We start from the raw sequence: 105,458 nt of genomic DNA, 5'->3' as shown, positions 1-105,458 counted from the left end.
CCCACCCTCCCCTCCCCTCCCCACCCAGCCCCACCCCTCCCATTTTTGGATGCACGACGGACGGACGGACACAATAATCCCCTGTGGGCTGGTGGTGTAGTAACCAGGAGGTTCCTACCAGTGTCAACGTGTCTCTCTGCTGCACTACAATCTGTAGTTAGAAGGGGATACTATTGGTGTGACGTGGTGAGTATGGAAATCGTTCTTGTGTAAGTTCATCAGCGTCGTTATTTCCCGTGTGAATTGTGATTATTACTGCAATATTTTAATACTTTTGTTATTTATTTCCAATATATTTACGTGCGGGTGTACTGAAGTATTTCATTAGCATAAATGTGTCTTAACAAACAGGTTACTGTGCCACTATACATTCAGAAGCCGTCGGTAATTTATGTTGACGTAGAGATATTTGTAGTTCTTTGTTTCATCATTTAACTTATTGGATTGTTCTCGCTGTGTTAAATCCTGCAATACATTCTCAAACAAAATAAAGAGTTAGTAAGAATACATTGTTTTATTTTTTGAGGTTGAGTGAGGTCAGGTGGAATCCGCCCTTAAGCTCAGCTGTTCACACTATTTTAAATAATTCCGCGCTATTGGGGCTGCATTTATAAGTTTTCGTTGTATAGGTTTATATTTATAAGTTTGGCTATATTAGTGTGCTCCATTGGGCTGTGTGTTTATGCATCGTTTGCTTGCCGCGTGTTGTTTTTATGGCTTTATTTTGGTCATTTCGAAAACGTTTTTTTGGTTTGGCCATGTTTGTTGTAGTACGGAGTTAGACTGATGGCCTTAATCTAAGTTGTCTTGTTGTTGTTGGGATTTTAGCACACAACGTTGGTGTACGGTGCTTTTTCTGCAATATTTTGCTGGCTTTTCTTGGATTTTCTGTTTGCACAAAGTCACATAGTCACTTTAAGATGTTTTGTTCGTGTTTTTGTTTGTTGGGGTTGCGCCCGATTCAAGAGACGAATGGCTCACAGGGCTATACCTAATAAATGAAACTGAAATGAAACAGAAATATCACGTAAAATTATTGTTACATTTGAATCACAGTTCCTATGATCACTGTTACATTGTTTTGATAGCTTTATTTTGGTGATATTCTGAAACGTGTGGTTAAGCCGTGTTTGTTTGTTGAAGTACAGAGTTAGCCTGATAATTGTATCTAAATTGTCTTATGGTTGTTATTGTTCGACTTGCATGCCATTGGGATTTTTGCACACAGCGTTGATGTACGGTGATTTTTTTTTCCTCTGGAAGATTTTTCCTGGATGTTTCTGTTGCGAAACGTCACTTTCAGATATTCTTGGTTCTTTCGGTAAAGTCACGTAGAAGGGAAACAATAAAATAATACAAATATAAAACAATAAAATTCTCACGACGTTTCGACTGCAACACAAGCAATCAAAAGTCACTTTAAGATGTTTCTTTGTTCATGATCTGTTTGTTGTGATTGCACCCGAGTCAAAGGCCTCATATGGCTCACAGGGCTATCCCTAATAAATGAAATGAAAAACTGAAAAATAACGTGCTATTTATCCAACACGACATCAGGTTACCACCACCACATACGCAGTAGTGTCACTGAGAGGAAAGGTTAGATAGAGCTCGACGTTTGGGGCGACTGGCCTTCTCCAGGAAATCACCGTGGAGTTTACACAGAGGGCGTTTGAAGTGTGAATGGGCGCTGTAGTGTTTACACACAGAGTCTCACAACTCCCACTCATTCGGGACCAGGCTCCAGCCACTATATAACGTGGAGAATTGTAAACGCCAGTTAGACATTGATACAGGATAACTGATCTTATCCGCTGCCCTGTTATCTGTGACTCCTATTCACCACAAGCAGCTGTTGCGTCCCCCGACCATCCCTGTCATATCCACGGCTTCTCCCTTAAGTCTGTGCCGAATGGCATCCCTATAATCCGTCGTGTTTTGGTGGATATGAGGAATCGCGAAGCGAATTAAAAATAATAATCGCGTTTTTACCCTGGAGGCAAAGAAGCGATAATCAATCCCAAATACTATAATAGGATCCATCATATGGGTTCTTCACATTACCCTGGAGAGGACTTGTATGTTACATTACTGTCAACCCATCACTGTCTACCCCGTAATCTTGTACAGGGAAAGTTAGTTTTCAGGTCCATAGGGCGTACAGCCGTTTCAATACGGGCAACACAAAAATAAAACTGTCTATTTGTTTGTGTTTCTCCCTTGTGATGGGACTTTGTATGATGAACGTTGAGATTTATAAGGGGCACGGTGTGACCAATAAGATCTGAATTGGTCTGTAATAAGGTAGGGCACTGATAAGAGGTTGACAAGTTTGAGTATTATTCTCTGTGTGAGCTTCGAGTCCGCATAGGCGACCAATACTGGCGGTGCTGATGTGTAAGTGTGAATATATCGTGTAACACGTGCTGTGGGAGAAGTTACAGTGTAACACGTGCTGTGTGAGAAGCTACAGTGTAACACACGTGTTGTGTGAGAAGCTACAGTGTAACACACGTGTTGTGTGAGAAGCTACAGTGTAACACACGTGTTGTGTGAGAAGCTACAGTGTAACGCACGTGTTGTGTGATAAGCTACAGTGTAACACGTGTTGTGTGCGAAGCCACAGTGTAACACGTGCTGTGTGAGAAGCTACAGTGTAACACGTGTTGTGTGAGAAGCTACAGTGTAACACACGTGTTGTGTGAGAAGCTACAGTGTAACACACGTGTTGTGTGAGAAGCTACAGTGTAACACACGTGTTGTGTGAGAAGCTACAGTGTAACACACGTGTTGTGTGAGAAGCTACAGTGTAACGCACGTGTTGTGTGAGAAGCTACAGTGTAACACACGTGTTGTGTGAGAAGCTACAGTGTAACACGTGCTGTGTGAGAAGCTACAGTGTAACGCACGTGTTGTGTGAGAAGCTACAGTGTAACGCACGTGTTGTATGCGAAGCTACAGTGTAACGCACGTGTTATGTGAGAAGCTACAGTGTAACGCACGTGTTGTGTGAGAAGCTACAGTGTAACGCACGTATTGTGTGAGAAGCTAGTGTAACACAGGTGTTGTGAGAAGCTACAGTGTAACACGTGCTGTGTGAGAAGCTACAGTGTAACACGTGCTGTGTGAGAAGCTACAGTGTAACGCACGTGTTGTGTGATAAGCTACAGTGTAACGCACGTGTTGTGTGAGAAGCTACAGTGTAACACGTGCTGTGTGAGAAGCTACAGTGTAACGCACGTGTTGTGTGAGAAGCTACAGTGTAACGCACGTGTTGTGTGAGAAGCTACAGTGTAACACGTGCTGTGTGAGAAGCTACAGTGTAACGCACGTGTTGTGTGTGAAGCTACAGTGTAACGCACGTGTTGTGTGAGAAGCTACAGTGTAACACGTGTTGTGTGAGAAGCTACAGTGTAACGCACGTGTTCTGTGAGAAGCTACAGTGTAACACGTGTTGTGTGAGAAGCTACAGTGTAACACGTGCTGTGTGAGAAGCTACAGTGTAACGCACGTGTTGTGTGATAAGCTACAGTGTAACACGTGTTGTGTGCGAAGCCACAGTGTAACACGTGCTGTGTGAGAAGCTACAGTGTAACACGTGCTGTGTGAGAAGCTACAGTGTAACGCACGTGTTGTGTGAGAAGCTACAGTGTAACGCACGTGTTGTGTGAGAAGCTACAGTGTAACACGTGTTGTGTGAGAAGCTACAGTGTAACACACGTGTTGTGTGAGAAGCTACAGTGTAACGCACGTATTGTGTGAGAAGCTACAGTGTAACGCACGTATTGTGTGAGAAGCTACAGTGTAACGCACGTGTTGTGTGAGAAGCTACAGTGTAACACGTGTTGTGTGAGAAGCTACAGTGTAACACACGTGTTGTGTGAGAAGCTACAGTGTAACACGTGTTGTGTGAGAAGCTACAGTGTAACACACGTGTTGTGTGAGAAGCTACAGTGTAACGCACGTATTGTGTGAGAAGCTACAGTGTAACGCACGTATTGTGTGAAGCTACAGTGTAACGCACGTGTTGTGTGAAGCTACAGTGTAACGCACGTGTTGTTGTGTGTGAAGCCTTCAGTGCGGAACAGAATTCCCAAGGCTCTGTATATAGGTTGTAAATACACTTTACTTTTTATTTCATAACTCAGAATCAATTTCGATTAGTTGTATCATAACCACACTAGCCAACAGCATACAGGTCTTCCCCAAAACTATCATCATCATGAGCCTGGTCTATCCACTGCTGGATGAAGGCCACGATATATTTAACATTCAAGGCCCGACAATACCACAACCAATCTCACTCCTCCGCAAGAACTGATTACATCGCCCCATCTCCACCACCGTGGTCATCATCTCGGGTACCCCTCCCTCCTTTGGCTGCTCTTCCATCGCCACCTTTGTCCATCGGCCATCCTCCCATCCAGCCGGTGCCTAGCCCAGGCTCCGTTTCCTTACGGATCTTTAAGATGTCTCTCGAAATGCGATCGACCCCTCCGGGTCTCTGGTGGATAGATCCCTGCTGAACGCTGTGAATCCCGGTCACATTCGCTCCTCTCCTCGTCTCTCAAAGTAATTGTGAGCGTGCGTTGTCTGTAACCAAACCACACACCCAGACCCCAAAACCTATGTTTCCTCTTTAAGTCTATCCCTAACCCTACCCCTTGACACGTTAAAGAAAGACACAACCCGCAATCAAACGGCTCTTATCTTGTACATACCCACATAGCCTTTGTCTTTTGTGCGACCTGTACGAGAGTTTCAAGCTTGAGCAATATGAAAGTAATGCTGTATGACCAGGCCAACTCTAATGGCACAAAGAAACATTAGTTGTCCGTGCTGCTTTGTGCAGAGGTGTACAAAGGACAAATACAAACAAAGCTGGACATTCTTCAACAACACTGTGTCCTTAAAATGAAAAAACATAATAGGTCACGTTTCAGGCAATGGCCCTTGTGTTGAGCTTTTTTTATGACACGCTTTTTATTAACTCACTCTGTCGTTGTTTTTGTATACTCAAATCTTGTAACTCAATTTTAACCCACTTCCAAATGTGGTATCGACTGCAAACTTAGTATACTTATGTCATACTGATGATAATACTATATTCTATCATAATTTTTTTTTATATGTTATATTTCGGCTTGGGTCTAATTGTCCACGCTCAACTGACGTTGGCTGTAATTGGCCACGGCCCCTTACGTTGTGGCAAGCTTCGGGGCCACTTCCTGGAGTCGTGGAGTTCTGCAATTACTAGTTGGGTATATTTCATTAAAGGATGTTTAAAAAAAAGTATTTTTAAATATTGCTTATTTTAAAATATAATAGCATGACATCAACGAGCCACCCCTCCTATTTGTCTTAATATTTCAATGCAGTAGCATTACTAGAGCGTTAGCACCTAGTAGTGATTTTGAAGTCTTGTTCATCTCGCGAACAAAGCTCCAAACTCGAGTGGGTGCAAGCAATCCCATGTCAGAGAATAACTGCAAAAGAGGTTGCCAAGATTTTCCCCCAAAAAAATCCACAATGGCCTTTAATAAAAATCTTTGACACGGTCCTGGCCGCACTTTTCCACACTGCTATGAGATTGTCGCGTGGAAGTCTAACCTATCATTTGGATTCTCAAAGGTGGAATTTAGCGAATTTAAAGGCAGACTAAATGTTTTTTTTTACGTGATCAGACTGAGACAATAATATCTTTATACTTGAGAACACCGTTTAATCATGGGCAGCTGAAACCCAGATTCATATCCAGGTTCTCAATGGTGCTAGCTCAGTGCTCTCACCTCTAAGCCACCCACAGCCATCTCCAGAATAAATTCTCGAATCGAATCGGCACCCAGAGTCGTGACAAACTCGTCAAATCGCGTGGGGAGCAAAATGTCACATTATTAGTGTGTAGTTCACAGAGAAGAGCCGTTTGGCTTTTGGGTCTCATCTTCCTTAAACCCGGCCTACCCAGAAGCTGCCCCTAACCTCTCATCCAAAGCCCGCTGCCTGTCCACTCTCTCCTTCTCATCGTCACGCTCCTCGACTGCCACCGACGCGTCCCGCCTCCGCTGCCCTGATGCTGCTCTCGATCCACAACACGTAGCGGCTGACGCGCGTGTAAATGCCGTACTTGCCCGGCAGCGCGCACCCCTCCCCCCAGCTCACGAGGCCGATCACGAACCACGTACGGTCACGTCCCCGTGCCACCAGCGGGGCCACCAGCGGGCCCCCGCTGTCCCCGTCGCAAGCGTCCGCTTGTGGGGCGCCCCCGTTGGCCCCCGACGGCGTCCCCGGCCCAGCGCACAGCATGTCGCGCGTGACGGCGAAGCGGGAGGTGTTGATGCACGCCTCGTGCGACACGAGCGAGACGCGGGCGAAACGGAGCACGGGGGACATGTCGCTTTGGCCCAGAACGGATGCCGCGATGACGCTGCTGCCGCCGCCGCCGCCGCCGCTGCTGGGTTTGTTGGGCTTTTGCGACGCTGGTTTGGGACTCCACGGTTTGATGGGAGGCGCCTTAACCGGAGGCCTGACGTTTGAGGAGAAAGAGAACGGTGGTCACAGGTGGCTTCATGTGGAGGACCAAGCAAAAATCAAGCAAAAAAAACCCACAAAGTAACCACACGGGATTTACTGGTGCCCCATTTCAGTAAACCTATTACATTAATGCGTTATTACTTGTGACGCGTTAATCCTCAGCTCTGGTTACCTTTGACCTCCAATGTTCGGGTTTGCAGAACGACCATTGGATCTGGCCAAATCTTCGTTGCTGGGACCAGCTGAAGTGCCATTGTTTTCGTCGTTTCCTCTGGTTGGGGGATCACACGGAACGACTTCTTCCGGGTTGACTTGGTGTCCTCCTTGGCTTTCCACGCACGAGTGGCCCGAGACCTCGGGGAGAGCAGGCTCGACCGAGACCTCTTGCTCTTCGTTGCCTACCGACTGCCTGCCGGAGCCACTAAACCCTGGTTGCTCCAGGGTTCGGCCCCACCCACTGACCTGTAAGTGAGTGGGGGTGGAAGGACATGCGACGTGGTGGACTTGTCAAAAGTGATCATAATTGCTGAGCCGACAAAGCTGACGTCCTGGGGTCAGGCCCTGAGGCTGCGCGTCTGTCTGTCTGTCTCGGATGATTCACTGATAAATAACCCTCATTAACGTTATCTTCACCAACACTGCCATCACTAATATAATCACCACCACCAACATTTACACTAACAAAGCGATAACATAAGAGCACGTACAAGAATGATGCAAATATTAATCCGAGTGAAAATAACCAATTAGAAATTAGAGAAAAAATAACCGCGTTTTTGCCTAGAAAAGAGTAATCGATCAACATTTCCAATTTTAAAAAGTAGACTAATAATAAAAAAAACACATTGATAGTAAAAATTAAGTTACAAAAGCATCTAAATAGTTTCAGGGTGATTATTACAAAGGTGCATAAACATACAAAGCTATACGCCAAATAGAACCGCAAGCGAAAAAGTAATCCTGCGGGATCGATGTTCCCCAAGCTCTTTGTCTCGGACCGCATTCGTGAACACAAAGCAGACCTTAAACACGGTAGGACCAACACCTCGGCCGTGGCAGATCATTGTTATAATTCAGTAGGCTCACATGACATTGACTTTTCCAAGACAGAGGTTCTTTGTAAGCCATCTGGCTACCATGAGAGATTCGTTCATGAGGCTATCCACATATACAAGCACAGAGACAATTTCAACCGAGAAGATGGATTCTGGCTTAGCAATCATTGGAAAGATTTGATAAAAAACCATTTCAGGTCTTAATTGATTGTTCACGCTTACAGTGGCTTTCAGACAGCATACATTAATTTTTTTTGTCTCCCCCCTCCTCTTTTCAGAACATAGATGGACTAGTCCTTCTAAATAAACTGCGAAATCGCTGCGCGTGGCGCTGACGTTTTTTTATAAATAAGTAAATGTACCGTTTAAAAATAAATTAATTAATGCGAACCGACACACCTGATGACGACCGTTTGTGTTATGGTCGAAACGTCGTGAGAATTTTTATTGTTTTATATATTTTTTATTATTTTATCGTTTCCCTTCAACGTGACTTTACCGAAAGAGCTAAGAATATACTCTTTGGTTCTATTCGGTAAAGTCACCACAACACAAGTGGTCGAAACGTCGTGATTGTTGTTTCGACCACAACACAAGTGGTCGAAACGTCGTGATTTTTGTTTTATTTTTTACCTACGTGACTTTACCGAATAGAACCCAAGAGTATGGATCCTTGCAGTCACGAAAGCTTTAAATCTAGAAGTTCCCCAAGCTCTCGCGTCCCCCCCCCCCCCCCCCCCCCGTGGACTGGTACCACCGCGCGGACTCCGGGAAGCAAGAGGCTCCTCTCGGCCGCGCGCGGGTCGGGTAGGCAGGCGGGCACGATGTAGGGGCTGAGCCCCACGGCGTTCCGCAGGCGCAGCAGGGCGATGTCGTTGTAGAAGGTGCGCAGGTTGAAGTGCGGGTGAGCGATTATCTCCGCCACGGCCACGTTGCGCTCCTCAGGCTCTGGCTTGTTGCGGTAGTGGTCGCCTGGTGTCGGGGCGCACGCGCGCGTTTCACGCACGCGCACACAGCAGCAAAATAACAACAGCAAATGCACGGGGGGCGCCCCCCCCCCCCCCATGGTGTGCTCAGCGGTTGAACGAGCGGTCTCTCTCTCCACGCGCGATCTGAAGGTCGTGAGTTAAAATTCTGGCGGGGGGGGGTTGACTCGGCTCCGTCATCTCTCCCAAGGTTTTGATGACATTTTGTGGAGGGAGTCGACAGTGATGGCCCTCTATTGATGGACTCGACCCTGCCATAGTAATGAGAGATTTTTCACCACCTGCTCAGGGTTGTAATTCGGATGTGAGCACTGCTTCGAGACTGGTATCGTACCTGGTACTGGCCAACCATCCCAGTGCTGACAAATTATCTGCAAATTCCACAATGTGGTTACACACAACAGCAGCATCGCTCCCTGCTGCAAACATTTGAGAATCAATATTTATAGTGGAGGTGGAATCCGATGAGCCACAAAGCTCTTTTTCACAGATGTCCAGTCGGGGCAGGTCAGAAAGTTACGAGAAAAAATAATACAAGAACACGATACATTTGGCAGGATCCGTCTGAAAAAAAAAGTCTTGACACTGAACGAGGCTGTCCTGGGTAAACAAGCTTAATAAAGTCACGTAGAAGGGAAACAAAATAATAAAAAAATATAAAACAATAAAATTCTCACGATGTTTCGACTGCAACACAAGCAATCATCATCAGGTGTGAAAACCACAGCAAGAAAATTTGAAAAAAGTGGCCACTTTTGATGATGATTGATTGTATTGCAGTCGAAACGTGAGAATTTTATTGTTTTATATTTTTTATTTATTATTTTATTGTTTCCCTTCTACGTGGTGACTTTACTGAAAGAACCAAGAATATGAATCCCTGCAGTCACGAAAGCTTTAAATCAAAATTTAAGCTTAATAAATATAATAGGACTAGGGGTATGGCACCCCTGAACAACCATTTACGGCCTTTGGACAGGAATGTCTGAAAAAAATTGCACACGAACGACACATTCACGCAAGCACCCGATGCTCCATTTTGAAGTTTTAAAATGAAACACATTTTTAATTGTATTATGTTTTGAATTAGATCATTTTATTTCTTCATTAAAAGCTTATATCATTTTACATCTGGAATACTTAATTGAAAATGACATTTCGTGGTGAATTTCCTCTCGTCGTTAAGTAGATGGCCTTGCTGGGGGATTGGGTCGATGCGGAATTTCACCCGCCCCTCTATAGCCCCGCCAAGCGTTGGTTGGCTGCTTGGTCCCGGTCACGTGACGCACTTCAACCAATCCGTGCCGCGTTAGTCACAGAATGACAGAATGACAGAATCACAGAGCTGAGTGTTTATATATTAGGATTGACATGCGTGCGTAGCCTCCGTGCCCTGTGTAAAATAATAATTGGCCTTACCCAGTCGGACAAACGTGGGGTACTTCTCTTGAACAGAGACGCAATGCGCAGCTGTGAGGACCCATTGCTGGTGGATCAGTGTGCCCCCACAGTATGCCTTGTTGGTGCCTTTAATGAGCAAAACCTGTGTCAGCAAGACGGCGGTGGGGGGGGGGGCAGCACAAACAAACGGGTGAGAATAACAATCGTCAAAAAGTCGACGTTACTTCTTCCTTGGGAGTTCAGCAGGGACGCACTGTTGGCTGACTGGTGGTCCCGCCCTCCTTCAGCCCCGCCCACTTTAACGTAGCCACGCCTACTCAACCACTAGCCCCATGCACACACCCCCTAGTGCCCCCCCCCACTCTGACATTGCCCCTCCCACTCTAACATTGCCCCCCCTCACTCTGACATTGCCCCCCCCTCACTCTGACATTGCCCCCCCTCAGCCTACTGCTTGCAGGCTCCGCCCACGCTACTTAAACCCCGCCCACGCTACTTAAACCCCGCCCACCACTCGCGTAGTCTCCGCCCCTTTGCCCCCTGTCATCGTGAGCCGAGGTGGAGGCGGGACAAAACGGCAACCCCCCCCCTCCCCTCCCCGGGAGCGCCGCCACACTCGTTGTGTCTCTGTCTCTCGCCAGCGACGTCCGTCACCTGCCAGGGGCAGTGGCCCTTGGTGCAGATCTGCCCTCCCGTGATGCGCGGAGTGAGGAACGGGCCCCTTTCGGGCTCCGTGACCGCCGTGTGGTTGGCCTGCCCCGTCGTCAACGTCTCCTCCGAGGGCGAGATGATGGGAGAGGGAGAACTCACCAGGATCTTCCCGCACGGGATGTCCACTGGTGGAACAGAGTGGGCGACAGGTTTTGTGTTGTTGCTTTGTTCTGCACAGCTCTTACAGGTTGCAGCGATAACAGCGATTTGTTTCTTGACAAGAGCGCGTCTCCTTTTACGCTGGGGGGCATCTCGCAGCGCTTGATAAGCGGCTTGCAGTCGCGTCTCGTACTCAACACGCTTGAAAGGGCACCCCCAGCGGCAGCTGCGCCTGTGGGAACAGTGACTCGGCGCCTGGCCTGCACGTGGTCTGCCAGTAGGGGGCGATGATTGCTGCTGCACGTAATCCCAATTGGCTAGTTTGTACCCCGCGTCTTGTCTGGTATAATTTCCAAAGTTTCGGTGAAACTGGGAGCTTCGGGAACTGAATATCAATACGCGGCACAACCCAAACAAAACCCAGTGGGTGATGTGGTCCCAGGCATGCTTGGTATGTATATGTTTGATGTAATGTGCATGGCGAGGTGTAAACTTGAAGTCACACTGAGGGATGGACGTAGAGAGCAAACGCAAGCTGAAAACATATCCACTGGATAATGAGACTAACAACCAAGTGACTATATTCTTAGCTCTTGCGGTAAAGTCACGTTGAAGGGAAACAATAAAGTAATAAAATAAATATAAAACATATATTTTATTATTTTATTGTTTCCCTTCAACGTGACTTTATTTTATTGTTTCCCTTCAACGCGACTTTACCGAAAGAGCTAAGAATATGAATTACTGCAGTCACGAAAGCTTTAAATCAAAACCAAGTGACTGCCAAAGGAGTCGAGGTGCCTGAGAGGAAGTGATTAAATTACCTCTTGTACAGGAGAATTCAACAGAAATAGGGGCCAGTTGTGAGGCCCTCTATTGCGTGAGGCCCTCTATTGCGTGAGGCCCAGGGAAAAAGTTCCCCTTTTGCTCCCTAACCGTGCCTGGCCGTGGCTCCTACCACCGCTACGACGATGCCGCCGCCGCCGCTACGTCTCATCACGGCTGCCGGTGCCGTCGCGGTGGGCTACCGCGTACCGGACTGGTTGCAGGCCATGCCGTCGGGCGCCAGCGTGTAGCCGGCGGCGCACTCGCACTTGCGGCTGCCCTTGTCGTCCGCGGGGAGACAGAAGTGGTCGCAACCCCCGTTGTCCTCGGCGCACGTGCGTTTGCCTGCGGACGGTGAAGGCCCAGGGGTCAGGAGGTCACAGGCAAGGTCGAAACTCGAGATTCCGAGAGGCGGTGGATGAGCCAAGATGGTGAGCGATGGGGCTGATGGTCGCCACCTTGAGATCGAGAAAAGTTGTATTTTATTGATGTCCATCAGAAAAAAGTATTTGTTTTAACTAAGGCCCTATTTTAAAAGCTTCCGGGATCACCATGTCGCTGCCCACCCCCCCCCCCCCCCCCCCACCTATCCTTAAAATGTCTTGGTCCACCTCTACTGAAAGGTCATCAGGGCCATGAATGCACCAAACCTCACCGTCGCTTCCTTCCTTCTGCCATTTCTGTCAGCTGTTACACAGTCTATAACCAACCCCCGCAGGTCTTCTTTTACAGTCGAATCACCACCACCACACTCTGCCTTGAGGCCAGAGGAGAAAAGCTTCCGGGCAGCTCACCGGAACAGGCTTTCTGAAACCACTGGGACTGTCTCGGCCAAATCGGAACGTTCGTTAATTTTTTGTGTTCCTCCCAGTGGAGACGAATTCTCACCCAGCTCACAGTTGATGCCCTCCCATCCTTCGTCGCACGTGCAGATGTATCGGCCCTTCCGATCGTGGCAGGTGGCATTGTTCTGACAGGGGCTCGATGCGCACTGATCTCCGTCTGTGGGAGATAATGGGACGATCGAGGTCAAAGTGAAGACCTCGAAGTCATCACTGCGACCAATGTCGTTAAAGCCACCGCCACCACAAACTCGTCGTTGCTTCCTTCCTGCTTCCTGTTGCGAGAGCCCACTGCTGTTGGAGAGCTGCCAACCAACCTCCGAGGGTCATCTGCTGTTATAGTTGACCCATTACCCAAGGACCACTCTTACCATCTCACCATCTGGCTTTGGGTCTTCTTGCCACAGTCAACAACATCTCACTTGGATATCGGTTACGGTGTTGTCAATGCCGTCTGGATTTATGACTTCTTATCTGCCACCCGCCCCCCCAGTGTTGTCGTCGTCAGAGTGCTTCATACGAGCTAAAAGTTTCGACCTATTACAATACGACAACAATAATAATTGAATGTCCTGCCAGGTGACTCGGCAGCGGTAGAGCGAGTGGCTCACAAACAGAAGGTTTGGGGAGCTCAACTCCTGCTTGGGGATTGGGGATTGACTCGGCCTGTCATTCCTCTGGGGAAGAAAATGTGACGGAAATTTGTGCGAGGTCACCAGGGGGTTATCGTTGTGGAGATGCATCTCCGCCATGGGAATGTGGCATTTTCACTGCCGAGCGCTTCTGCGAGTTTTACGTGGAACGACGTTGACAACAAGCAGCATCGCAGCGCTCGTGTCGGAGAATGGCCACAGGAGATGACGTCACAGAACTACTTCTGATGAATTTCCGTCAATAGGCCTCTAGGAGGGGGAATTTAGCCGATGCGAGAAATAGAAAATGTGACGCTTCGGCTTTGTTGTGCGGTCGTTGGTGACCTGGATGAGACCGTCAACACTCGACACCTTGTGGCTCAGTTTAATCGCGGGAGGATGTGACAGATTCAAAAGCAGGACCTCGGCAGTAAGGGCTCTGACACGGCCATTATGACCTCCTTCAGCTACGAACCCATAGCACACATTTGTTTTACCAACACCATAACTCACCATATTTGTTCCAAAATTCAATCTGAAAGTAAACAGACATATGATTAGGAAAGTGATGAATCAGAGCATATTGAGAAAACAAATGTGTAGATTGTAAACAACAGGGAATGAAAGGTGTGCCTGTAAGAGGCAGTACAGCGAAATGTGTTGCTAATGTAGCATGTGGGTTACCGAAGCTGATATTACAAATCCATAATAGATGTTTGAGATTGGGCCACAATGACCCAGCCAAATCGTATCTGTTTGGCTATTGAACACGAAGCAGGCTTTCGCGACCAATATTATTCATAATAAATGTTTTTGGGTTAGATCGCGTTATTTATAAATGTGTCGTAACCCTCCACCACCCGACATGGCCAATCGGCAAAAAAAAAGTGTCACGTTGACAAAAGACAAAATAGTTAACTACTTTAGCCCCACACGGGTGTGTTGAAGAGTGAATCCACAACATTTACAATGTTTTAAGTAGTACGACGTTTCGCTGGTAATTACACACAGCATCATCGGGCACTTTGCCAGAATGGCAAGGCCATTCCATGCCCTACCGTTTATAATTATTTCTCGCAGGTGCGCAACCATCTGAGGACATCTGCTGTCAGGGGACGCCCACTACCCCAATGTCACCGTTCCCACCAACTTGGCTCGTCGGTTTGTCCACACGCGTACGTACGTACGTTGAACTTCGTTCGCACCGTACGTGGCCTACGGTGCTGATCGGAGGTGCGGGACCTCGCGTCTGCCCGGCTCTTCAACCACCCACCCTACGACTTTTACTTCTCAGAATCAGAATAATTCACCGTGGACGAATCCGATGAGCTATGAAGCTCTTTTTTTTCACCGATGTCCAGTCGCGGAGCGTGCCAGCGAGTCCTACTCCTGCTCTCCTCCTCACACTGCTCGATTTGTCCCAATGTCTTACAATCTTGCTCAACTCAAGAGCATGTACTCACTCATCTGTTACACCCCTTCAATCGTGCTGTTTGTTGATGGCCGCTTGGCATTTTCGGCCTCTGGGTCTGACTTTAAAAACATACATTTTTGAAGAAGGGCCATTGCCCGAAACGTCACCTATTATATATTTGCCTCTTCAACCCACAATGTTCTTGACGATTGTGTCGAGTTGAGTACATTTTGCTTGTGTACCCCTTGAATGACAGGTCAGTTGTAGTGCGACGCCTCTCCTTTCCACCGATGTAAGGGAGTCGTTGCTGTGGCTAGGATCCCATGAACCGTCTCTATCAGTGTTGTCTCTCTCAAATTTAGTTCTACCTGATGACGGTTGTTTGTGTTGCAATCGAAACGTCGTACTCTATTTTTCTTTTCTTTTCTTTCTACACGTGACTTTACCGAAATAACCAAAGAGTAATTCCTGCAGTCACGAAAGCTTCAATTATAGCTCGTCTCATGTCTACGGAAATATATCTCGCCACTTGATGATCGCCATGGTCGGGAATCAAACTTGGGGACAGCTCGCTTGGCCTGCAGCGCAATGCGCCAACCAACGGCACCGCCGTCCCTTGCACTGGCGCGTACTCGCACGCAGGCGTGCACAATGGCACAGGCATGTCAACACAAACCTCCATACTGCTGTGTGCACGCACGCACTCGGACAAGACAACGATCCCCCGTAGAGGCTTTGGGTCAAAGCGCTGTTAGCGAGCGGCACCTATGAAGGCCGGCACGGCGCACGAGGGGGTGGGTGGCCAGCACCACGCCCGGTCGCCTTTGTCTCCCCAGTGCCGATGTTTACTACACACCGTACCAGGCACTCATTTAAGGCTGAGTCAACCTAAGGGAGGCCCAGAACCGGTTCATATAATCGTCACCGGTGTTGGCCATTGAGCGGGGAATCGAACTCGGGTCGCCGGGTTCGTAGCGCAGCGTCACGCTAACCGCTGCGCCACCGCTCCCAACTACAAGTGTGTACACGCAATCACACACACACGTGTACACGTGCATAAACACGCACTGTACACACAAGGACGTGCACCATGTTTGCTACAGATAACTAAAACCCCGTGCTCCTCTGTGTGCAAACACACGCGGTGCTCCTAGCGAGCCACCCACCTCGCATCCCAGCCAGCATTGGGGGGGGGGGGGGGGGCGAGCGAGATTAAAACCGAACATTGGGAAAACACCTTCCTGCATTTGCAGCTGTACGTTTGTTTGCCTGAAGCGTGCTCGTCTTTCGGATGACATCTACAACGCTTTCCTACAAGTGGCTAACCCCTTGGCATGCGTCCCACTCATCACAACCTTCTCTTAATAATTACTACATCTACAATACTTTCCCTACCAAATTTGATCCAGGATTAAACTGTTGGTATCACTTAACATTAGCTTGAACTTTAAAAAAACAACAAATATGCAAACCGTATAACCGTATTCATGTAGGTATGTCTGCTGAACTTCTTTCGCACCGTACATAGCTAACCATGCTAATCGAAGGTGTGCGGGAAGGACAACCAACTAAACACAAAAAAAGCAGTTATAAAGAAATGGGGTTTCAATCTAGGCGATTTAAAGGTGCATAGCTCCAGTGGCTTCATAACACTGGAAGGAAGAGCGTTCCAGACGGCCACAGAAGTGCACCCGAAAGCGCACGATGCGGTGGCCGTCTTTGTTCGATGGTCAGCCAAAATCCGCTGCTGCTGCTGCGTGGATGATGATGAAGAAGTTCCCATTTGGAAACCCTCCCAAAGTAGCCCCTCTCGCCCACCCACAGCCGCGCGTTCTCACCGTCTTGCGTGTATCGCCCGTGATCTCGTGCACTTCCTCCATGGTGCACGTCTCCTCGACACACTCGCGCTCCAGGGAGCCAGGCCTGATCTCCTCCAGGATCTCTCTCACCGGTTTGGCACGCCGGTACCGGTGAGGCTGCTGCTGCTGCTGCTGCCCCTGCTGATGCCAAGCTGATGGTCGAGCCGACGTCTTGGCACTCAAGAAACTGGTTGCCTCTCGCCGATTCAAAACCACCTCTGCAGCACCTACGATTTGTCATGACCAGGGCGACGGCGACAATGCATTAACGAGGGGTGTTTCGTGGGAGCCGGCTGCACGTGTCTGTGTGTATGCGTGTTGAACTTCTTTCGCACCGTACGTAGCCAACCGTCGAGGTGCGGGAAGGACAACAAACTTAAGCACAAAAAGCGGTTCTAAAGAAATGAGTTTTCAATCTAGATTTAAAAGTGCATAGCTCCGTGGTTTAGGGGTCATAGCAATGGAATCCTGGGTATAGGTGACACGTGGTTCAGGCTAACGGGGCTGGCTGTTGTCTGGTCACCAACGACGGCAACAGAAAGAATAATGAATTGAAAAAAAAATGTTTTTTCCACTTTAGCATTTTTTTTAAAGATCAGACAAAAAACAATCTGGTTGATTGCCATGCAAGGAGCAGCGTCTTCTATAAAAGGGTGCGTGGGAAAGTGCATCGTAGAAAGTGTAGGTCAGAGATCACTTGAAAGCATCTCAGAATTAGTTCAGTGATATCACATCCTGTGTGCCATTCTCTAACACGGGGTTATGCACTGGCCGCTTTTGACATTTTCTGATGAAGAATATATGGCTCGTGGCATGAAGCCAACCAGCACCTTTGGAATAACGGGGAACACGTGAAAATGTCGCTTTTAGCATTGCCACCTGCAATTGATGCGAATATTGTGTTGATATCGACTTCGTTTCCACATCACTTTGTGTCAGGAAACAGGCCAGGAGGACAACACCACAGAACTACTTTGGAGTCACTTCAATGAGAACGTTATCCACATTCCGATCACGTGTTTATGTGCCCCCCCCTCCCTGGCAAAGGGAGTTAGTCTCGTGGCAATGAATCCAACATGTTATGGAACATGTTATGAAACATGTTATCCGTCAGCCAGAATAAATCATGAAGCAAATTCAACGCGATGGGGTTTTTTTGGATGTGCGGTCATTCGTGACCAGGTTGAGACCATCAACTGTCTGCCCTTGACAACCCGGTCTAATCGCAACCCAGTCTACGCAAGTCTATGGGTCTCTGTGAGTCCGTGGTTCTCTATGTAAGTCTAAACTCAACTGTAAACTTGGCATTTGACGAGGTAAGGCCCACTGAGCTATTTTTCAGAAGCGAGCTGGCCACAAATGATGGCCCAACGAAGTGGCTCATCATGTGGAAATTTATCGCAGCCAAACACTCTAAACGCACGTTGATGCTAAACGCGGGGGGAAAAACCGCAGGACCCTGAGAAAAATCCACGCGACCATGGGGAGAACATGCAAATATACAGACGTTGGGGTCAGGATCGAACCCACAACCTCCTGAATACCAGGCGAGGTAGTTAACATCTCGCCAGCACAGCGCCCATTTCATTGGTGATCAGGTTGAGATCACGAAGTCGCTACACTTGAGAACCCGACTTTACCACGAGCGGGGATGGAGCCCAGTTTTGCACCCAGGATCCCTTAATGGTGCCAGTCAAGTGCTGAGCCCTAATCCACCCATGTCAGACGGGACATGCATTCAAATGCGGGTGATGGCGAAGACAGTTTGATGCAATGTTTTCTTTAAAAAGGCTGTAATTGTTGTAATTAATGTCATGGGCAAAATAGACGCATGCGCAAAAATCACAAGTATTTGCCAATCTCAGTCTGTTAATGACATAGCAATAGATGAAAGTATTTTTTTAAAAGTAAATTATTGAATAGCTTAACAAAACAAAGGCCGCAGAGTTGGCCTCAAAATAAATATTAGCAAAACGAAAGTCACGTCCAAATGTACGGAGCAAAGTAGAGAAGAGTGCTGGAGAGATACCAATGTGAAACAAAGCCGAGTGCGAGTTCGCGTGGTGCTGGCCACCCACCCCCCGGCCTTCACGAGTGCTACTCGCGAACAGCACTTGCCCCAACTGTCTGTTAAAGGCTATACGGGGGGGGGGGGGGGTCTTTGAACACCTTGGGCAGATGTTCACGAATCAGAAATTTTGTTACACTGGTAGAATCCAATGAGATAAAGCTTTTTTTTCCATGGCGACCAGTATCAAATTTGGGCGAACGGGGCACTGCACGTGGGGCTTGTTTTTAAAAGCGTGGATTTGATTCTGAAAATTAGCAGACCAATCGATGTGTCTGAAGAAGAGAGTTCAGTCGGCGCATTGTTATCAGCGATACACCACGTGGATCAGGCTGACAAAATGAAACGACAGTCGTAAAGAAGCAACCGATGTTGGCCGTGAGCGAGAAATCGAACTAAAAAACAGCTGGGTTCGTCGCGCAGTTGGCGAACCGCTGCACCACCGCTCCTCGCACGTAAACATTTTAAACAAGCCGTTTGTCAATCCACTGCTTGGTGATAGCCTTTGTCCACGCCGGATCCAGCGCATGTGCTTTAAACTTCTTCCGCATCTTACGTAGCCAACCGTGCTAATTGGAGGTACGGGGGGTGGGGGACAACAAACTGAACACAATGTAGTTCTCAAGAAGTTAAGTTTTCAATCTGGATTGAAAAGTGCATAGCTGCAAGTGACTTCCTAATATCGAAAGAGCGTTCCAGACGGCCGCAGAAGTGCATCTGAAAAAAGCGAGCGATGCGGTGACCGTCTTTGTTCGATGGCCAGCCAGAAGCCGCTGCCAGCGTGGTGAAGTATGGTCATACTCCGCTCATGATCGACACGGCAACAGAAGGGAAGGCACAGACGCAGACAGACACACGCGCAAGTACAGATATGCTCACAAGAGACACTCGCATACAGACATGTACAGACTGAACGGGCATACGGCAGTGTACAGACGGACATACCCACAGACACACCACCACAGGTGTATAGACACACTCAGGGACACACAGACATATGTGCAAGCTCGTAATAGACTGTTGGAGCAAGTGGTATTAGCGAGCACCTATTAAGGCCAGAACAGGACCGGTTCAAACAATCATTACTGGTGTTGGTCGTCAGCAGGAATCGAACTCCGGTAGCTGGGTTCGTAGCGCAGCGCGCTCACCACTCGCAAATTCATATACAACCGCCGTTCAGCGCTAGGTGACGTCACCACGGCGCTTGTGCCAGGCTAGGTGCACTTTGAGGCCACGTGAAGTGTGGAAGACCCGCTGGCAGGTCACGGAACAAACCCAAGAGCCATGGGTTGACGGACTGAGATGGCTGGCAGATGCATCAACTGTGCTCCTCACTTTGCCAATTTTCAGCGTTTTAGCCACCCGACGCTCCGCTCGTTGTTGTGAGCGTCGCTCCTCTGCCCTCCGTTGTTGCTGAAGGGCGACTGCCTCCAACTGCCCAGTAGCAGCGTCCTTCACGAGCCTCCTCCACAGAGTCCGATCTTGACACCGCTGGCACCAGTCATCGGCAAGTCCACTCAGCTCCACATCCTTCTGTACCACATCAGCTCCATCTCTTCTCTAGTCCGTGTCGCGCACGTTCAGCCCCCTTAATCCGGTCAAACAGCAGAAGCTGTTTGGGCATTCGGTGGTTGGGCAGCCTAGCATGTCGGAGCTCACTGATGGGACTGTCCACATTTTTTCAAGAATCTGTGAATTCCTCACGCAGACAGACGGACATACCCACAGACACGCACGCACCTCACCTGGGCAACAGGTGTGTGGGAGGAGGGCGGTGATGACACAGACGAGGCAGGCGTGTAGGGGCCGCATGGCTGCGATCTCTCTGTGCGGTGTTCGGACTCCGTGTTCATGGCCGAGTGGGTGGGTGGGGAGTGGGGTGGAAGCTGGCAAAGTGGCGTGTTGCGTGCGTGTTTATGGATGCACTTGTCCCAAGTCTGTTCAGGCCACACGGGGGATCTTTGCCTTTTGTTCGTGGGGAGCGATGTTGAAGCGTTTGCGCGCTGCGCTAGGAACCCGGCCACCCGAGTTCTAATCCCGCTCACGGCCACCAACACCAGTGACGATGACGTTAACTGGTCCTGCGCTTCCCCTAAGTCGACTCAGCCTCAAATGAGTGACTGCTGGAATGCGTAAACACCGCCAATGTGGAGACAAAGGCGGCCGGGCGTGGTGCTGGCCACCCACCCCCTCGTGTGCCGTGCCGGCCTTCATTGGTGCTCAATAGCAGCACTTGCCTCAACAGTCTTGAAGGCTACCCGGGGCATCTGTATCTTTATAGATGCATCGCCCCGTTCCCCCTCCGCCCCCTCCTTTCGCCCCCAGCCTCGCCAACAACCGCAGTTGTGGGGGAAATGTCAACGGTGATGGCAGGGAGCGGTGGCGCAGGGGTTAGCGCACTACGCTGTGAGGAAAGACACTTCACGTGTTGTCGGAAGGAAAATAACAACATACATCAATCGCTATGAACAGTACCGCACGCGGCTTACCAATGCAAATGCGTCGACCTGCGTAGATTTTTTTTTGGGGCAATGAAATCAAATCTTTTTTTAAAAAAGCATTTTATTACAAAAAAATGTAACACGCATCTTATTTTTGGGGTGTGCTTTCCTCCGGGTAACGATAACAACACGACGACTACTACACAAATAATGAATCATCACAAGTCACTGGAAGAGTGGATATTCTGTATTGTGTGTTTGTGTGCAGACAACGTTCACTTTCAATGAGGTATTTCGAAATGCCTTCTCGACACTTTTTCTTCTTTTTCAAAATGCGTTATGTACAAAAAAAGAGCTCAAAGTCACGCACACTCATGCAACACGTCCTGTTTGCATTGGGGGGGGGGGGCACAGGGAATGTTTTGTTGCGGGGGTGGGGGGCACTAACATTCGACACGGAGGCTGTTTATAAATAGACGGGGAAAACTCCGAACGAAGCAAAAACGGTTACTTTTTGCTTTCTCTTCCACAATGTTCCAACAAATAAATAAGGACAGTGCCCTTCTTCGCCTTGGCAAGGCAACGGGGGTTAGGCTGGGAATGCGTACGACACGTACACGCACTTACAGATATGTATAGACACACACAGAGTGCACGTATTCATACACAAAGACCCCCCCCCCCCCGTGTAGCCGAAACAGACTGTTGATGCAAGTGCTGTTAGCAAAAAAACAATGACGAGGGGGGTTGTGGGTGGCCAAAACGACGCCCAGCCGCCTTTGTCTCCCCAGCGGCGATGTTTTTTTCTACACACCGCACCAGGTACGAATTTGAGGCTGAGTCGACCTAGGGGAGCCCCAGGACCGGTTCAGAGGAATCGTCAGTGGATTGACGGTACTCGAACTCGGGTAGCCTGGTTGGTAGCGCAGCTAAGCGCTACACTACCGCTCCCCACATACACAACGTACATAAACGCATATACACACGCACACACGCATCCGTTACACGCATGTACATTTAAGCATCAACACAAATATACATTCGCTGACGTACACAACATGCATTAGGTGCACGTATGCGAAGTGCATACAACACACGTGTGGGTGATCATAGGTTCACGCGTGGCTCTTAGTAGTTCACGACAGAAAACTGCAAAACACGAGCACAAATCGACGCCTCCCAACAGCGAAAGGTCTTCTCCCTCTCCACTCCCAAGGCGTTTCACTGGGGCGAGGGGGCTCACACGGCCAGAGTGGAATTCATTTGGAGAACCTTGGGATCCCACACGGTGACTTAACGCTGCCATTCGAAGGGCAAGTCAACGTGGAAATGTCCATGCTCAAACGAGCCTCGAGGAGGGGATTCGTGCTCATGGTTCGCCTGTTTATAAAATCCTCGGCCAATTGGTGGAAAGTCCACATTCCTATACCAGGTCAAGTATATCCATCACCGTTGACTTGCCCACAAAAGTGGTACTTGGGATTCCCCCCCCACCCCAACGACTCCAGACGGATCATGGAGCTGGCTCAACCTCCTCTCTTAGGATTTGACCTCGCGACATTTTGATTGCAAGCCGCTTGCTCTACCACGGAGTCAACCGGTGGGGTTTCACACGCAGGCTTTGGCGACCAATAATATCCATATTAAAGGGTTTTTGCGTACTGAATACATTTTCGTGAGTTTACGCTCCAACACACCGGTGTGCTGAAGCAGTAATAAATTGGCATGTTTTTGTTTACGTGACCAACCTTACTAATTGGGTTGTGTCGGGTGGTTGCAGGTTTAACGACACATTTATGCGATCTAACCAAACAAAAAAACAACCTTTATTATATCCATCCGGATGTTAAAGGCAATGGGGGGGGGGGGGGTCCCAATGTGCTCCAGCTGGACAGAGCAAAGGTCTACTTGCAATCGAGTTCGACACAGTGCCACCAGGTCCCGGGACAAATCTACTCCGGTTGCCACCCGAACACAAAAGTGCCAATTCTAGAAGTGCGGGTCAAACCTGGGCAGGTGGCAACTGACACTAGGGGCAGGGCGGAGTCCAGGATGGATGAACCAATGAGCTGCGTTGGTTTGACCTTTACTTTGACACAGGTCAATAGAATTATCGCCAATGGTGTGTTTGAACAGTGCTGGATTTGATTATTAGTTTGTGTATCGTAATGCATTATGCTGTACATAGCGCATATTACGTTGTGTGTTTGTATTATGGGGTATGTGCATAGGTGTGTATTGTAAAATAAATAAGTGGCCCTAGCCTGGCACAAGCGTCACGGTGACGTCACCCCCACTGAGTGAACGGCGGCTGATGTAAAAATGTGGGTTTGTTAAACGGTAATCGTTGAACCGGTAATACATTGTCATAATCTCTGAACAGATTCCAGTGGAATGTCCGTAAAATTACTTTTTAAGGCTTCTCCGAACGTGCTTCGAGGGCAGGCGCTGTGGGTAAACATCGCAACAGGCGCTGTGGGTAAACATCGCAGCAGGCGCTGTGGGTAAACAGCGCAGCAGGCGCTGTGGGTAAACAGCGCAGCGTGCGCGCAGTCTTCATCGGGACTCTGCAACCTCCCAGCCCAGTGGGCACCGACGGGGAAGCGAGTCGCGAGTATCACCTATCAGGTGTACGGTCCAGTCATCAGACGATGCGACGAGGCCAATCAGAGCTCGTGACTTCACTGGCCCAACTTGATGCTCTTTGACCAAACTTTGACCCAACTTTATAAAGTAGGTGAAAGAGCACTTGGGGTAGATAAACATTTTTTTTTAACCATCAGTCATCGAAAAATTTGCTGAAGCCAGTAAAAAAAACTAACATTTTTGTTTCATTGAATCGTTTAAAGTGATTTTTAAGTAGCTTTTAAAGGGCCTCAGAACAAATGTATTTGAATGACTGGTGTCTAATTGTGTGATCTACCTAATTTGACGTATCTTTAAACATAACCGTCATTCGCCACTAAGTGACAGTGACGTCACCACAGCGCTTGTGCCAGGCTAAGTGCACGTTAAGGCCACGTGAAGTGTCGAACGCCCGCTGACAGGTCACGGGGCAGACCCAGGAGCCATGGGTCAATTGAGATGACTGGCCGATGCACCACCTGTGCCCCCTACTGTGCCAACTTGCTGTGCTTTAGCCACCCGGCGCTCCGCTCGTTGTTGTGAGCGTCGCTCCTCCGCCCTCCATTGTTGTTGGAGGGTGACTGCCTCCAACTGCCCAGTAGCGTCCTTCACGAGCCTCCTCCACAGAGGCCGATCTTGACACCGCTAGTACCAGTCATCGGCAAGTCCACTCAGCTCCACGTCCTCTTGTACCACATCACTCCATCTCTTTTCTAGCCCGTGCCGCGCCTGTTTTTAGCCCCTTCTATCCGGCTGAACAACAGCTGTTTAGGCATGCGGTGGGTGGGCATGCGGGCTACATAGCCCAGCCAACGCAGTCTTGCCTGCCAGAGGATCTAACCGATGGGACTATATCCAGATCTTTCAAGGATTTGTGAGCTCCTCACACTATCCAGCCTGGTTAAAGCCAGGATGGATCGTAGACAGGCCAGCCAAAATGTTTCTAACCAGCGAAGATGTTCCATTAAGGGGGGTCCACGTTTCGCAAGCGTAGAGAAGGGAGGGAATGACCGTGGCCGAGAAAACCTGAAGTTTCGTGTGGAGCGACAGAACAGATAGCTTCCACACAGCGTTACGCAACCGATGAAAAGATAATGCCGCTCAACTGATTCGGAGAGCTGGTCATTATCACACTGCCCAGGTGTGGGAAACACTGCACTCTCTCCACAACTGCCCCATCATCAATTGTGAGCTGTGGGGGTGGAGTGTCTGATGGTACAAAATACCCAGGCAGGTATTTTAAACACATTCACAGACATACATTTAACATACACATACATGATTATGTACAGACAGACATACGGATGAGACACACGTACCCATGGGACACATAACACAGACAGGCGAACGATGCAACACAGACACTTGTGCGTTGATGCGTAAAGATACTCGAACATCCACGCACGGACACGAACACATGCACTCGTACACATGCGACACGCACACAATAACAAAGTCACATACACAGAAATACCAACAGTAATGTGCAGACACACGCCCAACCCAAACAATTAGCTGCACGACTCAATTGTTTAAACCCAAATACAAAACGCAAGACGTTTCCGTCTGATGCCAAGGGCTATTTTACATCAGTGCCTCGAGACCCCTGCCCGAAGACCCGCTAGATGAGTGGGAGTCTTCACGAGGGCAGCGCCTACAATGCAGATTCTGGCTATTGACTCTGGATTGCCGCCACCGATACATTCAACCGGATGCTCAAGCGTAGTGAGCCGACTGCACAAAAAACACCAAAGCGTCAAATTGAATGTGGCATGCCTACTATTGCTCCGAGGGCTAACGTTTTTTTAATGATAATAAAGCTATGGGGACGACTAACACACGCGGTGGGCCTGTTGAACATGTGACTCCTACAGAAGTGGTTTCTGGGGCGGATCTCTTCCGCTACCTCCAATCTGGAACTCCATTCCCACAGCCAACCATGCTGTTGATGTCCTGCCCTGGTTCCAAATCCAGGTTCAAGGCTTTCTCCTCTGCCTATGCGAGTGGCTGCCTCTACTCATATACAAAATAAATACGGCCTAATTTCTGAAAAGCGTCTTGAAAATGGGTCACTTTAGACGCTATATTTTATTTATCCTATATCTAACCGGGTGATTAAATGGCATAAATTGACAAACTATACGATTCCACATTGTATTGTATCTGTGGTGCCATTCTGCGGCCGTTCCTCGATATGATTTAACTCTCTGCCACCACTATGATCGTTCTCTGCAGTTGTGTTCGGAGGAGCCCATCTGCCGAATAGCTCGGCCAAGGAACGCCGAGGAACAGACCAAAGTCAATGTGACGGTTCGATTTGTGCAGTCACTGCCGGATGGGCCGAGACCATCAAGTCTATCAACTCAAGAGGCCGGGTTACATCACACGAGTGGCTGAAACCCAGAAATTATTCCAGCATCTCAGCAGCGCTGGCTCACTGTCTCCGACACAACGATTATGAAATTCATCCAGCAAACTCGTTCGTTCATTTCTCAATCCGCTGGTCCTGGTGAGGGTCGCGGTGACAACGTGTTGAGTAGGGCGGTCCAGACCTCCCTTTCCCTGGCGACAGGCTCTAGCTCTTCCTGGGGGAATTCCCAGGCGTTCCGACGTCAGCCGAGCGACAGTCCCGCCAAAGTGTCCTGGGGGGCTGGCCCCCGAGGTCTTCGCCCACTCATCATATTTATTTTTTCATAAATCAAATAAAATTGTATACATCCTTGCTATGCAATGCCATAAAAGAAAAAAAATATTAAGAGACACTAAACAAAATAAACCTGAGTAAGTTCTAGATGAGAGATCTATAGGATGGGTGTGGAGTTCTGGGTCTGGGCTGCAGAGTAGATATGACGTTATTGGGAAATGCATTTTTATTATTACTATTATTACACTTGTTTACCCAGGAAAGATCTCAAGACTCATCATTAAGAGGACCCTGCAAAATTTTTGCAGGAGTGGGGCGATGTTGCTGCTTCTGCCGTGTGCATTCCAAATTGAGCAATTACCGTGGTACTTTTGCGGCATTGGGATGTTTAGCCAATACCAGTTATCATTGTATGTTTAAAAAAATAAAACAAACGTTGGCATGAATGTTTACATGAATATAATTATTCATGTTATCCCTACAGAATAAACAGCACAGGTTGAGTTTTTGAGTTGTGGGTCTAAGCTACGGAGCGGACATGGAGCGGACATGGAACCGTTAGGCCTGCGCTACCATGGATGTGAATTCTTGGTGTGGACGATAAGAGCGGATTATGTTTAACACCTCGGTCAACACCTCTGCAGCCCAACGTCAGCGTCACGACTTCAATCGACTATGTGGGCGAATCCGCCTGCAAGGAATGACTGGCGCCACAACACGACCACAAATGTAGGCCACAGGTCCCTTGTCTGTGCAGTCAGACATTTTTTTGAGTGGTCCTCGTATTTACACAATGGGTTTTTTTTGGCATGAGCGCTCCACAGAGACTTGGTGGAACACACACAACAAAAGCCATATAATTTGTACAGGCCAGCTGACAAAAAAACAACCACGTCACCATCATGTACCCGGAGCAAACGCCACGCATACCTGGGAAAGGGGAGGGGATAGTTTTCTCAAGTCCACAACACAGATCGGTCAGAAACACGATTAATCTCTTGCCATCTCCTGGTCATCTCGAAGCTCAGCGATTTGGGGAGTTCTTCGCTGAATGTGAACGCCTCCGAGTGAGCCAGTGACCGGACCTCCACGTACGTAGTTTCAGGATAGCAGCTGATGGAAAGTTCCATGTATTGATCCAGTGAGCAACAAGTGGCCCTGATGAGAGCTCTATTATTTCTCGACACGGTTCCTCTCCTTCAAGTCCGAAGCATTCGGTTCATCAATTTACCAAGGCTTTAATTTAACCACCGCCCAGAATAACTTTATGGCTCGCTCCTCCAGGACCCTTGGAGCTCAATACTCACAGCGCTCCTCCGTAACGAGTAGGGTGCACTTTCCCAACAAACGATTCTCTAGTTGGGGAGGCACTGGGAGCCACTTCAGTTGGATGTGGGAATTCTTCAGATTTATCTCGATTCTACCCGATTGTTTTTGTAGTTTGAGATTTTTTTTGTCTTTCAGAGTTCTCAAATTTCCAATGAACATAAGAGGGCAGTTAATTTAGCACTGAGCGTTTGTAGTCCTTGATAAACAATATAAACATTCGCCCTTTATTGTAAGCACCGTTCCCCTTCAATATCAAGCCACAGACTTTTCCATCAGCCCTCCTGCATTTTACCAAACAATTACAATGGGGAACTGACTAGCTACTTAGTCAGTCTTTAGGAGTTTGATCCCTGGTAAGTTACAAACTGGGTGGGGGTAGTAAGGCCTTGTCAATGTAAATGTGTCATCAGACACACAGTGGAATGTAAGTAACCCTGTGACACCATTCTGAAGAGAAGGCTTCTATGGACCACAGTCAATTTTCAAAGACCTGGCCATTGACACAGTGACATCAAAAAACACCAAATATTCATACCTACCCACCAATATAAATACCCCACGTTTAGACTCAAAGCTTGTACGCACACGCGCCATTAGCGAGCGCCTACGAAGGCCGGCGGTGTGGGAACGCCACTCCTGCTTGCCTTCATCTCCCCGGTACTGATTGTTTGCACCCTGCACTCAATTCAGGCCGAGCCAACCTAGAAATGTGGCTCTGGACGGGTTCAGATTCAACTCGCCACTGGCGTGGACGGGAATGGAATCCAGGTGGCTGGCCTGGTAGCACAGTGCAAGAAATACTGCCCCATTTGCTCACCTTTTGTACACGCGTGCACGGAACTGGCAAATTAGAGCCAGGAAAAAAAAGACACTTTACATCAAAGTGTCCCGGCCGCTTTGGAAAAAAAATCAGCCTTTAGCACGTGGACTGAAATACGAAACCGTTGATACAACACCGACGACGGTTAAAAACGGTGAATAAACACCCGCACAAAAGCAATGCCCGCACTCTGGAGCTCTTGAACGGACGAATGATTCAAATCGATTCGTTTGGCGCGGCCAATGGGGTGGGGGTTTGGGTCCTGCCCGCTGGGCAGAGCTTGCCAACTGAGCCAGCTTGCGAGAAAGTCGACAGTTCAATCCCTGATCCAGCTACAACAACAGGTTGTATACTGCAGATTGGCAAAGGTAAAACACAAGGATGGGTGGGGAGGGGTGGGGCAATATCCATCCCTAAAGCACACTAGGCCAACCACTCGACGCATAGCCCCAACCACACCAGCCAACCATATGACGGCCATAGAACAAACAACTCGAGACCACCAGAATCTAACGAGCTCAAATCACAGAAGCCTGCCGGACCCCAGCCCTGCCCCTATACTAAAAACTCGTCAACAATAACCTATGCCACTTGACCCTAGCAAACCACTATCGCATGACGGCGATTAGAATGTGGCTGCTTAGGACGATGCTTCCGCAACTGCTGATGTTGTTGTCGATGCCACAAACGCAACCCATTGCTCCAGCTACAAATGCAACCCAATCGGGGCCAATGCCGTGTTGCGATGCGATGTGTACAACTTCTGAGCAGCAGGAGGGATTGAACTGCGACGGCGAGCTCGGTGGCGAGCCACATTTAAACGCCCACCTCTGACTTGTGGGAGAAGATATATTGCACACGTTAAAACGATTACTTTTTCAACACACTCAGCACACGCTATACAGATGTTTCACTCCAATCATAAACCTCATTTAGCTTAAAACACCAATTACAATAACATTAATAGTAGTAATACATTTAAGAACGCCAACCTTGCAAGACATGTACAACCAAAATATAAAGGTCTGGAAAATATCCTCGACGATTTTAATTTAAAAAGGGTTCAAAATTTAACCCGACGTTAAAACTTAAAAATCAAATCATCTTTTTTTTAAGTGTTGGGATTCTTTTTTTTTGGTCGCGTCAATCATGGCACAAACGTGATGAAGCTAAAACAGTTAAAACACACGCTCCTCCTCCTTACCATTTTGTTCCTTTTCATTTTTTTTTTCAGTATAAAAGTCAACCAAGGTTCGTAAAAAACCAGCCAGCACAGTGCATGAGTGTGCAATCACAGGGCACGCACGCACGCACACAACACGCACACTACACAGATTAGTTTTGCATTATTACACACGAACTTAAATTAATGAGCATAATTAACTTAAATACACACGATACACACACGTGCGCACACACATACACACGAAGATCTCCCCGTACAAACCTTACAGATTGTTTGGGGAAGGTGCTGTTAGCGAGCATCTATTAAGGCTGGCATGGCACACAAGGGGGTTTTTCTGTGTTTATAGCCTGCAACAGGAACTAATTTAAGGCTAAATTGACCAAGGGCAGGCTTCAGACGAGTTCAATTACCACTTGCCACTAACGTGAGCTGCAGACGAGAATTTAACTCGAGTTTCCGGGTTCGTAGCGCCGTGCGCCAACCACTGCGTCACTGATCTCCACATGCAACACGCACAGACCTACACCGATACACATGCACACACATCGCACATTGGACACATACACAAATGCATACCTACACAAGTAAATCTATACACACATGCATACGCACACACACACACACACAATATCCATACACGTGCCTACCCACACCCCAATATACCCATCCACTCGGGCTGGAATAATCCACCGCATCGTATTGAATCTTGCGTTTAGGAAACAAGCATCGGACCACGTCTGTACGGATCGACGCTTTTTGACTTGTATAGGTTGTATGTAATAGGTTAAAATTGCCTCTGCCGCCAATAGAGGTGTGACCATTCCTTACAAAGTATCCAAAAAAACATTATATTCTTGACTCAAATAGAGATGACGAATCTTGACAATTCATAGAAGCACCTGTGGAAGAGGGGGGGGGGGGAAAGTAAAATTGTTCCACCCCGAGAACTTTACCCATTCACACTCGCGCAAGTCTACACACACACGCGCACCCACACACTGACGGTCTGGCTGCTTTCAATAGGGGGTTGGGGGGGGGGCGTTTGCCCCCCTGTGTTTTGGTCAAGTCCACAGTCCTGCCGTGGCCTTTGGTAGTGGAATAGACAGACAGATGCTGCGCAGGAGCCCACGCAACACGAGACTGAGGTCAAGACACAGACATCCTCGGTGCTGGGGTCTCTGTTGTGCAGCCTACTTCTCTGTGGTGCAGCTTAAACCTCTGTGGTGGGGCCTACACCTCTGTGGTGGGGCCTACACCTCTGTGGTGGGGCCTACACCTCTGTGGTGGGGCCTACACCTCTGTGGTGGGGCCTACACCTCTGTCGTGGGGCCTACACCTCTGTGGTGGGGCCTACACCTCTGTCGTGGGGCCTACACCTCTGTCGTGGGGCCTACACCTCTGTCGTGGGGCCTACACCTCTGTATTGGGGCTTTAAACCTCTGCATTGGGGCTTTAAACCTCTGTGGTGGGGCCTACACCTCTGTGGTGGGGCCTACACCTCTGTGGTGGGGCCTACACCTCCGTAGTGATGCGATCTCCGTCGTGGGGCTTCCGTGGTAGACCCTATGAGCTGGTGTTATAACACCGTGACGAGACCTCCGTGACGAGACCTCCGTGACGAGACCTCCGTGACGAGACCTCCGTGACGAGACCTCCGTGACGAGACCTCCGTGACGAGACCTCCGTGACGAGACCTCCGTGACGAGACCTCCGTGACGAGACCTCCGTGACGACACCTCCGTGACGACACCTCCGTGACGACACCTCCGTGACGACACCTCCGTGACGAGACCTCCGTGACGAGACCTCCGTGACGACACCTCCGTGACGACACCTCCGTGACGACACCTCCGTGACGACACCTCCGTGACGACACCTCCGTGGTGAGACCTCCGTGGTGAGACCTCCGTGGTGGGACATCCGTGGTGGGACCTCTGTAGTGGGACCTCCGTGGTAGGACCTCCGTGGTGGGACCTCCGTGGTGGGACCTCCTTTGTCACGGGACCTACTTGATGAGAGGTGAATGCTAGTTGGCTCTCAGAACTCCCCTGTGGGTCCCTTGTTGAGCTCTTTGATACCGTTGAGAATTCGCTTGACGTGGCCAACTTTGGAGATGCCCAGCTCCTGATGGAGTAAACACAGCGAGGAGGAGGAAAGGGGGGCAGCACATAAGGTACCGAGCCAAGGTGTTTCTGTGTAACAAGTAGTGTCTGCGTAACATATAGAGTAGTGTGTATCGAGTAGTGCGTCTGTCTATCGAGTAGTGTGTCTGTACGGAGTAGTGCGTCTCTCTTGTCTATCCAGTAGTTTGTCTCTCTGTGACGAGCATCGCGTGTCTCGTGTCTCTCTCGCCGGCCGCACCTTCAGGTCTCTCCTCTCGAGCTGGAGGAGCTCCGTGCCGTGGATGTCGTGCCGAGCGAACGACTCGCGGTGCTCGCCCAGAGAGAGCAGCTCCAACCACGCGCCCACCTCCTCCACGCCCCACTGCTGGACTGCGGGGACACGGGGACAAGTGGGGGCGCGCCAGCCGGCAACATTAGACGCCGCATGCTCAAACACACATTGGCAGAGTTATATAGGCAGTGATTGTGTTTCGTACAGAGTGGTGGTGGTGGTGGTACACACAAATACAAAGATCCCCTGTATAGCCATTAACAGACCGTTGGGGCAAGGGCTGTTGGTGAGCACCTTTGAAGGCCGGCACGGCACATCAGGGGGTGTGTGGGTTTGCCAACACCACGGCCGCTCGCCTTCGTCTCCCCAGTGCTGATGTTTACACACCGCATCAGGTACTCGTTTAAGGCCCAATAGACCTAGGGGAGGCCTAGGACCAGTTAACATTTATCCACAGTTATTGGTCGTGAGTGGGAATCGAACTCGGGTAACTGGGTTTGTAATGCACGTGCGGCGGTAATATTACACAAAAATGCACCTGCACCGTCACATACACATAGAGCAGCAGTTACAGACACGACACAGGGGTGTGTATGTGGGAATGTGGATTTTCGACCGTTGTCTCAGGGATGGGAACAGAGACGATTGCTACTTTGAGCAGGAAGCTCTCGCTATGTTTTACTCCGCCGTCTGTTACGACGAAGATGATGGTGATCACGGGGGCGCGGGCGCACAGCGCAAGGCGGTGTACATGGCCCACATACCAGGGAAGGGAGCCAGCCCTCTGCTGTCACGCGGCTTGTGGTTCTTGTCTCTCCGGAAGAGACGGAACTTTGAGCTTCGGCTCCTCTTGGAGAACTCTACCAGAGCGCCCTGCACTCCACAGGCATGTGGAGATACACGGGGGAGACACGGGGGAGACACGAGGAGAGTGAGAGAGAGACAGTATGTGAGTGATTAAATTGGTGAGTGAGTGAATGAGCGTTTAAGAAGGTGAATTGGTGTGTGATTGAATGTTTGAGTGGGCGAGTGATTGGGCGTGCGGATGAGTGTATACGCGAGTGAGAGTTTGCAAGCGAGCGAGTAATCGGATCGGTAAACGAGCGGGCGGGCGAGCGGGCGAGTGGCGCGCCTCTTCACCTCCGAGTCCGACGCCCGTACGCTCCCCGAGAGCCACGCGATGTCCCCCAGGCCATGCAACTCCTGCTCGACGCTGCCCAGCGCTGCGCCCAGACGCTCCTCGTGCGACGTGTCCAGCAGCTACACCGCACCACAACGATGCAACACGCACGCACAGTGATACGACAAGCACACACACACACAGACATCTCCCATTAGCACAGTTGGCTACGTACGGTGCTAAAATTTCATACACACATTTCATACGGATACACACGAGTGTCTCTGTTTGCATGCGACACGTACAACGCTCGCCAACTCATTTTGTACGCATTTGCTCTCGTACCGATGGCTTGCCACCCGTGCGGTTTGTGTGTTCGCACGTGCCAATCGGCGCATTCATCGGTAAAGTTCAGCAGGAAACGATTAGTGGTTCCTGACTTTCGAAATCGATAGTCGATCTCTGAGAACGGTCAAAGATTTAGCGGTTATCGTTTATCAACCCCGGTTCGATTCATCCCATTATTTGGTCACTACCCACGTACGAATATGCAACGAAGACAACGACGATCGCGATGGAGACGACGTTGAAAATGCTGCTGACGACGACAAACCAAAATATGGGCGAAGGTGAAAATCAATGACAGTGAAGACGTAATAACGTTGGCGAAAACAACGATGGTTCCTTGAACACATACGGTCGGCGAGCACCTATTGAGAAGGTCGGCGGTGGATCGTACCAGTTTCCCACAGAGGAGCTGGGCTGTCTCGCTGTGCAGCGCTTTCACCTTGTGGACGAGGTCCAGCACCACCGCCTGGCTCAGCGGCTGTGCCATGGGATGGGGACACACAAAGACAAAGAGATCCATATTATAGCCTCGACAAGACTTATGGGCCAAGAGCTGTTAGCGAGTAGCACCTATGAAGGCCAGCACGGCACACGAAGGGGGCGGGGGTAGGCCACGCCCGGCCGCCTTTGTCTCCCCAGTGGCGATGTTTACACATCACACCGGGTACTTCCCCCGCCCCTCCGATTATCACGGTTAGCTACGTACGGCGTGAAATAAGTTCAACATACATACTCCAACACATTTATATCACATCAACGTACATATACACTCATCCATACCTACACAAATTCACATGCACTTATATGCAGAGATGTATATACCGACGCACAAAAACACAAAGATTTCCCCGTTCCACCTCCCCGACTAAGCTTGCATGGGCTGTCGGGAAGCGTGTTGTTAGTGAGCTGCCTGGGAACAGCCTAGTGAGCACTGACGGACGCTGGCACAGTGCTCGTGTCTCCAAGCTTCATCTCCACTGCTTAGTTCTGAGCTGGGGTGAAACTTCCACATTCCTATGGCAGGGGCCAGTATAGCCCAAACAACACCTATTGACTCCCCATAAAGTGACGCTGCCCATTTTACTTGGCACCAGAGGAGTGATGATGATGATAAAGAGAAATGAAGATGATTGTAACAAACATGATGATAATGATTGTGATAAACATGAAGATATTGATGATTGTGACAAACATGATGATAATTGTGACAAACAAGATGATGATTGTGACGAACATGAAGATAATGATTGTGACGAGGATGAAGATGATTGTGACAAACACAAAAAGATGATGACGAAGATGATGATGATGGCAACGAACACGACGAATGAAGAAGACGGGAGTCAGGCGACGAATAATGGATGCCCTTCAAAACCCTCCACCCCTCACCGCCCCACACCGGGATTTGAAATCGCGAGTTTCCCACTGCCGAGTCGACGAGCACCCCACACGCACCCCGCGCCCCCCGACCCCGAACGGTAGGGCACCTCGGAGTCGGTGTTGGCGTAGATGGTGGCGAGGGCGTGCGACGCGGCATTCACGGCGTGCGCCAGCTCCTGCTCCAGGGCGTGGTGAGAGTCGGCCGCCGTGCGGATCCTGAGAGACACGGGCGCAAAAGACGAAGGTGTACCCCCACCCCCCCCCTCTCTCTCCCGTGTAGGCCTCTCAGATTGTCGGGGCAAGTGCTGTGTAAGCAAGCACCTCGGAAGGCCGGAACACACGGTGCACATGGGGGGGGGGGGGGGTGGGTGTGGCCAGGACCACGCACGGCCGCCTTTGTCTTCTCGGTGTCGATGCTTTTACCCGCTGCACCAAGTTGTAATTTTAAGGCTGAGCCGACCTATGGGATTGCCCAGGACCAATTTAGATCCCATTTGTCACTAACGTGAAGCCGTGGCTGGGAATCGAACCCGGGTTGCCAGGTTGGTAGCACAATTCGCTAACCATCAAATCACCACTCCCCACTACTCACACCAGGCATTTGTACACACACATACAAATGCATAAACGTACGGGTACACACGCGCGTGCGCGCACATACTCACTCCTTCATGAGTAATCGTGCAGTCTCTGCAAACTGATGAACTTGCTCTGCCTCTGCTCCCCCAACCACCTCGGGCACCAGTCCACCGCTGCCGCCTCCTTGCAAGGCATGCTGGGAATCGCTGCTGCCCCCCTGTAAGGCATGCTGGGAGCCTGGGCGTGCAGAATCATCGCGATGCTGCTTGTCCTCCCACAGCTTTAGCGTGCTCTCGAAAGCCTAGCATCCACACAAACGGATCCTCATCATCGTCATCATCATCATTACCCATTTATACTGCTGGATAAACAGAGGCATGAGGAGAATAAAGTTATACATTTTTTCAACAGCCTTGATGGGAAATCGAATCGGAGACGTCGAGTGTGAGAACCATTACATTATCACTGCTGTTTAAGTCACACTCATTGTCATCCTAACCAGTGTTGTCATTGTTACTGTCATGGCAGTTATCATTATGAACCTCCATGAGACACTCAGTGTAAGAGCTTGGACCTGTATCTCAATTGCAGTGGCTCCTTGTCTCTGATATAGTGATTATGTACTGTCGGAGTGAAAGCAAATGATAACTTCCCTTAATTTCTGTTACGTAATTTGTAATTGTACTACGATCAGTCTAAGAATAATCTCAGTTATTTTTGCTCCGATTTATATTTGTTTAACATCTGTTACAGCATTCTTATTGTCTTGCAATTATAATTTATTTTGGTGAACCCAGATCAGTCTTGCAATTGAGAATAATCGGAACTCTTGAGTTCCCATCTGGTTAAACAAATAAAACTTGACACTTGAAAGATCCAGCCCCAACATTTTAAACCGAGATCTCAGCAATAACTGGTTCGGTGCCTCTGAAACTGCCGTTAGAAGTAGCATTAACTCGGCCCCCTTCTGCGGGCCACTGAACTACTTTCTCTCTTGGCCCACTTCTGTGGGCTGCTTAACTCCTCTCTCTCTCTCTCTCGGCCCCCTTCTGTGGGCTGCTGAACTCCTCTCTCTCTTGGCCCCCTTCTGCGGGCCACTGAACTCTCTCTCTCTCTCTCTTGGCCCCCTTCTGCGGGCCACTGAACTCTCTCTCTCTCTCTCTTGGCCCCCTTCTGCGGGCCACTGAACTCTCTCTCTTGGCCCCCTTCTGCGGGCCACTGAACTCTCTCTCTCTCTCTCTCTTGGCCCCCTTCTGCGGGCCGCTGAACCCCTCTCTCTCTCTCTTGGCCCACTTCTGCGGGCCACTGAACTCCTCTCTCTCTCTCTCTTGGCCCCCTTCTGCGGGCCGCTGAACCCCTCTCTCTCTCTCTTGGCCCCCTTCTGCGGGCCACTGAACTCTCTCTCTCTCTCTTGGCCCCCTTCTGCGGGCTGCTGAACTCCTCTCTCTCTCTCTCTCGGCCCCCTTCTGCGGGCCGCTGAACTCTCTCTCTTGGCCCGCTTCTGCGGGCCACTGAACCCCTTCTCTCCAGCATCTTCAGTCCTGTTGCTGCTGCAGTGGAGGTGGGGGATTCTCACTCTGTCCCGCGTGAGCATCTGAGCGCGGTTGCGGTGAGCGATGCGGATGAATCCGGGCGGCTGCACCCACGCCTCCCCGTCCACCTGCACGGGCAGCCCCTCCTCCCCCAGGATGCTGATTCGCACTGTGCGGCACTGCAAAGACAAAGATCCCCCCGTGTAGCCTTAACAAACTGTTGGGGCAAGTGCTGTGAGCGAGTAGCACCTATGAAGGCCGGCACGGCACACGAGAGGATGGTTGGCCAGTAGCCAGTGGCGATGTTTTTACACACCGCACCAGGTACTAATTTGAGGCTGAGTCGACCTAGGGGAGTCCCAGGATCGGTTCAGATAACCGTCACTGTTATATTGGTGGCGAGTAGGAATCGAACTCGGGTCCCTGGGTTTGTAGTGCAGTGCGCTAACCACTGCGCCACCGCTCCCCAGGTGCGGCACGGCACACGCGCGCAAATGTTTGTAAATCATCGTCATCAGTCGCCAGCGATGAAAAGTCCACTTCTGGTTCAAGGCCTCCCCAACCACCGCCACACGTCCCACGATTCTGCGATGATGTAACGAATCCACCGAGTCTGCGCACGAGCTAATTTTCATCGCTCCATCTCCACAGCGGACGTAATCTCGGATGTGTTCATACATTAAAATGCTGAAAAATGTACTTGTAAAATTACTTAATTGGGATTATTATACATAACAACATCACTCGTGACCGATGAGAGCTTGGCATGACCCTCCTGAACAAGGGGCCGTGTTCTCCTCCATCCTCTCACCTGCGCGATGCGGTGGTACTGCAAGTTTATAACTCTGGACACGGCCATCTGCATGCTGCCAAACACGGCCACCACCTCCAGGATCTTGTCGTCAAAGGAGGGAGCCGTGAAAGTCTGTAACACAGGGCAGCAAGGGAGGCGCAAAGGCAGACCCCGAACAAATTAGCAAAACAACACTTTCGCATCACCTCCCATGAGCTGTCTTTTAACTCGCATGCGTTTGGATCACAGTGGGCCTGGGCCGGACGCGCCACGAGAAGGGATGATGGTCGGTGGACGAAACCGATGATGGAGTGGCAGCTGGAAGCAGCGGAATGCGCCCGAGAAGACGTCTACCACGGAGATGGAGCGACGGGGTCGGGTCCCGTGCCGCAGTGCTAGACGGGTTGTTACATCGCAGGGCTGCGAGCAACGACGATGATGATGGCTTGGGGTGGCCTTCATCCAGTGGTGGACTGATCATGGGGTGATAACGATGATGATGAGGTGAGTATCTGACAGGTGTGTCTGTGACGGGTGTGAGGGACAGAGACGGGGGACTGTGAACGAGCACTCGCCAACTCACGTCGTTCTCCTTGGTGCCTCCCCAGAAGTTGGTTCCTCCCGCGTAGCTGCATATGTTCAGCACAGCTATGCCCTGAAGGGAGGGCAAGGGAATGGGCTGCCCGTCGCACTGGGCATTGGGCAATGGCGAGGGCAGTTGGGGAATTTCGCGCACGCGGAAAGACAAGACACACGCACGAATGTGGATTTGTAAAGTGTCAAAACCTTCATCTCTGGACAATTACTTCTATCTATACAATGCATAAAAAAGATCATGCTAACCAACTTTAAGATGGACTGGTTTCTTGCCTACCTCCGAAGAACTTGGCCAACCTTCGCTCCTCCTCTGCTACCCTCTCAGTCTGGAAATTCCCTCCGACTGGTCATCCACACTACCGACCCACCGCTTCCCGTTCGAGTCCAGCTCAAGAACAACCTCTAACTCCTCCGTCAAAGACTCTCGACGGCCGTCACAACGAATGAGTCCTCACCTCCAGCAGGACCCTCTGCTCGAGGTTCTTGTACGTTTTCTGAAGCAGCTCCTTCGTGCCCAGGACTCCGTACCACATGATGTTCTTGGTTCGACTCCTAGACCAAGGAGGGGCACAACGAGACCGCAGTTTGCGCGCCGGGAGCAGTGGTGGAAAAGACAACAAGCGATCGCACAAAAAGTGAGTCCAGCAAAGCGCGTACAAAAAAAAACCCTCACGATAAATGAAAGTTTTTTCCTGTAATTTGGCTACATTTATAGAATATACGTCTGCTTGACTCCATGCGATGAACATTTCTCTGTAGCAGGGCGTGTGGGAAAGTGTGTCACCCCCCCGACCAAACAACCCCCTCCCCCCCATCTTGCAGTGCATGGATTAAAACAGCTACTCAAAGGGATCTCAGCAGTAGTTCTATAATATCTCCTTCCACGGGTAATTTTTTTAATGACACGGGGCGAACCACTGGTCTGGGAGAGTTACGCAGGAACGCTGCATGCCGTGACGAGGACGATGGCGCGATGGGAATCAAGTTAGGAAACACGAACACACCTTACATATAAAGAATGTGAAGATTTAGGATGAATACTCTTTGGTTCTTTCGGTAAAGTCACGTAGATAGAAAATTAATAGATCACGACGTTTCGATCGCAACACAAGCAACCGTCATCAGGTGAAACAAACACAGCAGGAGAACTGCTGACGTAGGAGGAAGAGCTGCTGCAACAAGAGTTTATATAGAATTTTGGTGGGCCCAACCCAAGGGTAAGTGGGCAGAGCTAGAGAAGGAATTTGTACGTAAATGTGAGAGATTAGCATGTCAATGTGAGACGGCCCAGCCACCGGAGGTGTGCCAATGAGAAGATTAGCATGTCAATGTCAGAGAGCCGGGCAACAGGAACAAAATCAAGATTTAGGATGAAGTCTGAGTGTTCGGTGTGTGTGCAGTATGTGCGCTATTGATAATGGTGTTGGTGTTTGGAGCGTGTGTTGGCAGTAGGGTCGGGGTGAGCGTGGAGTGGTGAGGAGGGTGAGAGGAGGCACCTGTACTTCTCCGGGTGTTCCTCACGACGGTTGTTGAAGTCAAGGGAAATCTTGGCGTCGAGGCCGATGCCAAAGTAGTTGTTCATCACGCACTTCTCCGTGTAGCCTTCACTGTGAACGCGCAGGCCGCACACACAGAAAGTTACACACGCAAACTCCCATACAACCTACGCGATAGACATACGCACGTACACACGCGTGCGCACGCACACACCTGTACAATCGTAGGCACACACACACACATTGCTACGCACACACACCCTCCACGTACATACATCCACGTGTCCCCTGTACACACACACGTCAGTATACACTAGTTCAGTTAATCAGCACCGATGTGGCCCTTAAATGAACTCGTAGCACAGTGCTCTAACCACTACACTAACCAACAGCCGCCATTCGCCACGAAGTGACGGTGACGTCACTACGGCGCCTGTGCCAGGCCAGGTGCACTTTGAGGCCACGTCAAGTGTCAAAGGCTCGCTGGCAGGAGGTCACGGCGCAGACCCAGGTGAAATGGGTAGGCTGACTGAGATGACTGGTAGATGCACCAGCTTGTACCCCCTACTGTGCTAATTAACCGCTCCACACAACTCTACACACGCACAACTCCTCTCTTTACACATGCTCACCCGGACAAACAAAACACACGTTTGTTTACACACAATAAATTATTGAAACTATTTTTAATTTTATCAGGTAAGGCCCACTGAGCTCTTTCAGAAGCTTGGGCTATCATTTGTGATAGCCCAACGCAGTGGCTAATCATGTGGAAACGTATAGCAGCTAAATACTCCAAAACACGTGCACACACACACGCACACACACACAGCCAAATACTCTAACGCGCACGCACGCACACACGCAAGCACCACTGGGACTCACAGTGAGTCTACGTCGGGGGCGATGGACGGGGAGACGCAGGCACCCAGCGTGAAGAGCGACGCAGTGAGGCCAGCACGCAGACCTGCACACGTACACACAAAGATCCCCATTATAGCCTCGACAGACTTTTCGGGAGAGTGCTGTTAGTGAGCACCGATGAAGGCTGGGACGGTACACGAGGGGGTGAGTGGCCAGCGTCGAGCCCGGCCGCCTTTGTCTCCCGAGTGGCAATGTTTACGCACAGCTCCAGGTACTCATTGGAGGCTGAGTCGACCTAGGGGAGGCACAGGACCAGTTCAGATAATTGTCACTGGTGTTGGCCGTGAGCGGGAATTGAAGTTGGGTCGCTGGTTTCATAGCGCGGTGCGATAACCACTACACTACCGCTCCCCGTATACACGTATACACAAAGACACAAGCACACAAAACAAAGACATAAAAAGACAAAGATCCCCCCCCAGTATAGCCTTAACAGACTGTTGGGGCAAGTGCTTTTAGCGAGCACCTAAGACATACACACACACGGGCAACCAAGGGCACAGGACACATCACGCTTGAGACAAAGGTAACACACAGAACATCATCACCATCAAGCTGTTGACTCAGCCCATCATCAATCATCATCTTAGAATGGGAATGCGTAATAGGTAAAACAGCCATCAGTGGCTCTCTCATCTTGTAGTTGCACACCTAGCCTGTGAGCCCAAGTGGGAAACAGCGGGGACACTCGGAGGCATGGAGAGACATGGAACCATCGCAAATGAGATGCAAGGACAACTGCAAACACACAACGAAGCAGCGCACATCAGAGGCAAGCAGTCTCACGGAGACACGATGACACGAAGGGCCAGAGTGTGACAAAAGCATGTATTCCTGTGTGTGCGTGCGTGCCTGCACGCGTAGCAACTCACACCACCACCACCCCCCCCACCTGTTCCTATGTCGGCCTGAATGGCGGCTGGCACCCAAACGGGCGATCGCAACTGAACGCACGCGACAGCGGCCCTGGTGTGCGGGTGACACGAGCCGCACGCGAGCGTGTGACATTTACTCTGGTTGATGATGCGCGTGTTCAGAATCGGCAGATTCTCTTTGCTTCCGCTGAGGCCTGCAACTCCAAACACCCCGGGGGCCCCTGAACCCAGCAGGCTGCTCTTGCTCGAGGCCCTGGAACCTGCACAGACAGCCGTGCCGCCACCGTGAGTTAACGATGTCGCGGAGTTTTGATCGAGGGGCACACTACAGGCTACTTGTGGACAGTTCTACAAAGGCAACTTCGCGGTCAAAATGTAAAAATCGTGCTCGGGATACGGGGTGTCATTTCACCCCGACGCTCTCCAGATCCCCCCCCCAACATTCCGAGCCTCTCTCTCACTTTTGCGGGCGAGGCCCGATCGCGAGCCAAGACTTGGAGCATGCGTCGCCGCCACGGACGCCGGCATGGCCGCGGCGGCCGAGTCGGGGGCAGTGTCGTCCTCGCAATCGGCGGCCGCGGCGTCCGGCGCGGAGCTCACGGTGATCCCGTGAGCCTCCGCGGGGGGGTCGTCAGGGTGGAGGCTGCTGCGGTGGGCCTGCGTCTGCGCGTTCTGCTCGTCCACAGCTGTGGGCGAAGTGAAACGTTGGATATATAATTATTATTTTCTTTAGAAAGTGTTGTTTTACAATGCTTAGCAGGATTTTGATTCCTGGAGAGTGCTTGAATGGATGGCCACGAGCATGCCCGAACACATTATTGGGTAATACTGTACTGCACTGTTTTACAGACACAAGTAACAAAAACACTGTACGCATTCGTCAATACCACTGCCTTAAATATATAATTAATGATGGTCCTGAGGCCCAAATGGTATTAAACACATAAGTTTGGAGTTTGCATGGCTCTCTCTCTCTGTGGTCGTGTGGATTTTTCTCAGAGTCCTCAGGTTTTTCCCTCCACATTTAGAAAAATGCACGAGTATTTTGCTGCTATAAATTTCCACTTCGTTGAGCTATCATTTTTAGCCAGGTCGCTTCTAAAAAGATTTATATAGCTCAGTGGTAGGGCCTTGCCTGGAAAAAAAATATAGTTTATAGTTGTGGCCAGGTCGCTTGTGGCCCCTCTATTCACGTGCTCCGTGAGAAAGACCACACCCGAACAAATGGCTTGCAGGGCTCTGTGTTGAGCAGCAGGGGGCAGTCTGGGAAAATCCACTGAACCACACACTCCGTTCTCACGTCCATGCTCTCCCCTGCCTTCAATATCACGCAGCACGGTAAAGCATCAACAAATAATTCCCATGATCCTTACAAGGAAGAAGAATACAACACGTACATGGGGGTCTATTCCTACACCTTACAACAGTCTTAAATATCCGAGTCTAGGATGGCAATGACCTGGCCAATCACCCCTACTCTTTGGGTCTTTCGGTAAAGTCACCCCCCTCCTGCCTGCTCTGAGAGTCCAGTGTGCTGGATACCATCAATGCAACTGGAAATTCCTTCGAGAATGTGAGGATGTTGCAATGTAATGTTGTGAGAGGGAGGATGTGCAATAAAACATATTTGATAATTTTAAAAAAATAACTCCCATAACCCACGTGGTGTGGGGGAGGCCCTCATCCAACAGTATACCGGCAAGAGGGCTGTACGTATACTGCATTGCTAGCCAATAACACAATTCAAACAGATTTACGAAGTGGAAAAGTAGCGGATGGACCCTGGCACGTGATATGGACCGATTTGTAGCCCTTGCTAAGGTCAATAGACGTTTCATGGTTTATGTTTCGCCACAGTTACATGTGCGTTTAATAGCAATAGGCAGAAGTAAACAGGCAGTCGTAAAAAATGTTTAAGTGCCGGTATGAAAGCAATCAGTCCTGCAACTCACGTTCACTTTGTGGGGAATAATAGCCATTTTCTGTACTCTTTAAGCAATTAGGAAACAACGTTTACTACCCAGGAACAAAACAAAAAATAGTTACACAGCGTTATAGGCGTGTGCAAGTAGCGTGCGTGCGTGCGCGATGGAGGCCCACCCTTCTCAGCCTGCTCGATGATCTGTCGGATGGCCTTCTTCAGGCTGTTGGCGCGCGACATGAGCTGCTCGCGCGGTCGAAACACCTGGGGCTTGGAGGAGCGGCGGGGGGGGCGGGGGCCCACGGAGGGAGGGGAAGCGTCTGGGGCAGCGTCCGCCTGAACTCGCACAACACAGGAGAGGGGACACCTCGGTACGCGGCTGTGGGGGGACGGTACGCGGCTGTGGGGAAGACGCCAGAGTCCTGGATTGATCGTGGCCGATGATGATGAAGACGCCGAGTTGATGTAAGAAGAGATGATGGTTCGTTATTGATTGCCGGGTTAGGCCACGTGAATTATGATCTGGACAAATTCTGGTCGTAAGACCCGACAACGGGCAAAATTGTCACGAGGCATATGCGTTTAACGCGCGTGTTATTGTTGTTTCAGCTCACCCGCTGAAATTGGAGAGCAATCTTTGCAATCAAATTTAGCAATCGGATACGATAATAACTTGAAACTACACGAAGGAAACCAGAATAAGCGTGCGACTTGCTTTGCTTGGCTATGCCGGGTGGCGGATGGTCTAAATGGTTTAATCCAAATTTCATAACGACGCAAAATATTTGGCTACGAGTAAAAACAGCATTTTCGAAAATGACCTTCGAACTTTTTGTTGACCGTGGTGGCTCTTTTTTTACAAATTCAGGTTTGTGTGGTTGAGGTTCAGGGTCTGCGAGGAGGCCACGTTTCCCTCTCAACGTGCACGCTCTCGCAAAAAACCCCGAGCAGATTTTTCCTTCCCACCCGTGAACTGGGTCACAACCATTTCAATTAAAATACATTTATAGCTGCCCAATAGGGGTGATTCCTGAATACTGACAATACCACAGTTCCTTCCATCATTACAATGTTATTATTCGGCAAAATAAAACCATTAATATGGTTAGCACAAAAATGTCATCTGACCTGTAACAGAATGGCTATTTTACTTATCTGGCTAAGGAGCAATCAGAGAAGCGTGACTCTTATTGCCACACCAAAGCCTCCTTTCAACTCTGAGCAATAACTACGATTATATTAACCCAAGTCGCCAGGTTTATCGCGCAGTGCGCCAACACTCCCCACTTATACAGATGCGCGCACATGTGCGAGTACAATACGCACATAAATATTGATATACAGTACACACAAACACACATCTATAAATCGATTAGTATTCACTTGCCGTCTCTTGTCAATATTTAGCGCTATCATTTTCATTCAATCGGGGAGTACAGTGAGGGTTCAACCTGACCAGAGAAATTCGGCGACCTACCGTCTCGCGTTGGACACGTGTACGGCACACTGCCGTCACCACGACACGCCGGATAACCACAACAAGCGGTGCGCGGACTGCTGGGTGACACGCGTAGAGGGGCGCCGCGGTGGCGAGATGTTAACTACCTCCCCTGGTATGCAGGAGGTCGTGTGTTCAATCCCGACCCTCACGCCTGCTGTATACTGGTCGTGTACATTTTTTCTCAGGATCCTCCGGGTTTTCCCCTCCCCATTTAGAATCAATATGCGTTCCGAGTATTTGGCTGCTATAAATGTCCTCGTGATTATATAAGCCATTTCCTTGAGCTCAAGAATTGTGGCCAGGTCACTTCTGAAAAATAGTTATTTAGCTCAGTGGGCCTTACCTGGTAAAATAAAAAGTTCATTTTAGAACTAATGGAGAGTCCAGGGGGTGGCGACGGTCAAAAGAACTCTGCCCCCTCCACCCAACAAAACCCCTCCCCCCCAATCCCCATACCAGCGATGGGGTCACGACCCCCTTCTCCTTGGCTGCCGCGCCTCCATCGGGGTCACCCACGCTCTCAGTCTCCTCAGCGATGGGGGGTGTTGCCGTGGCGGCGTGGAGGGTGGCGGTGGCCTGAGATTCGTCGTTCAAGGTTCGCAGCAGGGAGTCGAGCTTCTCCTTCAGGACGGCACACTGCCGTCACGCAAGCACACGCAGCCTTTTACACTCGGACCATCACGATGCGTCGATTGATTAAATGCGATTCATGTAGCGCGTGTGTGAATGGTCGATTGCGATTTGCGTGTATGCAAGCATGAATATGCAAGAATATGCGTGAACGTGTAATACCGGTGTGTATGTTGTTCTCTAGGACTAGAAATCATAGTCTTGGAGTAGTTTTATGACCAGCTGCCTACCCCAGATGTTAACTCCATTGCAACTGGGCTTGGGATCAGGTGGCGTCTCGGGCGTGTGCATCAGTACGAGAACGGCAAAGGTGGTCAAGTGTGGTGCAGGCCACACAACCCCTGTGCATAAGCACCAACCTTAATAGGTGCTCACAAACAGGGCTTGCTCCATCAGTCTATGTATGCTGTGCATATACGAGTGTGTGTAAGAATATGTATATGAGTGTGTGTCTATGGGATTGTGTATGTATGCGATTGCATGCAGGTGAGTGTGTTTATGGAGAGCGGTTGTGTAGCGGATGGCGCGCTGTGCGCAGAACCCAGCGACCTGAGTTCGATTCCTGCTCATGGCCAACACCAGTGCCGATTATCTGAACTGGTCCTGGGACTCCCCTCAGTCGATTTAGCCTCAAATGAGTACCCGGTGCGGTGTTGTAAACATCTCCACTGGGGAGACAAAGGCGGTCGGGCGTGGGGCTGGCCACCCACCCCTCGTGTACCGTTCCGGCCTTCGTAGGCGCTGCTACTCGCGAAAAGCACTTGCCCCAACAGTCTGTAAAGGCTATACAGGGGACCTTTGTCTTTGTGTACGAGTGTACAAACCTTCCGCGCCATATTCTCAGCTTCGCGAGGATTCTCCGTGGTTCTCTCATAGGCCTTGCCGACGCGAGCGACAAAATCCTTCACAGTCTCACACAGCACCCTGCCAATACAAAGACACACCGACACATCTATACATACATACACATGCAAGAACATTCGCACGCAAACACGCATGCGCACATGTGAGCACGTGTGGAAATGTATGGATCGTCGATTGGGAGAATGAGTGAATGACAAGAGTGAGTGAGCTGGCTAGTGAGTGGGCGATTGAGCGAATGTTAGTGTGAATGAACAGGCCAGCGAGTGATCAACTGGGCGAGCTGGAGAGTGAATGATTGAGTGAATAGACAAGACAGCGAATGCTTGATGGGTGAACTGCTGAGTGAGCGAGTCGGAAAATTTACGCGTGAATGACCGAGTGAGCGAGTGGGTACAAGGGTGGACGAGCGAGCGAGTGAATGAGTTACCTATTGATTTAATGACTGAATAAATTCTAAAGTGAATGAACGATTAAGTGAGCGGGCATGTGATTGAGAAAATGAAGGAGTGAGTGAGTGGGCGAGCTCACGTTGCGGAGGAGATGACGACAGAGTGTTGGTCAGAGTTGAGGATCCGCGTGAGATGCTCGGCCACGGAGTCCTCGTAGGCGGCAATCTGCACCTAGCAGCAATGACAACTCCACCATCACCTCTTGCACTCACCACTCTCACTCACTCACCCTCTCACTAACTCTCACTCACCCTCTCACTAACTCTCCCAGACAACTCCACCATCACCTCCTGCACCACCACTCTCACTCACCCTCTCATGCACTTACCACTCACTCACGCACCCACCCTTTCACATACACTCACCCAGACTACTCCAACATCACCTCCTGCATGACCACTCACTTACTCTCACCCTCTCATACACCCACTCATTGACCCTCTCACACACTCACCAAGACAACACCATCACCTCCTATATCCAGACACTCATTCTTTTATTCACTCACTATCACATCAAGACAACTAAACTTTCCCCAACATCGCCAGCACTCTCTGACTGACAGACAATGACCACGCTCACTTTCCCACACGCGCTCTCTCTCTCTCTCTCGCGCCTTCCCACGCTCTCTCAAACGTGAGATAATCTGAGATGCAGTAGACGGCCAAGAGCACAGTGAGAAAATGCATGTGTCAATCCGCTCGGGTGTTGCTGTGGTCGTAGCAGTCGACTCAAGAGTCAGAAATCTACAGGTTCAAACCCAGGTCCGGCAGTCAATTCAGCCCATCACTATCAGTCTTCCTCTAAGGTGAATTAAAAAAAAAAGCACTCCAAGGTGAATTAAAAAAAAAAAGCACCGTTGTGTGGGAAGTCAACAGCGTTCATCCAACGAATAGCCTCGTCCTCGTCACGGCAAAGTGGAATTTTAAACATGGGTTTGTGGATGGCTAACCGAGCGAGTGTGCGTAGTCGGTACGCGAGTAAAGCGCAACGTGGAAGCCCTTTGTCAGCGCACTGCTGGACGAGGACAACCCCACGCCGTGCGGATCGTGGGGGTTATCTGACCGTGCTACACCATGCTGGTCAGTGCGGGTCGGCAAAGGCGGGCAGGAGGAGCATAGACGCAGAACCCCGGGAGGTATTGCACAACGATGGGATTTTGCCGCACTACCTTCTACGGGCCCCAACACAGCGTGCGAGGACCCCACGGATAATCGGGAATGGGTAGCAGGGGCTCAAGGTGTACGAATGCAGCGTGCGAGGGTCTGTTGTAAAGAGAAATCACCCTTCCATCCTCGTCCTCGCCGTCCGTCACCATGGAGACGCTGTTCCGCATGGTGACCCGAGTTTCGTAGGTCATGATGCTCCACCTGGGGGGTCAAAGTTCAAGGCCCGGAGGTCATCGCAAACGACGATCGTCGCTGCCACCGCGCCCTCGCTGTCATTTCCTTCCTCCTGCCGGATCGTGCAGTCGTGGCAGGGGGGAGATGTCGCTAGTCGAAATCGTTTGAAGGTGGTGGCGAAACAGGCTCCACTTAAGGCATGTGGGATAAAAATAATAAGAATTAAAATATACAGATCCTTCTCAATCTACTGCTGGATGAAGGACTCCCCCCCCCGCCCCCCCACACCGGATCAGTCATGGCACATGTTAGACCATGCTTCACCTCGTTAGTCAGTGCGAGATCCTGAAGGTGGGTGCCTGGTTTATAGAGTTATGTATACCCAATTAACGTAAATGTTACATTTATTAGGATGCTTGTTTACACAGGACTCTTTGAGGAGGGTCCTGCCAAGTTTTCACTTGGTGGGGGGGGCGAAAATTGCTTTGAATGTTCCAATAGAGTAACTGGGGGCATAATTTGTATAAAGTATGCATGCATTGTAAATTATCTATTCTCACAAGCACAGTTCAATGCATTCATTGTAGTCATCATCACAGCAGTGACATAGTTAACTCAATCACCATTAAAAATCAAGGCCACGAAAACTCTACATCATCGTAATCATAATTCATCAATATCATAATCATCATATTAATCCTCATTAAAATCATCTTTATAAGGAAACATAATTATCATCGTTGTTGTTATCATCCTTCTGGGGTCATTTCGGATGGGCACCATGGCCACTATTATGGGAAGTCAACTGTGGTAGGCCAAAGGAGATTCCATGCCAACACCTGCCATGGGAAGGTGTAATTTCCACTGACCGGTCAAGCATCTTGGTGCTGGCACGTTCCAGCTTCTCCAGGATCTGGGGCAGCTGTGTGTCATCGTCGCAGGCAGCTCCCCAGCCAAGGACCCTGGCCAGATCGTTGCCCGTGCCCAGTGGGAGAACACCCATCTGACACTGTGGGGAAGAGTAGTGTGTGAGCATCACCATCAACACCAATCATGAACAACATCATCATCGTCGTCGTTGTCATCGTCATTACAATCATCAGTTACAATGTCTGCAGCATCGGTGTTATTCCCAACCTAGTGTGACGCTGCCGAGTGTATACATCGGTGTTAGAGCCGTTAACGTCAATTCATATCATCGTTGCTGACATCGCTATCCGAATACAACACTCGCTGCAAACGATGAGCAGCCTCATCTCAAAGGCAGAATGCGTGCTGGCTGGAAACACACAGATGTAATGCCAAGGTGGCGTGCTGCTCACAAACAGCAGGTGGTCAAGCCAGATAACCGCGTCAGGAGCAGTGGAGTGTATCGCTGTGATGTCGCCTCCTTATTTGTGGATCGGATATACGCATGTGCCACAGTTTGTGCAGATGCGGTTTAGGGAGCCTTCATCATCAACATCGATAACATCACCACCATCATCATCATCACATCACCTGCTTGTGCAGGTTGAGTTTGTCAATCTCCGAGAGGACCCAGCCCACGCTGCCATCGCCCCCGCACACCAGGATGCGGAACGTGTCAAACTTCTGAAACAAACGCAGCCTGGACAGGACAGGAGTGGGGAAGGGCAGTGTGTAAACATGTTAATAGACGACAGCCCAGCTGTGTACAACAACAACCACTAAATGTCGGTGACGTCGCCAGGGCGCTTGTGTCAGGCCATGTGCACTTCAAGGCTACGTGAAGTGTCGAAAGCCCACTGGCAGGAGGTCACGGGATGAGACCCAGGTACCATGGGCTGACTGACTGAGATGACTGGCAAAACCACGAATTAGTAAAGATCTGTCTACGCAAGCATTCACACAAGCGTACGTGTGCACGGACACGTGTGTGTTACACGCGTGTTGCGTGCGTGTACGCACACACATGTTGCGTGCACCTGTCTTTATGCGCGCTCTCACCCCAGGTGCGGGCCGCCGTTCATGAGGTCGAACACCTGCGCCGGGTTGAGCAGCTGCTTGAACCGGCGCAGGAACTTGACGCCCTGGTTGTCTCCGCTCTTCGAGTTGACGAACACGAGCAGGGGACTGGAGCACGAGGGGGGGCACGTGGCCTTCCAGAAGCCTGCACACGCATGGACACACAAGACAAGAGATTCCCCCGATAGCTCCGACTGACTGTCGGGGGCAAGAGCAAGGCCAAGAATGGCACACGTGCGGGGGTCGGCCATGTATGGTTTTGTTCCGTTCTAGCTATGGAAGGAAAATGGAGAAAACAGAGGAAGCCCACGCAGGACAGGGGGAAGAACGTACAAACTCTAGACAGAAAGGCATCCGAGCCTGGAATTGAATCCAGGCCCTTTTTGCTTTGAAGCACAAGCGTCACCACCGTGCCATCACCCCTCAATGTGTCTTTGCACGCACGCGTGAACAAGCGTGCATAGACGCACGCGCGTGCACCCGTACCGTCCGAGTCGATGCTGTTGAGTGCAGGAGGCGGGATGACAGACACCTTGCACTGACCGAGAGGGCACTTTCGGGGCAGGGCATCTCGGCAGGCCCCATGTACCTACCAGAGGACACACAACGACGACAACAAACGACAACTGGAGCTTGCTAGTGTTGAAGGCAATCCATCCCTCGTGAGAATTCCCGACACCTGCGTGATGCTGTCCACCATTTTCACCCACTATATCGCAGTGTTTCCCAATCTTCAGTGAGGCACAGCGATTTGCAAGCGGTCTCCCGCTCCTCAAAAATTAGCTTTGAGGCAGTGCTGTTTACAGCCCGGAGCCAGTGGTGGAAATTCCTCATCTCAGTTGCAATCCCTGCATCTGCGTTATAATGAAAGGGATACTATTGGCTTGTTCTTAGGCTGCCAGAGAAAGTAATTTACACGGATCGGGATCTGTGCATGCTGGAAAGTAAGACCTCTTATGAACAGATGAAGATGGAGACGCTGAAAATGACGAAAGGGATGCAGACAATGGCGTGTTTGAGCGTCTCACAACACTCGTATCGAACGTTGCGTTTTTTTGCAAAGCATACGTTCCAGACAAAACCAAGAAAACTGAACACCAATCTCCAAAATAACCCAGCAGTAACTCGTGCGGTCTGAAACCGCGGACCGTGGAAAATAAAAACGGATTGGCGTGGCGTAATGTGCGTCACAAGCGGTTTGAAAGTCAACGAAACGTTACTGCTTATTTATTTTATCACCACGCACGTTAAGTTCAGGGAAGTGGAGGCTTATCAGCCCGTTGCAGTGGTGCGCCAGTCGCCACGTGCGGACGTCACACAAGACGCAAGCGAGGCTGGATTATAAGGAAGGGGTGTCCTGTTGCGGATCCGTGTGATGCAAGTGCTTACGGGAGAGAGCGGGGGAATGGGGAAATACCCCGAGCGGTGACGATTGACAATGATGATACCACTGTGGCTGCTAAGAAACGAGAACATTTACGTGTGGGTTTTATGCGCGGGCGTTTGTCTCACTCGGGCGGGACATGTCAGCATGTACGTAATGTACGTTGAACTTCTTTCGCACCGTACGCAGCCAACCGTGCGAATCAGAGGTGCGGGGGAAGGGCAACCGACTAAACACAGGGATGATGGCCGAGGGTCGAGACCAACGACAGGGCGGCAGCCGAAGGTGGCAAAGCACGCCCGAGAAGACGTCCGTGGGCGGCTGTTACATCGCAAGACCGAGAGGGATGCCGATGGCTTGGGGAAGCCTTCAGCCAGCGGCGAACTTATTTGACGATAAAGATGGACGACAGAGATCTCCGATATGGCCGTTCTTAGACTGTTGGGGCAAGTGCTGTCAGCGAGCACCTATGACGGCAAAAACAGCGCACGTGGGGGTGGTGTGGCTAGGACCACGCCCGGCTTCCTTTCGTCTGCCCACTGCGGATGTTTATACAATGCACCGGGTACTCGTTTAAGGCCGAGTCGACCAACGGGAGACCCAGGACTAGTTCAGGTCTATTCCCCACTGATATATTGGACGCAAGCGAGAACCGAATTCGGGTAGCCGGATTTGACCTCAAGTATTTGGTATTGTAGAGCAGTAACCGGGCGTTCTAGATTTCTTATGACCCCCATTGAATTCTCTAAAACGTAATATTTTTGGACACTAATTGGTGTAGAAAAAGAAATGAATAAGAAAATGAAAAAAACGTTTGCAAGTCACAAGACATGTGGACCACCCAGTACACGAACCGCGATGCTAACACTCCCCACGAACATTTGCATACTCCCAAAAGAGCCCTACCATTGCCTTGCACCAAAGGCACCGCCAGTCCTGCAGTCGCATCACGCTGCCGCACGTCTTGTCACAGACGGAGCACCGGGCGCTCACCGGCAGGTTCCCCTCCAGCCACTGGTGAGGCATGGCTACCTGGGAACGTGAAGAGGAGCGCAGCAAACGGTCAGAGTGTGAGTGAAGGGGTGGTCAGGTGGTTTAGGGTGACACTGGGCCTGCGTCGCTGAGATCATGGATTCAAATCCGGTTTTTGCCCCCCACCCCCCGCCTCTTTCTATGGGGCTGTTGCTGGTCAAGGCGAGCTTAGGTGGCAAGTGGCATCTGAAACCAGTCCAAGGCCGCTTGTCGTTCAACTTAAATCGAGTACCTGGTAGAGTGTATTAAACATCAACATTGAGGGAGATAAATACGGCCAGGCACTGTTCTGGCCATACCACCTCCTCGTGTGTCATCAGCTCGAAATATTCAGTCTGGTCTGTCTACGATCAATCGTGGGTTTAACGAGACTGCATTGAGTAAGGAGCTCACAGATCCTTGAAAGATCTGGACAGTCTATTAAGTGAGCTCCTCCGGTAGGCGAGATTGCGTTGGCTTGGTAACGTAGCCCGCAAGCCCAGCCACTGCATGCCCAAGTAGCTTCTCTCTTGCTTGACAGAGGTGTAACGGGCCCAGCATCGGCTAAAGAAGAGACAGGCCGATATGGTATGGGAGAATGTGGACTGGAGTGAACTTGCCAATGATTGGTACCAGCAGTGTCAAGATTGGCCTCTGTCCAGGAGGTTTATGAAAGATGCTACTGTGCATTTGGAGGCAATTTTCCTCCAACAATAACAGAGAGTGGAGGGGCAAAGCTTACAAAAGTGAGCAGGGTGCTGGGCAGATAAAACACAAAGTTGGAAGTGTGGAGGGCACAGGGAGTGCCATCTGCCAGTCATCTCAGTCCGTTAACCCATAACAACTGGGTCAGTGCCGTGAGACATCCTCCCAGCAAACCTTTGACACTTCAGTGGGCTCAAAGGGCACCTAGCCTGGCACAAGTACTGTGGTGATGTCACTTCGACTTAGTGGCACACGGCAGTTGTTTTTGTTGTCTCTGTGTATATGCGATCGTGTGTGTCCGTGACCCAGGGTGTGTTTGTTGGGCAGGGACATCACTCACCCCGTCTTCATCCTCCAGTATATCTCGCCCGATAGATGCCAGTGTTGTCCACTTGCAGTTGTTGGTGGCGCGGACAGCACATCGCTTGTGCGCCTTGAACTTACAGACTGCACACGCAATGGGGGCGTGAGAATGTGAGCGAGTGTGTGTGTGTGTGTTCACATGCACGTGTGGGTATGTGGATGTGTACATGAAAAATTGAAAAACTGTTCAGGCTGGCTTGCCTATGCAACGCTCTGGGTTTAACCTGGTTGGATCATACGAGTGAATCATGGATCCTTAAAACATTCGGACACAGTCCCATGTGAGAATGCATTAGCTGGGTCATGTAGCCCAAATGCCCTGTCACCGCATGCGCAAACAGCCTCTGTTCAAGTGGATAGAGGAGGCATGGGCTAGAGAAGAGTCGGGTTGATGTGATGCCAGAGGACTTTGAGCTGATTAGACTTGCTGACAACTGGTATTGGTGATATCAAGATCGGCCTAAAAGTGTACCTAACCTGGCACAAGCACTGTGGTGACATGACTGCCAGCTCAGCAAAGAATGGTGATTGCTGTTGTTGTGTCTGGAAGTACCCTCGCAGAACAGGCCACGTCTGAGTGTGTATGTATTGGGCTCATTGTGCATCGAGTGTCAGTGTATGCATGTCTCTTGTCAATGCGTGCGTACATGCCTATACACAACGTGTGCGTGTTTTACTACACACGGTGTTTGCAGGCAAATACGCACACACGCCACTAAGTGTGTGTGTGCATGTAGACCAGTGCGAGTGTGCGTGCATGCATGAGTGTGTGCATACGTGCGTGCGTGCCTACACATGGTGTGTGCGAGTGTTACGTTCGACACTTCACGTGGCCTCACGGTGCACATAGCCTGGCACAAGCGTCGTGGTGACGTCACCGCCACTTTGTGGCGAATGGCGGTTGTTGTTGTTACGTAACCCCCTGCCAGCGGGCCTTCGACACTGCACGTGGCCTCAATGGACACCTAGCGTGGCACAAGCGCCGTGGTGTTGTCACCGCCGCTTAGTGGCGAACGGCGGTTGTTGTGTTTGTAGGTGTGTGTGCGTGCCTACACATGGTGTGCGTGCGTGTAGACGTGTGTAGGTGTGTAGGTGTGTAGGTGTGTGTGTGCGCGCGTACCTTCGCACGACAGGCCATGTGACGTGACCCCAGACAGAGCCTCGCGACACACGTTGCAGTAGGTGGGGCGCGCGTGGGAACACGCGTACCAGTTGTGCAGCCCTGAGAAGTGATCCATGCTGAGCTGGGACGGCTGGCGCGGGGGGGGGGGCGACACCACACGCGCAGAGATCCGTCGTTACTATCACTACGCTCGTTACTCACGAAAGAAAGCCTTCGCGAGGCTCAAGACACTTTTTCAGGAGGGTCCTGCCAAGTTTTTTACGGGAGAACGGGGGGGGGGGGGAGGGTGGAGGCGGGGCGCAGGGGGAAATGTGGTCATGTGAAAAACTAATCGTGTCATTCTAGATTTGAAGTTTTCTTCTAGATTTGCAGTTTTCGTGACTGCAAGGATCCATACTCTTTGGTTCTTTTGGTGAAGTCACGTAGGTAAAAATGTAATAAAATTAAATAAAAAATGCAAACAACTCAATTAAATCACGACGTTTCGGAGGCAACAAAAGCTTCCTTCATCATGTGTAAAAAATCGTGTAATGTGCGGGTTATTTTTCAACATTCGGATGTTTGGCAAATACCAGTTACATTGTATGCGATATTTTGTATCTGTAGGAGGAAAGCCATGCAGAAAAGGGGTAAAATATACAAACTTCACACAGAAACGCACCAGGGTCGGGAATCGAGCCCAGGACCTTCGTACCCCGAGGCGCAAGTGTTACCACCCCGTCACCTTGCGGTCCAAAGTATGATCAGTGAGCATCTATGAAGGCCGGTACCAAGCACGAAGGGGTGGTATGGCGAGGATCACGCCTCGTCACGTCTGTCTACCCAGTGCTGACGTTTGCATAACACACAGAGTACTCGCTGAAGGCTGAGTAGGTCTAGGGGAAGCCAAGGACCAGTTAAGATACCACTCGCCACTGGTGATAGCCGTGGCCAGAAATCAAACTCAGGTGTCCATGCTGATAGCGCAATTGTCTAACAACTGCACTTCAGCTCCCCACACGTAATTTTATATATAAACACTTGAACAGGGGGCAGGGCGTTGACAGCATGGATGGCTGAGGGAAGGGAGTGTCTGAGGCAGAAAAAGGAGAACGAACGACCTCCCACTGACCAAAGGTTTTTTGGGGGATTCCACAGAAAACCTTGGTTGCTGCAGTGGCGAGTGCGTGGAGGGGAGTAGAGAGAGATGAGAGGGGAGAGGCAGGAGTGTGCGTGGAGGGGAGTAGAGCGAGATGAGAGGGGAGAGGTAGAGAGAGGCGAGTCCATGAATGAATCTTGACGATGTGAAGGGCGATCTTGAAGTCGTTCACCAGGAAGCACTCACTTCGTAAGGGTCTCGATTCTGTACAGACTTTAGCGCCGCGATCCAATCTTCCATCTCCTTACGATTCTCGGCACAAAGGATAAGCCGACGGAAAGGTGTGATAATCTGCAGGATACATAGAGAGAGAACAACACCATGTAGGTACATGTCAGGTGAAATTCCTGTGTCACAGTCTCAACATGCATCCCCCATGCCCAGTCACCACATGCCCAGGGCAGCTCCTGTTTGGCTAAAGTCAGAGGAAGAGCTAGAGTAGAGATGAGACAATGTGGTACGGGAGGACATTGCACCGACTGCAATTGCTGGTGAGCGGTAATAGTGGTGGTGTAGAGATTAGTCTGTGTGCAGGCAATTCATTAAGGACGATAGAGAGCATTGTTTGTGTTGTTGAGGAGTACAGCAGTGATAACAATGAGCAGAGTGCTGGGCGGTTAAAAACAAAGCGATATGGGGCAGTGGGGGAGGACAGGGGATGCATCTGCCAGTTCAGTTAACCCGCAAGACCTGGGCCAATTCTTGTGACCACCTGCCAGCAAGCCTTCACCACTTCGTGTGGCCTCAAAAGCGCACCTGTGAGCTACACGCGCGCAAATAAATTATACAAGTTCCCTTTTCTAGAATTCAAGCTGCTTTGTGCGAATTCAAGGCATTATCTGGAGAGCGTTCAAATACGTTGAATGGAGCGACCAGTTCGTTGTAAATTACTTGCTGGACATCTTTTTGCAAACGAACGCGATAGATTCATCGCACAACGCAATCAAAGCCAGTTTGTCACTCCAGAATAAGAATATTTATTTATACTGGAGGAATCCGATGAGCTATAAAGCTCTCTTTTTCACAGACGACTAGTAAGGGACGCGTCAGAACATTACAATGAAGAATATAAAAACATGTCAGGAGTGCAAAGTATAGGAAAGGTAAGCAAATCACCAAAAAAATATTCAAATAAAACTGAAATATTTTATTTTGCCAGGTAGGGCCCACACAGCTGTTGGCGACCTGGCCAACAAATGATAGCCCAACGAAGTGGCTTATCATTTCAATATGTATAGTGGCCAAATAATCAAAACAATCTCAACGCAGGTTTCTAAATGTGGAGGGGAAATACCAGAGGACCCCGGAGAAAAATCCACGCGACCACGGGGAGAACATGCAAACTCCAAATATACAACAGGCGTCAGGGTCGGGATCGAACTCCTGACCATCCAGCAAAACCAGGCAAGGTCGTTAACATCTCGCCACCACCTTGATCTCAGGAAGCAAAGGTCACACCGGGACAAGCCCCTCTGCGTACACGGTGCCAGTGACCCTGGTGTGCAAGTGTATTTGCGCACTTGCAAATACAGCTTATGCACGCATTTGCAAATGTTTACATATAGCAATGCAACATTCCCAGTCTATTTATATATACAAAAAAGCTCATTTTAACAAAGCTCAGTGATCGTACACAACAGGGTTAAAACATTTTTTTTATGGCCAACGCCTTTGAAGTCCCCCACACTTTGCCATTGCCTACTTTTGTCCTGCCAGACCCGGCCAGCAGTTAAACAATCGACAACTCAACCCTCCGGAGCCTGCACTTAAAAGTCTCATCATCAGCATTTTCCTTAAAGGCGGTTACACAGCCTAGCAGGATCGCCATTCGCCGCTCGTTCACGGTACGAATCAAAACCGCTGCGGGTGTACGAACCGGATAACAATAATGCAGGTTATTTTTGGGTTAGAATGCGTAAATAATTAAATGTGTCGTTAAATCCGCCACCACCCCACACAGCCAATTAGTAAGGTTTGTCACGTAAACAGAACATGCAACTCGTCACTAGTACAGCACACCGGTGTGTTGGAGAGCAAAGCCACAACATTTCCAATCTGAGTACAACGTTTCACCAGTATAAAAATTAGCTAGTTTGTAATTACTAATTGGCTGTGTCGAGTGGTGGCGGGTTTAACAACACATTAATATATTTACGCGATCTAACCCAAACAACCTGTATTATGGATATTGGTCGCGAAAGCCTACGTGTTAAACCATATAACAATACTCCGCGCCGTCTGCTGCACAGTAGAAGTTAAAGATCCCGTCACGTCATTCGCATGAGTGGGCCATTGTGTTTTGGTGTCGTGGTCCAAATTTGAAGAAAAAAAATATATACCCACAATTGAATTGGGAGATATGCTTACAAATCATTGCCCGCTACTACGAAAGGTTGGCAGGAGTCATGAGTCTCAGTGAGGATTTCCTGGGTAAATAAGTGTAGGAGTAATAATAATAAAGTCTTGCCCCTCTGTTAGACAATCATCAGCCATTCTTCAAGGACCACTCTTTAGAGTCTCATCCAACTCGTGATTAGCAACCTTTGAGTGCCACTCCAACCTGCCCATCTCGGTAACCTGGCCTCCTCCACGATGCACACACGCCGTATCTCACTCGTCGCAACCTCTTTTTTCCCCCCAGCGGTTACATCTGCAACGTTCCGTTTCTGAACGTTCAAGATGCTTACCCTATCCAACCGTGAAATCATTGGCATCCTCGGCATTGACCTCAAAATCATTACAGTGGCAGTTGCAATGAGACACCCAAGATGAAAATCTCCCTTAACGGACAATTGATTTAAATAGGCCAGGTAATGTTGCATTTGCCTTGCTTTATGTAACCGATACCTGCCCTGTCATCTGTCCATGTACGTGGACATTACCCCCGGGTATTGTAAACCTGCCTTATCGGTTTTAACGACCCAAGTGACTTATCTGTCTTAACGCTGCAGGCGACTTATCTGCCTTAACGCTGCAGGTGATTTATTTGTCTTCACGACGCAAAGTGACTTATCGGTCTTAATGTTGCAGCTGACGCATTTGTCTTCGCGGTGCAGGCGACGTATCGGTCTTAAAAGACGCAAGTAACTTATCCGTCTTAACGCTGCAGGTGATTTATCTGTTTTCACGCTGTAGATAGTTATTTGGAGAGGCAAACCCTGGACTCTCATCTTGCGTGCACCCCTCACTCCTTATTTTCCCCACTGTTCTTCATCATCATCATCATCACAGTAATGTGATCAGCATCATCGTTTACATATTCACATCAACAAAATATGCTGATCACAATGATCAATGTCATATAAAATCGTCATCATAACATCACTACAATCATCATACACATCGCAATGCTATAAATCACATCATCATCACAATATCACCCTCACAAACGATCATGATCACAATATAATCATCATCACCATCAGTTAAACCCAGCCTCTGACAATTAAATCTTCCATCAAGCTGTCCATTTGGTCTGTCAGTTCATCTTATTCTTGTTCATCTGTCAGTTCCTCAAATATGCTTGTATGCATGTTGAACTTCTTTCGCACCATACGTAGCCAACCGTGCCAATCGGAGACGCGCGGCAAGGACCACAAAGCAAACATGTTTGTATATTATGTTGAATACACACAGACATACATATCAGGCAAAACATGCGTTCGTCACTCTTACTAACAGCTCTCGACGCCAGTTCACCCATCTGCGCTCGGTCATATCTCAAAATGTTGGTCCGTTGTGTCTAACTGTCCATCAGTGCGGCCGTCCGTCTGTCTGTTCCATCACTCACAAGCACAGCCGTTCCCACGAAACTGCAGCTTGGGGGGCGAACGCGCAACTGCGCCTTCGAGCTCTCCACGTTACCCCCTCCAGCACGCGCTGTTCTTCGGCGATGGGCACAGCGTCATGAGAGAGAGAGCTGCAGCATGTTTCCTGTTTGCGAGCGTGGATGGAAGTTGTGCTCGGGGTAGAGGGCGTTATAAGGTGGCTGGGTGGGGCCGGGCAGGGCAAAGGCGGTCTGGAAGGGCCAGATTAGCCAGTTCGATGGTCGGCTGGCTTGTTAAACCTCATTCAAATGAGCTTTAGGGCAAACACACACGTAATAACGATCGTCTGTTTAAAGCTTACGGGCTGCAGGGCCAAGTGCAGTTATAGCGAGCACCAACGAGGATGGGCTACGCACGCGGGTAACATTTTGAACGGGACGCCGCTATACCAGGCGCTGGTCACAAATGGTTATGTAATGCTGATGAACCCTTTTGATCATCATCGTTTGTGTTGTATCCACTGCTGAATGAAATTGAAGAGGACGCTGCGGTGGCGAGATGTTAACTGCCTCATCTGGTATACAGGAGGTTGTGGGTTCGATCCCAAACCTGACACCTGTATATTTAGAGATTGCATGTTCTCCCCGTGGTCGCATGGATTCGTAAAAAGCTTTGCGAATTTTCAGACAACAGCTGGCCCCCCTTCTTTGATCATGTCTAGAGTTACTCCATCCGATGCAAGAGCCTTCCCTTCAACACACCGAAAAACGTGATGCTTACATCTGCAGGTGTGACAACCTGAACATCCAACTCCTCCACTGAAATATGATTAGTTTCCTTCAAAATATATACACACACATAAACTGCAAAAAAAAAGATCTGTATCAAATATGTTAAATATAATTCATGTAACGATTGAATGCGGATGTCAGAATTCCGAGTCTTAATTGGTTTCAGGAATCAAAAATTTTGTTTGCGTTATTTTCGACCACAGGACACGTCAGTGGAAAGTGATAGCTTAACCGGTCCTGGCCCACCCTCCACCAATCCTGAGGTGCCGAGCATGGCGAATCTCGAGTCAGACAACTCTTATGACCGATACTAGTGGATACTCCCACAGCTCCGATAATTAGCGATTCGTGTGGTTTGCTACGTACGGTGCAAAAGAAGTTCAACATACACACCTGCATAGGCCTGCATCAAGCAGTGGATTGACAAATAGCGGAAAATATATTTTTTTCATACCATTTACCTATTGTAGGAAAGTCTAATTGGAGTTTGTGGAGGACATTTAAGGAGGACCCTGCATTGTGTTGTTTGGCCAATTCCAAGCACTAGTGTTTGGCTTGTGGGAGGAAACCAGAGTTCCCGGATGACTTAAATGCATATGAAGAATATTCTTGGTTCTTTCGGTAAAGTCACGTAGAAGGGAAACAATAAAATAATAACAATATAAAACAATAAAAACCACACCTGATGATGATTGCTTGTGTTGCAGTTGAAACGTCGTGAGAATGTTATTGTTTTATATATTTATTATTTTAGTTTCCCTTCCATGTGACTTTACCGAAAGAACCAAGAATATGGATCCCTGCCGTCACGAAAGCTTTAAATCAAAATGCATATGAAGAGTTTAACACTCAAAACTTTGCACAGATAGGTTTAAACAATGCCTGGTATTACCGGATAGTCTCCCATTAAAGTACTACCCAGGCTCAACCCTCATTAGTCGCTAAGCTCTGAGCAGATCAAGCTGATTCACGGCTATTTGGTCACAGGTCACACAATGAAAATTATGTTTTGGCTATCCCGATGAGATAACCTCAATCCAGATCCAAATTGAAAGCCAAATAGTAAGTTAAATTTGACTTTGAACCCAACTATGCAGCCTGCACATTCTTTAGCAGACACCATTCACCTAACCCCAGAACGCACACATTGGTCAAAGACAAAAGATTCCCCGTACAGGCTGCACAGACTGTCGGGGCAAGTGCTGTTAGCGAGCAACTCTAAAGGCATACAATGGGATAGGTGGCCAGCACCACGCCCGGCTTTCTTTTATCAAATCAGTGGCGATGTTTACACACCGCACCAGGTACTCATTGGAGGCCGAGTCGACCTAAGGGAGGCCCCAGGACCGATTCAGATAATCGTCACTGGCGTTGGCCGTGAGCGGGAATCGAACCCGGGTCGTCAGGTTCGTAGCGCAGCGCGCGAACCGCTACACTACCGCGCTCTCCACAGACACACACACTTGGTGAGACACGTCCATACAAAATCCCCAGGCCTCACCTCCCTCCATTAAGCTTTGGGGGCTCCGTTGCTGGGCCCACGGGTGCGTGGTCCACGCTCTCTCCCTCTCACCGTCTTCCTCTCTCTGTGCATCTCTCCTTCTCTGACCGTCGCGCACCGCCTGTGCCTCTGTCTGTGCCTCCCACTCTCTCTCTGCTTTTATCTCTGCGTCTCTATGTCTGTCTGTGACACTCCTCTTCTGGCTGTTTCTCTCCGCCCGATTCTGTCCGTTTCCGTGTCCGTCAATCTTTGTTTGGCGACCTTTCTCTCTGCCCGTGTCTCTATGCCGTCGTTGTTACATCTGTCGATTTCTCCGCTTCTGTCGCTCGTATTTCTCTCTTTCTCTACGTCTCTCTGCATCGGTTTGCGCTAGACCATCTTTCCAGGTGTGTGTACGTATCTCTAGCGCTGTGTGTGTACGCATGTCTAGCTCTGTGTGTACGTATCTCTAGCTCTGTGTGTGTACGTATCTCTGCCGCTATGTCCATTTCTCTCCCGGTCTCTCGCTTTATCTCTCGGTCTGCCCTTCACTCTCCCTCACCACGTGCCAGGCAGTTTCATTCTCCACCTCCCTCGCCTTTCGCTGCTCACTCCCCCCTTCCCCTCCAAGAGGGACTGGCTTGGATACGCGAGAGGGACGGACTTAGAAATGAGAGTTTTAGCAAGTGGAGGAGCAGCCCTGTTGTCACAAGCCCAAGGCAGTGAAAACGACCAATAATCGGTAACACCTGTTATCGAATGTACTGACGGCTGACCAGGTCCGACGATGCGGAGGCCGCTTTCCCGTCTTGCGAACGGCTTTGCACGAGGCGGACATGTCGACAACGACACCACCCACTTTAACACGCACGTTTTCACGACTAATGTCGTGAACTAAAATTGTACATTGTGTGGGTTTTCCTCTCCAATATGCTGAACGAGTAACTAAATTGGCACGTTTTGTTCAAGTGAAAAGCCTCTAAAATTGTCTGCGTCGGGCGGTGGCGGGTTTAACAAAACATTTATTTTCACGCGATCTAACCCAAAAAAACCCCTCTATTATGGAAACAACGCACGACTAAAACGTACATTTGTAATGCACCCCTAACATAGCAAACGTCTCACAAAGCGGGGAGGGAAGGGGGGGGAAACAGGGGGGGTTGAGCCAAGGGAAGGAGAGAAAAAGAACCAATTAAAGGGGGGCTCGGAACCACGGAGGTTGAAAGGGAAAGTGTCGAGGAGAGACTCGGAAGCAGAGAGGGGAGCAGGTGGAGTTGCCCACGGAGAGATTTCCAAAGGGTGAGGGAGGAGCGGTGGCCAAAAGAGCAGCCACCGATGGCGGAGCAGCAGACCTAGGGAGTGAGGATCGAGAAGGCCAGAGTCCGTGCAGCGGAGGGAGTGGGCTGGGACGTGGCGGTGGAGGTGAAGGTTGCAGGGGTGGGGAGGAGGGGGGCAAAGGTGGTGGATAGATTTGATATCTCACTTCTTTGATATGGATTTGATATTGTAATTCGCAGCAGCAGCAAATACTCTGCTTTTAGCCACAAAGAAATAGAATCATCATGCCCCAGACACCGCTTGCGGTAGAACACACACACAGGTGCAACGAGTGACATATTTCCTTTGTCCTATCCAATATTACTTTGCTTTCAGGCATCTAGTCTCATCCACCTGCGCTCACTGTTGATTGTAGACAGGTTTTAGAAATGGTGGGAAGGACCTCTTTATCACAGAGTCGATTCAATAGCAACGTGCAAGGCCATTGCCAATACATTTCTTGATGAAGCTGTTCACAAAACCTTTCAACTGTGGGAGTTGTCTGACCATACTTCACCACGCTGGTCAGTGACAGTTGTTGAAAGGGGGTTGCAGTACTGGTTTAGAGCTCACTCGCCAACTGACATTAGCCATGGCCAGTGGCCGATAATTTAATAACTTCAACACCAATGTTAGCCGTAGCCAGAATTGAATTAAAGTCGTCAGGAGCGATTCAGATATTGCTCGCCACCGATGATGCTAGCCGTGGTCGAGAATCGAACTCGTGCCGCTGGATTCAAAGAGCAGTGCTCTAACAATTACGCACGACAAGAAAAAGATCCCTCTCGTATAGTGCTCATAAAAAACAAAGAATATGAATCCTTGCAGTCACGAAAGCTTCAAATCTAGAATGAGCTCATCAGATTCTTGGGGCAAGTAATGTTTGCGAGTATCTATGAAGGTCGGCAAGGCACACAAGCGGGTGGGTGGCCAGCACCATACCCAGCCACCTTTGTCTCCCTAGTGGCGATGTCTACTCACCGGGTACGCATTTGAGGCCGAGTTGACCTAGGAGAAAGGACCAGGACCGGTTCAGATAATCGTTACTGGAGGTGGCCGGGTTCGTAGCGCGGTACGCTAACCACTGCGCCAACCGCTGCACCACCACTCCTCTAATACACATAAATACATACAAACACACGACACACATTCGTACCAATCCATTCATGACCTGTAATGGAAATTGACAGGAAAAATAACGGAACAAAGGAAGAACGGCTCGGAGAAGTGAGGTCGTAGAAAGCTTCACACATACACAGCAGCAGCATTCAGCCAGCAGTGCTCCGAATTCATAAACAAATAAAGGAGGGAACAAGTACAGACGGTATTTGTACCATTCTTATGGCAACAAAGGCGATCACAAAACCGCTATGGTTATGCTTTGTAAGCTTTGCAGAACATTGAGGTTGGAGCCCCGAGGTTGGTTCTCACAGGAATGATGACAATTGTGTCAAAAAACGCTGAGCCAACATTTGTAAAGTCCTAGGTTTAATCCCAAGGCCTGGGTTGGTCTTGTCTCTCCTTCGCTCTCATGTACTTGACAAATTGCCAAAAAACCAGTACAACTTAGTCCTGGATTTGAACGCTGGCTATTGCTGTCTTTCTGTCACTCTTAGAGGGCTTAGGGCATTCAAAAATGTCATTATGGCCGTGTAAGAGACTGAGTCAACACAGCACCTCTACGAACCTGAAGTTTTACCCCTGGGCTGAAATTAGATCTCCCTCTCAAACCCATCATCATCAGCCACGACCAATCCACTGCTCGATGCAATCCTCCCCACGGCATTGCTATGTCTGACGGACCTACAAAGTACCAATCTACCTAGCACCTGCGCATGAGAAGATTTCATCATTCCATCTCCAGCTTCCCAATGTTCTCGCATCCATGTGTTCCTCTTCACATCCCTCAATGTAATATCAAGGAAGCGCTCTCTCTCTCTCGATGCTACTTTGTGCATTTTGCCAGCTCTAGTTTCGCCTCGGTGTGTCGGGTCAACGTCCACGTTTTCGGATCCATGTCACACCTCGGGAGGTTCATAATGGCCGTTGCACACGTAACCCACCGAAAGCCTCGCGATCCACATTTAAATTTCGCCTGCTTATGTGCTGATAACACACCTGTGCTAAGAATGACCGCAAGCTATTTTTATAAACTCGAGGGGGGGGGGAGTCCGGCAATCAGGCAAGCGTGCGATTGTAGCACGGGAGTTGGGTGCATGGGTGTGCAGGAAGTCCGATTTTACTGCAAGCTGCACTTCAATTGTCCTCTGTTTTAAAAGTGACAATTAACAGCCGGGGTAACGTTGCGAGCACTAAACGACAGTGGCAATGTCCCGTGGTGGTTTGTCTACGCAGCCTCGTCCCTTGGTCTCACTTTCTTTCCACGTGCACTTGATAATGATGCCAAGAGCCCATCGTCACTGCCGTTGTCATTCGTCATGGTCAATGTAGTAGTCAACAACATCAACATCACATCCACCATCAGCATTTCAACCACTAAAATAATTATCATCATGACCACCACAAATACTACCACCAATGTATTTTTTTTTAAACCAAGCATCGCACATACGCGTAGGTGAGTGTGTGTGTGTGTGCGTGCCGTAATGAGTATATTAATGGGGTAACAACATCTTTTCAGAAATATAGATTTTTAAGATTCACAATACGTGCATGCATCCATTTGTATGTGTAAGCATCGATGTTCCTCAATGTACGCACGAAGCAGATACGTTATATGCCATTGCAACATTTAATTCGGTGGAGGGATCATCAACCAGGGTGTGCGTGCCTGCATGTGTGCATGTGTGTGTGTGCCCGTGTATTTTTAAGTGTGATGTATACATGGAGTATAGAAATGCATGTGTGTGTGTGTGTGCAGCCTGTCATTAGCTGTGAAACGTCGCATTAACAGGTCACAATGAAGACGTACAAACTCATTAGGTTAAAAAAAATGCTTCCTCAACTTAGCAATAGGGCGACACTCATCTCCATTAGCGGCCATGAGTCAGTGGTGGGAAAGTCCACATTCCTATGGCAGGGGTCACTATACATAGCACGACCAATGTTAATTCGACACACAAATTGGTCGTTCTAGATTGATCAACCCCAGGAGGATTCACAGCGACGTGCCGAGTGAACCCCTTGACCACGATTTCAACTCCCAACCTTCCCATTGTGTAATTGAAGATTTAACATTGTTACTTTATTTATTAGTACGTTGCACCTGGACAAATCATCGAGGTGGAACAATCTCGTTTGCAAGAGTGTTCAGGGTATGGAAAAATAAGAATAGGTTTTACAATTTTCTGACAATAAAACAGGTGTAAAGATGTTCAAACACCAAATAGAAAACCTTAAGAAAGGAATTCAAGGTCCCATTTCGTAGTGTTCAGGGTGTCAGTTCGTATCGAGAGCACTCGAACTATAACAGTGCAAATGTTGTGCGAGTGTGCTTTAATTAAGGGTTTCACAAACCAGCGAGTCACGTCATGTTCTCGTCCATCTGGGAGATCTTTCCATATTGAATTAACGTGAGGAATCTCATCGCGTTACCAGCAGGCTCCTGCACCGACTTCGAAATGTATCCTGCACTTCAAGTGAATTTACCTCCGATTAGTACGGTTGGCTACATACGGTGCAAAAGAAGTTTAACATACATGATGTATTATAAGATTTTAATAAAAGTCCGTGTTTTGACAGAGTGGGTGACGATGACGAATTCGAGTTATTTCTCTACGTGGTCACCATTAAGTGCAGTGCATGTGATCTACCATCGTCACCATCATCATCGCCACCACCACCACCATCGTCGTCGTCAGCATCATTTATATCCTCATATTTTAACCTCCTCCCCGAAGATGTTCTTTCTTGCTTCTCAAACCGCTTGTTTACAGCTCTCATCGCTTCTCTTTCACACAAAAACGTGTGGAAGGCACTGGTGGTCTAGGTCTGGCGAGTGTTTGTTTTCTCGTTTGATTTGGACCGAAGATTTGTTTTCTCCGGCTTTCTCTATTTTTCTGCCGTCTCCACGTCGTGGCCAACACACGCGCAAAAAAAAAAGATGAATTCAAACACCTGCAATAACCGAGGAGAGTATTGTCGACCGCGACTAAGCCTGGTGAACAATCTTACCAAGTAACACGCTCTCTCTGTAGTGATGCCACTTACTGCACGTCTAAAGCCACACACTTTTGAATTTCACCCCTCGTGCAATGGGCCACAGCAGGTATCAAAAACTGCCCCAAAAGGGAACCAAGTTGCTGCATACGAGAACACAAACTTCTGTCTATGCCTCGAGCACCCACGAATTTTTTTTGTGTGTGCAACAGGTGCGTTCAAAGGCTCCTTTTGGCCGTTATCTTCACCAACAGTAATTCGACTCGTAAAACCCACAACCTTTACTCTGTCAGCTAAAGGGAACTGTGACCTTCACACCTGTCCTTCACCAGCAGCCTAGCTGAAAAAGAAAAGGCGAAGTGTATGAATTATAAGTGATCTGCCTCTGTGGTAGTAGGTACATTGGAGAAACCAAACGACATGTCTCGGACCGCATTCGTGAACACAAAGCAGACCTAAAACACGGTAGGACCAACACCTCGGCCGTGGCAGATCACTGTAATAATTCAGTGAGGCTCACATGACATTGACGATTCCAAGACAGAGGTTCTTTGCAAGCCATCTGGCTACAATGAGAGATTCGTTCATGAGGCTATCCACATATACAAACAGAGACAATTTCAACCGAGAAGTTGGATTCTGGCTTAGCAATCATTGGAAGGATTTGATAAACCATTTCGGGTCTTAATTGATTGTTCACGCTTACGGTGGATTTCAGACCGCATCCATTATTTTCGTCTCCCCCCTCCTTTTTTCCGAACATAGATGGACTCGTCCATCTGAACAAACTGTCAAATCGCTCTCCGTGGTGCTAACGTTAAAAATAACCGCCACTTTTTTTCAAAATTTATTGCTGTGGTTTTCACACCTGATGATGATTGCTTGTGTTGCAGTCGAAACGTGAGAATTTTATTGTTTTACATTTTTATTATTTTATTGTTTCCCTTCTACGTGACTTTACCGAAAGAACCAAGATAATAGGGTTTTTCCTCTTTTTTTCTGGCAACCAAACTGAAACCATTTTACGAGGAATCATGTGTGCATTAACTACAATACTTGTTATATAATTATTTTTATGGTGAGTGTCTGCTGCTGCTGTTCTGTACAGCGCTTTGTGATCCTTGATGAATAGCACTATATAAATGTAATTCTTATTATTATTAGTATTGTTATTATGGTGGTAATGTAGATAATGACGATGCTAAAGAGCCATACCATTCAGCAAGTAGGATTTGAACTTGTAAACTGACTGTGCCGTCAAGTGCTCTGATTACTGCCCACATTGCTGGACCGAGTTGGACACAGCTCATGTTCAAAGAGAGAGTTACGTACACCCAGCCCCAGCGTTTTAACACCCCCCCCCCCCACACACACACCTGTGAGACTGCAGCTTCCACTGTTCGAACACACACACACACATCCCACCCTTAAGCAAACCCACCAATTAACATTTCAATATTTATATTTTTAAATACCAGAGTTTAAAATAACACGGAAATAATAATAATGATAATATACCAGGCAATGCCAAACAGCCTCTTTACTGCACTCACATGGGATGGGTTATTTTAAATAGCTGTAAAACATCATGGCCCTCTTTCCAGAGCAATGGATGTAAGTTCCTCTTTGTTGTGATAACTTTTTGTTTTGGTGCAATTTATTAATTTGTTTATTCATTTTTGATTTTGCTTGGTGGCAGGGTTTTAATTTGCTTAGTCGTGGCCATGTATGGGATTTGGTCCATATAATTAATGTACAGCGTTATGGGATGCTATTAGCGTAAATTAAACTATATAAAATGAAAGTATTATTATAATGTAATGTGACGTGGTCCAGCGGCAGCACATTCGCTACTTGTTGCAGAGGTTCGAATCCGGCAAGCTACCCTGGCTTTTATTGAAACAATTAAAAACGATAAACATTTTTATTTCACCAGATAAGGCCCACTGAGCTACATAGATATGTTTCAGAAGCGACCTGGCCACAAATGATAGCCCAACGAGGTGGCTCATCATGTGGAAATGTATAGCGGCCAAATATTCTGAACGCGTGTTTCTAAATGTGGAGAGAAAAAAACCCGAGAACCAGGGAGAAAAATCCACACGACCACGGGGAGAACACGCAATCTCCATATATACAGGCATCAGGGTCGAGATCGAAGCCACGACCTCCTGCATACCAGGCGAGGTAGTTAACCAATCACAACCGCGGAGCCCTACTGTGAGTGTATTCGCCACAAAATACTTGCCCTGTCTGAAACTCACACCTGGATAAATGGCAATAGCAAAGAGGAGGAAGCTATGACGGTTTGGCTGTTGTCACTTAAACAGCAGAAGGACTTTCCAGTGCCATCCTGCGGAGCCGGGGAAGGGGAAGGAGAGGTCGGCCAAGGAGCAGCTCGGTGGCGATGATGAACGTAGCAACAGGCAGGTCAGTGGCGGACGAGTGGATTGTGAAGGACCGCAAGGGGTGGGAGAATTGATTTACAAAAGAACACTGGGTGCCACCAATGACCCCCGACAGTAAAGGGTGCGAGGTTGACGACTATGTTGATGATGTCACCTGGTTATTAACGTAAATATATACACACATACGTGCAAATATTAAAGGTGATCCTTCTCAACAATGTTCAATGTTTACTAAGTCGGAAACCTGACATACAGAAGCGGTTTAGCAATCATAAATATTATATTGATGGGGATCACCAGACATCAATAAACCATGCCAGGCATTCAATGAAACTGAAAATGTTATTTTAGATTATTCTAATTTTGTGGTGTTCTGAATGTAATGTAATACCTTGACATGTCTCTACTGATGGTAAAGTTACAATGTAAATGACATTTTTTTAAACATAACTTATTTCCCTTTGCTGGATTTCAAGTTTCATTTATTAGGTATAGCCCTGTGAGCCATGCGGCTCTTGAGTCGGGTGCAACCGCAACAAAACAAAATATGAACAGAGAACATTTTAAAGCGACGACGCACAACAGAAACATCCTGGATAAACCAGCAAATCTTCCAGAAAAAAACACCGTATTACAACGCTGTGTGCAAAAATCCCAGTGTGATGCAAGTCAAACAATAACAACCATAAGACAATTTAGACTAAAGTTATCAGGCCAACACTGAGAAAGTCAGAGGGGTTATTTGGCCGTACTTCCTGACACGAGTGAGTGCAGGTTAGTAAATGGGGGTTGCCCAGGACCGGTTCATATATTACTCACCACCAGTGCTAGCTCTGGTTGGGAATCGAACTCAACTTTTACGTGTTCATAGGGGTGGTGTAACCCCCACTGTTCCTCCCTCCAGGGCTTAAAATAGCCACATTCGAATATTTTCAGTGCTTGTAGTCCAGACTCATGGTCTAGTTTTGACAGAGGAGCCCAGGTTTGTCGAGTTTGTTCCAATTTGTTTTGCCTATTTCCCCCAACTATATCCTGATTTCGATTTAAAGCTTTCGTGACTGCAGGGATTCATATTCGTGGTTCTTTCGATAAAGTCACGTAGAAGGGAAATAATAAAATAATAATAAATAAAACATAATAAAATAAAATTCTCACGACGTTTCGGCCACAATGCAAGCAGCCGTCCTCAGGTGAAGAACAGAGCTGCCGGAAAGACAGCGTCCCATTAGGACCGCTGCCTTGAGGAAGGCTGCTTGCGTTGTGGCCGAAACGTCGTGAGAATTTTATTATGTTTTATTATAATTTTATTATTTCCCTTCTACGTGACTTTACCGAAAGAACCAAGAATATATATATCCTGATTGTGCTATTATTGGTGTGTTCATGAGAATAATACCGGATTCAGATATATGACAGAGCAGTGCGACCCCCCCCCTCTTTCATGTTCAGAGAATGCACACGAAAGCGGATATCACAGAGCTACCTCTGAGATGCCTTGAAGTGACATCTGGCACATAAACGGGGCGGGTGGGGGGACACAGTACCTTCCAAAATTCCCGGCTGTAGAGAAATGTACGTCACGTGACGGTCTGACCTTTATTGTGAAATTTTCAAGGGCTGGACTTTACCAAAATAAAGTGCAAACTAATATTTAATACGATGGGGTATTTTTTTTGCATTAATTGGTGACCAGGATGAGCGCATCAACTCACCGAACTTGAAAATCCGGTTCAATCACAGGCAGCTGCCCGGATTCAAACCCAGGATCTCAGCGGTGACAGCTCAGCGCGCTTTGACCTCCGAGTAACCTGGCTGCCAATGTTTGTAAACCAGAAGCACGCTAGCAAGTATACCCCCCCCCCCCCCCCGCAGCGGAGTTCTGTGAGCGGCAAAGTTATGAGCGCGCAACGTGTCTAGAGATTATTTTTTGTCTTTCACCGAAGACTCTGTTCATGGCAATGCTTCACAACGTGTCTAAAGACATGATGAGCGTGGCGCAGCACCGTGCTCGAGTTGGAAACTCCACGCATCCACGATGGGGCCAGCCTATCCAAAGAGTGCACCAAGAAGTTAACTTGACGTAAACTTGAGCAACTCGTTTTTTATAGGGTCAAGGGGATCGTGATGTCTATCGGTGATGTGGTGGTGATGCAATTCCTGTATGGTGGCATTGATGATGAGACTAAGATAAGTCCCTGATGGATGTGTCAGCTCCACTGCTGCTTTGAGCAGGTAAACATTGAAACACATTTCAAAAACCTTAAATAATTGAAACAAGTGCTTCATAGGAGGAAGGGGTATGCAACTTGGGAATCTGTCAGTGTGGCAGGAGAGTGCTGTAGATGTACAGCACTTTCCTGCCAGGAAAACGAGGTTGTGATGGATGGTTCAACTCTGCAGTGTGTAAGAGGAGAGGATGAGCAACTTGAAGGTTGAGAATAGAATGTGGCAGGAAAGCGCTGCAGATATAATGATGAGGTTATGAAGGGTGGAACACGCGTGCAGGGTGGAGAAGGGCAGGCTACAGTTACAGGGGCAGGAATTGGAGTGTCACCCAGATATTGACGACCCAACCCAGACCGCTGGTGGCGATGTCCTAAAACTAAACTATTTTTTTTATTTTACCAGGTAAGGCCCACTGAGCTATGATAGCTCTTTTTCAGACGCGACTTGGCCACGAATGACAGCTCAACGAAGTGGCTTATCACGTGGAAATTTACAGCAGCCAAATCGTGTAAACGCATGTTTGTGAATGGAGGGGAAAAATCCAAGCGACCACGGGAGAAAACATGCAAACTGCAAATATACAAGTGTCAGGGTCAGGATCAAACCCACGACCACCTGTATATACCAGGCGAGGTAGTTAACAACTCCCCCTACCATGTCCTGACTGTAGGAGCCATGCATGCAACAAGAGAAAACCTAATGCCTGACCATTGATCACGATGACGCTGATGAGAGGGTAAGAGTAGGCCCCCTCCCCTTGGGAGACCTGGAGCCGACCACGCAACAAGCCGCACGCCCTGGCAGGTGGAATCGCTCTGAGGCCATGCCGGCAACAGCATGGCCGCTGGCACCCGTTGACGGCCGCTTGGCTCGCCTCGCCAGATCGTGTTTCATCAGCTGCTGCTGCTGCTGTTGTTGTTGTCGTTGTCGTCCCTCATGCACAAAGTGTTCTCCCGCATTGGCCACGGGGCAAATATAAATTCTGCGCAAATAGCATGGTGGAAAGGTAAATGAATGGCGGCCAGCGAAAGTACACCTTTAATAATGCATTCGGAACAGACGAGGGTTGGGGGAAGTTGCGGGGCGGGGGTGACTGTTGCTATTAACGAGTGCGGGAGACGTTTTTGAACTTGAAAGGAAATGCTGATTTTAATGAGAGAAGCGCCTGTTGGTCCACTATCGTCCAGAGAATCTATCACAGACTGAGCTTTTAGTCTATTACTCGAAGACGCAACAGGAGACTAGTTTTACGAGTATATTACTGTCTAGAGACCTCTTCAGAGTGCGGATTGCATGTCTATCATTGTCAAGAGACCCCATCAGAGACCCGGCTGCGAATCTATTATTCTCTTGAGATTTCAACATGGACCCAATCTTGTTTGTTTATCGCCATCAAGAAACCCCATCATAGAGCGGTCGGTTAGCCTTTCATTAGTGAGCGATATGTGAATCGGTCCTGAGCCCTGATAAACAACAACCGGCACGAACCAGCGTGGCCAAGTATAGTAAAACAACCTCCACGTCTCTGAAAGAGCTTTGTAGCTCATCGGATTCCTCCAGTAAAAATATTCTGATGCTGACAACGAACAAAACGAGTAGTGGCCTTTTGCCCACAAGCGGCTGGACGGGCTGAAATTTACAATCATTATTTTGACGACCATCACTATTCCTGCACACAATAAACAAAATAAGCAGGCACGCGAATGCATGTGTGCGTAATAAACCCTGCTGATCTCATCAAAGAGCATAAGTGTTCTGATAATAACCAATCTCCGGTCATCCTCGCAGCAACGGCTATTGGCTGGCCATCGAACAAAGACGAGCGCTTTCGGATGCGCTTCTGCAGCCATCTGGAATGCTCTCCCTTCCGATGTTAGGAAGCCACTGGAGCTATGCAGTTTTAATCTCGATGCAAAACTCATATCCGTAGAATTCATTATTTCTTTAGTTTGTAGTCCTCGCCACCTCTCCCCAACACCTCCGATTGTCGAGGTTGGCCACGTACGGTGCGAACGAAGTTCAACGCACACATTCGCGCGCACGCAAACACACTCACCGTGAAGCTGTTGTTGACGTTCTTGGTGCTGCTCTCCGCCACACTGGCGTCCGTCAGCTCCACTTCGTCAAAAATCAGCGACTGCCGGCGTCCATGTCGATCCGGGAGGGCGCAAGAGGAGGCGACGACGTCGCGCGTAAGGGGTTGAGTGGCGACGGGAACAGAGGAGGGAGTCACACGAAGGGAGGGAGGAGGCAAGAGAGCGAGGCGGGGGGGGGAGGGTTAGCCAGAGTGGGCTGTGTTACTTTCTGATAACCAATCTCCCTTGACAATCCATGAGGGCACTTCCTCGGGGAAAAAAAAAAAGAGCTATTTATTAATTAAATTGTTTGTGCTCGTTTTGGAGAAGTAAACAGTTCCCCTTGAGAAGGGGCAGGCGGATTTATGGACGAACACACAATTTAGCACGAGCTATTTATTTATTTTATTTATGACCAGGTGAAAGTCCATTGGAGGCGGTAGCAGAGGCGCAGTGGTTGTCACGCCGCGTTATGAAAATAAACGGCAAATCTCGCGACACCACTAGAGCCCTCTCGTGGCGAGGTAGTTAACGTCTCGCTTTGGTGGCGAGATGTTAACTACCTCGCCTCGTACACAGGAGGACGGTGGGTTCAATCCCGACCCCGACGCCTGTATATTTGGAGTTCGCATGTTCTTCCCGTGGTTGCGTGGATTTTTCTCCGGGTCCTCCAGTTTTTCCCCCTCCACATTTAGAATCAACGCGCGTTCAGAGTTATTTTGGCTGCAATACATTTCCGCGCGATAAGCCACTTCGTTGAGCTATCATTCTGGCCAGGTCGTTGCTGAAAATGAGCTATACAGCCTTACGTGGTCAAATAAAAAAAAACATAGTTTAGTTTCATTTGTGGGATTGACAATGGAAGGAAGTGATTGTGTGAACTGCTGGCCAGAAAGTAAAAACAAATTGGGGTCGGCTACGGGGCTATCGTTTCTCGCACCTCAGTGGCCGCCAATTTATCCCGCCACATCCCTTCCGCACACTCCGTGGGTGCCGCGGAGCGTAATGTGGAAACTGTTCATTTTTGCCGAGAACTGACAACCGCATGCAACCAGCGCCCTCCCACGGCTGAGCACAGGGCAGGGGGGGGGGGGGGCACGTGCTGCAGCAGTAACAAGAGTTCCCTCGTTATTCGCGAGGGATACGTTAAGCTTTGAATTGCGTGAAAATTAGCATAACAAAAAAAATTGGTTATAATAAATATAAAGTTAATAAAAACAAACGTTAACGTATAAAAACAATCGTTTCTAAATGAACTTACCTTGAGTTATGATGATGCTGCGCAGTAGAAGGATGCAGCATCTCGTCACTTTATCTCATCACGTTCTCGCATCACATTCTCTATCACTTTATCTCATCACTTTCTCTCCCTCTTCTCTCGATGCAGTCGTGCAGAGTTCCAGACGCAAATTCACGCACGGTCAAAATCGCGTATATAGCAAGTTCGTGAATAATAAGGGAATAACTGTAGCGAGGGTTTCTCTATTCATCTCAAGAAATCCTTGCTGAATTTTCACTTTATTTGGCAAAAAAATCAAATTCTTAAAAAATAACAGTCGGGCTGTCAAGTAATGAACATCTCTCTCTCTCGCAGGGGAGGGGGGTGGGCAAGGCAAAGCGCAGCACTCCGAGTAACTTGAAGGAAATCTCGGAAGTGGCTGCGCGAGCCCTTTCCGAGCGAACGGCGAGCTCTCACCTTTGTGTCTTTAGCGTAGTAGAGTGTGCGGGCTCGCAGCTTGAAGTACCGTCTCCTCCAGCGCTGGAACGAGCTCGTTTGCTTCATCAGAAATCCCTCCCGCACACTTAACTGCAGCGTTTGCACACAAACAAAAAACCCCATCACCCCCCACATAGCCATTAACAGACTGTTGGGGCAAGTGTTGTTAGCGAGCGCCTATTAAAGCCGGCACGGTACACGAGGACGCCTGGCAACCTTTGTCTCCCCAATGGCGATGTTTACACGCCGCGCTACGTACCCACTGAAGGCTGCGTTAACAAAGGGGAGGGGGGGCCCAGGAGTGGTTCATATCAGTCACCAGAAATCAAAGTCAGGTTACCGAGTTCGTGGTGCAGTGCACTAACCACAACGTCACCGCTTATGCACGTGCACACACAAACAAGCCCACACACGCAAAGCCACGTAACAGAAGCCGCCATTTGCCATTAAGTGGCAATGATGTCAACATGGTGTTTATGCCAGGCTAGGTGCACTTTCAGGCCATGTGCAATGTCGAAGGCCACTAGCAGGAAATCACTGCACTTCATCTGCTAAATGTGCTGCTCGTTTTTGAGAGCACGTACACACAAATATAAAGATCCCCCGTGTAGCCTTAACGGACTGTTGGGGAAAGTGCTGTTAGCGAACACCTATGAAGGCCGGAACGGCACACGAGGGGTTGGGTGGCCAGCACCACGCACGGCCGCCTTTGTCTCCCGAGTGGTGAAGTTTACACACCTCACCAGGTACTCATTTGAGGCTGAGTTACACACACACACACATCCACAAGGGAGGGTAATTCAGAGGGCAATTTAGGACTTGGAGCTGCAGCGGCGCACACACACCTGCCTGCAAACAATCAAAACTATGCACACGTGAACGAGTAAATGTGTAACTCACAAAAAGGCGATGTCGGAATGACATGCAACAGGTGGTGGCTATGGGAAATGTAATGTTACAAGACACACCGCACATATCTGCATTGCCAAATTCATCCCAATAGTACGGCTCATCATCAGCAGCCATGATCCATCCACTGGTGGATGAAGGCTATCTCTCACGGTATGCGAGTAAAAAAGAACTGGGGTGAACGGAAGAGTAGTGTGTGTGGTGAGGAGTTTGTGTTTTGGGGTGTGTAATGACAGGTGTGTGTGAGTGTAAGGGTGTGTGGTGAGGAGTGGGTGGGTTATATGGTGAATATTGGCAAGGCATGTGGTGAGTCGTGGTAGTGTGTGTGGTAGGGTGTGTGGTGAGAAATGGCAGATGCGTGGTGAGGAGTATCAGGGTATGAGGTGTGGGTGTGCTGTGCCCACACGTGCATACACACGTCGGCACATACACGCGCAAACACTGAGTGCACACACGTGCGTGTGCGTGCATCACATCTGAAGTCAAAGCGCGTAAAAACACTCGCCCAGGCTGACTGGCCACTTGTAGACACCAAACGAGCAGTTATCATGGAGCAGCGTGCGGATAACACTCTAAAACCACTCTCTGTGAAATTTAATCCATCATTTTTGCCGTATTTGCTGGGTAGGTCGATAGATATCAGCCCCGGAGGCAGTCGGCTGCTCTCAATTCCTCTCGCAGGCTTGACGATGGCGCGGCACAGATACTCCATGGCGAGATCGTTATAACTCGAACCTCATTTGATAACTTTAGACGACATCATATTTGCTTACTTGTATTTCAACGCTGTCTGTTGTTTCCCGAGGCCTATTTATCTGTATTATTTTCGCTTCAAATGTGTATATTATAATACAGTTGCTGTTTCCTAATAAGTTGTTTACTTGTCATTGTTTTCCGAATAGCCTTGGCTGTCACATATCGTCCACCTACCGTCTTTCTTTGCAATTACTTTTCGTTTTTGCCATTGTAGCTTTGGTTTTATTTTTCGTTGTCGTATTGTTTTAGTGGGTTTTTTTTGTGCCGTCTGCAGCTGCAATTATTTTTTTGTTTATTTCCCATTGTCGTAGGCCAGGGTAAAATTCTCCTCATAGGTTTTCTGTTAATCATATGAACGAGAGTTTGTATATCCGTTACTGCTCAGACGCAATGGGTGCCACGTCTAAATGCGATCAACTGCACGTGCTTTCTCATTTTCCGTTTCCGAGTGAAATTCAACATTGTCGTGGCAGATGTGGTCTCCCAATGTCGAACAATGCTGAACAAAAGTAGTGAATGACGAACAAATCGCCCTATCGCGGGTAATTATGACAATATTTCCTGTGCCGATCCTCGGATATGCTTAGGCTGTTCCTGATTCCTCCTGGCTTGTTCCCGAGCTCTAAGCCGTGCTTGTTCTCGAGCCACTCCTGGGTTGTTCCATTGGCTGTTCTGGTGCCGTTCTCAGCCAGTTCTGAGGCCAGCAGATCCGTGTGCCGAGGCCATTCCTCAAGTTAGCAGCGCTCACTTCCAAGTGCCCATGGAAACGAGGCATTAGGCTTACACTAAGGAGGCATTAAGTGGCCGCGGGAGGGACGATGAATAATTAAGCGTCGCGCAGCGAGTCCCGGCTTGATGGTGCCTCCGGGTTATAATCGGCACCATGCAGGCCTTTGTTTCCTACCCAATTATCGCTCTCCAACCGCACTCGATGGCGGGGGGGGGCACCCCCTTTTGGGGGCTCATGGGAGCCTCCGTGGGAGCGTTGGAGAACAATGATTGATGCCGGCTGTACGAGGGACCTTTAATGCGAGTTAATTGGTGTCTGGGAGGAGGGATATTAGTGTCTTGTCCGCGTTGAGAGGCGACGGAAATAGAAAGGGCTCTGTTTTGGTCGCCGTAATTGGGTCAATTGCCGCGCGGGAACACTTTAGGGGAGCAGAGAGTTATTCACGTTACGTATGCGTGGTGTCAGAGCAATTAATCATTGTAATTAATGTATTGAGCATGCGCCTAAAGAAGACCGCTGTTAATCAGTGAATGGTGCATACTCTGATGTGTGGATCAGACACGTGCGTGTGGTCATTCACGAAGAAAATGGAACAACCATTGAAAAGTTGCGCGTAGAATGTGGAGAGATGCATGCTTGGAATGACACTGAAAGACAGGAAGCACACATAGATAAGAGAACATCATAGTGTGCATGAATAGTAAGCGAGGTTTGGCGGGACAAGTCTTAGCATTTAAGGGATGATGGCCAGTGGTCGAGACTACATTTTGGAATATCGGCCAAAGGAGCGAATATGCCTAAGATAAGCACGCGGTATGGAGATGGAGCGATTAAATAAGGCAGTGTGCAGGTTATAGGTGAAGCGAGGGATGTGGACTGCGAGGGAAGGCCTTTTCCTCCAGCAGATGATAGAGCACGGCCGATGATGACGATTCAGCCCCTTCACAGTTCAATGAACTGTCAGGATTTGATTTCAAAAATCCTATTTTTTTGCCTCATTCTGTCTGTATTTTTTTTTACCCCCCTTCGTAAACAATTACATGAGCATATACTTTGCATCAACAACATCATCAGCATCACCATCATCATGGTCTATCCACTGCTGGGTGAAGGCATCCCAATTTCATCGCCATCCTTCACGGTCATGCGATGGCCACGTTCCATCTCGCCGCTCCATTGCGTGAAATTATCTCATCGCCCCATCTGCGAAGAGATCATTTCTATCGGGAGTTCTGCAAAATATAATTTGCATAGCCTGCAAATCGCTTGTGCAAACCCTGCAACCACCATGCTGACGTGTTTGACTAATGCAAATGATACAATAATGGGGGGAGGGGGGTTGCAGGGTTTCGGATTTCCGTAAACCCTGCAACAACAACTCTTCTCCATCCTCCACGCACTCTCCGATCCAGCAAAAAAAGATTATGATATCGTACGTAGATATGTAATGTTAAACTTATTTCGCACTGCAAGTAGCCAACCGTACTAATTGAAGGCCCCCTGGAGGTCACTATTTCTCCACTGCAGCCCCGATCATCTGCAACTCCCTTCCCACAGCCATGCGTCCTGTAGACTCCCTGCCCCTGTTCAAGTCCAGGCTCAAGACCTTCCTCTTTTCCTCTATGACAGCTGACTGGACATACAACATACATTGTGTTCTATGTACACTATAGGTGGGTCGGGGAAAAAAAAATTTGTAGATGCATGACACGATGCTTGCATTGTGAGCTTAGGCAGCTAGGCGGTTCTGGGGTCAGAGCACAGAGCCATCATCGCCGCGACCCACGGTTAGAATCCGGGTTTTCGGCCGCCTGTGGTGAATGCAGATTCTCTCGTGCAGCGAGTTGGTGGTGTCAGTTTGGTCACTGGTGACTGCACAAATGCACATCAAATAAATGCCGGATTCGCTCCGATATATAAAAACGTCAGCTTGACTACCATGTGAGGAACATCTCTACAGCACGGTACATGGGAAGTAAAAGACACTATTGTGAGTGGTTATGGCCATGTGGCTGATGGGATGCGTGAAACAAAGTATTCATGTGAAGGGTCTGATACGTGAAGGCGGCATAACGCCTGCTTATTTATTTTGTTATTTATATTCCCCATGACGACGCTGCTGATTATCTTCAGTAAAGTTAATACATTAATGTATTTAACTTTCATATTGACAGATGGGTTTTTGACTTGGGGGTTAATGTCTTATTTGCATGGGTCAGAGAGATGGACTTCAGCAAAGCACACAGAAAGGAAGCTTGTGAAGTTTAGGAGGAAGATGCAAAGGATCTCATGGCAGGCCAGGGGAACAACCTGAAAGCCCAGAAACGAATTGTCGATGTAAATCAGGAACATGAGACTGTTATGGGTGGGACACGTGTGCAGGATGGAGGAGGGGGGCAAGGTACAAGACAGGCATTGCAGCGCGGTGAGCGAACAAGGGGGAGACGCTTTAAGGTGGTGGTGGTGGTGATGAGACCACGGGAGGTCATTGAAAGTTGGGCGTCTACAATTTAACAGTTGTGTTTATATCGGCCGTGTGTGGGGAACAGTGGTGCAGTGGTCGGTGCACCGTGCCAATATTTTTAATTTACCGCCACAGCTAACAGCAGTGGGAAGTGGTAACTGAACCTGTCACGGGCCTCCACTGGGTCAACCCAGCCTTCAATTGTCTACCTTGAAAGGGGTGCGTGAACATCAACACTGCGGGGACAAGAGGCGAACGGGTGGATGGTCCAGGCCACACCACCTGGGTGGTGTGGCTCGCAAACAGCACTTCCCCCAACAGTCTATGCAAGCTACGAGGAGGATCTGTCTCTGTAGTGTAAAACAAGTTCAGGGGGGAAGTGAGGGCTCACCCAGAATACTCTCACCCCGAGTACTCCTTCTCCTCTCAACTCCGCTCCCTCTCGAGCCCTCCCCCGCGCCCTCCCAAACACATAACTCTCTTTTGTGAGTCTAATTTTAACCTTGCTTCTATTTTAAGCAGGAAGCACACAAAGCGGACTAATGTTTGAACTGTCACTATAGCAACGTGCCACGAAAAAACCCAGAAATGCCGGCTAACAACAGTCAACGGTTTGACTCCCGGACGCGGTGGTGATGACAAAGGCCATATTCTAGGCACCCGTTGTTTGAAGTGGGGCCGGATTCTCCCCATGCTGGATGCGGGCGAAGGCACGAGTGACTTTGGGGAGGTAATATTTTCCAAAATCAGATACATATGGGCAGTTCTACAAATTGCAGAACTTATCTGCTCTATCATTTAGAATAGAGCCGGCACATAACAGCATCTTCCTTTCAGAAATCATAAAACGTACAGGCAGGCTCCTCACTTGTTGGAACCAAATTTTAGAGAAAAAAGACAAAACACACCACTTGTTGAACTGCCATCTCTGGGCCACCTCCAATTACAATTACAGTAGCACTGCGAACCAAAATGAGATTTACAGTGATACTTTAAGCAAATACATTATTGCAGGTGTGCCAAAGGTTAAACTACAATTACACGGTGATCACAATTAATAGAAAAATAACATATTCTATTTTCTAAACAGTCATCCGGCCAATTCGATGTAACTTTGTTGATTTCTGAATTTGTGAATAATTTTCACGAATTCCTTCAATAGCCCCTTCTTTGATGTAAACGTCGCGATTACGGTAGAGCGTTTTTGAGATGCAATGGTACGGATGACGCTACATACAATCAAATTATGACAACAATTAGGGCCGGATATGTTGGGCATGTGATAAACGCCTATGACAGGCACGCTTCTCCAAACCCTGCCTCCAAATCGTTGCGTTTTAAGGCACCATTTTATCACCCCGAGTACTCACGACCAACCCAGCAGCACCCCCTTCCCACCCAACGACGGAACAGCTTACCGCGACTGCCGTCAGAGGCACGTGCATTGCCTTACTTTGCATATGCACAGTAAGGATTCTCTGGAAGAGGTGGCCAGCGGCGAAGAAGGTCGCAAAGACTGGAGTGCGAGAGAGAAAGCGGGCTCACGGAAAGCGATTGCAGGCGAGGTGCGGCAGATAGGCGGCTGTTTTGTAAGCAGAGTAAATTGAGGCCAGTGTCAATTTGCGCTCCGTGATCGTTTCATCACGGTCGACCGGTCAATCCCTCCTACTGCACCCAGCGGGCCCCCAACTCAATTCATCTCCACGGGCTCTCACTGTCCGTGTCGGTGCTCGCGAGTGTGCGCGTGGAGAGCGGTGGTGCAGCAGTTAGCGCGCCGCTTTAACAAAATTGGCTCCCCGAGTTCAATTCCCGCTCACGGCCAACACCGGTGACAATTATCTGAACTGGTGCTGGGCCTCCCCTAGGTCGACTCGGCATCAAATGAGTACCAAGTGTAATGTGAAAATGTCGCCACTAGGGAGACAAAGGCGGCCGGGCCACCCACCCCCTCGTGTGCAGTGCCGGCCTTCATAGGTGCTATTCGCTAACAGCACTTCCCCCAACAGTCTATTGAAGCTATACGGGGATGTGTGTCTTTGTTTGTACACGCACGCGTGTGTGTGTGTGTTTGTGCGGGAGCGAGCACATCCCTCCCTGCCTCCTCAAGCAGGTGTCGAGCGGCGCTCAAACCTGCAGTTGGTCCTCAGCCAGAAGCGGAGATCCCACGTGTCAGATGCCAGGCTTCTCTGTAACATTACTTTAATCATAGGTCTCATTCCTTTGAGATGATGATGCTGATTGTGTCAATCCTATGATAATAATGATGCAGGTGTCACTCTTTTAAAATGATGATCATACCTGTCAATCCTTTGACAAATATGACTGTAATGTTTAAAAAATGTCCATCCTACGTAGCGGCAATATTTAGGGGCAACCAAAAATAGAAAATTTAGTTTTCAGATTTCTATAATCATAAGCACAGACAATGACGTGAGAAATCCTAAACATTGTGTAATATTCGGTTTAAGACGTATCATAACTCTGGGAAAAGATAAGGGAGTTAAGACATTTGATGTTCGAAAGTTAAAATTTTAGAGGTGGTCAGCACCACTCTTAAGTCAATTGTAACCAGTAGCAATTCATAACATGACATAGTTATATTCTTGGTTCTTTCGGTAAAGTCACGTAGAAGGGAAACAATAAAATAATAAAAATATAAAACAATACAATTCTCACGTGTTTCGACAGAGGTTCTTTGCAAGCCATCTGGCTACCATGAGAGATTCGTTCAAGAGGCTATCCACATATACAAACACAGAGACAATTTCAACCGAGAAGATGGATTCTGGCTTAGCAATCATTGGAAGGATTTGATAAACCATTTCGGGTCTTAATTGATTGTTCACGCTTACGGTGGCTTTCAGACCGAATCCATTATTTTCGTCTCCCCCCTCCTCTTTTCCGAACATAGATGGACTCATCCATCTGAATAACTGCCAAATCGCTCTCCGTGGTGCTAACGTTAAAAAAAACGCCACTTTTTTCAAATATTTCTTGCTGTGGTTTTCACACCTGATGATGATTGCTTGTGTTGCAGTCGAAACGTCGTGAGAATTGTATTGTTTTATATTTTTATTATTTTTTTGTTTCCCTTCTACGTGACTTTACCGAAAGAACCAAGAATATGAATCCCTGCAGTCACGAAAGCTTTATATCATGACATAGTTAATGATAAAATGAATTATTTGTAACGTTTATAAGAAGATGAATACTTTATATAATCAAAATAAATAACATACAGACCGGCTGAATTGGACGGAGTGATGATAATCATGATGGTCATGTTGAACGTGTTTGTCTTCCTGGCTGCAGATTGGCTGACACAGTGGGCGTGATGATGTAATCCCAAGCAACAGAATCTATGCAAGCGAGGGCTGCCATCTCATTTTGACACCCGTATTTATATTCACTTGGGATTCATAACCTTTTATAACATTTAGGACCCTAGTATAATCTTAGCCTGCCTGACTAAAAACAACTTTAGGGGCATTTTCTGAACTTGGGCCCACTAGTCAATCAGGTACGGGTGCAAGCTGGATTCGCACCCTAGGAGCCAATGCTCGAATTTTGAGACCGAGTGAAATGCAACATTACCTAAGAGTAATTGGGATCAACACTGTAAAGTCATTTACTTACTTATCGAGTATGTATGTATGTTGAACTTCTTTCGTACGCTACGTAGCCAACAATGTTAATCGGAGGTGCTGAGTGTACATCAATTACAGCTTCAAACACGAAACAAAAACTCAGTTTTGATTTAAAGCTTTCGTGACTGCAGTAATTCACTCAGTTTTTTCGGTAAAGTCACTTGAAGGGAAACAACAAAATAATAAAATATATAAAACAATAAAAAATTCTCACGACGTTTCGACCATAACTCAAACCAACACACCTGAAGACGACCGTTTGAGTTATGGTCGAAACGTCGTGAGAATTTTTTTAATTGCTTTATATATTCATAATAAAGGTTTTTGGGTTAGATCGCGTTTATTTATAAATGTGTCGCAACCCTCCACCACCCGACACGGCCAATCAGCAAAAAAAAGTGTCACGTTGACAAAAGACAAACAATTCACTACTTCAGCCCACCGGTGTGCTGAAGAGCTAATCCACATTTACAGTTTGAGTACGACGTTTCGCTGGTAAATACTTCCAGCATCATCGGGCAATTCTGGCAATTCTGGCGAATTGCCCGATGATGCTGGAAGTATTTACCAGCGAAACGTCGTACTCAAACTGTAAATGTGGATTAGCTCTTCAGCACACCGGTGGGCTGAAGTAGTGAATTGTTTGTCTTTTGTCAACGTGACACTTTTTTTGCTGATTGGCCGTGTCGGGTGGTGGAGGGTTGCGATACATTTATAAATAAACGCGATCTAACCCAAAAACCTTTATTATGAATAATATTGGTCGCGAAAGCCTACGTGTTAAACTGTTTTATATATATTTTATTATTTTGTTGTTTCCCTTCAACGTGACTTTACCGAAAAAACTAAGAGTAAAAACTAAGTTTCTCAATGAATCTCACAAAAAACGTCGCTGTATTTCCAGAAATATGTAATGCAAAAAAACACTAAAACTACACTCGAGTTAAGCAGTGCACAATAGCTAATGATCCCTCATGGGCCACGTGGATCACGTGACCACTCCAATACCACTCTATATCACGCGAACTCAAGTGGTATAACCCGCTATGCACACGATTACCAATTAAATGTAAATGTCACTGCACGATGATTATCTTTTTGTTTCGCTTATTTTTACAATGCAAAAACCGCTCTGTGTACAGCTCATCTGCAGCACTCCCAGGATCTCAGCAGTGGCGGCTCAATACTGTGGCTCGTAATCGGCCTCCCGAGCCACCCGGGCCACACGAGGGATACCGCCAGGGGTTTAAAAAGCCCAGTCGCCACCACACGCTCCCTCTCGCAGGCGGATATTGGCTGGTGGGTGGGCCAGGGAATGTTTGTGCATAAACCAGCGCGGCGTGGCATTACGCGGACTTTGATGTCTGTCGAGCCGAGTGAGATGAAGGCCGGGAGGCGTCATGGGACCCCATTGCATGATTCCACATTACCGCGCTGGCGACCTTCACCCAACCTCTGATTAGCACGGTTGGCTATGTACGGTGCAAACGAAGATCAACATACAGGCATACATACCAAAGTTTTGAGTCAGCGGTCAAGATAAAGAGGTCAACATGACCAATGCCAACGACAACCCTGACCCCTCTTTGCAGCAGCTTGGTTCCATCTAATAAAATCCACAAATGCCGAAACCAGATCTTAACAAGGTCTGTTCTTCATCTTGGTCTTCTCATCGGTTGCCAATCTGTGAGTGACACCCCAATGCCTCTCTTGGCAACCTTCCCTCCTCCACCCTGGACACATGTCACATCCATCCCAACCTCTAACCGATTCTAACCGCACATTTTTCCTGTCACATTAAATTCCAAACTTCCAAGTTGCTTACCCTACTCTGCCATACATTTACCAGCATATTTTTTGTTTATACATGTATGTTGATTGAGACACGGTGCTGGCAGACTTACTTTTGGAAAAGTAATCATTTTCTGATTAGTGGAGGTTTTTGAAGGCATGTCAAATGTTTCCCTTCTCAGCAGATTCCCCAAACTTATACCTGTATACCAAATTCCGAAGTTACGATTCTCATTCTCGTCTGCTGCCACAGAGTCTGGAACTACCGTCCGCCTGCCTTCCATGCCAGCAACTGCCTGCCTCTATTCAATACCTCCCTAGTCTTCTCTACCTATGACCGACTGCCTCTGTCGAAAAAACTATAAAGCACTGTCCGTGCAATTGCGCGGGATGCACGTCCAGGATGGTGGGAGGGGGGTTTAGGTATGGCGTCAGTTCACACGAACCCAGCTCAACGCCGTGGGATGCGGGTTATATCACCCGTGTACCAGTCAACCAAGCAGCCAGCGAGCAAAACTTTTTTTTTCTCGTGTAGTATGATATGCCCACTGTTTCAACACATTGTTGTACTATGGACATCTGTGGGTACGAATGTCTTTTTTAAATGGTAAAATCATTCGTTTCCATTCAGGATCACCCTTCCATGCTGTATTTGTTTTTACATTACAGTACTGTGTAGTGAATGCAGCGGCCGCTAGTGGCTACAGTGGTTACGTGCACCCATGCAATAGTAAATACAATATATATCTATTCTGACACACAATTTGAATGTGTGCATCGAAACCTTTGGAGTCAATGTATGTCATTGAATCACAGTATCGTTACCCCTCTACACGCTCACACAGTAGTCCAGGTCGTCCACCTTGACCTCCTTCTCAAGCCCCCTGTATTATGCCCATGCACAACCCTTTTCTCAACCCACCGTAGAGGTCGCAATGATTATTTCACCAATAATTCAACGCGCTGGTCAACGCCGGTGTTCTGAAGGATAGATATGGTGCGCAGTAGTGCAGTACAACAAGAGATGGTGTTGCACTCCCCTCTGCCGTCCACCAGGAAGCCTAGCAGGACAAAACAACATGCTGGTCGGCCATCCAAGAACCATCCAGGCGAGGCCCCGAGCAAAACTGACTAAACGATGATCGACTACATTCACGGTCTCATTTATTACTATGACTTTGGGATAGACGTCAGTATGTCAGTTCCACATTTGTCCAGCATTGGGGTGTTAAGCAGGCGGAGGGGTAAAGTGCTATACACGGCAAGGTCGGCAAGGAAACTATTCGCAGTGAGACAACAAGAGGCAAGTAACACGAGTGGTCGGGCACACAGATGGGGGGATTAACGTGAGCGACTTCAGAAGAGCACTGGACCTAAACGCACCTGTAGAAGAGGCAAAGAGAAGCAAGAGGGGGGGCATTGATGAGTGAGGAGAGAGACAGGATGAGGTCGTCAATAAGGCAAACAGCTCTCCTCACCTGTATGGCAGTAATCTTCTGTCCGCAAGAGGAAGTACAATAAATTTTATTTATAAAGGGGCTACGAATTCTGCCTCCGGTTAGAACGCTTGGTTATGTGTGGTACGAAAGATGTTCAACATACATACACCCAACTCTTGATGTCCGTTCAATGGATTACAAGACTCAAACATGTTGTCAATTGTTCTTCAGATGCCATACAAAAGTTCTCCACGCACATATATGAGTTATTTTTCCGGAGTTTGAGTTATTCAATCTTGATTTGAAGTTTTCGTGACTGCAGGAATCCATACTCTTTGGTTCTTTCGGTAAAATCATCACGCAGGTATTTCATTTTATTTTATACCTACATGACTTTACCGAAAGAACAAAAGAGTTTGAGTTATTCACTTCTGGACACTGTTTTTTTTGTCCCACAAAATAACCTAAACAAGAATTTGGCCAAATATCTCAAAACAAGACCATCCAGAAAAAAGCCTTGAGACTAAGTGAGGCTCTCTCTTGAGCGAAGATTTCTCATCATTGCAATGATGTGTTACTTTAGATGCTGCAGCAATCGAGTTGGAGTGCCTCCCCTCCAACGAGCAGCACTATTCTCGATTGGAGGTTTCGATGCAAACTCCCCATTCCTATGATAAGTACCAGTCCCTCCAGAAGACAAAGCATGCTTTGAAGAACGGCTTATAACAGATAACAATCAAGTGATGTAGTGGTCACAAATCTCTTCAGTGTTTGGTTTCAGCTTTAAATAAGCCTCACACACATTTTTCACGGTCTTGTGATTTTAATCACATTTAGTATTGAATGCTAAACCTCCTGGGTTTCAAATAGATTTTTCTGCTCTGATACATTTCGTTATATTACAGTGACCTCTTATCGAGACACTAGGGGCGCTGTAGTTTCCCACGTCGCCCGATACCACGTAGCAAAAGGTTAATCTAATGCCAATAAAACTGATATTTTTAAGTCTCCGAGAAGAATGATTTGCCGAATAATGTGTTGCCCAAATGTATGTATGTTGAACTTAAATCGCACCGTACGTAGCCAACCGTGATAATCGGAGGTGCAGAGGGGAAGGACTACTAAACATAAAAAGCAGTTACAAAAAAAAGTGCATAGCTCCAGCGACTTCCTGATATCGAAAAGGAAGAGCTTTCCAGACGGCCGCAGAAGCGCATTTGAAAGCGTGCGCTTCGGTAACCGTCTTTGTTCGAAAAAATAAGTTGGTAATCTTCAAAAAGTCCTCTCTCACTAGACTCCAGTTTGAACGTGCACCTTCCTCAACTCTATTCCACCGGCAACTGGTGTGCGAAGCCTTGGAGGTTTTCATTGATTCCGAGCTCTCAAGTCTCTCCCCGCACATCTCAATTCTGAAGGACCTCATAGCTCCATCTACGCAACATGTCAGACATCCACCATTTCCTTACCGCAGTTGCCACCGAGAAGCCTCGTCCATGCCTTTGTCACAAATACCGAATCGACGAAACAAATTATTTTTTTATTTTCCCAGGTAAGGGCCACCGAGCTATTAAAAAAAAAACTATTTTTCAGAAGACACCTGACCGCAAATGACAGCTCAACGAAGTGGCTTTATTATCACGTGGGCATTTTTGTTGCTGCCAAATACTCTAAACGCAAGTTGATTCTAAATGTGGAGGGTGAAAACCCGGAGGGCACGGAGGAAAATCCAGGCGAACACGGGGAGAGCGAATAAGCAAACTGCAAATATACAGCAGCAGCAGGCGTCGTCAGGGACGGGGTCGAACCCACGACCTCCTGTATACAAGGCGATGTAGTTAACATCCCCCCATATTGGCGGCGCCCAAACTGCAATACTCTTATCGACTGCCTCCCAATATCCATCATCTCCAAACTCGAGAAAATTCGGAATGCCGCTGCCGAACATCTCAAGCCGCACCAGTAAAATGAGACCACATTCCCGAAGAACACAAATTCAAGATTTGAGTCACCCGCTCTCAATAGAATCGGTCCCTGTCGAGCCCTCCCCCATCCCATTTCACTTGTACACATCCCCCACCTCTCTCTCTCTCTCTCCATGCACACCTGTAAGAGCGCCCGGTCAGACCGCTCTCTCCCATGGTCTCAAACTAAATTCCTTCATTCAGCTCGCGCCTGTAGACTACTTTACTTTTCCCCTGTTCAAGTCCATGTTCGAGATCATTCCTGTTCCTCTGCGTGCCACCGACTGCCCTCAAGTCTATAAAACGATCCATAAACGAGTTTATGGTTTTTAATGTAAAGCCTTTTTAAGCGTAATGTATGTGTGTACAAGCGATAATATTTGAGTGTGTACGCACGTGTGTCAATGTAAGTATCTGGGTCCCTATATATAAAAAAAAGTATTTGCAAGTGTATATATAAAGGCCATGTCTATGTAAGGTTACGGTGTTCAATGCAAGTCTGTACAAATCAATGACTATGTGGGTATATGGGTCTCCATGCAAGTCTGTGGGACTTTAAATAACGGTCTTCGAAAGCATTCAAACAAAACTTACGTTAAAAACTACTCGTTCCTCTACAACACGGCAAGTTGTAGGTCAACACATCGACGCGGAACATATTTTACGAAACAATCGTCAACAAGATTTTATATATATCGACAGCCCGCGGAGACGCCGGGGACACCGGTCTTGCGTGGTATTGCTACGGGGATCCTGCGCTAGGCCGCCGGCGCGACCGGACAGCCGTGCAGAGGGTGAGACCGCAAACGGGGTGGGAAAAATTCGCGGAATGGCGAACGTCGTCTCACCTTGCAGCGGATCTGTCCGGACGTGGATACTTTCCGCTTCACTTTGGCGCCGCCATCGTGGTCAGTGTCGCTGTCCGACGATTCGTCGAGGCCCAGCTGCGGTGGCGGCGGCGGCGGCGGCAGCGGCGCGGGGAGCGGGAAACCCGGGTCGGCTCCAGCCGCCATGTTTGTTTCAGCGCACGCGGAGGGGAGGGGCTCCGGGGGGTGGGGGGGGGGAATGCGGGGGCGAGGGGATGGGGGATTGCGGGGGGGGGGGTTACAGGGGTGAAGAGGGGGGTTGAGGGGAGGGGGTTTACCTGGGGGTGGGGGGGATGTAGTCTGCCAGTCATCTCAGGCGGTCAACCCTTTGACAGCCACCTGGGTCCGCCCCGAGACCTCCTCCTTTCAGAGAGCCTTCGACACTAACTTCACGCGACCCTCAAAGTGCACCGAGCCTGGCACAGGCGTCGTGGTGACGTCACCGCCACTTAGTGACGAATGGCGGCTGCTGTTGTTGTTGTTGAGGAAGCTATCCTGGTCTCCTCGGCCACGGTTATGGCCTCGTTTCTCTCCGCTTGCGAAGCGTGGAGGCCCTTAGAATGGGAACATCTGCGCCGGTTTAAAACGTTCAGGATGGCCTGCCTACGGACCCGTCTTGGGGTTTTGTGTTTTTTTACCAGACTGGATTGTGTGAGGAGCTCACAGATCCTTGAAACATCTGGACACAGTTCCATCGGTGAGTTCTTCCGGCAAGTGAGGCTGAGCTGGCTGGGTCATCGAGGCTGAGCTGGCTGGGTCATCGAGCCCGCATGCCCAGCCACCGCATGCCCAAGCAGCTTTCGTTCGGCTGGATAGATGGGGCTAAAGGGGGACGCGGCACGGGCTAGAGAAGAGATGGAGTGATGTGGTACAGGAGGACGTGGAGCTGAGTGGACTTTCCGATGACTGGTACCAGCGGTGTCAAGATCGGCCTCTGTGGAGGAGGAGGCTCGTGAAGGACGCTACTGGGCAGTTGGAGGCAGTCGCCCTCCAACAACAACGGAGGGCGGAGGAACGACGCTCACAACAACGAGCGGAGCGCCGGGTGGCTAAAACGCAGAGTTTAATACGTAGTAGACTTTCGCGACCAATATTATCCATAGTAGAGGTTTTGGGGTTAGAGCACGTGAATATCAATGGGTCGTTAAATCCGCCACCACCCGACACAGCCAATTCGCAAGGTTTGACACGTGAACAGAACATCCCAATTCGTTACGAGTACAGCACAACGGTCTGTTGGAGAGTAAACCCAACACATTTACAATTCGAGTACGATGTTTCGCCAGTAATTACAACTAGCATCATCAGGCGAGAGCCAGAGTTGTGTTTTTGGCACGGTGCAGCTGCCAGCCATCTCAGTCAGTCAACCTATCAGCACCTAGCAAGGCACAAAGTGCCATGGTGATGTCACCACAACGTTGTTGTTGTTGTTGTTAGGGGGATGAGAAGGGGAGAGGTGTGGGAATCTGGGGGCCTCGGTGGGACGAATTGGAAGGGCAATGCGGTTCAAAAGGGAGGGCGAGAGGCGGCCACTCGCAAGGAAGTGAGGGGTCGGCGTTTGCAGGGGGCAGGAAGGGTCCATAATGGCAGAGGAAGGAGGGATGGAGCCACTGGGCAAAGTGTAGAAGGCGTTGCGAAAATCAGTTTGGCGAGAAGGGTTAGGGCAATAGGGGGGGGGGGGTGCAGAAGCATTATTATTCGGGTACCGTGTTGTCTATAATATAGGTTTTTGGATTATATCGCGTAAATATAAATGTGTCGTAATCCTCCACCACCCGACACAGCCAGGAAGGTTTGTGACGTAAACAACGCGCCTATTAGTTTACTACTTCAGCCCGCCGGTGTGTTGGAGAGCAAACCCACACAACATGTACAATTTGAGTACACGACGTTTCGCTGGTAATTACATAAACCAGCATCATCGGGCGATTTGCCAGAATAGTGAAGCATTCCACCTGCTTCAGGTCAACAATTGTTGTAAACCTGTTGGACCAACTTTTTACCCCCACATCTGGTGGTGGGGGGTTGTCCACTTTCTATAACTTTTTGATTCAGGCCTTCTGAAAGGCTCTCTTATAATTTAATTGACAGACAAACGGAACGCCGGGCATTTATAATACGATATTTTAAAGAGCCTTGGTACTAAGGCACTATATAATAACTCTATATAAGGTGACCACGTGCAATAGGAATTCCCAGTGCATTACCAGTACCTGCTGCAGGGTGCCACTCGAACGTGTAATTGACGACCTGCCAGCTTGAAAGACGCAACCAACGTTTCTTTCCGTAACTTTGACAAATTGATTGATCGATACTGCACACTTGAATTTGACTACAGTATGTTCTTGTCTTTCTGCATACCAACACATTGACCGTGGATCTATATTGATGTGTCTGAGCCAACATGTTTAACTGTAAATATATTGTAGTTTGGCAATGATTTATCTTCGTCCACCGTTTTTAATTTAGATTTTACAATGCCTTAGTGTTTCCTACATTTCCATTTGGTTGTTTTCATTTAGATTTCTAACATGCTTCTTTTGCTGTGCTTCTTTTGATTGCGTTTTTCATTTTTTGTTCGACCCAGAGGTCACTCTTGCAAGTACGGCTCATCCCGGTCCCTTGGGCTCTCACCTGGTTCAACGAATTATGCTTAAAAAAATGAACTTTGAAACATGGTTCGCATATCTGTCAACCCCTTATCAGTGCCCGACCTTATTACAAACCAATTCAGACATTATTGGTCACCCCGTGCGCTTATAAATCGCAACGTTCATCCTCCAAAGTCCCATCACAAGGGAGAAACACAAATATACTTGTGTGGCCGTATTGAAACGGCTGTACGCCGTATGGACGTGAAAACTCAATTTATATGTACAAGAATACGGGTAAACCGTGTGGGTTGACAGGTGTGCTATACACTACACTATACACTACACTATACCATCTTATCACAGTGTGTTTTTTGTTTGCATTTTGACCACAAGTATTGTGGTTAATGCACACATGATTCCTCGTAAAATGGTTTCAGTTTTGTTGCCAGAAAAAAATGGGAAAAACCCTATATTCTTGGTTCTTTCGGTAAAGTCACGTAGAAGGGAAACAATAAAATAATAAAAATATAAAACAATAAAATTCTCACGTTTCGACTGCAACACAAGCAATCATCATCAGGTGTGAAAACCACAACCCTATTTATTATACCATACCTGTCAACCTCTTATTAGTGCCCTACCTTATTACAGACCAATTCAGACTTTATTGGTCACCCGGTGCCCCTTATAAATCTCAACGTTCATCCTACAAAGTCCCATCACAATGGAGACACACAAACAAATAGACACATTTTTGCCCGTATTGAAACGGCTGTACGCCGCATGGACCTGCAACCTCAATGTCCCTGTACAAGAATACGAGGTTATAAACCGTGTGGCTTGACAGCTATTGGGTTCCTGCGTCTCCACCGCGGAGGATGTGGCCTTTCTGAGCCCATTCCTCCAATTCGCCGAGAGGGGGAGTGGGTTCCCTTTCCCAGCTCGGATAAGTCCGAAGGCGTTGAGTGCTAAGGCATTGGCCCGTGGATGCATCCGCAGGGATGATGGTGAGCACACCGAGCTTGTAATCCACGGGTTGCCGGTTCAACCTCTCGGCGTGGCAGATGAAACTATGAGCACGTTTATGGAATCCCTCTGCCTCAGTCCACCCAGGAGTACTGTGGGGTGTCACGGTGGCGAGATGTTAACTCCGTCGCCTGATATGCAGGAGGGTCGTGGGTTCCATCCTCGACCCTGGCACCTGCACGTTTGGGAGTTTGCATGTCTCTCTCCCCGTGGTCGTGTGGATTTCATGTCAGTGGTATTGAGAGAGAAGCGATGCCATGGGGGGGGCTGGGTGGTCCGCGGAAATGTTTGCATCGGCTGAGTGGTCCCACGGGCCAAACAAATTTGAGAAACGCCGCGTCTAGAACTTCTGTTGGATTGCACATAAAGCCATTTATCCGTAGGCGTTGGCTGGGTGGCATACTCACAGCCAGAGCCGTCTCCTAGGGTACACGGCATTTTGGGGCGACTGCCCCGGGCACCGCGCTTTTAGGGGGGGGGGGGGGGGCGCGCTTTTGGAGGAGCCCTCGGCTTTTGGGGGGGGGGGGGCGCACTTCGCCACGGTGTCAGATGTAATACTTCCGGTTTAGTTTGCAGGCTTCGGGGGGCCCACACAGCGTGGCGTTTGGCCCGTGGTCCGCAACCCCCACCCCCTCCTATAGCTGACCCTGCTCACAGCGCTGCCCTATTTTATGTGGATGCTATGGAGCCGTCTGATTTGACAAACTCCCCTCCCACCGTCTCAGCCAGCTTCTCCAGATGTCCTCTCTGCCAGATGACTCTTCTGACCGAGGGATGACCCCGCGGCGAGCCCAGCTGTTGTCTTCCGGTTATAATGAACGGCAAGGTGTCTCCATGTGACACTGGCTATTCCATTTGTGGGGAAAGTTGTTGCGCAAATCCAAACATCAATTCTCTCTGGTGTGCGACTGTGGCCACCACCCAGAGCAGTACTATGTAACACGTAATGACGCAATACCCGATTCACAAACACGAAGGAGGAGGCATAATCACAGCGATGCGCCCTTATGGGACCTCTCTTGCCAATATCAAAATGTAAGAATAGGTTTTACCCTTTCTGGGAATCAAACAGGTCACGCAATGATCTGGCTCAACCAACACCACCACCTCAATGTAAAATCATAGCTGTTGCTCCACATAGGCGCGCAACGACCTATTTATTTCAAGATACGATAGTGGGTCCCCCCCCATCCCTCCTTTCTCCCGACTCATTCTTACTGAAATAGCTACGGGATATTTTTTTTTTAAACCCGGTATACAATAATACGTAGGCTATAACCATGTATATATTGTTTTAGTTGCACCGTGTAATTGTCAGAGTGACAGGGTTAATAAAAAAGAGTTGAAGGTACAATACTCACAATTCAGTTATCAGGCGTCTTGATTTCATTAGCGTGGCGGTGAGCAAAACAAGCCATGTGTTCAGTAACAAAATATAACACCAGCAGTAGCGGCGACTTAATTTTACGCTGCGTGTATTTTCTCATTTGTAATAATATTTTTTGTTCGTGCCATTTATGGTTTATTGTTGGAATGTTTTTGTTTAAAAATAGACTTTCTTAACATGTTGTTACTTATTCTTTGGTTCTTTCGTTAAAGTCACGTAGGTTAAAACATGAAAAAAATGAAAAGAAAAAGAAAACATAAAAAATAAATAAAATCACGACGTTTCGATTGCAACACAAGCAATCATCATCAGGTGTGACAACCACAGCAAGACATTTTTTTACTGAAGTGGGAGAGAAGCCAGGGTTAGGGTAGTTAAATAAGTTAGAGAGGTGGAGAGTGGGGTGGGGGGGCGAATGGGGAGATAAAGCACGAGCTTTACAGGGACGCTGAGAGCAAAGAAGCGTCGTGATTGCTGCCAAGATAGATGAGAGCAAAGAAGCATCGTGATGGCTGCCAAGATAGATGATGGTGCCCACAGCAAAATAGCCGTACTGCTAAACGCTAAGGATGCAGTTAACTCGGTAAAATACACTAGTACCCGGTAAATAAGATGGAACAACTATGAACAGTTAAGTTTTACTTGGTTAATAACATCTTTCCAATGATTGCTCAATTTGTATCCATCATCTCGGTTGAAGTTACGTCTATGTTTATATAATTGGATGGCTTCATGAACAAATCGTTGATGGTAGCCAGACGGCTTGCAGAGCACCTTGGTCTCGGAGAAAACAATATCATGAGAGCCCACAGCGTTATAGCAATGATCAGCAACGGCGGAGGAATTAGTTCTGCCGTGTTTCAGATCTGACTTATGCTCGTGGATACGGTCAGAGACATGACGTTTCGTTTCCCCAATGTAACAATCACCACAGATGGAACTTAGTTTGTAGACTCCAGGGTATTGCAAATCAGGAATGACATCCTTCACAGATGGGATTAGATCACGGATTTTTTGTACTGTACTGAATCGGACCTTGATTTTGGCAACCTTTTTGGTAACGCCTGCTATGTATGGTAAAGTGATGGTTTTGATCGACGTCTCAGGGGGTTGTTTCTCCAAGGTTTAGAGAAACAGCTTTGCGAATAATGCGGTCCGAGTATCCATTCATCTTGAGGGCCTGGTGTACGTGTTCCAGTTCACTTGTTAGGTGGTGTTGGTCAGAAATGCAGTGGCCCCTATGGTGCAGTGTTTTGATGAGGGAATTCTTCTGTGCCGGATGGTGGTGGGAATCAGGTTTCAGATGGGAATCCGTGTGGGTGGCTTTCCTGCAGATAGTGACCCAATGAGCCATCAGGTCTCTTAAACAAAACATCCAGGAATGGTAGCTTACCATCCTTCTCCACTTCCATGGTGAATTTGATGGATGGGTGTATGGAATTGATGTGGTTGAGGAATTGGTTCAATGCTGGCAGGCCATGTGGCCAAATGACGAAAGTGTCATCCACATATCTCTTCCACAAGGAAGGACGTAGGGTGGATGTCTGGATGGCATCTGTTTCAAATTTCTCCATGAAAACATTCGCTATCACTGGAGATAAGGGGGAACCCATGGGTGTACCTTCATTTTGTTTGTAGAAAGTACCATTCCAGGTGAAGTAAGTGTTGGTAAGACAGTGCCTAACCAGAGTAGGAACATTTATTTAATTTTTATTTTATTATTTTTTCACGTACGTGACTTTACCAAAAGAACCAAAGAATATGGTTCCTTGCAGTCACGAAAACTTCAAATCTAGAATGTTATTACTTGTTTGTGTTGTTGATTCGGGGGGGGGAGGGGGCCCCCAATCCCCCCATAGTAACGCCCCTGGCTTTCACATCGGCGTCAGCCCATATGAGAGAGAAAGAGAGAAAGAGGTTCGTTATTGTCAACGTTCCCCCTCCTTAAACATAACGACATCAGTCACAGAATTACAACAAATGACCCAACGGCGGGAATCCAAACTCTTGATTGTTATTGTTGCCTTGCTGGAAAATAAAAATAAAAACACACGTCCTGTGGGGTGAACCCCACACTCAAGGAACGATTGCAAAGTCCTGGACGTTTTACCCACAGTATGACTGTAAAGTCGATGCCCTCTGTTGGACAATTTCGGGATTCTGACATCTCAAGGTTCACGACTCTGTGCCCAGCTTCAACAAATATTTTTGTCCTTTGTGGTAACCGCACAAAAGTAAATCGATACTCTCTGGCGCTGATCGGGTTCACGATAAACCAACAGACGACAAAGGAAAATGTTAAACTTGCAATTCCTCAACGTATGCAGGCTGCTGGGTGATGAGGAGGACTACAAAAGACAATTACAACTTTGTTTTTCTCAACCAGAGGATATCTGGAGAGCATCAACAAGCTGAGCCGCAAGCAGCTTGGCAGATGCCTCCATGTGCAGCCTGACAGCCCACGGATCACAAAGCACGGTGTCAACAGCACCCCACACACCCTCACTCCACCTCCCACTCACCCAGCACTTGCCCACCACTCACCCCACCTCCTACTCACCCACCACTCTCACTCACCCAGCACGTACCCAGCACTCACCCTCACTCCCACTCATCCTCACCCCCCACTCACCCCTTCAACCCCCTACTCACCCCCCCCCCCACTCCCCTTCAACCCCCATTCACCCTCACCCCCCATTCACCTTCACCCCCCACTCACCCTCACCCCCACTCACCCTCACCCCCCCAATCATCCCCCACTCACCTTCACCCCCCACTCACCCCTTCAACCCCCTACTCACCCCCCACTCCCCTTCAACCCCCACTCACCCTCACCTCCTCCCCCCCACTCACCCCCCACTCACCCCCCACTCACCCTCACCCCGCACTCACCCTCACCCCCCACTCAGCCTCACCCCCACTCAGCCTCACCCCCACTCACCCTCACTCCCCCCACTCACTCCCCCCTCCCCACTCACCCCCTCACCCCCCACTCCCCCCCCCCACTCCCCACCCACTCATCCCCCTCATCCTTACCCCCACTCACCCTCCCCCCCCCCCCCCCACTCACCCCACCCCCACTCACCCTCTCACCACTCACCCCCCCACTCACCCTCACCCCCCACTCACCCCCCCACTCACCCTCACCCCCCCCACCCCACCCCACTCCCCACTCACCTCACCCCCACTCACCCCTCACCCCCCCCCCACCACTCCCCCACACCTCACCCCCCCCCCCCACCCACTCACTCCCCACTCACCCTCACCCCCACTCACCCCCCACTCACCCTCACCCCCCACTCACCCCCCCCCACTCACCCTCACCCCCCACTCACCCCCCCCCCACTCACTCCCCACTCACCCTCACCCCCCCTCACCCCCCCCCACTCACCCTCACCCCCCACTCACCCCCCCCCACTCACTCCCCACTCACCCTCACCCCCCACTCATTCCCCACTCATCCTTACCCCCCATTCACCCTCACCGCCCCCCCCCACTCACCCTCACCCCCCACTCACCCCCCCCCACTCACCCTCACCCCCCACTCACCCCCCCCCACTCACTCCCCACTCACCCTCACCCCCCACTCACCCCCCCCCCACTCACCCTCACCCCCCACTCACCCCCCCCCACTCACTCCCCACTCACCCCCCCCCCCCCCACTCACTCCTCACTCACCCCACTCACTCCCCACTCATCCTCACCCCCCATTCACCCTCACCGTCCCCCCCACTCACCCTCACCCCCCACTCACCCCCCCCCCACTCACCCTCACCCCCCACTCACCCCCCCCCCCACTCACTCCCCACTCACCCCCCCCCCCACTCACTCCTCACTCACCCCACTCACTCCCCACTCATCTTCACCCCCCATTCACCCTCACCGCCCCCCCCACTCACCCTCACTCCCCACTCACCCCCCACTCACCCTCACCCCCACTCACCCCCCACTCACCCTCACCCCCACTCACCCTCACCCCCACTCACCCCCCACTCACCCCCACTCACCCCCCACTCACCCCCACTCACCCCCCACTCACTCTCACCCCCACTCACCCCCCACTCACCCTCACTCCCCACTCACCCCCCACTCACTCTCACCCCCACTCACCCCCACTCACCCCACCCTCACGCAGCACGAACCTTGACATCCCACTCACCCTCACTCCACTCACCCTCACACAAAGACAAAGATCCCCCGTGTAGCCTTCACAGACTGTTGAGGCAAATGCTCTTAGCGAGCACCTATGAAGGCCAGTACGGTTACACGAGGGGGTGGGTGGCCAACAACCACGCCCGGCCGCCTTTGTCTCCCCAGTGGCGATGTGTGGCGATGTTTACACACCGCACCAGGTACTCATTTGAGGCTAAGTCGACCTAGGGGAGGCCCAGGACAGGTTCAGATAATCGTCATCGGTGTTGGCCGTGAGCGGGCATCAAACTCAGGTGGCCGAGTTCGTAGCTCAGCGTAGCGCTGACCGCTACACCACCGCTCCCCATCACCCTCACACAGCACACACCCTCACATGCCACCCATTATCCATCGCCCACTTGCACATTCATCGACACGACGCGTCGACGCTCCGACAGGACGGTTCTGTGACGAAGGCCACGCCGGTGCCAAGCGATTGCGTTGGAAGTGTGCGGCAAAACCGGTTATCGGGTTTTATTAACCGGTTCGTTTCGTGCGGTCTCCGCTGATACGATCAAAACCATTCGAACAAATCTGCTCGTCGCTTTTCGATCGAGGCCGGGAATCAAACCGGGCCACCGGGTTTGTAATTCCGCCGTAGACACACATTTGCGCTCAGTTTAACACATAGGCTTTCGCGACCAATATTATTCATAATAAAGGTTTTTGGGTTAGATCGCGTTATTTATAAATGTGTCGTAACCCTCCACCACCCGACACGGCCAATCAGCAAAAAAGTGTCACGTTGACAAATAGTTCACTACTTTAAGTGATCACGTCACCCTGCTGCTCTATTTAAGACCGGGAGCAAGTGAGGGCTTCACCATTCTGGCAAATTGCCTGATAATGCTGGATGTAATTACCAGCAAAACGTTGTACTCAAAAAATGTAAATGTTGAGGATTCACTCTTCAACACACCGGTGAGCTAAAGTAGTGAACTATTTGTCTTTTGTCAACGTGACACTTTGTTGCTGATTGGCCGTGTCGGGTGGTGGAGGGTTACGACACATTTATAAATAACGCGATCTAACCCAAAAACCTTTATTATGAACACATTGCGCTGCCCACAACGACGAACGCGTAGAGAAACGTGCTGTGACTGCAGCATTTCTCCCGCCGTTCGCCTCCAGACCTCCCTCTGCTGCAAGAGCCTCGTGGCTCACCGTGCCCGCCTCCACCACCCACCCACCACCACCACCCACCCACCACCCACCCACCACCACCACCCACCCACCACCACCACCCACCCACCACCACCACCCACCCACCACCACCACCCACCCACCACCACCCACCCACCACCACCACCCACCCACCACCACCCACCACCACCCACTCACCACCACCACCCACCCACCACCCACCCACCACCACCCACCCACCACCACCACCACCCACCCACTACCACCACCCACCTACCACCACCACCCACCCACCACCCACCACCACCCACCAACCACCACCACCACCCACCACCACCCACCCACCACCACCCACCCACCACGACCACCACCCACCACCACCCACCCACCACCACCCACCCACCCACCCACCACCACCACCCACCCACCACCACCCACCCACCACCACCCACCCACCACCACCACCCACCACCACCCACCAACCACCACCACCCACCACCCACCCACCACCACCCACCCACCCACCACCACCCACCCACCACCACCCACCCACCACGACCACCACCCACCACCACCCACCCACCACCACCACCACCACCCACCACCACCCACCACCACCCACCACCACCCACCCACCCACCACCCCTCCTCTCTCTCTTCTCCACAGTGCACGGAGCATGGGACAGCGCGAGATCTTCTAAGCCACACTGCGAAAACGTGGCACGCACGCGCGCGCACGCACGCACGCGCGCGTCGTCCCTTTACTCAGTGCCGGATTATCGTAGTAGCACAAGAAGCTACACATGGAGTAGCTACTACATGTGTAGCTACTACATGTAGTAGCTACACAAGTAGTAGCTACACATGTAGTAGCTACGGGCCTCGCACTTGCAAGGCCCCTGCGCTAAACGCCTTCAAGCTATAAATTCCGGTTCAGTGATTCTGCACTTGCTCGATTACTATAGTACTATACTGCCTTTAACTTTTATGAACGACCGGGTGTTTAAGGTTAGCCATTTGTCATATTATTTGTCTGCATAGTAAAAAAAAACGTGTTTTAATATTTACGTGTTTTTTCTCTCTTTTATTTAGGGCCCCTTTGTAACATCATGCTACAGGTCCCGCACTCGCTTCATCCGGCACTGCCTTTGTCCCCTACCTTGAGAGCTCTCTCGCTCTCGAGCAAGGGGGTCGGAAAGCAAAACAACAAGAAGTGCCGTTTCTGTCTTTTTCGAATTCGGTATATAAATATGAAAACAAATCAGTATTTCAAGAGCACGTGGTGAATACGAGACGGTGGTCCTTAGTAAATCACTGTCACGAAACAGTCCTTAAAAATCTTGATTTGAAGCTTTCGTGACTGCAGGAATCCATACTCTTTGGTTCTTTCGGTAGAGTGACGTAGGTAGAAAAATAAAATAAAACAAAAAATAATATATCACGACGTTTCGAACGCAACACAAGCGGTCGTCCTCAGGCGGAAAAAAATAATACAGCAGTGGAACTGCTGAACCAGTGAGAGAGCTGTTACAACAACAAGAGGTTATTTATGTGGCGATGGGCAAGCAAGCGGGGTCTGAGCTGGAAATGAATTCCATCCCCGGACGCAAGCACGTCAGTTGTGTTAATGGGGGAGATTAGGGAGAGAGATTAGGGTGAGAGATTACCATGAAATGAGCTTCCGTCGCCGCATAAGAGTATCATCCCCGCATATGCGAACAACTTCAGTGTTAATGGGAGATTAGCACTATGTTGATGGGAGAGATTAGGCAGAGAGATTAGGGGGATTAGCAGGTTAATGTCATGTCTATGTGTAACAAGCTGTGGCGCTGCCAACTGCGCTGTGAGAGGCAAGCGCGTCCCGCAAGAGAACCACCACAACGGTGGTCGCGTCAGTGAGACACAAAGCCCTAACAGGGCAATGCAACTCAGAGAGTCGGAGATAACAGCCAAACGGCAGGGAAGAATGGAATCATCACAGCAAGTTACGACTTTGCTTGGTTAATAACGTCCTTCCAATGATTGCTCAGCTTTGGACCCATCTTCTCGGTTGGAATTGTCTCCGTGTTTATAAATCTGGATGGCTTAATGGACAAATCTTTGATGGTAGCCCGAAGGTTTGCAGAGTACCTTGGTCTCGGAAAAGAACAATATCGTGCGAGCCCACTGCGTTATAACAATGGTCAGCCACTGCAGAGGCATTGGTTCTGCCGTGTTTAAAATCTGCCTTGTGTTCGCGAACACGGTTCGAGGCATGTCGTTTCGTTTTCCCAATGTAACTGCTGCTGTAGACACAACTGAGTTTGTAGACACCAGGGTATTGCATGTCAGAAATTACATCCTTCACAGATGGGATCAAATCAAGGATTTTGTGTACTGTATTGGATCGGACCTGGATCTTGTGTTTGTTTAAGACTTTGGAAATATTTTTGGTAACACCTGCTATGTATGGCAAGGTGATGGTTTTGATTGGGCCCTCAGATGGTTGTCTCCCCATGGTTGGGGATACAGCTTTGCAGATTGTGCGGTCTGAGTATCCATTCACCTTCAGGGCTTGGTGTACGTGCTCCAGTTCACTGGCAAGGTGGCGCTGGTCGGAGATGCAGCGGGCCCTATGGTGCAGTGTTTTGATGAGGGAGTTCTTATGGGCCGGATGGTGGTGGGAGTCAGGCTTTAGATAGGAATCCGTGTGGGTGGCTTTCCTGTAGACGGAATGTCCCAATGAGCCATCAGGCCTCTTCTCGATCAAAACATCCAGGAATGGTAGCTTGCAATCATTTTCCACTTCCATGGTGAATTTGTTGAATGGGTGTATGGAATTGATGTGGTTGAAAAACTGGTTTAGTGCTGGCTGGCCTTGTGGCCAGATGACGAAAGTGTCATCTACGTATTTCTTCCACAGGGAATGAAGTAGGGTGGATGTCAGGATGGCATCTATTTCAAATTTCTCCATTAAAACATTCGCTACCACCGGTGATAAGGGAGAACCTATAGGGGTACCTTCATTTTGTTTGTAGAATGTGCCATTCCAGATGAAGTAAGTGTTGGTAAGGCAGTGCCTCACCAAAGTTGGTACATCAGCATTCAGTCCCTGTTCGACCAAGTCTTCAATAATTGCTATGGTGTCAGGTACAGATACCTTGGTGAACAGAGAGACTACATCGAAGCTGACAAGAAAATCATCTGGAGACAGTGAAATGTCCTTGAAGACTTATTTTTCTACCTCCTTGACTTTACCGAAAGAACCAAAGAGTATAGTCCTTAAAGAGTCGCACGCGGCTCCAGTCGCAGGTTGCTGACCCCTGTTCATGGTGAACTGGACTCCCGTGGTGAACTGGACTCACGTGGTGAACTGGACTAACGTGATGAACTGGACTCCCGTGGTGAACTGGACTCACGTGGTGAACTGGACTCACATGGTGAACTGGACTCCCATGGTGAACTGGACTCCCGTGGTGAACTGGACTCCCGTGGTGAACTGGACTCCCGTGGTGAACTGGACTCACGTGGTGAACTGGACTAACGTGATGAACTGGACTCACGTGATGAACTGAACTCACATGGTGAACTGGACTCGCATGGTGAACTGGACTCCCGTGGTGAACTGGACTCACGTGGTGAACTGGACTCCCGTGGTGAACTGAACTCACATGGTGAACTGGACTCCCGTGGTGAACTGGACTCCCGTGGTGAACTGGACTCCCGTGGTGAACTGGACTCACGTGGTGAACTGGACTAACGTGATGAACTGGACTCACGTGATGAACTGAACTCACATGGTGAACTGAACTCGCATGGTGAACTGGACTCCCGTGGTGAACTGGACTCACGTGGTGAACTGGACTCCCGTGGTGAACTGAACTCACATGGTGAACTGGACTCCCGTGGTGAACTGGACTCCCGTGGTGAACTGGACTCACGTGGTGAACTGGACTCCCGTGGTGAACTGGACTCACGTGGTGAACTGGACTCCCGTGGTGAACTGGACTCCCGGTGAACTGGACTCACGTGGTGAACTGGACTCCCGTGGTGAACTAGACTCCCATGGTGAACTGGACTCCCATGGTGAACTGGACTCCCATGGTGAACTGGACTCCCATGGTGAACTGGACTCACGTGGTGAACTAGACTCGAGAGCCGCAGTTTGCCGGCTCCTGCTTTGGAGGGCGCCACGGTGGCTATGAGATGTTAACTACCTCGCCTGGTATACAGGAGGTCGTGGGTTCGATCCCGACCCTGACGCCTGCTGTGTATTTTGCGTGTCTCTTTTTCTCTGTCCCCGTAGTCGCGTGGATTTTTTCCCCTCCACATTTAGAATCAACATCACCACCACGCGTTTCGAGAATATTCGGCAGCTCTCAATTTCCACGCGGTGATAAGCCACTTCGGTGAGCGATCATTTGTGGCCAGGTCGCTTCTGAAAGAAAAAAAAAGCTACATAGCTCAGTGGGCTTTACTCAGTATATATTTAAAAAAATGTGTTGAGTTTTTAGTCATTGTGTTTCATCCAAGTTTGCAAGCCACGTGATGGCTATACGATGGGCGAGGGTGAATAGATTGTTGCCGATACTGTTGAATATGCGAATTTGCTCCTCGTGGTATATAGCGCGTTGCCTACGCCATGGTTATTGGCCCGGTTTGATCCCCGGCCACGACCTAAGGGGCCATCCATTGAGTCCGTACGCATGGAGGGGGGAGGGGGGGTTAACCCAAATGCGTTCGCTTGCGTA

The 105,458-nt window shown here is 49.1% G+C and overlaps 2 protein-coding genes across 6 annotated transcripts; both read right to left on the bottom strand.

Moving 5' to 3' along the window:
• Positions 1 to 4,108: 4,108 nt before the first annotated feature.
• Positions 4,109 to 20,325, bottom strand: LOC116952517 (vitamin K-dependent protein C-like). 2 transcript variants are annotated; one of them, XM_032971920.2, is made up of 10 exons: positions 20,169 to 20,325; positions 16,335 to 16,582; positions 13,596 to 13,617; positions 12,497 to 12,610; positions 11,819 to 11,953; positions 10,628 to 10,809; positions 9,992 to 10,115; positions 8,341 to 8,558; positions 6,704 to 6,993; positions 4,109 to 6,523 (listed from the first exon to the last, which is right to left on the bottom strand). In XM_032971920.2, exons 1-10 carry the CDS (start codon positions 20,233 to 20,235, stop codon positions 6,025 to 6,027), a joined length of 1,899 nt encoding a protein of 632 aa, XP_032827811.2. In that variant the 5' UTR covers positions 20,236 to 20,325; the 3' UTR covers positions 4,109 to 6,024. The 2 variants fall into 2 exon arrangements, with proteins under 2 accessions (XP_032827811.2, XP_032827812.2); XM_032971921.2 differs by lacking the exon at positions 12,497 to 12,610 and having other exon boundaries at positions 20,169 to 20,324.
• A 768-nt stretch (positions 20,326 to 21,093) lies between these two features.
• Positions 21,094 to 90,570, bottom strand: LOC116952594 (diacylglycerol kinase delta-like). Of its 4 annotated transcripts, none has more exons than XM_076074384.1 (31): positions 90,370 to 90,570; positions 75,804 to 75,914; positions 74,089 to 74,169; positions 56,111 to 56,215; positions 54,784 to 54,916; positions 53,641 to 53,747; positions 52,491 to 52,616; positions 50,687 to 50,789; positions 50,183 to 50,345; positions 49,715 to 49,823; positions 49,084 to 49,223; positions 48,157 to 48,241; positions 46,951 to 47,042; positions 46,383 to 46,482; positions 45,385 to 45,564; positions 43,607 to 43,763; positions 41,968 to 42,192; positions 41,644 to 41,766; positions 40,593 to 40,674; positions 39,708 to 39,818; positions 38,667 to 38,763; positions 38,198 to 38,305; positions 37,633 to 37,746; positions 36,866 to 37,000; positions 35,376 to 35,590; positions 34,818 to 34,926; positions 33,722 to 33,808; positions 33,003 to 33,122; positions 32,627 to 32,735; positions 31,830 to 31,960; positions 21,094 to 31,592 (listed from the first exon to the last, which is right to left on the bottom strand). In XM_076074384.1, exons 1-31 carry the CDS (start codon positions 90,532 to 90,534, stop codon positions 31,506 to 31,508), a joined length of 3,810 nt encoding a protein of 1,269 aa, XP_075930499.1. In that variant the 5' UTR covers positions 90,535 to 90,570; the 3' UTR covers positions 21,094 to 31,505. The 4 variants fall into 4 exon arrangements, with proteins under 4 accessions (XP_075930499.1, XP_075930500.1, XP_075930502.1 ...); XM_076074385.1 differs by having other exon boundaries at positions 46,951 to 47,036; XM_076074387.1 differs by lacking the exons at positions 74,089 to 74,169; positions 75,804 to 75,914; positions 90,370 to 90,570 and adding an exon at positions 61,984 to 63,045.
• Positions 90,571 to 105,458: the final 14,888 nt, after the last annotated feature.

This window comes from Petromyzon marinus, chromosome 47 (assembly GCF_048934315.1).
Source record: "Petromyzon marinus isolate PM22_M1 ecotype Great Lakes invasive population chromosome 47, UKy_Petmar_22M1.pri1.0, whole genome shotgun sequence".
Lineage (NCBI taxonomy): Eukaryota > Metazoa > Chordata > Hyperoartia > Petromyzontiformes > Petromyzontidae > Petromyzon > Petromyzon marinus.
This window is presented reverse-complemented; position numbering and strand designations above follow the sequence as displayed.

Excerpts from the sequence above, each read along its gene's own strand:
- LOC116952517 (XM_032971920.2), bottom strand. The coding sequence starts at position 20,235 with ATGCGGCCCCTACACGCCTGCCTCGTCTGTGTCATCACCGCCCTCCTC. Across the intron at positions 10,116-10,627 it reads AGGGCCACTGCCCCTGGCAG|GTTTTGCTCATTAAAGGCAC; the intron begins GTGACGGACGTC and ends TTGCTGACACAG. Across the intron at positions 6,524-6,703 it reads CCGAACATTGGAGGTCAAAG|GCCTCCGGTTAAGGCGCCTC; the intron begins GTAACCAGAGCT and ends CTCAAACGTCAG.
- LOC116952594 (XM_076074384.1), bottom strand. The coding sequence starts at position 90,534 with ATGGCGGCTGGAGCCGACCCGGGTTTCCCGCTCCCCGCGCCGCTGCCG. Across the intron at positions 74,170-75,803 it reads ACTACGCTAAAGACACAAAG|TCGCTGATTTTTGACGAAGT; the intron begins GTGAGAGCTCGC and ends GGACGCCGGCAG. Across the intron at positions 35,591-36,865 it reads AGATGCTCACGCGGGACAGA|GCTTTCGAGAGCACGCTAAA; the intron begins GTGAGAATCCCC and ends TGTGGATGCTAG.